The 144,179-nt window shown below is 37.6% G+C and overlaps 2 protein-coding genes across 6 annotated transcripts in view; both read left to right on the top strand.

Moving 5' to 3' along the window:
* The first annotated feature begins 41,385 nt into the window (after positions 1-41,385).
* Positions 41,386-128,478, top strand: HBS1L (HBS1 like translational GTPase). Of its 3 annotated transcripts, XM_030316394.1 has the most exons (18): positions 41,409-41,587; positions 46,014-46,079; positions 54,659-54,787; positions 55,365-55,559; positions 92,693-92,801; positions 97,146-97,405; positions 97,872-98,037; positions 100,586-100,703; positions 105,718-105,864; positions 108,134-108,208; positions 108,961-109,078; positions 109,474-109,542; positions 112,304-112,408; positions 115,958-116,048; positions 116,480-116,588; positions 123,076-123,176; positions 126,068-126,212; positions 127,805-128,478. In XM_030316394.1, exons 1-18 carry the CDS (start codon positions 41,545-41,547, stop codon positions 127,814-127,816), a joined length of 2,058 nt encoding a protein of 685 aa, XP_030172254.1. In that variant the 5' UTR covers positions 41,409-41,544; the 3' UTR covers positions 127,817-128,478. The 3 variants fall into 3 exon arrangements, with proteins under 3 accessions (XP_030172255.1, XP_030172254.1, XP_030172256.1); XM_030316396.2 differs by lacking the exons at positions 41,409-41,587; positions 46,014-46,079; positions 54,659-54,787; positions 55,365-55,559 and adding an exon at positions 78,838-78,927; XM_030316395.1 differs by lacking the exons at positions 92,693-92,801; positions 97,146-97,405; positions 97,872-98,037; ... (9 more) ...; positions 126,068-126,212; positions 127,805-128,478 and adding an exon at positions 56,785-60,131 and having other exon boundaries at positions 41,386-41,587.
* A 9,038-nt stretch (positions 128,479-137,516) lies between these two features.
* The window catches only part of ALDH8A1 (aldehyde dehydrogenase 8 family member A1), a 23,932-nt gene continuing 17,269 nt past the window's right edge, over positions 137,517-144,179 (top strand). For 2 of the 3 annotated variants that reach the window (XR_003968967.1, XM_030316393.1), the window contains exons 1-3: positions 137,517-138,756; positions 142,642-142,789; positions 144,056-144,179. The exon at positions 144,056-144,179 is cut by the window's right edge and continues 32 nt beyond it. Coding sequence is in view for 2 of the 3 variants with exons in the window: in XM_030316393.1 (XP_030172253.1) it covers positions 138,526-138,756; positions 142,642-142,789; positions 144,056-144,179 (503 nt within the window). In the remaining variant the exon portion in view is untranslated. The remainder of the gene's footprint in view (positions 138,757-142,641; positions 142,790-144,055) is intronic. The other variant, XM_030316392.1, reaches the window with a different exon arrangement.

The raw sequence follows: 144,179 nt of genomic DNA, 5'->3' as shown, positions 1-144,179 counted from the left end.
TTATTTAATTTAATATAACCCTAAATAACCCTAAATAACCATAGAGGAGAAGAATAAGAGTGAGTGTTTGGACAGGCCGGATTGGAAATCTGAAGACCCAGGTTCTAGTTCCGTTTGTTCCACCAGCTTGAGGTGTGCTTTCGAACTAATGAGATAATAATAATAATTACAGGCATTATTATTATTAAGCCCTTGATTACCACAGATCGCTTTCTGCAGCACTTTACTGTACTATCTATCTCTAATTCTCCTAGCTTCTTTCTCAGGGTGTGAAGTATCCCCATTTTCCTGATGAAGAGAGCAGCGGAGGTTCTGAGGGCGGGCTTGCTGACTGTTACCCAGCTTCTAAGTTGCAGAGCAAAACTGGGATGATACCTCCAGTTTATTTCATTCACTAACGCCCTATTGCCCCAATAAACATCCATTAGAAGCAGCGGCTTTGGTTTACTTTGGTGCAGTGGCTTGCACAGAAAAGCTCAGCAAACGATACGGACAAAAACCTTCCACTGCTGTCGTGGTTCTATCCAGCAAATACTGAATAAATGCTCCTTTCTCCATACAACATACCCTGTTAAGTATGGCAGGAAGTGGCCCTCGCTCTGTAGAAGCTCACCATCCAGAGTGCTGTGTTTGGATCCCAGGCCCTTCACTTACTTAGCTGTAAGGCTTTGGGCTTTACTAGCCTCGGGCTTTGACTTCTGTGTATCCCAGCTTCTTCATCTGTGAAATGACAACAGTAAGAATACCTGACTCAAAACGTCTTAGGAGGACGAAGAGAGTTACAAGTGATATGCTTGGAATAGTGTTTGGTACCTTTTAAAGTACGAATATGTATTTATTGAAGAATTAATAAACAAGCAGTCGGGTGCCTAATTATGTAATGTTAATGGTGCTCAGTGGTAGAATTGCTTGCCTACTTCTTTGAATTTTGTGTGTAATGTCATTCCCTCTAGTGACATCCATTTCTCTTGAGCGATGTTCCTGTGCATACGCCGAACTAGCATGCCTTCCTCTTCTTGACTACAGAATCGAAAAAATAGTATCAGTAATAGTAGCAAAGCCATCGGTTCATTGGCGAGGTCGAAGATATTTGAAAAGATTTTGCACTACAAATATGTATTTATGACTAGTATGCATCAGCCAGTTGTCCTTCTCAGGAGCTTTCTTTAAATACAGAGGTTAAAGAGAAAACTAAAGAACTAAAAATCATAATTAGTGTCAGATATAGAATTCACTCTCATAACGTGATAGTTAATGTCTGAGACGCTGTGCCTCTTAAATATGCTTCAGATATTTCACGAGACAATATGAATATATGCTTTCCTAAAATTTGACAGGATTCTGTGAGTAGGTGTTGGTGTACGTCTTGTTTTAGTATTTTAATAAGCTTGGACACTAGCCTTTTAATGAGTTTGTGACATCATACAAAGTTCGGATTATGTATCCCTGCCTGGGTCGGGAGGTACAAATATACATTTACAAAGTCAGAAAGACAGTCCTATTTCACGAATGATGAAGCAATTCTTAAACAAACCAACATGAGGAAACAAGGAGTAAGCGACTTGGTTAAGCACATGGTGCACAGTAGTAGCAGGGCTAATTGATTAAATAATGAAATTGTTGGCAAAGTAGTGTTTGTGCCCACTAAGTCAGATAGATTGCTGAAATACATATGTAGAAATGCACACGTCCTCTCTCAATATGGTTTGTTTTTCTATGAATTCACTACAATATATACGTATATATGTATACACACACGCACACACACACACACACACACACACACACATACATATATATATATCAAACAACAAATTATGACGTGCCAAACATCATGGAAGATGTGGAGATGTGCAAAAGAAAACAAGGACCGAGCTTGGGAGGTAAAGTGGTCTTTGGAGAACATACTTTTGCTACTCTTTCGAGCATTTCAGGTTATTTCCTCATTCATAAATTATCAGGCATTTAAAATATATATAAATCCAATTACTTAATGGAGAGCTCAGTTGCATCTGATCCACCCGTCAGACGAATTCACTCATTAAATGAACAAATGTAGTAAGAATATCTTGAAGTGGTTAGTATCTCTGAAGATTTTCGGCCTCAGGCCAGGCCATTTTCACTTAAAATGTAACCATAATCATGCACATGTCCAAACTCATTTACTATGAAACTGATATTGGTTTTGAAATAGGTTAATGCTTGTTTAAGTATAGGCAGTAAAAATATCTCAAAGATTTTTTTCCCTCTCTCTCTTCCTTTGTTTATCTTTAAGTGCTCAGTGTTTGAATACAATGAAATAGCATTTTTATAATCTTTGTTTTAAAATTCTACTTTATAGCTAACTTACAATTTTAAAAAACCCCTTTTTATTCTTTCAAAAAATGATCTAGAATGGAAACTCAAATACATCCTGTATTACAAAAGTGTAACCAAGTCTCATGTTAGACTTGAAAGGCCTAGAGTATTTAATCTTATTTACATTAAACAATGGAATAAAAATCCAACAAAGGCTCAAAGGTTTTAAAAAATTGTTTTTGGAAATAAGAAAACCTAATTTAAGCAGTAAAGATAATTATCATGCTCAAAAAAAATAAGTAGCAGTGAATCACCAAAGACCATTTTACTATGACTCATAATGATATGTGGTCAGAGTCTTTAGTAGGTATACTTTTTTTTTTTTTTTTTTTTTTTTAAGAATACCCTTTGGTGGTTTTCTTCTGCCTCCAGATTTTTCATAATTTGGCATTGCTTTCTGGGGCTGACAGTTTTCATCTCTAGAAGATTCACTACACTATAAATACAGTTCTTGTGGTTCACATGGTACAACAGAGTTGTTCTTACAGATGAGTCCCCCTCAGTGTCACCTACTCAGGTCCTTTCTCCACCCCCTCCTGTCGCATGTGCAGACACATAAAGTGTTCAGTTGATAAACAGGATGGCTTAAGGTGAAAGGTGAGAAGGAAAAAAGGATAATACGAACTTTTTAAAGGGCGGATGTATTACATGTTTGTATCCCCCTTAGTGGCTAGCATAGTTACTCTGCCTGTAATAGAACATTAATAGATATTTGTTGACAGAATGAATGGATAAAAGAGTAGTCTTTGAGGAGAGTTTGTAGCCTCTTTTATCGTATTTGGGAAAGTGATTTAATTGAAACAAAATCGTAAATAAAGACACTGGAATAATAATAACCTATGTTAATGGTACTTTATAAAGCGTATAAAACACTTTCACATAATTTATCTCATTTGAGCTTCCCAAAACTCTTGTTAAGGAGGCAGATGTTATTATAGGTGGAAAATATAAGGTTCAGGATCAAAGATGACAGTGTTTTCCTTCAATATCTCACTAACAAAGCACCAACCTCTGGGAGTGTCTGTCCTCTGGATAGCATATCATTAGTTGTGGTCATTGTGGTAAGCAGCAAACCATTCCAAAGATTAGAATTACACCAGCTTAGGGATGAAATAATTAGTCTAAAGAGTAGCCTTTATGTAAATGTGGACACAGTGGCGGGGAACGAGATGGGATAGAAGCTTATAAACTAATATTATGCAAACAATAAACATTTAATGAGGCCTTACTACATGCCAGGCACTTCAGTAGGTTCCTTCTTACACATTTGCTCTATTTGGCAAATGAAGAAATTGAGGCTTTTAGAAATTGAGTGACTTTCCCAAAGCCACACCACAAGTATGTGCCAGGAGTAGAATTCTAATATCCAAAAAGTATGATAAAGGTTCTTGTCTTAAGGAGTTTAGAATTTTGTTTGAGGAAAAACTGTGAGTTACACACACCACTGGATAGAAATAGAGCACAGAACAGACTCACTTGTCCTAATTAACAATTCAAATGGTGCAGATGGCATGAGCTAGAGTGGTTAAGTTCTAAGGCAAGGTAGAACGCTTGAGTTGACCCTTGAAGGGGAGTAGGATTTGGGATGGTTCTAGGTAAGAAAAAGGTGTTTCAGGCAAAGTAAAACGCATCAGTAAATTGCCAATGTAGACATAAGCAAAACAGAGTCAAGGGACAATAAAAAGTTTGGGAACATTTTCATAATCGTCAACAACTGACATTTTATGTGACTTAGGGCATGGTGCTAGATACGTCAGAAAATTTGGGGGCCTTAGACACTTGATACGAGGGTCAGAGGGGTGATCAAGGACTGTGTTGGTTGATAAAGTTCTCATGGAGTAGCTGAATGTTCAGCTCAATTCTAACAAAATCTTAGCACTCAGATATGCGTAGAGGAGGAAAGTGAGGCCAAAAGAATGCTTTTGGTATATACATACTGAGTTTACATGTGTTTTGGTAGAGCGCCATGTTGTTATGGGCCTTGGATGCCACAGTAAAGGGTTTATGCTTTTTCGGTCAAAATTTAGAACCATGAAAAGTTTGAAGTTGCCTGTCAAGAAAGACAGACATAGATATGACTTTGGTTTATTTGTTTTTGTTTTTGTTTTTTTGAAAAATTGGCCATGTGCTTGTTTATAAAACTGACTTGAGAAGAGAAACAGCAGTTGGGTTTAGAGCCATTTTTCCAGTCCGTAAAAGAAGACCTTGGAAGGTTACACCAGGACCTCAAAGGCCAGGCAAATAATGCCAGTGAGCATCCGGGTTGGTAGTGAGGAATGGTAGGGATGGTGAAGAACTGAAGAGCACAATCCCTCCCCTCCACATTTCATAGCTTCTCTTTGTTCCCATTAGAACATTTCCGAAACTGTAGTGCATCTTACAATTCTGTCACTGTCAGTGAGAGGGCAGTTGTAATACAGTTGTCATTGCCTGTGCATGAATGAACTTGGTCATAGCTGTTTGTATTATGGCTGATTTGATTTAATTACATGCATTACTGATACTACCTGTATTGGTTCAAATGGTCATATAATCTTTTAAAAACGTATGCTATTATTTGTCACTGAAAGTAAAGGTAAGTAGGTACCCCCCAAAAGGCATGTAAACAAAACAGGGGGGCATACATTTGATATTAGCTATATGTGTTTTCTATTGCTTCCCTAACAAGTTTACACAACCTTAGTGGTTTCAAACAGCACAAATTAATGACCTTACAGTTCTGTAGATCAGAAGTCTGATGCAGGGTTTATTGGGCTAACATTGAGGTGTCTGTAGGGCTATCCTCCTTTTTGGAGACTCTAGGAGAGAATCTGTTGCCAGTTTCCGGGGGCTACTCACATTCCTTAGCTCATAGCTGTCTTCTTTCATCTTCAACACTAGCAACAGGGGGTTCACTCCTCAAATCCCATTTCTCTCTCTTCGGTATTCCATACATCTCCCTCTGACACTAATCTTAGCTGGGAAAGTTTCCTGCTTGTAAAGACTCATGTGATTATGTTGGATCTACCTAGATAATCTTCCTATCTCAAGGTCCTTAACCTTAATCTTTATGTCTTTGCACCTGTAAAGTCCCCCCTTTCCCTGCAAACTAACATACTCACAGATTCCAGGGATTAGGATTTGGACATCTGTGGAGGCCATTATTCTGCTTACCGCATTGGCAAAGAAAAATTCATCTTTTGAGAAATGACCATAGCTCCATATTTTCTTGCAAAGCAGCAACCAATATTTAATGAGACCCCAAAAAGGGAGTTATTGCAAAGTAGATGCAGCTGTTGTATTTTGTTATTGAGAAATAATACAGATTTTATTACAAGCCAACCAGATAAAGGAAAAATTGCCCAGTCCCTCAGAATGAATATGAAATATTTCAAAGCCAAGAGGCTTTCCTGATTAGATACTTGCAATATCAGAGATATAATAGACTGTTTAAAATCTGAGCCACGTAACTTCTCACTGTTTTAGTGCCTAAATCAGCTCAGCATTTTTTGCCCAGTGAAGTTCTAATATATTTAAACTATGTTGATTTTACATATATACATATATAGAATATATTGAACTATATAGAACTATGTCATCCTCTCTTTGCCCCTTGACCCCTTTCTATATAAGAGTAAAAGAACGAGACAAGCTTCACAAGTCAGGGTATGTGTTATTCCTAGGTGAGAGTACGTTGGTGACAATTTCCAGTGTGGGTGGACTTGAGCTTCTGAAGGGTGAATATTTTCCAGTTTGCCTTTCTATCAACATCAAAGACTCTATTGTCATATCTGCCCCCATTTACTGCCTCAGTCTTGTGCCTATTATAAAAGTTCTCAACCTTAAGATTTTTTAACAGAGGTCTTGTTTCATAAATTTAAGTTATAGTTAATTAAATGGAAGCTTTTTGAGTACCTACCTGTGCCAAAAAACTGCTATTCAATCATTCATTCATTCATTCATTCATTTATTCTTGGCTAATGTTAATCAAAGAAGAAAATAAATAAATGAAAAATTCAGAGGTTGTAAGTGCTGTGAAGGAGAGATACGTAGTATTACCAGCCGGTCGAAAAGGATTTGACATAGTCAGGGAAGGAAGGAAAGGCTTTTGTAAATGATGATTCTCAAAGCTTTTAAAGAACAGCAAGATTTAAATAGACAAAACGAAGGAAATGCATAGTACTTGGCACACAGTAGGTAGTCAGCAAAGAGAAATGATGGGTACATTGTGTCCTGCTCATGTACTGAAATCTCTGTTCAACTTTGATGGCAATTTTCTGGGAAACCTGGTTTTCTTTCCATTTCAAAGCATATCACCCCAGGATGACAGCTGATGATGTCTTTTTGACCCCTCTGTAGTCTCTTTTAAAAACTGGTTTTCAGGGACCGTTAGCACCTGTTCACTGGAGGAATGCCAGCTCTGTTTGAGATCATGTGATAGGAGAGCCATGGCCTTTAGCTACACACGAACCACACAAGTAACTGTGGTTTGCCTAGTACAAAAAAAAAAAAATTCTACTTTAGAAACTGCCAGCCTATGGAGTTGTTGTGACGCTGTCTGTCTTCGTGTCTGGCTGTTTGGCTGTTTGTTCCCATGTGTACTGTGACTCATGTTCTGTCCTGTCCCTTTGCCATATGGTTCACAAAGGTTAAACTCCCTCAAGGAAAAAAAAAAAAAACACAATCACACGATCATTTTTAAAGTAGTGGGACTTAGGTTTTGAATCCATTTGTAAGTGGAATGTCAGTTGAATGTCTTTTGCTTAAAAAAAATAAAACATAGTCATAATATAGATCAAAGGTGTTTCTTTTTTGATGGTGAAAGGTCAGTAAGGCATGGAAAGGAGGCAGGGCACAGGTATCGTTTGGTAAAAAACATTGGTAACATGCTAACTGGGACCTGTTTGGGGAGATCCTTGCTTCCCTCATACATGAAGGTACAAAGTTCTCACAAAAAGGCACGGGGTTCTGGGCTTTATGGGTTGGGAAGTGGAAGGAGAGAGTTGTCCTCAAGCATCTGGTCCAGCTGTGTTCATTCAACCATGGCTCTTCTTATGTGTAGCCCTCAGCAGCCCCAGCTCTTTCATTTTCATCGAGTCTCAAATGGATACATAAGTTTTTGTCTGAATTCCTATGACCATGACAATCACCAGAGAAGTCAAAGTCTTTCTACCCTGCTTTAGTTCTTAACCTCTGTCAATATCATGAGCAGGAAGAGACTTTTCTAATACTAACAGCACCAATATATAAAGTGCGTCCTGGGTGCCGAGGCTGAGAGTTCACCCATAATGCTGTAATCCCCATAGCAATTCCACGAAGGAGTTGCCATTTCCATCTTATCGAAGAAACTGAAGTGTAATGATGTCACCAGCTTAACAAAATGCACTTACCCAGGGATGTGTGTCTATGTGCAGCTCTAAAGCCTGTGCTTTTGTTTATTATTCCAAAACAGCATTTTTGTTACTCTGGTTTTTGTCCTTTTTTCCCCCCTAGTCTGGTCATATCATGGACAAGAATCTGGAACAAATTATTTAGTGGCTCTTTCCAGATCTCAGACTCATTTTCCTTAGTTTCAACAACGAAGTAACCATAATAATATTGAAGTGATGGAGTTCAGAATAAATTTTCTTATCTTCTTCCAGATGTGGCTGAAGTGAAATACAAATAGGTGTCATTTTTTTTTTTTTAACACAGCATTGAACATAAAGATCTTTAAGGGTTTCTGAAAGCTGGGATATTCAAGTGAACCTTATCTGTGCCGACTTCCTGCTAATGGAAAATTCTAAACAGACACACTGGTATTGACACTGTGATTATCTTTGAGGCTTGAAAATCCAGAACACAGAGCCACAACAGCTAGTAACAGACACAAGGTGTATAATATAGAAGCACAAATTTCAGAGCGTTTACTGGATTCATAATGAATTTAGAACCCAGTCAATCTAGAGAAAATTCTTATATTAAAAAAAAGAGAGAGAGAGAAAGCATTAGGAGAACTACCTTGCGTGAAAGCAGTTGAATTTGTGTTTCTAGAGTATGACTGCATACACAGAAACACATTAAAGCATTGGTCTCAATTAGGTGAACTGAATCAGAGTATCCCTAGAGAGAGTCCGTGAAGCACATCCTTCTGTCTGTCTGCAGCCATGGATAATGCCTGCAAGAAATGTACTGGGGTAGGTAAAGGGAAATGATAAATCAACACGTGCCATCCCAACTGCCCCCTGCTGAGGGGCTCCCCTGCTGGCCCCAAGGAAACATAAAGTAAATCTTCTGAACTTGGCTAGGAACTCTCAGACCTAAGCCAAGAGGTTAATTTTTAAAGTATTCAGGACACTTTTTAAAAATTTTTTTAATGCTTATTTATTTTTGAGACAGAGAGAGACAGCATGAACGGGGGAGGGTCAGAGAGAGAGAGGGAGACACAGAATCTGAAACAGGCTCCAGGCTCTGAGCTGTCAGCACAGAGCCTGAAGTGGGGCTTGAACTCACGGACCATGAGATCATGACCTGAGCTGAAGTCGGAAGCTCAACCGACTGAGCCACCCAGGCACCCCTAAAGTATTCAGGACATTTAAATGAACATTAGCCCATTAAATGAATAAAGTTGTGTATATACTAACAATGTATATTGTTGATTTTTTCCCCAGTATTTGACTGTAGAAAGGTGCATTTCTTTTTATATGGATCATCCACCAAAAAAAAAAAAAAAAAAAAATTCTTCTGGAGCTTACATTCAAAGGCAATTTGATTCAATTCTTACATTAGTTGAAAGTAATTTTAATTGTTTTTTAATGTTTTTTCATTTTTGAGACAGAGAGAGACAGAGCATGAACGAGGGAGGGTCAGAGAGAGGGAGACACAGAATCTGAAACAGGCTCCAGGCTCTGAGCTGTCAGCACAGAGCCCGACGCGGGGCTCGAACTCACGGACGGTGAGATCATGACTGGAGCTGAAGTCGGCTGCTTAACCGACTGAGCCACCCAGGCGCCCCTTTTTACTCCCACTTATTTTGATGATTATAGCATCTTCACTATGTTTACAAGATTTTTCACTAATTTTGATCTTTTCTTGAAGACAATGCTTTAAATTTGTAGCATACATTTTCTTCTCAACAGATTAGGTAGCGTCAAGGCTGAATTTCAGAAATTTCTATTTATTCCTTCCTCCTTTCCTTCCTTCCTTCCTCCCTTCCTTCTTAATATTCTTCACCAAATTATGGTTTCCTATATTTGACTGACACTGTAAACACTATTTCTAATGTTTTTATGGCTACACCATTGTAGATAAAATGTATTGATATTCAGTAAATATTTGTTAGGCTCTTCTTTGGAATAGATGAAGGGTTGAGCAGCTATAAATAAAACCTTCAAAATACTGAAGGAAATGTTCATTTTAAGCCAACACACTTACTGAAATTAGCTGGTTATACTAATCAAATGTATGAGAACACTCAATAAGATTACTATTATATATTTCTTTCACAGCAGGAAACAAGATAACATCTTTGGTAATTAGACTAAAAGGCCACCTCGTGTATTATTAGCCCAGTATAGAATTCTAAGAATTTTGTGTACCCACAAGAACACCTTGTAGCCTAGGATTGCTGAAGGAGAGTTATTTATCTCCGAAGAATGTACCTACCATGAATTTTCAGTTTATTCTTACATGAAATCTTTGGTTCCTGGAAAAAGATGAGGAAATGTAATATTCTGAGATCTGAAACAATCGTAGCAATTCAAGACGCTATAGCAGAATAAAGACATTTCAGGCAAGAGGGTATTAGATAAAGAAAAAAGGAAAACAAGATTTTGTTAACACTATAGCTTTTCAAAAAATAGAAAAAGGAATAATCAGCATGTTTCCCCCAGTCCATGCTGTTTGTCCCTCTCTAAGCCTGACAAGGCCAGGCTTGGAGCCCCCATTTGAAGGATTTGTCATTGCTTCTGACTCCCTCTCTTCATGTGATATTTCAAATGATTTCTTTATAAGAGCATAGGCCATATTCTCTGCAGTTAATGACTATGCACAAGTGGCTTCTTTTGAGTTTCTTTATGTCTTTGCATTTTTTCTGTCTGCTAGGTCCTGCAGATAGTAGTTGTTCCAAGAATCTGTTATAAATCAACCCTCTTGTATGTCAGGCCTTAAAAAGATAACCCTGCTACCCTCCAGATGTCCTTGAAGAAGATCTGATCATAACATCTCTTCGCTTCTTTACTTTTACTTTTATGAGAAAAGTATTTGTGTATTTCTGCAAAGGGTAAAAAAGTCTATATAGAAAAAAATAGACATTTAATATGATATAGAGTGATATAATGAATAGTTTCTGATTGCATACAACACTAAAGGTATGCATGAAAGTAGACAGAGAAATATGTGAAAATCATGGTAATCTCATCACATCAGAATTAAGTTTTCTTTGTTTTTGTTTGTTTTTCTATTGACGAAAGTGATAATGAAGGAGAGATAGAAGCCAGAGTTAAAAAAAAAAAAAAGTAGGTTAAGTAAATATATTGCTGCATTTGAGTACATTTTTTGAATAAATTATGAAAATTCTTTGGCAATTCAATAAAAAAATTAGGTAGCTGCGTGTCCATTATGTAAATTCAAAAGGAATAAATACTTGTTTTCCAGACTATAGATACCTATTCTCTGAGCAAGACAAAGCTTTAGAAAGAATAAAGAATAAATACTGTTTTACTGAACAGTAATACATCTTTAGAACAGTTTCAGCAAATATATATTCTCATCAGTGAGACTGCTGAGCTAAAAATATATGTATATTTTAATTTAAAATTTAACAGATGCAATCAAAATGCTTTCCAAAATGATGTTAATAATTTATATTTCCAAATACAAATTCCCTGTTTACTCACCTCAGTCAGTAAGCATTGATATTTTAAAATATTAGTCTTGTATCACAGGTATAAAATGAAATCTACAAAAAATTAGTGGAACTTATCAAAGTTGTAGAATATAAGGTCAATATACAAATATCAGTTCTGTATTTATATCAGCAACAAACAAATTGAACACATAAGATTACAATAGCATAAAAGCATGAACTACTTTGGGATACATTTAATAATATATACACAAAATCTGTATAATGAAAACCACAAGATAATTCTCCTCAAATTGGTCTCTAGAACCAATACAATCCCAAACAAAATATTTACTTGGTGGTAGTGGCTATATTATAATGTTAAAAGTAATTTCTCACAATCAGATTGCACCAAAATGTTAAAATATAGTGCCTAATTTGTCCTAGGAGATAATAGTCAAATATATAAAACAAACTAAATTGTTCAAAATATCTAATCATTTCTCTGAAAAGCAGGGTGATCCTACATCCTGTAGCAAAAGACATTTCTGACTTATGCCTTTTGTCCTGACATAATAATTAATAATGTCCTCTGGCAATCTCAAAACTACTTTGATTTTGATAATAAATTATATGGTCATCATCTCCCCCCTTCCATTGTGCCATTAAAAGCCTATCAACACAGTTACATGATTATTATTTATACAATTGCCCTTTAAATCAAATAGGAGAAGAAAAAAGTTATTAAACAAATGCATGTATTCTGTCTATTCTATTCACTTATACATTTTTTCCACTGGTGCTTTGATTGTTTCCTGTGGATTCAAATTACTGTCTAGTGTTCTTTCAACTTGAAAGCCTGCCTTTAGTGTTTTTAGTATTTTGTTTATTTTGTAATGCCTTAATTTCTTCATTGTTGTAGGGTAGTTTTGCTGGATATAGAATTCTTGGTTGACAGTCTTTCTCTTTCAGCATTTGGACTGTGTTATTACACTGCTTTCTGGTCTTCAAGGGTTCTGATTAGAAGTCAGAGTATTACTGCTACTGAAGATCCCTTGTACATGTTCACTTTTCTGTTGTGCTTGCTTTCAAGGTTCTTTGTTTATCTTTGTCTTCCAACAGTTTGACAATGATTTGCCCAAGTCTTAATTTCTTTGAGTTTATCCCACTTAGCATTTATTGAGTTTCTTGAATGTGCAGATTAATGTTTTTCATTAAATTAGGACATTTTGGGGGAGCCTGAGTGGCTCAGTCAGTTAAGCATCTGACTCTTGATCTCAGATCACATCATGATCTCACAGGTTGGTGGGATCTAGCCCCACCTTGGGCTCTGCACTGACAGCATGGAGCCTGCTTAGGGTTCTTTCTCTCCCTCTCTCTCTGCCCCTTCCCTGCTTGTGCTCTCTCTCTCTCTTTCTCAAAATAAATATATAAACATTTAAAAAGATAAAGTAGGAAAGTTTTAAATAATTGCTTTTTCAAATATTCCTTCTGCTCCTTTCTCTGTCTCCTTTCCTTCTGGGATTTCCATTATATTTATCTTGGTATCATTGATGTTGTCTCACAGGTCTCTAGAGCTCTGTTTATTTCTCTTCCTTCTTTTTTTCCTCCATGTTCCTTAAACTGGATAATCTCAGTTGATTTATCTTCAAGTGCATGGATGCTTTCTTCCATGCACATCAGTTGAAATGTGATACCAAGCCCTTCTAGTAATATTTTCATTTCAGTTATTGTACTTTTCAACTCCAGATTTTCCATTTGATTCATTTTTTTAATAATTTTTACTAACTTATTGGTATGTTTTTATAATGAGACACCACTCTCATACTTTCCTTAATTCTTTAGTATGGTTTGCTTTACTTCCCTAAACTGGTTTAAAGTCTTTGTCTAAGCAATCCAATGTCTGTGCTTCCTCAGAGACAGTTTTTTTCTGACTATCGTTCTGTGTGTGAGCCATACTTTTCTGATTGTGTGTCTTTTAATTTTTTGTATTAGAAATTGGACATTTAAAATAATATAATATGGCAAACTGTGAAAATTTGAAACCCAAGGGTTTGTTGTTGCTTATATTGTTCGTTTATTTGGTGACTTTTCAAACGAATTATATAAAGTCTGTATATTTTGCGGTGTGTGGCTGTTAAAGTCTCTGCTCTGTTAGCTTAGTGGTCAGCTAGTGACTGGTCAGAGATTTCCTAAAACGCTTTCAACTAGTAAATATTCTACCCTTTGCTGAGGGACTCTGTTGTGTGTGTGTGTGTGTGTGTGTGTGTGTGTGTGTGTTTGTGTATGCCTGTATGTACATATGTCTGTTGAGGCACACTTTCAACTCTTAGGGAGACAGTCTTTATTATATAAAAAAGAAATTGTTTTTATACCATATACCTTCAGTATCTTCAGTTAAAAGCAATGTAAAAATCCATGAAACATTTCAAATGAACAACATTCAACACTGCTTCTCTGTAGACTATGGTTTGCCTTTGTTTTCTAATTTAAAAAGAAATGACTGTCTTCCTGTGCTCAGATATCCCAAGGACCATGTGGCAATGCTTACAAACACCTTCTTTCTACAGCAAAATACTTGCTGTTCACAGAAATAAATGTGTGGGGCATACATTAGACTTAGACTGTAAATAACTGAGCAGGCAGAAGTCTTGAACAGATTGTCTGCTTAAATATCATTGTTAGTATAAAACGTGTTACAGTGAAACCATGCTTCCAACAATTATTGCAATATTGCAATATGCCCTCCAGCATATTGAGCGGCAATGTTTCAGAACGTTTTTAAATGTTCTGTTACATTTGACGTCTTTTTATGTCCACCCCAAAGCATGATTAGACATTTAATGTTCTTTAAATTAATAAAAATTCTGAATCCATAAAGGCTTACTTTCTCTAATTTAAGATTCAAAGATTTTAAGGGGGGAGCCTGGGTAGCTCAGTTGGTTAAGTGTCTGACTTTAGCCCAGGTCATGATCTTGTGGTTTGTGGGTTTGGGCCCCGTGTCAGGCTCTATGCTGACAGCTTCGAATTCTGTGTCTCCCTCTCTCTCTGCTTCTCCCCTACTCTCTCTCTCTCTCTCTTTCTCTCTCAGAAATAACTAATAAATATTTAAAAAATTAGGAAAAAAATAAATGAAAGATTTTGAGGGGAACTCATGGTTACAATTTGATGGCCCAGCTTCCATGTTTCTTTTTGGACATGTTAGCACACACTTTTTATAGTAAAATAAATGCTCAGTGCATGGAAGTTGCTGGCTTTTTTTGTTCCCTATGTGAGAGACTACATGGGGAATGGTAAAAAGAGGCGTGATATTAAATTACCCTCAATGTTTGTGACATGTGGTACCCATATTTCACATAATTAGTAATACCTAACTTAATTCACACATGTTTTAACTGAATCAAAATTTCATGGCAGGGATATGTGTTATCAATGGAATGTACAAATATTTCTGAATCTCACCCCAATTTTGTGCTTTGAGCTGAAAATATCAATAGCTATTCAATGAACACCTCACCAAGACATCAAAATGTTACTTCAAAATCCATTTGTACAGTAGACAACTATGAAAGAAGAATCTAGCATTTGTGGAAGAACTTCTGAGTTGCATCTTTAACTGTTCCCTATCGAACACTTGCATTTTTCTGATTTTCACCATGACAGTGGTAGCACTCTGTGCTGAGCACCGCCATATGCAATTCAGCTTTTATCATGTCAAATGACACTGAGTTCTCAGAAACTGGGGGACAGAGCACTCATTTCTTACAGTTCGTGATATACTTTGTCATGTGGAAATCTAAGAGACATTCCTTGTGTTTTTCAAAGACTTTCAAGGAAATGATCTCTTAAGCCTGATTACAGTCTCTCTCTCCCTCCATAAGATTCTGAATTTGTCAGAGATCAAGCTAGAAATTAAATGCCATGCTGTGCTCTTCATTCACCAATCTCTTTAGGCACTTGGTCACTAAAACTTATTTCCTCCTCTTTGAACCAAAACAAACAAGCAAATATATTTAGATATTCATGAATCACAGCAGTGGACATAAGCTGGCTCAAAACTGAAGATTCCTTCTCTACATGCTATACCAGCCAGACAGCACCCCACTTGAAGGTCTGGGTCCCAGCTCGGTGAACTTCCTCCTCTTAACTCCTGGGGCACCAGCACCAGCCAGGCACAGCCCCTCCTCAGAGGCCCTGCTGAGTCCTTCCTGTAGGCCTCTAGGTTCTGATAACTCCCACATCTTCCTTTTTGCCTTTGGGTGGTAGCTGCTTCCTGGGGTTGCTTAGCTCTGTTTTACCTCAGTGGCCCCTTTTGCTTTTCAGTTCTTTAACACTCGTACAGTCTTTCATTGTAGTTTCTGTTTTTCTGACCAGACCCTAGTGGTAACAGTGTGTGTGTGGGGGGGGGGGGACGCACTGTGAGGTTGACAGGACACAAGAAACTTGGCCTCTGCCTCTTGGCCTCTCTGGACGAGAGACCTTGGCTGAGGCAACGCTAACCAGAAAGCAAACAGGAAGGAGCAAGTCTTTTCTTCAGCTCCAGCCTCCCTGTTTCCCTCTAGTATCTTCCATTGGCTGAGCCTAGCCGGGAGGCAGATGGCAAAAGAGAAATGTGCTTCACTGAGTCTCAGCCCCAGCATCTCAAAACAGGGTTTAGAGCTGAGATAATCACTTAATCAGTGCGCGTAGTTTTGACCATTGTTTTCCAACATTAGTGATCTCAACTGGACTTTTGACAAGCGTTAGAGAGTCAATGTACTGTGTTAGGCATTAGGAAGAGAGGCATTCCACAATATACACAGCATTAATTTTTTTGTCTTGGATAAATATATAGAAATGTACATTTTTATTTATTTCATTACTAACAACTTCCATTTAGTAAAAAAAAAAAAAAAAGTGAGTGTGTGCCCATACTTTCCAAGATAATCTAAAACTAGGAATCAGAAAGTGACAAAGATAGAGTTGTAAAACTTAAACTTACCTGCAATAACACATTGTGGAAACACTTGAAAGTGTGTGTGGAGCCCAAGTAGCAGGGGGCGAGTTATAACATTGGAGTCACGATCCTATCATGTCTTCATCTTTCCTTTAAAAAATATTTGTTATTTTACTCACCCTGTTTATTAAAGAAATAAACCGTAAAAAAGCTTTTTTATGGTTTATTTATTTTTGAAAGAGAGAGAGAGAGAGAGAGAGAGAGACAGAGGGTGAGTGGGGGAGGGGCAGAGCAAGAGGGAGACACAGAATATGAAGCAGGCTCCAGGCTCTGAGCTGTCAGCACAGAGTGCACGCAGGGCTCAAACTCATGAACCTTGAGATCATGACCTGAGCCAAAGTAGGATGCTTAATGGCTTAACCGACTGAGCCACCCAGGTGCCCCAATAAATACACCTTTTTATTTACACATGTTGAACTGCATCTATTCATTCATTTGCTAATTCAGAAAGTATTTATTGAGCATTTAGTATGAGCCTGGAAATGTGCTCTATAATAGGAATATAGTAGCAAAAAACAACAAACAAACATGTTTCTGTGTTAAATTTCCCAAGATAGACATCAAGCAAGTAATATAATAAAATGGTTGGAATTTATTATAAGGAAAAATTGCAAGTCCATTGCTGGTGTACCTCACCAAGTCTATGGAGTTGGAGAATGTCTTCCTGAAGGAGTGATAATTAGGTTGAAACCTAAAAAAGGAATAGAAGTTGAACAGGTGATGGGGAGGGGGGATGGGAAGGAAGGATGTGGGGCAGTGTGAGTAAAGTTGCACTGGGAAGGAGTCAAGAGCAAGGAGAATGGGAAGAGTATTCTAAGTAGAGAACACTTCATATTCAAAGACAATGTTGCTTTCTCTAGACTGTATTCTCCTTACACTTTTATGTTATTTTTCTTCTTTTCAGTTTGTATGTCTGGTTTCTAATGAAATGTTTGTCATATAGTAGGTGTTCAATAAATGATTGAAAATGTGTGCATGAATGTGTCTTCCCTTTTCCCAAAGTATAGAACCTCACTGATTTTTCTAGTGACCAAGGTGCCGACTACTAGGCACTTATCCCTCTAGGTGTAGGCATTTTGGTTTTAGGAAGCCCAATTTAAAGTCCAAAGATCCCACTCCTAAGAAGAAATAATATATTGGGTCATATTCAGGCAATAATAGAAAATTTTGAAATGATACTAGCATTTGAGAGTTCATGGAGGCACTAGAGGTTCAGGACCTCAAATAGGAAAGCAGGTATTGTCATATTTTAGCTCTGCCTAAAACACTCAAATACAAAATATCAATAATATTTGCTCAGTTCTTTAAAATGGAATTAGAAAACATTGTATCTAATTCATTTAATATTTTTTATGTTCACATTTAAATGAACATAGGAATAGAAAACTATTAGTCTGTATGTGAAGTTTTCTAATAAAATTCTTTTTTTTTTTTTAAGTGGGCTTCATGCCTAGCATGGAGCCCAACACGGGGCTTGAACCTAAAACCCTGAAAGCAAGACCTGAGCTGAGATCAAGAGTCAGATGCTTAACCGACTGAGCCACCCAGTCATTCCTCTAATAAAACTCTTTTCTTTTTAAACGTTTCTTTATTATTGAGAGACAGAGAGAGACAGAGCATGAGCATGGGAGGGGCAGAGAGAGGGGGAGACACAGAATCGAAGCAGGCTTCAGGCTCTGAGCCGTCAGCACAGAGCCCGACACAGGGCTCGAACTCAAGGACTGTGAGATCGTGACCTGAGCCAAAGTCGGGCACTTAACTGACTGAGCCACCCAGGTGCCCCGATAAAATTCTTAAAGATGTGAGAAGTGAAATGTTGTTCTATGAATACAATAATAAAAATAACATATGAGTTCTTTCACAGGTCTATATAATCAAATTTCTAACTAAACAAATAAGCACAAATACACAATAACCAACCAAAGAGTATTAAAAAGAAAACCAAAACAGGTGCTTTAGTTAAATTCCTAACCTTTTAATTAGAGTAAGTAACAAGAAGCAGGGAAGGAAGGAAGGAAGGAAGGAAGGAAGGAAGGAAGGAAGGATAACTTCTATTCCTGCCGCTAGAGTCATAATAAAATAGTAAAGTCAAGTCAAGGTCAGGTAGAAGTGAGAAAAGCTCACTTAAAGAGCAATTAATTATCCATTTACAAAGTAAGGATAGAGATCCTAATTTGCTATACTTAAAAAAATGTAAGTCCCTGGGAATACTAGGGTATCCAACATATTAAATTATAATATTTTTGTGTGACTATGTACTCATGGATCTGGTTTCTGTGGTAGGGAGGGGCTGGTTGAAATAATTAGGAAAATGTAGCTTTTTAGAGCTGGACTTTGCAAACATTAAAAAAATGGTCCTATCATAGAATTGTTTAAATTGTTTTCAGAGAAACAGTTTCTCATGTGAAATTGGACTTAGTTAAATTAAAGTGCTCTGTTAAAGTATTAAAGAATGCACAGAGGACAACCTTCATTTTCAGGTATAGGCTATTGAACTCGGCCAATATTTTCTACAAATAAAATCATATTACAATATATTCACAAATAACTGAAAAAAAAAAGACTGGAGCAAGAAAATTGGGAAACTGGGAAATGGTGGGTAGTTAGAATGTATTTTCTGCAAATGAAGTTAAGAGAAAGCCCTTCTCCCCACTAGCATATGAAATTAAATACAACGTTTGAAGCATAGAATAATTATATTCCCAATCTCAAACATACCATTTGAGAATAAGTCAGGACAATATGCATAATCTCAATTTTAAAATTATGATAATGGCCAAAGTAAGTAAAACCTCTCTTAAGATTCACTAATTTTTCAAGCAAATTGACACTTTGTCTCTTTATACTCATGTAATAAAGTCTAAAACCCTTATTAGACAGTATTTTGCCTGGAACTTAAAAAAATTTTCTTCTTTTCATCTCGTGGCTAATGTTTTCCTATTATCAAGACTTTGCATGCTTTTAACACCCACCCAACCCCATCACATTATTATTTAATTTTGGTTGAGGTCTGAGTGACAAGTACATTGATACAACTGAATCATCCTTCTGCAGGCATGTTCTTGTTATCAGATTGGTTTTCAAGTAGATTTATACATTTTAAAAGTGCATCCGTTGAACAAGATTAGTCTTTGCAAGATATGACATTTATCCTAGCAATGGGTAATAGAATTTCATACTTTAGGCCTGTAAAGCAAACTAGATAGTAAGCTGACATATTGTTAAGTAGTTCCTTTCTTTCTGGTTATCAGATTAAACCACCAAAATGAAGCTGAAAGAGTGTTATCATGAAAGTTCATTGGATTAGGGCCAAGTTTCCACCCTCCTATGATGCCAGGATTTTCCAACAACCAAGTCAAGTTAGGTCTTGCCCTAATACAAAGGAGAATTTAGAAAAAGTGACAGCTGAGAGATGAAATGAAGAAGCAAGCAGAAGCTGATGTTTTCTTGGATTTCTACGGTGAGTCCAAAAAGCATTCCAAAGAGAACTGTGTAAAATACAAGAAAAGCTAGATGTTGTTTTCTATCATGCGTGTAATTTTAGGCAAGATAACACATTGCTATATAAAAACGATCATATTGAATTATATTCCCTAATTAGGATGCTCTGTAAACATATATTAATAACATAATGGAAGATCTAAAATGTTAGTGTTAGGCAAAATGCTAGCAACTTCCATTTAAAGAGTCCTTTTGAGGGATATAAAGAGTTTGTGGACTTTCAAAAATCCAAGAATCCCATGATACCACATAGTGTAATAGTGTGAACAACTCCAGACAAGTTTTATTAGCTTTTAAGGAAGTAAAATGAAGTATGATTTCCCTCAAACAGCAGAGGATTTAGGTAGGGAGAATGAAATTATTTGACTTGGAATTTGACCAGGTTGTGGGGGATATTAGCATACATTCTTCTTGAAGTAGTGTGTAATCTTTAATAAATACAAATGTGCAAAGAGCTCAAATTTTACTTATTTTCTGGAAGAGAATTCCCTTTTGGTTGATGGAGAAGTAAAAAAAAAAAAAAAAAGAATTGCGTGTAAATTCTGCAGGTCCTTTGTAAAGCTCTCTCCTTAACCTTCACTCACTAAACTCACATCTCCCTTTCGATATATTTTTCCCAACTTCTCATCTTCATGTTTCTCCTCCATTATATCTCATTGGCCTAAATTATGCAAAAATACATGGTCAAGGATTTAGCCCATGTCCTGGTCTTTTCCTATCTAAACTGCTACAATCCTAAAATTGTTGGATGCCTGACCTAATTTTAGCACTGGGCATGGCGTAACAGTTATTATCTACCCTTTTCTATGGCATCAAATTGACTTTATGATTTGTTTCCTTTCTTCTCTTATTAATCTGTCAACTTCTGGTTGCATTTTGGATCTAGGCCCCAACCCTCACCCTGAAGGTTGGTGTTATGCCTGGCTAAATCTATTTACTCATCTTGTCTTTTTTTATTCATAATTTTTTTTTGCATAATTCTCCATTTAGAAACCTATTACTTTCCCAAAACCAAGGTTTTTTTCAGTGTTTTTTTTTTTTTTCTGAAAATGTTTTCTTGCCTTTGTTTACTATTCAATTAAAAATAGAATCACAGACTAGAGATACATTAGCTCGTGCAAGGACATGTAGTCCAATCTCTTCCCAAATGAAAAAATATTCTTAAAAATTTCCCAACAAGATATTTTCCATAATGGGAAATTCACTGTCTCTGAAGACACACCATTCCATGGTTGGAAAACATTGTTTAAATTGTACTTATACTCAACTGAAACTTTCCTCTTTGTAAATCCCACCCTTCTAGGGCAACACAAAATATGTTGATCTGTAACCTACAGGGCATTTCTTAACATATTTGAAAATAGCAGTCATATCTTCCTTTGGTCTCCTTTGTCTAGGCTAGATAGCTTCAAGCCATTCAATCATTTTTTTCTAAAGCATAGTATTCACATTCTTGTATTTAGTCCCCAACTGTCTCTCAGTCTTCATGGCCCCTATGTATAATCCTGTGATCCCCATGTTTCCCTTTCATCAATTTCCCAGAAAGCACTTATTTCAATATTATTTGATATTGAATTTTGATATTGAATAAATTTAATATTTATTTGGTTGTTTAACATAATTTTTGTGTTTTACTCGTGTTCTAATTTGTATGTATTGCCTATGACCAATTGTAGAACAGGGACTATATTGTATTTTTACTTTCATTTGTATAGTGTATATTAAAAGACAGAAATGGGCAAATTTTTCAATTCTAAAATCATTATCAAGATGGATAATCAAGATGAGACATTTCAAACAGCTTTTTATACGTGGAAATCAGTGCATTATTATTTGCTGTAATCTTTAAGGATGTCCTCATAGAGTTATCAGGTCATACCAGGATTAAGCATTAAAGCTAGAAACTTGCTCTTATGTTCAGATCTAGTGAAGAACACTATATATATGCTTGTTTTACACTCAGAGATGTCAGAAGTTGTTGTTGCTGTTATTGAAAAATCGTAGAAATGTTAAACTGGAAAGAAACTTAGACGTCATGCCATAAAACCTACTTAAACACAAATAAACAAGGGAGGGTAAAGTGGGTTACCTAAGATGCACAGTGACCTTTGAGTAATTACTGGGACAAAAGCTCCTAAAGGATGGTAAGTTATTCTTTCTTTGCACCAAGTTGCTCCTTAATAGGAAGCACAACAAAGGAGTCTTCCCATGCCTTTCTTCTTGACAAAGTTTTCTCTAGTCACTGCTTATATTGATAAGTATAACATATTGATAAGTATAAGTATATTGATAAGTACTGTACGTATGTCCCCTAAGACCCATGCTAAATACTGGGAATCTGCTACAATGTAAAGGACTGCAGAATTCAGTTCTACCACAACTCAGGATAATCTAGTTTCTTTCTAAATCGCCCATTTATCACCTACTCTAGAGTGCCAATAGGAAGGCACATAAACTATTTCTAGATATCTCTCTTTCTTAAACATCTGTTCGCTCCCAAAATGTTTTTTTCCTAAAGCAGAAGGAGCCAGCCAGAGGCAAAATCTCTATACAGGCTCAGAATTTAACAAGCCAATACCCCTGGGTCCAATGCTGAGAAGAAGAAGACAGAGAGGCCAATGTAAAGATTAGCCAGTATTTGGCCCTTTCTGTTGGGCTTGTTGGCCAAATTTTTTTAAAAATCATAATTTCAACATCATTTTCCTCTCATGCTTTTTATTGCTTTTCTCTTCTTTTTCATTGACTGTTATCAGGCTATGATTTACCTATATTTACCTATACATTAAAACAAATGTCTGTATACTAATATGTTCTGAGTGTGGGAAACACATGGTCTCACTTTCTGCCTAATCTAAAACACCTGGAAGGGGACAATTAATTCTTTTTTTTTTTTTTTAACTTTTTTTAATGTTTACTTATTTTTGAGAAAGAGAGAGACAGAGTTCAAGCAGGGGAGGGGCAAAGAGTGAGGGAGACACAGAATACAAAGCAGGCTCCAGGCTCTGAGCTGTCAGCATAGAGCCTGATGAGGGGCTCGACCCACAGACCATGAGATCATGACCTGAGCTGAAGTCGGACGCTTAACCGATTGAGCCACCCAGGTGCCCCAGGGGACAATTAATTCTTAAGCATCTTGAATGATTAAACATAGTCTTACAGAGAATATTGTGTATTGAATTTTATTAAGACTCTCTTGGAGATGTGGTTAATTGTATGCTGCTTAATTTCCTGCCATTCTTCTCATTCATGAATCAAAAAATGACTTAAGGAACAAACAGTCCTTGAGATAAATCTGAATAAATTATTAACACAATCAAAATGTAATAATACTGTAGAAATATTGTTTAAAAAATCATGAATGACCCACATTAATATTACTTGAGAAGAAGACATCTTGTCAAAAGTTTCTTTGTCGAGTGTGGTTTTTTAAAAAAGCATAAACCTTTGAATAAAATATTTGTTCCTTAAAGCTTTTCAGGCAATTAATGTGTTGGGTAACATGTTAAAGAGTGGAAACTACAGAATTTCATAACATAAATTTTCCAGTTAGAAAATCAAGTCCTTGTTACACTAGCCTTCCTAAATAATTTTAGTGTAAATTATCAACAGAATGGAATAAAACAATCTTTTGTGATTATTCATGGTATACCTAGGAGGCAGCTTTCATAATTGTGACTAGTGACAAAAATAAAAAAAAACTCACTTAAAGCAAACTTTCTAAACTTTTATTCTTTGTCATAGAAAGGATCATAATCAATAGTGTTTATCATTAATTTTATTTAAACACCATTAGCATTTTTATAAATTATGAGAGTTCCTAGGCATGGAGCTCTTTTAAAAAAAACTTGGAGATATTTATTGATGTCTCCTACTGAACTATTTTTGGGGTGATAATTATTCTGGCTATCTATTGCTACATAACAAATCACTCCAAAACTCATTGGCTTAAACAAAGACATATATTTTTGTTCATAACTCTGCAATGTGAGTAGGATCAGTGAGGACAAGTTTTTTCTATTTCACTCAGCATTAGTTGGGGTAATGGAAAAGCTGGGGACTGACATCATCTGAAGCTTCACGGTTGTGGATGCGGGCTGTCATCTGGAATCTCCTCTCAGGCTAATGCTGGAACACCTACCTACACGTGGCTTTCCCATGTGGCTGGCTTCTTAACAAAATGGTGGCTGGGTTCCCAGGGTGAGCATCTCAAGAGGAACAGGTGGAAGCCTTATGACCTTTTATGACTTAGCTTGGGAAGACACAGAATATGGCTTCCACTGTAGTCACAGATCCATCCAGTTTTAAGCAGGGAAATATAGACCCTCATCTTTCAATGAAGGAGTGCCAGCATCACATGGTAAGCAAAGCATGTTGGATGTGGAATACTGATGTGGACATCTTAGGAAAATATAACCTACCACAATGGTGATGAGAACTCATGAGAACTAATTGTTACTCAATGTTCTACTTGGAAAGGACTAATGCTTATGCTGTTTATGTAAATGCAAATATGGGTATAAGTCCTGTAGTCATACCAATGTGATTATGTAGATCTCAACCAAAGTCAAAGGAAGTCTTGCTTACTTAAATCATATCTGAAAATCATAAATCAGTATATAAGAAAAATGTTTAAAAATAACCAATCACATTGAATGTTTTCCCTAGGAGCCATTTAGGAGCCAAAAGTCTTCTAAATGACCTTAGATCAAGTTACACAAAAGTAATCAATATTAAGGGTCCTCTCTCAGTGTGATATTTTTCAGAACTGCCAACAAATTTTACGGGATAGTCTACAAAATTTGTGGTCCAAAATACTGGCAACATTGTTGTGTGATTGCCCCATATCCTATTTTCCAAGATGACCAATGCCTCCAGCCCTACATCTATAAGGAAATGAGGAAGAGAGAAAAGCTTCCCTTCTATTTTCCTCATTTTCCACCTTTCCCCTCTTATGGAATTCTAAGAAGAACTATCCCAAGTAGTTTAAATGGTTTGGATTTATATTGTCTTAATCTTGTCTTCTCAGAGTTTTTCCAGATTTAGGTTCCTAAACAATATATCCCATCTTCTGCCTTTCCGAAGAAAACATAGTATGACAGGTTAAGGAAGGGAAATTCCTCAAGCAGTTCACTGCTCTAAATGACTTCTAATGAGAACCTATTTTACCTTGTCAAACCCTACCTTTTATGTTTAAGCTTTTTTCTCCTTTAAATTTGATTTGCAAATTTTCTTTGCTTTGAATTTTCCCTTGGCATTTAAAATGCTTTGCCCTTTGATTTGTTATTAATATTCCGTTGATGCCTTGGAGCATTTTGTATCATGGATCCATCTCTTTCCCATGGCTAAGGAGCCATGTGTATCCCTAAGTTAAAAAAAAAACACAGGCAGCATTCAAGATGATACACAGAAATGGACAGTGTATAGATCCTACAGGAAGTTGTGTATACACGAACAATGTATGTCCAGCAAGCCTGGATTTAAACCAGGATGGACAAATCCACATTGCATTTTTTCACTGAAATATTCCCACCCAACATTTTTTTTTTTTCTTTTCCAACGTTCTTCAACGCTCCAATCCAAACGACTACATTTCCCTTGGTCATGCTTCTTCCAAAAAGACAACAATCGAGTACCATCTCCCTTTTTTTTATTTGGTAGATCCCCTACTACTTCCACGTTACTCCTTGCATAAGAAACTGCATCCTTTTAAACTGTAGCTGCTGACTGATGTTGAAGGGGAGGAAACTGGTGTGTTATTTCAGATTATTTACCTGTGACTTTTCTCACTAAAGTAGATTCAGCTTTGGTGGAGTCTGTACCTTACTTAATTTGAGGGTCCTTCTTTAAGAAAAGAAACATGAAATTATTACAAAATTATTTCAAAAAGTAAGTATGTATTTAGATTGAGGAAAAGAATCTCAAAAAATTTGTAAATTTATATTAAAAGCTGATACATATCATGAATATAATAAAAATCCATAAAAAATAAAAATAACATATTTAGGAATTAATGGTCTATCATGCTTCTGTAATACTTTTCCCTATATTTTGGCCTGCCTATAATTTGATCTCTCCTTCCCCAGACATGATTTTATAATTTTCTGTAGAAGGAATAGAAAGGTAATTCAGTAAGCATAAGCTGACTGAATTTTCTCTTTTTAGTTTTTTTGTTGAAGATCCAGAAAAGTTTCTTTCAGTTTCACATTGCATAGTGGCAATGTCACATGATGCTCCATGGCACTGGCAACATCATGGAAAGTTTAGGACTAAGTAAAATCTGGGAAAATTGAACTCAGGTTACTCTCATGCATAAGCCGAAAGGTTTCAGTGCATTTTGTGACTTCTTGACTGATCTTCAATATCCTTTGAAGTGATGATACAATTCATCACCTTATCGTGTCCTCCTCGTAAAGTAGAGGTGAGTGTGAACAAAATAAATACGTTTCACGAAACTCAAGTAAAGCTATCCCCGTCTCAATTTTCCCTTAGCCAGAACCTAAAAATGTGTGTGGCCACATCACTGACACCTAACATGAGAGGAGTTGTGTTGCAAGGAAAATTGAAGTGAAGAGACACAGAGACACCAAGTGTGAGTGTACATGTTAGTTTTGAAATTTCACAGAACGCCACAGCTGTGTGAACAAGCTCATGGGGCCCCTCCCATGCCCTCAAGGGAGGAGTTCATAGAAGTTAGGGCTTCTGAAGCTTAATCTTACTGGTTTCATGGTAAACCCACCTCTTCTAATACTTGTAGGATTTTTTTTCAGTAAATATTTTAAAAAGTCTATAACGTGCCTGGCATCATGGAACACAAATATGAATTTGTAGCTTGGGTGTGTTCAGACTTCTTCAAAACCTACTTTAAATCTTGATTTGTTGGCATTTTCAGGATTCTTTCAGCATGCATCTTTCTTTTTTTTTTTTAAGGTTTTTATTTATTTATTTTGAGAGGGGAGGGAGCACAAGCGAGCGAGGGGCAGAGAGAGGGAGAGAGAGAATCCCAAGCAGGCTCTGCAATGTCAGCGCAGAGCCCGATGTGGGGCTTGAACACACAAACTGCGAGATCATGACCTGAGCTGAAATCAAGAGTTGGGAGCTCCACCGACTGAGCTATCCAGGCATCCCTCAACATGTGTCCTTCAAATGCATTTGTGCTTCATAGTGGAATCCCACAGGTCTGATTAAATGCATCCCCCCTGTCATAAGCCAGTGAAATACACTTATTAACTATTGAATACAAGTACAAAATAATTTTGTGTAAAATGCATTTAAATACTAAGCAAATACCATCGGAAAGTGAATTTACATAAGAAAAAGTCTTGGAGTTGTTGTAAGGGAAGTGACAGGCATGGACCGAAGAAAAGGGTTGAGTATGATGGGAATGAAACAAACAAAATACTACAGAGACAAGTTTATCAAGGCCTGTTATGCATTTGAAGAAATTGGAGTCCTCAGAAATCAAGTTACTTGCTCAAGAGTCTATCACTTCTAGAGAAGGAACAACTTCTAGCAGCAGTGTGTTACTATGTGGTTTTAAATGTCTCCAATGTGGTTTATTAAATCTGAACACGAGCTAAACCAATGACATTGTATAGAAAAGCAGTGAATGGAAGACAGGTAAAGGAACTATTTTTTTCTGAGGAATAATTGATATACAACATCACAGTTGAGCCTTGAACAATGTGGGGGTAAGGGGTGCTGATACCCCACACAGCCGAAAATTCATATATAACTCTTGACTCCCCCAGAGCTTAGTTACTAATGGCCTTGCCTTGACTGGAAGCCTTGTCAATGACATAAACAGTTGATTAACACATATTTTGTGTGTTTATATGTATTATACACTGTATGCTTACCATAAAGTAAGCTAGAGAAAAGAAAGTGTTATTAAGAAATCATAAGGAAGGGGAGCCTTGGTGGCTCAATTGGTTACGCTTCCGACTTTGGTTCGGGTCATGATCTTGTGGTTCATGAGTTTGAGCCCTGTGTAGGGCTCTGTGCTGATAGCTCAGAGCCTGGAGCTTGCTTTGGATTCTGTGTGTGTCTCTCTCTCTGCCCCTCCTGTATTTGTGTTCATGTTTGTTCTCTCTCTCTCTCTCTCAAAAATAAATTAAAACATTAAAAAAAACAGGGGCGCCTGGGTGGCGCAGTTGGTTAAGCGTCCGACTTCAGCCAGGTCACGATCTCGCGGTCCGTGAGTTCGAGCCCCGCGTCAGGCTCTGGGCTGATGGCTCAGAGCCTGGAGCCTGTTTCTGATTCTGTGTCTCCCTCTCTCTCTGCCCCTCCCCCGTTCATGCTCTGTCTCTCTCTGTCCCAAAAATAAATAAACATTGAAAAAAAAAATTTAAAAAAATAAAAAAAAAACATTAAAAAAAAGAAAAACCATAAGGAAGAGAAAATACATTTATAGTACTGTACTGTATTTACTGAAAAAAAAATCCACATTTAGGGGGACCCATGCAGTTTAAACTTGTGTGTACATTATTTCCAGATGAGCAATATAATTATTTTATAATTATTCTATATTTGTGTATAATGTGAAATGATCACTACAATAAGCCTGGTTAACATTGGTCACCACACATTGTTACAAAATTTATTTTCTGTGATGACAACTTTTAATATCTAGTCTTTTAGCAACTTTCAAATATGCAATACAGTTATTATTAACTATAGTCACCTTGCTGTACATCACATCCCAAAACCTTTATATTTTATAAGTGGAAGTTTGCACATTTCAACCACCTTCATTCATTCCACCCCCTCTTCCCTCTGCAACCACCAATGTGTTCTCTGTCCCTATGAGCTTGGTTTCTTTTTCTTTCAATGATTCTGCATGTAAGTGACATCATACGGTATTTGTCTTTCTCTGACTTATTTCACATAATATAGTGCCCTCAGGGTCTATCCATGTTGCTGCAAATGGCAAGATTTCATTCTTTTTTTTGTGGCTGAATAATATTCTAATGTATAAATATACCACATTTTTTAAACCATCATTTGTTGACGGACAATTAGGTTGCTTCCACGTCTTGGCAACCGTAAATAGTGTTGCAATGAACACGGGATGCATATATCTATTGGAGTTAGTATTTTCATTTCCTTTGGGTAAATACCCAAGAGTGGAATTGCTGGCTCATATAGTAGTTCCGTGTTAAATCTTTCTGGGAGACTCCAACCTATTTTCTATAGTGGCTGCACAATTTACCTTCCCGCCAATAGTGCACAAGGGTTCCCTTATCTCCACGTTCTCAGTAACACTTGTTATATCTTGTCTTTTTGATAATAGTCACTCTAATAGATGTGGGGTAATATCTCATTGGGGTGTTGATTTGCATTTCCCTGCTGATTAGTGATGATGAGTGCCTTTTCATGTACCATCTACATGTCTTGTTTGGAAAAATGTCTATGCAGATCTTCTGCCCATTTCTAATCTTTTTTTTTTTTTTTTTTTGCTCATAAGTTATATGAGTTCTTTATTTATTTTGGATATTAGTCCTCTATCAGATACAGATATGCCCACTTTTTGGAAGTTTCTTTTTATGCCACTTTCATGAAAGACCTACATTAGTACCTGTTTCATTAACTGAAAGAAATAAGAAGAGGATTTTCGTTTTCATGAAAAAGGTGAAATGCAAAAATAGTGATCAGTGTTTGTTCTGCAACAAGCCACTAGAGAGGCAGAGCACTCGTCCAGCAGTGAGAGTGACACCACCATGCTGCTTCCCCAGGAACCATGCTCACCATCTTAGCACCAAGCTGCCATAATTTTGAATTATGTGTGTGAATATCTGTGCTTTATCTTAATTTATTTTGTGTATCCATTAGCAAGATGTGTCCTAAGGTATCAGAAAAGTCTAAGAGAGGTTTTTGGGTATGAAAATGTTCAAAAAATTTTCCGTATAAATGAATGGCATTTTGGCTTACAAAAGTTTTCATAGGAACGCTCTACTTTGGGATAGCAGAGGAAAGTGGTATATAATTTTGCAAATATTGTCTTCCATTTGGTAGGTTGTCTTTTCATTTGGTTGATGGTATTCCTTTGCTGGGCAGAAGCTTTTTAGTTTGATGTAGTCTTTTAAAATTTTTGCTTATGCTGCCTTTGCTTGGTATAGAATCCAAAATCATCACCAAGACTGATGTCAAGGAGCTTACTGCCTATGTTTTCTCCTAGGTAAATGGTGATTAAAAAAAAAAAATTAATGTTTATTTGAGAGAGAGAGAGAGAGAGAGAGAGAGGGAGCGAGCAAGCGGGAGAGGGGCAGAGAGAGAGGGAGACAGAGAATCCAAAGCAGGCACCAGGCTCTGAGCTGTCAGCACAGAGCCCGACATGGGGCGGGGGAGCTCGAACCCATGACTTCGAGATCATGACCTGAGCCGAAGTTGGATGCTCAACCGACTGAGCCATCCAGGTGCCCTGGTAAATGGTGCTTTTAAAGCACATGTTGCAATGCCTAAAATATGGCAGGTGTTAAATAAAGGTCAGCTATCTTTATTTCACTGATAATTAAAACAATAATTCTATCATATAACAAAAACACATTCAGAATACCTCCAACTTCCTTGCTAACTTTATGGTCTCATGTGTCCTTTCAAACTTTGTCCATACACATAGATAATCTAAACATTATTATAGTAATATTGACTACATTTTTCATATGACAATTAGTTTGGAAGAACAATGAATATAAATTTAAATTTAAAACCAGAAATCTATGTTCAACAAGGATTGTTCTCTTCAACTTAGTGGGAGCTTTTATAGTTAAGATTTCCAGATGGATTGGATAAATTCAGGAATATTGGGAGCTGTGCTCCGATTTTTTTTTGAAGATAGTCTGGAGAGGCTGAAAATCCCTCAAGAAGGCCTCCTAGACATTGTTCTGAACCCAATGTTGAAAGTTGAGGGGCGCCTGGGTGGCGCAGTCGGTTAAGCGGCCGACTTCAGCCAGGTCACGATCTCGCGGTCCGTGAGTTCGAGCCCAGCATCAGGCTCTGGGCTGATGGCTCAGAGCCTGGAGCCTGTTTCCGATTCTGTGTCTCCCTCTCTCTCTGCCCCTCCCCCGTTCATGCTCTGTCTCTCTCTGTCCCAAAAATAAATAAACGTTGAAGAAAAAAAAAAAAAGAAAGTTGAGTAGCGGGTGGTGCAGTATTACCTTGATGGGGACTAAGAGCCTTGACTGAGGACAGACATACTGAGTCTCACTTGCTGCAGCACAGAGCTGAGAAAACACGTAAGAGTCATTAGCCCCACCAAAGGACCAGAAGTACTAAAAATTCCGATGGACCAAGAAGACTGAAGTAAGGATGGGAAGGCCTCATGGAGGCCTTACCATTGGAGGCAGTGGTAAAGTTCAAAAGTGTTGGTGGTGGATGTCAGCACCAAGGCACAAAACCATACCATTGCCATCTCAGTGGGGACCAACACAGCATTCAAGGGCCAGATGGGCTCTGTCCCTTCAAATTGGCTGAATATTTATTTAAAAGAGATAGAATTTCACCAAAAGAGCCTCTTTTGTTTTAATAGCAGCCTTACTGATATATAATTAACATATCCTACAATTCACACATTTAAAGTATATAATTTAAAAAGTGGTTTTGGTATATTCTCAGAGTTGTGTAACCATTACCACATACATTTTAGGACATTTCCATCATCCTCAAAAGATACCCCCTGCCCATTAGCAGTCAGTCCTCTTTTGTCCCCTACTTCCTTATCTCCATAGGTTTATCTATGCTGGCATTTCATATAAATGGAATCATGCAGTATATGCGTTCTGTGTGTGTGTGTGACCGGCTTGTTTCAGTTAATGAAACGTTTTCAAGGTTCATCCATGTCATAGTATATTATCAATACTTTGTTCCTTTTATTGTCAAATCATTTTCCACTTTATGAGTATACCACATTTTATACATCCATTTACCAGTTAATGGTCATTTCAATTGGTCCTACCTTTTGATTGTCATGAATAACGCTGCTATGAACATTTGTGTACAAATTTTTGTGTGAACATGTTTCATTTCTTTTGAGTTATATAAAAGAGACCATTATAGTCTGGAAATTTCTATGCACATCCTGTCTTTCTATATTATCCACTCTTTCTCTCATTCTTTGCAAACAATTTCTTCAGAATCCTGTTGATAACGAAGTCTGCAAAGTCATGAAATTCTTCCACCTTACAAGTATATTTTATACATTATAAATTTTTCAACAATCACTCAACAAAATATATTTTATTTATTCCAGCTTTGTACTAGCCACTAGTTTGGATGTTGAAGATACAAGATAAACTAAAGAGTGTCCTGCTTTTAAGGAATTTATATTTGGTTAGGGAGGTGGACGTTATAGGCAAACAGATAATTAGAATATTATTAATATATTTTATAGCTGAGACTACAAAAGGTACTTTGAGTGCACAGAGTAGGGGTGCTTATTCCGTTAGAGTCAAGGAAGGCATCACAGAATTGTGATGCTATTGAGGCTGTCCTTGAACAATATGAGAGAAGGCATGAATACAGAAGGACATTCTAGGCAGAAGGAATAGCATGTGTACGTGTCTTTGGGCAGGAAGAGCGTGGCTGGACTTGAACTCCCAATGGTAGGAGATGTGGTATAGAGTACCTCAGGTAGGGTGGTGGACGGGTGACAGATAAGGTGGGAAACCAGGCAACAGTGAAACCACAAATGGATTCCTATATCTTTCGAAGGATCTGGACTTATTTTGTAAGTAATGTGGCTACACGATTTTATTTTTTTTAAGTTTATTTATTTCGAAATAGAGAGAGAGTGCAAGTGGGATAGGGGGGAGAGAGAGAGAGAGAGAGAGAGAGAGAGAGAGGAGGGAGACTCTCAAGCAGGCTCCACACTGACAGAGCAGAGCCAGACGTGGGGCTTGATTTCACGAACCGTGAGAACGTGACCTGAACCGAAATCAAGAGTTGGACTCAACCAACTGAGCTTTGGTGCCTCGAAACTCAAAGATTTTAAACTGGAGGATTAGTCACTACTAGGATATTTAAAGCAATATGAGCTTTTAAAAAAGTGAATGTTATGAAGAACACTTGAACCACAGTTATTATTATATTTCACGGTAAAGTGCTTGGCAGCCAGACAGCCCAGGATAGGCAGTTGAAAGAACTTACCTGTGGAGGAAGAAGGTTTCGCCCAGGCATTATTGTTTTGCTGGTATTCCCCCATTTAGTAGTTCATATCTAAATATAGAGTTCTTTGACTTCTATTTTGTTCTCATAGGGAATTATTCTGCCTTATGAAGTTCATGACCCCACCATTACCTTTCCAAGGTTTTGATATGTTCTGCATTAAGCTCCATAATGCCACACAGGAATTAAAAACCAACCACTGACTCTTCTTTGAAGATCTGTCTCAGCTTCTCTGAATACCTTCTTGTTTGTTTAGTTGTGCTCTCAACACTTCTGTCAAACATGGAATCCCGGGAGGGCCTCAAGCTCTCTGGGGGCAAAGTTTTGTCCTGATGAAGTACCTATTCACTAGATTTTGCCAATTTTCACTCAACTAACTTTATACCTTCAAAATAAAAGAAGAAAAAATGAAAACAGAAAGAATAATATATGAGGGAAGTCAGGGGAAATTCCATAGAGGAGGGTTAGAATATCATTAAGTCAGACAGAGGGTTCTAGAACTAATTTAGAAGGTCAGGAGAAAAATTAAGTAACCTCCTTATAGATGTTACAGATATATGGCAATAATAGTCAAGATGAATAAATTTATATTATTAGTTTATGATCACATTCATAGAATTGTGAAGGATCCCAAAAGTATCCTTCCAGATATCAGTGTCATTTTATAGTTTGTAGTATAGGCCACATTTTCTTAGGCATTTAATTAGAAAACTCCAGAACTTTTCTTATATACTGTGTCTAATGTCACAATTACAACTCTTTCCCCTCCCTCTTCTTATCTTAATGATTATGCCCATTTCTTTCATTTCTGTTTAAGAATTGTGGACCGCAGATGTCACCATAATTTATTGACCAAAACTCCAGAATAGTTAAGTAGCTGCCAAAAGTAGTGCTATTTCAGCAGAAAAAAAAAAAAAAATTAGTCTAAATGGATGGGTAATTGCCCAGTTTGGAATAGGAAATGGAAAACAGATTACACTCCAGGAAATACTGATACATTGCTGAGTGAATTCTAACCCAGATATATACGAGTTCTTATTTTTTATTTATATCCTTAAGACAGGACATTATGAAGATTTCTTAAAGGAAACACTTGAAAACTATGTAGGTTTTCTTTTATTCCACATCAAAGATAATCTCGAAAACTCCATGGATTTCCCCCTATTTTTCTTTTTATTTATTTTTATTAAGGTATAAAAGCTGCATAAATCTTAAATGTACAGCACAAAAAATTTACACATGTATAAAATCTCCCTTGCTGCTTTTCAGTGCGGTGTAGCTTCCTATTAAATGGATATGTCACAACTAATTATTCTGCTGTTCATAAATATTTGGTTTGTTTACATTCTTGGACTATTATGAAGAAAATTACTACAAACATTCTTGTACACAAGCACTAATTTTTGTTGAGTCTATACCTAGGAGGGGAATTTTTGGATTATAGGGCACATATATGTTCGGTATTTAGTGATACCGCCAAACGTTTTTCAAAGTGGTTGTCCCAGTTTGCACGTGCTCTAGTTGTTCATGAGTTGCTCTATATCCTTGCCAAACCTACTATTAAGTTTAGTCATTCTGGTAGGGATATACTCATGATTTTATTTGCATTTGTTTTTGATGATTAATAATGTTGGGGACCTTTTCAAATGCTCAATGCCCATATGGTTATTCTTTTTTGTAAAGTGCCTATTTGGGACTTAACCATTTATAATTTGGGGGAGGAGCAAATATTTTGAAGGGGTGTAGAGGTTTCTCTTCATGTTCTAGACATGAGTTCTCAGTGAGACTCATGTGCTGTAAGTATCTCCTCCTACACTGCAACTTGCCTTTTTCTTGTCTTTAAAATTTTTTTTTCCATATTTATTTATTTTTGAGAGAGAGAGAGAGACAGAGTGTGAGTGGGGTGGGGCAGAGAGAGATGGAGACATAGACTCTTAAGTAGGGTCCAGACTGAGCTGTTAGCACAGAGCCTGACACAGGGCTTGAACTCACGAACCATGAGATCATGATATGAACTAAGTCATACGCTTAACCAACTGAGCCACCTAGACACCCCCTGCCTTTTTATTTTCTTGATGTTGTCTTTTGATGAACAGAAGTTCATAATTTTAATAAAGTTCAATTTATGAATATTTTCTTCTGTGGTGAGTGTTTTCTGTACCTTGAGAAACTTTGCCCATCTCATGATCATATAGGTATTTTCCTATGTTGTTTTTTTTTTCCTAGAATTGTGATCAAACTATTTATTGACAAGGCCATTCTCTCTCCTTGTGAGCTGCAGTGGTGCCTTAGTTGTAAATTGGATGATCACATGAGTGAGTTTCCAGACTCTTGGTAGTGTTTCCGTGGTGTCTTTGTCTACCCTTGTACCAATATTACACTGTCTTCCTTACTGTTACCGTTCGAGCAAGTCTTAGTGAGAGTGCAAGTTCTTCAACTTGAGAAGGACATTGTTGAGATTGTCTTGATTATTCCAGAATCTCTGCAGTTCTGTTTAAATTACAGAATCTGATTGTGAATTTCCAGCAAAGAACTGCTAGGATCTAACTGGGATAATATTGAATATAAATTCGTCTGGGGGGATTTGACATTTCTTCTAGTTAACATGACATGGTATATTTCTCCATTTAATGTGATTTCCTTTATTACTCTAGGCAATGTTTTCATGTTTCAGGTTAGGCCTTATACATGTTTCCTTATATTTATCATAGGTATTGAGGATATTTTTATGCTCATGCAATTTACTTTTACTTTTTATTTTTCTACTTTGTTCTTATCACATATAGGTACAGTTTTTGGTGTGTCTATGGCACTATTAACTTATTAATTTTAATAGTGTAATTATGTACCTTTTCCTTGACATTTTTAAAATTATTATCTTTGATAGAATAAATATACATGGAATAATTAGAATTAAATTATCAAAAATTGTGCAAGACTAGTCACTGCAAAATGGCAAGCACTATTATTTTTTTAATTATCATATTTTCTTTTTTTGAGAGAGCAAGCAAGCAGGGGAGGGCTAGAGGGAGAGGGAGAGAGAAAATATTTTTTTAAAATATTTTTTAATGTTTTATTTCTTTTTTTATAAATTTGTTTTTTAATGTTTTTTTTTAATTTATTTTTGAGACAGAGAGAGACAGAGCATGAGCAGGGGAAGGGCAGAGAGAGAGGGCAACAGAGAATCTGAAGCAGGCTCCAGGCTCTGAGCTGTCAGCACAGAGCCTGACGCGGGGCTCGAACTCATGGACTGTGAGATCACGACCTGAGCCGAAGTCGGATGCTTAACCGACTGAGCCACCCAAGTGCCCCTATGTTTTATTTATTTTTGAGAGAGAGACAGAGTGTGAGTGGTGGAGGAGCAGAGAGAGAGGGAGACACAGAATCCTAAGCAGGCTCCAGGCTCTGAGCTGTCAGAACAGAGCCCAACACAGGGCTTGAACTCACAAACTGTGAGATCATTACCTGAGCTGAAGTCGGATGCTTAACCAACTGAGTCACCCAGGCACCCCTAGAGAGAAAATCTTAAGCAGGCTGAATGCCCAGAGGAGCCTGACTCGGGGCTTGATACGCGGGAGGGTGGTGGGGTGGTGGAGAGGAGTTCAACATGGGGCTCTATCTAACACCATGGATCATGACCTGAGCTGAAAATCAAGAGTCGGGTGCTTAACTGATGGAGCCACCCAGGCACCCCTTAAGGGCAAACATTTGAGGGAAGTTAAAGATCTATGTAAATGGAGAGACATATGACATGCATGTGTTGAAAGAGTACATATTTTTAGCAATGTTAAAATATCAATTGCCCCCAAATTGATCAGTAGATTCAGTAAAATATCAGCCAAACTCCCAGCAGGAATATTTGTAGTAACTGATCACCTCATTTAAAAATTCATGTAGGGACACCTGGATGGCTTAGTTGGTTGAGTGTCTGACTTCGGCTCAGGTCATGATCTCACAGTTCATGGGTTCAAGCTCCACTTTGAGCTAGCTAATGTCAGCACAGAGCCAGCTCTGTCCTCCTCTCTCTGCCCCTTCCCTGCTTGTGCTCAAAAAATGAAAAAAATTCATATAGAAATGCCAAGGACCTAGACTAGCTAAGAAAACTGAAAGTAAGAAGAAAGTTGGAGGATTAACACTACCTAATTTTAAGATTTATGAAGCTACAATTATCATGATAACATGGTATTGATGTCAAGCTAGATCAAAAGGATGGAGAATCCAAAAATAGATCACACATATATGGACAACTGAGTTTTGATAAAGACACAGATGAAATTCAGTGGAGAAAGGACCTTCTTTTCAACAATGGTGCTGGAACAAGTTAAAATATATATGTAAAAAATGAACTTTGATCCAAACCTTACGCCATACACAAAAATCAACTGAAAATGGTAAAAAGTATAATTGTAGAATGCCACACTGTTAACCTTATTTAAAAAATACGAGAAAAGTTTTGTGACTTTGGGTTATGCAAAGATTTCTTAGATACAACATCCATAGTATAATCCATTAGTTAAAAAATTGATGAATTGAGCTTCATCAAACCTAAAAACTTCTGCTATTCAAAAGACTGTTAAGAGAATGAAAAGACCAGTTACAAACTGGGAGAAATATTTCCAAATTGTATAAGATAAAGAAGTTCTATCCAGAACATAAAAACGACTCTCTGAAGTAACAAATAAGAAAACAAACACCTCATGAAAGGTAGACGAGAAGATTCAAACGAATCCTTCAGCAGAGAAGCTATAGAAATGTCAAATTAGCAGGGGCACCTCGGTGGCTCAGTCAGTTAAGTGTCCGACTTTGGCTCAGGTCATGATCTTGCGGTTTGCGGGCTCTGTGCTGATAGCTCACAGCCTGGAGCCTGCTTCGGATTTTGTGTCTCCCCTTCCCTCTGCCCCGCTTATGCTCTGTCTCTCTCTGTCTCTCAGTAATAAATAAACGTTAAAAAAATTTTTTTTAGAAATGTCAAATAAGTACTTTAGACCATAACAAGTGACCAGCAAGGATGTGGAGAAAATACAACTGCCCAGATGGCGGGAACGTAAAATGTTACCACCACTTAGGAAAATAGTGGCAGTTTCTTAAAAAGCTAGAGAGAACCTGTCATATCATCCAGCCATTCCACTCCTAGGTATTTATTAATCTAGGAGAAATCAAAGTTTATGTCCATCCAAAGAGTTGTGCATGGATAATCATAGCAGCCTTATCTCTAGTAGCCAGAATTGAAAATGACCCAAATAGTTATCAATTGGTGAACAGAAAAACAAATTGTCGTATATCCATACAATGGAATCCCCCTCTGCAATATAAAGGAATGAACTATTGATTAAAGCATCTATACGGATGAATCTCAAAGTTATTATGCTGAGGGAATGAAGACCTATAAAAAAGAATACGTATTATATTATTTCCTTATATAACATTTTAGAAAATACAAACTAATCTATCATGATAGAAAGGAGGTCACTTGCTGCCTGGGGCTAGGGTGAGGAGGCAGAGAGGGGCAGGGGAGAGAGACTATAAAGTACTTGAGGAAACTTTTGGGAATCTAAGTATGTTCATTATCTTGTTTGGGTTAATGGGTTCACTGGTAAATACATATGCCAAAACATGTCAAATTGTATACTTTAAACATATGTAGTTTACTTTTGTCAAGGATTTTTCAATAAAGGTGTTAAACTTTTCAGTAATATATTAATGCTATTTTCATTTATAACTTTCTTCTTAATTTTTTACAATGTGTATTTATTTATTTTTGAGACAGACAGAGAGGGGCGGGGTGGGGGGAGAGAACATGAGCAGGGGAGGAGCAGAGAAAGGGAGAGAGAATACCAAGCAGGCTCCATGCTGCCAGTGCAGAGCCCCGATGCAGAGTAGAACTCATCCACCTAAGCTGCAATCAAGAGTAGGACACTTAACTGTCGGAGCCACCCAACCGCCCCAAGAGGCTTTAAAAAAATTATTTTATTTGAGTATAGTTGACACAGTGTTACATTAATTTCAGGTTTACAACACAACGACTCAACTTCTCTATACATTATGTTGTGCTCCCAACAGAGTGTAGCTACCATTTGTCACCCTACAACACTATTAGAATATCACTGACTGTAGTCCCCATACTGTCTGTGCCTTTAATTCTGGTGACTTTTTCATTCTCTAACTGGAAGCCTGTGTGTCCCACTCCCTTTCACCCATTTGCCCATCCTCCCTTCTTCCCCTCTGGCAACTCTCAGTTTGTTCTCTGGATTTACAAATCTGATTCTGCTTTTTGTTTGTTTATTCATTTGTCCCCTCCCTATACCAGGAAGAGAAAGAATCCTTATCGTCAGAGACTGGAAATTGATGCTGAAATGGATCTGTACGAATTTACTGAAATAACCCTTGTCTTCCACTTGTTTTGCATCCCTTTGCGCCTACCCTACATTTCCTAGTTTCTTTCCCACAATTTACTACCCATAGCCCATACCCTTTTTTCTTAAAAATTCTTGACAAGTTGATTGTTTTTTTGTTTAAAAGGTATCGAAACTTCCTCCTCTGGTCACTTAAGATATTCACTCTCTCGTGAAGGCTCCCATGCATGTGTAAGAATTTAAAACGTGTATGCTTTTCTCCTATTAATTTGTCTTATGCCAGCGTAAGTGAGACCCAAGGGTGGTAGAGAGATTTTCCTCCCTTACAGAACTTATTATTGAACGCCTACTGTTTTTACATCCATCACTTCATTTACTTTTCACAAAACAGAAGATGTATCTTTTTATACCCATTTTACAGATGAATAAATTGAGCCCAAAGAAGTTAATGGAAAGTGGCAGAACTGGCCCTGAAATCCAGGTTTGACTGATTCCAAAATTATGGTACTTTCCATCAAACCACAATACAAGAATCACAGGTAAAGAGTTTGGGGAGGGGGCACGTGGGTGGCTCAGTCGGTTAAGTGTCCAACTTTGCTTCAGGTCATGATCTCACAGTTTGTGAGTTCAAGCCCCCCATCCGGCTCTCTGCTGACAGCTCTGAGCCTGGAGCCTGCTTCAGATTCTGTGTCTCCCTCTGTCTCTGCTCCTCCCCTGCTGGTGCTCTGTCTCTCTCTGTCAAAAATAAATACACATAAAAAAAAAAAAAAAAAAAAAAAAGAGTTCTGGGGGCAGAGAATAAAATCCCTAACTCTTTCTGAGGAAGTCACTGACGGCTTTGCTATTGAAGAAACCCTATTACTTGAGAGGTAGTCAAGGCTCTCAAGTATTTAGAATGTTAAGAGAGTGCATTATTGGTGAACCAAAGGCAAATTATATACTATTCCTCAGGCAGAAGTAATGTTTTCTTCATCTTTGCTTCTGTAGTGCAATTTATAACTCATCTATTTCATATCTCAGTGAGTTACACTGAAGCTTGTAATTGACAATTACAGTGGACTAGAAGCTGCCATTTGTATTTTAATAATGCCTAATATTTTAAAGCACCTACGGAGATCTGTGTGAAATACTCTTAAAAAGATACTTTATTATTTACAACTCTGTGAGTTAGATACTATTAACTATCTCCATTTTAGAAGAAACAGACTGCAACATAAAAAATTATCTACAAGTGTAAAATAAAGAAAACCCTTAAGCCATATAAAATTAGCAACTATTTTTGTGTATAATTTCGTCTCGGAGCTACATTAAACATCAGTGATAGTTAAGAACAAACACTTGGCAGTTAGACACACTCAAATGCATGTGTAAATTATATTTCGAGCCACTTACAAATACGAATTGCACTGGTATTATTATCTTTTTATTATGTATAATAAAGTTGAGTAAGCTTTCAACTCATTTCTAGAATTTGATGTAAAGTAACAGCATTTCAAAAACACAGGTTAAAACAAATGTAGTTTGTTCGGTATGACGTTAGTTTTTTTACATGGCCTTACTTTGTGTTCTTGGAGACGAGGATACCTAAAGCCAGTGTTATGTCTAAAAAGCTATATTTAATACCCTTAGTATGCCACACATGATTACGTGTTCAACGAGTGCTTACAGAATTCTTCATGATTCTGATTATAATCCTCTGCATCGCTAAGGGCAGACAGCTGTTTACTAGAGATATTAATGCAGGACGGAGCACATACGTGAAACAGTAAATAACACACGAAAGTATGGTGACCTCTTGTATCCAGGTTCTCAACTTAACCATATATATTCATTTAAACAGTCCTTTTTTCTGCCTTCTGAATCTTGAACTAATTCTTAAACCAAACATGTACAAGTTTGGGAGTGTCTATCATGTCCCTACCTGGGCCTCAAAGATGAAAGCTACACAAGCTTCCTGCTCTTAATGGGCACACAGTCGGCTTCATTAGCAGAAACCAGTTTGGGAAATAACCTGGAACGCTGGCGTAGGTCACGAACTCACGCTCCAAATTTTTGTTCCAAATCGACAAAAGGTAGGCGCTGGGATACCCGCCCCCTGAAGCCCCTGTCAGTCAACCTGTCTGTGGGCGGGGCACGCCCAAGAGCTTTTTCTCGTGAGCATAACTGCGCATGCGCTCCGGGGAGGCGGGTGACCCTGAGAAGTTGCTGTCGCGCAGTGCGCGGCTTAAGACGTAGCGCGTGCGCAGGAGCTCAGCGCAGAGGCCTGCCGGAAGCTAAGATGGCGTGTGTGTGTTGTCCAGGCCGCAGTTGGCGCCTTATCGGTATCTAAGCCGTGTGTTTTGTGAGGGGCTGTGGCAAAGGCCCGTTCTCCCGCCATGGCCCGGCATCGGAATGTTCGAGGCTATAACTACGATGAAGGTATGTGGCAGGGTCTTGCCGGGACGTCATTGTCGCCGTTCCAGCTGGGATTCCAGCCCGTTGGCATACACTTTGATCTGTGAGTTTCTCGTTAGTGGTGCCAGGGTGGAATTCACAGCAGGCTCAGTTGGAGAAAATAACAGTTCATCTGAATGCCAGCGAGTGGCGTTGTTTTATGTCGTGATTTCTGCCCTCTGGGATTGGTTTTATTTTAGGGCAGGAGAGGTGCTGCACGTCGTCCTATGGGGAGGACATTTGCGGAGGTTGGGATTCGGTGATATTTGTGCACGTCACCTCTCCCTCCCATTGTTTCCTCCCAGGTCGGGTACACAGTTGCCTCCTTCTAGGTATTCTCTTCCACTTTAAAAAATGCCCACGAAATGATGCTCGCTTGTAAAAGACGGATTGATTTCATGCTTACCTTCAATTGTTAGGCTGTAACTATTAGATATACATGGTGAATCTTCTGTGTTTGTTCATGCATACATTTTGTGTAGAACCTGGCTTGAGCTAACTGAACTTAGGTTGTATGAGTTTCAAGTTAAATTGGAAACTTAGGAGACGATAAAAAAGATATTAAAATGGCCTAATTAATAAGTGGATCAGATGATCTTGAGGTGTATACTCCGTTCTTGGTTGATAATGCTCAATATAAATGTTTTTTGGAATGGGAAAAAAAGCAACACTAGAAGCAAGGGGGCTCCGGAAAGTACTTACTGATTTTTAAAAATGAAATAAAAAATGTGCATGTGAATGTTCTCTAGGAGTTTAAGAGTTAGAATTAGTTTAGGATAAGTGCATCATCTCCTTGTAGTCAACAGTTCTAGGCATCACCAAGCATCATACAAACTAAAATTATAAACAAATATGAAGGACTGCAAAAAAGGAGTTAAGACCTGTTGCTTTTTAAAGTGCTAATAGTCTAAGTGTGCTTAATATGTTAGTGGTTGTTATTGGCACTGTCAACAGATTATTCTAGAACATCAGTATGCCCTAACCATAGTGAAGGGTAGCTAACACCCTGTACTGCATTTGGAGATTCGCCTCGCCAGCCTGGCACATGTTAGGTTCCTGGTGTTCACTTCAGATTGGAGGTCGTTTTAAGTGTATGCAGTGGATTTATTGCATGTGGATCGCTGCTACCTGAGAGATGACTTTAGGCCCGAGAGATAGTTTTGCAGTTATGACAGGAAAAGTATGGATAGGCCTAATTGCAATGTACTCATTTCTTCAATAAGTATGCATAATCTCTTCAGCCAACATTAATTGAGTGCCTGTTCTTCATTAATTGGGTGCTTGGAGTACTGCTCCAAGCTTTGGGGAAAAATAGTAAGATGTTTGAGGGACTGTAGAGGGGGAAATACACAAGGAACCGATGATTCGAGTATGACATGCTACAAAAAGTACTCCCAAGATGCTGTGGGAGCTACTACTTAAGTGAGAACACCTTATTCCCAAGTGGGTTGGAGGAGTTTAAAGCAGGATTTCTGTGTGAAGGAAGGCTTCCTGGATGAGAGGTGTGGGTCCTGTGGGAGTGAGTGCTAAATATCTTTTCACCTGGGCAATCCCAGGTCAGGTTGGTTTTTTTGGTCTTGTTTCTTTGGAACAATTGATGATGTCATAAACAAGCTGTTCCTGTAGCATGGGAGGTTCCTCCCCATTTCCTGCTTATAAAAGTTCTACTCATTTTAAGGGTCCAGTGTATTCTTCTTTTTTTTTTTCCTAATGTTTCCTTTGTATTATTTTCAAATAATAATTTGAAAATTCTCAAAAGTAATATAACTTTATTAGAGTATGTGCTTTAAAACCTATTGGTTCCTCAATTTAACTCTCACTTTGTTCTTCTCTGTTGTTTGGATAGTACCTTACATGACTACCTTTAGCTAATGCTCAATTAGCTACTAATTTTTAATTTTTTTTTAACGTTTATTCATTTTTTGAGAGAGACAGAGCATGAGCGGGGGAAGGGCAGAGAGAGAGAGGGAGACACAGAATCCGAAGCAGGCTCCAGGCTCCGAGCTATCAGCACAGAGCCCGGTGCCAGGCCCGAACCCACGACCTGTGAGATCATGACTTGAGCCTGAGCCGAAGTCAGACACTCAACTGACTGAGCCACCCAGGCACACCTCAGTTAGCTACTAATTTAAAAGTGCCAGGAGGGCATAGTCCATTCTTTATTGTTCTGTTTACTCTGTTGTTACATTTACTCCAGTAGCTGGTAAAATGCTTTATGTGCAGTAAATATTACAAAATTTTGTCAAGGAAAAGAACCACTTTACAAAAATCCTAGGACAGAATTCTCTTCATCTTTATTTATTTATTGGGAAACAGAGTGCTAGCGGGGAAGGGGGGAGGGAGGGAGAGAGAGAGAAAGGGAGAGAATGAATGAATCCTAAGCAGGTTCCACCCCATCTCACAACTGTGAGATCTCTTGACCTGAAGTGAAATCAAAAATCAAGAGTCACAGGCTCAACCGACTGAGCCACCCAGGTGCCTCTGTCTTCATCCTTTTATATTGTGGCACTGTTGGGGCGCCTGGGTGGCTCGGTCGGTTGAGCATCCGACTTTGGCTCAGGTCATGATTTCGAAGTCCATGGGTTCGAGCCCCCACCCCATGTCGGGCTCTGTGCTGACAGCTCAGAGCCTGGAGCCTGCTTCAGATTCTGTGTCTCTCTCTCTCTGCCCCTCCCCCACTCATTCTCTCTCTCTCTCTCTCTCTCTCTCTCTGTCAAAAATAAATAAACTTTATATTGTGGCACTGTTAGGGTCACTTTCAGTTGGAAAACTAACCTGGTAAAAAAGATTCTTGCCTTTAATGTCTAATTTTTTTTTTTTTTTTTTTTTTTTTTGTAAATGACTCATTTATAAGTTGCTACCTTAGGATTGTGATCTAATAATTTATTGACTGGTACATATTTTTATCCAATAGTTGTATTTGTCTAATTTTTCTTTGCCATAAACATTTGGTTTCAGCATTTGAACATGCTGTTCCTGATACATAAATACCCTGAGAAACTAGGTACCTATCCTCTGGAGTTAGTTTCAATACTACTTTCCTGGGGATCTTTCTCTAGCCACCGCACTTCCAGTTCTGTTTTTGTTGTTCACGTGTGTGTTCCCAAATCAGTCTATATTTCTCATGTCTCAGACACTTGTCATATAATTTTTTAATTGCCTGTTTTTTGTGTTTGGTTCCTGTTAGAGTTTAGGTTCCTATAGATCTGGGAATGTGCCTGTCACTCACTGTTGCCCCTCAGATATCTTTATTAGTCCTTGGCATAGTCTATCATGTGAATAAATACCTTTATGTAAATATATTTATGTTTCTTGGAGGTTTTAGTTTTAAATTGTTTGATTCATTACTTTATAATAAAACGAGAATTAATTTAGTTCCAAACATGTGCTAGGTAGTTGGCTAAGACAAAGCCTTGCCCAGAAGGAGCTTATAGTCTCATGGAATGACATAGATGTGTAGTGCTTTGAAGACAGACAGTTGGAGGAGTGTGCTAGAGAGTAAAAGTGGTAGGGGGCTCGCTGCTCTACCGGAATGGTCAGGGAAGGTAGTTGTCAGGGAAGATGTATGCAAACAGGTGACATTTGAGCTGGAACCTTAACTAGGAAAAAGAAGCAGCTTTAGGAAATCTGGGCAAAGTGCATATTCTGGTCACTAGGAAAAGAAGTCCAATTAGCGTGAACAGAGCACAAGGGAGTTTAGGATAAGATGGTTTTTATAGAAATTAGCTTGACGTGAAGAAAATCTGTTCTCATGGTCTGATTGTATACCCTGTGCTAGTCGATTGTATGGGAAATAAATGCTTAGGTCATAGACAGCACTTGGTGAAAAAAAATGAATGGATGGCTTATTTCAGGTTTTAACACCAGAGAGACAATTCAAATTTGTGGCCTGTGGTGTTATCATTTTTTGATTGCATAAAGTGAAAACTTGGAAAAATTTTAATGAAACCCAGTTAGCTTAAAAAAATGAAGAACTGTGTATATCTTTAAAAAAAATTTTTTTTTAATGTTTATTTCTGAGACACAGAGAGACAGAGCATGAGTAGGGGAGGGGCAGAGAGAGAGGGAGACAGAGAATCCGAAGCAGGCTCCGGGCTCTGAGCTGTCAGCACAGAGCCCGACTCGGGGCTCGAACTCACAAACCATGAGATCATGACCTGAGCTGAAGTTGGTCGCTCAACCAACTGAGCCACCCAGGCGCCCCAGAACTGTGTATGTCTTTATGCATAAAGTCAGTAAGTACCTACTTTGTGGATAAAATTTTTAGAATTTTTTGGAAAAGCAGACATTCCAAGTTCCTGTAATTTTGAGGGATGGTTTAGTTTGGAGAAAGTTCTGATGCTTCCTTGTTAATAACTAAGAATATAAAAAGAACTTGTAAATAAATTTATCTTTTGTGTTTTTATTATAGATTTTGAAGATGATGATCTCTATGGCCAGTCTGTAGAGGATGATTATTGTATTTCGCCATCAACAGGTATTTGATTTCCATTATTTGGGGGTTTAAAAATGTTAAGTAAGTATCATTGTCATTCTAGGACTAGAGTGTTCCATAAGGCTATGATATTATGTAATGTTTAAAAGATAATTGTATGTTAACTTTTAAAGGTGTATAAAATCATTTCTTTACCTAAGAAAAGAATTTAAAGTATTGATTTCATCATTTAGCTTTCAACAACAATTTGAAGAAAACTTTGAAAAGTATGTTTTTTCCAAAATTCTTTGTAACATGCAGTTAATCTAAATTTTACTGAAATGGTAATTTAGTCAATAATGAAAACCTAAAACTTTTGAAAGCAGATAGCAATTAACTTTATATACTCAGGGATCTCTTGAATATTAGAAACATTGAGGTGTTACACATAGACTCCATTTCATATAGTACTTCAGTTTACTGTTATATAGTTTGTTAAATAAACCAAATATATGTAGTTCAGACTTCTGATGGAGCCAGAGTCATGTAGAGTTCATTTTTCAGTAGGACTGGGCATCAGTTTGTATCTCCTGCCTACCTGCTGAAAGAGTTCTTTGTCACTGTATAAAGAAAACATGAAACATTCATATATTCTTTTCAGCAAATACATAATGTTCGACCAGACCTTTTCTCATTATTTCCCTAATAATATATTTGTCTTCAAATTTCATTCTGTTCTATAAACAGTTAGTTAAAATGCCCTGCTAAATTTTACTATGCTGTGAAAGGATAAAATTAAATACAGTTAGGTACAACATAAGTATAATTCACAGCACTCATTCTCTACAAGTTTAAGGGCTCTATATTAAGGGCTTAATATAATTAACATTCTATCAAAATCCACTTTGTCTTTAATCCCATTTAGTCTCTGAAGCTGCCCTGTAGACCTGTACCTGCTTTAATCTCACTTTCAGTCTCTGATGACCAAATATGTCCCTTCTGACTTTTTAGAATTCCTCTTCCCTATAAAGCAGAGATACTCCACAACTTGTCTTAGCACCTCTCCTTATTCCTCTGAAATGCATCTAGCTCTTGATTTCTGCTTTCCTCATTTAGCCTTACTACTATCAGGGCCTTTCCAATCTTCCTCTAGTGTTACACACTTACCATTCAGGATCCTGTTAGGAGATAGAAATTGTACCAGTCATTTTGCCAGAGAGTATTTATTTATTTATTTATTTATTTATTTATAATGTTTGTTTATTTTTGAGAGAGAGAGAGAGCACAGGCAAGGGAAGGGGAGAGAGAGAGAGGGAGACACAGAATCCAAAGCAGGCTCCAGGCTCTGAGCTGTCAGCACAGAGCCCGACGCGGGGCTGGAACCCATGGACTTCGAGATCATGACCTGAGCCGAAGGCAGACACTTAACTGACTGAGCCACCCAGGCACCCCTGCCAGAGAGAATTTAATACAAAAAAATTGTTAGCTAGGTTTTAGAGAACAAAAAAATGCAAAAAGGGCGAGCAAAGTGTCAGGGAGGTGGTAACTTCAGGAAACATTTACAGTTCTGAGTTCCTGGAGGAGCACGTGGGCGAGGTCAGACCCAACCTTTTAGAAGCTCCTGGAGGTGCTTCTAGCTGGAACTTAGACCTGTGACAGGAGGGTGCTGCTTTGCTTCTGAAGTTCAGAGGAGGGGCTGTGGAACGGAGACTCAGACCTCTGAGGAGGGGGACAGTGCATGGCTGGTACCGGTGCCTGCAAAAGGACCTTGTGAACCTGGGATTCAGCCTTTTCAACAGGGAGTTCTAGTCAGCAGGCTGGTCAGGGTGTCTGAGGGATGTGGGCAGGGGCACACTGAAGCTGGTTCTGGGAGTTTTGGGAAAACTGCTAACTGGTACTAACTGCTGTTACTGCAGCGTGCAGTGTTGCTGGGCAGATGGGGGATGGACAAGAAGCAGAAAGGAAAGGAGCACGTGTCTTCCTCTTCTGACCTTCCAGTCTCCCTCTAGCATCTCCCCATTGGCTGATCCTAAAAGGGAGCCAGCTGTCAAAGAAATGAACTTCCTAGAGACTGCAACCCCAGCATCACAAAGCAGAGTAAAGAAGACTGGGTTACAAGCTCAGAGATGGCTTAATCATCATGCCTTTAGAGCTCCTTTGCTGGGATTCAAGACCACATTTTGTAGGGATGAAGGATAAAAGAAATTTCATTTTTTTCAAGGTACCTCTGAGACACTTGCCATTTGCAGTGTTAAAAAAACTTCATGGGTTAACCCTTTGGGGTTCCTACGATATACTGTCACAGTTGACTAGGTGATAAAGTGATATCTGGTAGCATTAACTTTATCACTCATATTTTAAGTGCAGTGGAGAGCATGGCATGTTCATGAAACTGAGAAGATGATGTGAGTGTGATAATTAGATTGGAGTATTTTATTTTATTTGAGAGAGAGAGAGAGAGCAAGAGCGAGAATGCGCACCTGAGCAGGGGAGAGGGGCAGAGAGAGAGAGAGAGAGAGAGAGAGAGAGAGAATCTTAAGCAGGGGCTTGGTCCTGGGACCCTAAGATCGTGATCTAAGCTGAAATCAAGAGTCAGACACTCAACCAACTGAACCACCCAGGTGCCCCTAGATGGGAGTTTTTTAAAAAAGCTCTTACATAGTAGAGACTGGATTGAAGGTAGTACATTAGGGGATGTACATAGATTGGTTTGGAGTTGGGTTTATTAATCTAGAGGAGATGAGGATATTTGAGGACAGTGTTCTCAAAGTGTGGTCCAGGTACCATCAGCATCACTGGGGAATTTATTAGAAAAGTAATTCTTGGCCCTGTTCAGAGGGGGGCACAGCTGCTCTTTTATTTAATAAGCTCTCCATAGTCTGTTGATGTTTGCTTTGAGAATCAAAGTTTAGGACAAGGGTGGTAGCATTTGATTTGGAGATAGAGTCAAGAGATACCTTACAGGAATTAAGGGCTACAGGATCTGGAAGTTGGTTGAATCTGGCTTGCACAGTGTGGAAACCTTTATAGAGAGAGAGACTGCTGAAAGACATCTTAATCTTGCAGGTTAACACATTCATTTATCTAGGCTTATCTGGATAACGTATTCTTGATCTCGTGTAAGGAACTGATGGCATACCACGTCAGGCATTCAGAGGGTGTTTTTTTTGTGTGTGTTCATGGCCTCGCTTTCTTGAGGTAGGAGTTTATCCCTTTGTCTCTCATAGGTCTTGACGGTGTGTCTTGTGTGTGGTTCATTTTCAGGATAGTTTTACTCCTTGAGTTACTTCTGTACTATACACCAAGAAGTCAGTGACTTTATTGAAGTGGGAGGTACAGTGAAATGGTTTTGAGTTTTTTCTGTGACAAACTGTGTTTTTAACAAATGCATGTGGTTTGGGGTCTTTTAGTTTTTCAAAACATGTATGCAATAGTGATGTTAGATCAGAAACTTATTTTTCTTTTTTAGTGATATATTTTCCAAGTGATTTTCAATAAAAAATGAATAGTGTTAGAAGGATGCTCTGTTCTTAAAGAAGCAGCCAGTGTCATTGAAGAGCTGATCATATTCATGGTCTTATGAATTCTGATAATTGAGTGATTTTTATCAATTAATAGGAATTTTTCTAAAATTCATCAGCACATGTATGTTTTTGAACTCTAGGTAGGCACCGTTGTCCTGATGGAAAGGGAATTTCTAAATGTTACAGCTTTTTTTCCTTGGGAAAGATTGACTTTGATATTGCGTGTTGAACATAGCCAAGGAATTGAGGATGGCAAAAAGAGCCTACATATACAACTTTATTTGAACAGTTGTGGGTTTTGTTTTGCCTACTGTAATTGGAAGTGTTAAAGGATAAACTGAGGCATATTGCAATTAGTAAGAATTTATTCGAACAAACACCAGTTTGAATCAGGCAGCTCCAAACTGGAAGTGGTTATGGTCCCCCCCACCAGATTGGACTAAGGGGCAGGGATTTTATAGAGAAGATAGGAAACAAAGCAAGGAAATTATTTGATTGACTATAGCTTAAAGGTTGCATTATTTGAGAAAGCCTAGTTGGATTTTTGTGATTGGTGGTTCTTTTTAAAATTTTTTTTTAACGTTTATTTATTTTTGACAGACAGACAGACAGACAGTGCAAGCGGGGGCAGGGCAGAGAGAGATGGAGACACAGAATCCGAAGCAGGCTCCGGACTCTGAGCTGTCAGCACAGAGCCTGACTTGGGGTTTGAACCCACAGGTTGAGTCGTGATATCATGACCTGAACCTAAGTCTGAAGCTTAATCAACTGAGCCATTGAGGTACCCCTGATTGGTTGTTCTTCTTGATCCTCAGGCTTAGGAGTTGACTCTGGCTTAGTTTTCCATTTGTTAGCAAGGCATTGGAGCCACTCAGTCAAAAGGCCTCCAATGATTGCTTAAACAGTAGTATTCATTCCATTCCAACTCAGAATCTTTATTAAGCATCAATTAATGTGTAAGAAAAACCCAATTCTAATAAATTTATGAATTAATTTGGTATAAAGAAGTATGTTAAATGTCCTCTTCAAATGTGCCAAAGTGGTATGGTGGGTGGAACATTAGTCCTACCTGAAGGGTGTGGGAAGGCTTCTGGAAGGACTGGGACATTTGGGAGGAAGAATGGCATCTTAGACAGAGGAAACAGTAGTGCTTGAGCAGTGGCCTCTATGTGAGGCTTATTTGAGAACACTCATTTGCAGCAGGAAAGAGGGCTGGGAACGGAAATAGGCAAATTCTGGAAGGCAGTTTTTAATTTTTGGTGTGTCGTGTCAGCTTATTGGAGGTTTTTGAATAAGGGGTAATATTTTTGGAAAGGAACTGATGACCATATACAAAGTGGACTACAGGGGGATTTGTAGGCCAGTTTTTCCTAACTTTCCCTGATATCAGTCATCTGGGAATAGTATAAAAATACAGATTCCCTGGGGGTGCCTGGGTGGCTCAGTTGGTTAAGCGTCAGACTTGGGCTCAGGTCATGATCATACAGTTCACAAGTTCAGGCCCCGCTTTGGCTCTGTGCTGACAGCTTGGAGCCTGGAGCCTGCTTCTGATTCTGTCTCTCTCTCTCTCTCTCTCTCTCTCTCTCTCTCTCTCTCTCTCTGCCCTTTGCCCACTCGTACTTCGTCTCTCCCTTTCTCAAAAATACATAACACATTAAAAAATACAGATTCCGGTCCCATTTCCAGCATCACAGAATCAGAACCTCCAGAGGAGGAAGCTCAGGTAGTTGTATCATTAATGAGTGCTTCTTACATGATATTCAATTTAAGGTGTTTAGGGAACAATTTGAGGCAGTTTAGGAGTCAGGTTTTGAATTCTTTGAAATTTCATATATGTTTAAATGCCTTAAGTTTTAAAAGTAATTATGGGTGTTCCAGTTTTTCAGAAAGCATTTCCATCAAAGTTTGTGATTTAAATTTAGAAAAGAATAGTATTTTGTATTTATCCTTTTCTCTCCTCTTTCTTTCTCTTTTTATTGTATTTCTTGCCTTTTGGGTTCTCACTTCAACTTCAGAGATTTGGACTGTTTTTTCCCCACTAGTAGCTATTTTCCCTGGGGACTTTTTCTACCTTCTTTCCCGCTCCAATTCCCAGCAAATCCAGCCAACAGCATTTCTAAAACAGTAGCAACAGTGTAGGTTTCTGAGTTGGATTTGTGTGTAGATTGGGGATAAGAATCCATCCGCCTCCCCCCCCCCCCCCCCAGAAAAAAAATAGTTCCTCTGAGGTTGAGTAGCAGCCTGGATATTGACAACTTCCTTTTCCCTGTCAATATTCCCTGAGTGAAAATTGTTGAGGGAATTATCTGATTTTTTTCCTTACTTAATTTTTGATTTTCCTTAGGGTTTTCCTCACAGTTGAAAGATAAGAGAAGAAGTTAGGGAAAGTTTTTTTTTTTGTTTTTTTTTTTTTTTTTTTTGTTACTTTTAGGCTAAACTGAGTAGTTTATTACAGCTAGGAAAATAATTTATAAATTAACAGGCACAAAGTGGTCCAGTTTACATTTTTTAGTACCCCATTTATTATTAATTAATTAATTACTTTAATGTTTATTTTTGAGAGAGTCAGGGAGGGGCAGAGAGGAAGACAGAGGATCCCCAACAGTCTCCATGCTGTCAGTGCAGAGCCTGATGTGGGGCTCAAACTCACGGAGTGTGAGGTTATGACCTGAGCGGAAGTCAGACGCTTAACCAACTGAGCCACCCAGGCGCCTCTAATATGTGTATTTTTTGAAAACCTTAGGGTCTTCAGAATTGTATACAAAAAATAACAGAACTGGGAAAAAATAGGATCGTGACAGATCACTCAGCCTGTAAAGTACTGCAAAAACAGTAATGAAAATGCTTGCATATTTGAAAAGATACCTTAACTTCCTAATAAAGAAATATTCCAGTAACTATAAAACTTTAAATTTTTAAAAAAGGTAAAAGCTTAACAGAAATGTGAGAAATAATTAAACTAACAAGTCATGTTGCAAAGGCAAAATGCTCACAGATCTCGGAGAGTCAAGAAGTGGTAGGCATGCACAAAACAAGTCACAGGTCCTCCAAACTGAGCCTAGAGGAAGAATGTGGCGCGCTCTGGCTTTATGGTACGGTCACAGTTACGGTGTAAGCTGTGGCAGACGTTACTTTGTACCTGCTGCTTTTAGGTGATGATGCAAAACATCGAAGTGGGGGCAAAATCTCATAACCAAAGCAACTTGAATGTTTTACCCTCATCGTTCTCCTGTTTACCATTTGGTGTGAGTAGGTTGTGTTAAGGAAACACGCAGTATGGCAGAATAGCCGCACTCTCTCTCTTACTTGTTCTCTTTTTTTTTTTATTTTTTTTTTAAATTTCTTTTTTCAATGTTTATTTATTTTTGGGACAGAGAGAGACAGAGCATGAACGGGGGAGGGGCAGAGAGAGAGGGAGACAGAATCGGAAACAGGCTCCAGGCTCTGAGCCATCAGCCCAGAGCCTGACACGGGGCTCGAACTCACAGACCGCGAGATCGTGACCTGGCTGAAGTCGGACGCTTAACCGACTGCGCCACCCAGGCGCCCCTTACTTGTTCTCTTTGTCCCAGGTGTCTTCCACCTGCTCCTCAGTTTTTCTGATGTTCTTACCTCATTTTGTATAATCGCACCAGTCTTCGGTGACTGTGCCTCTGTAGCACTCATCTGTACTACTCATTTGGCTCTTAAAATGCATCATTACGTTTTTTTTCTTTGCTTTTACTACTAATCTCTAAGGCCATCGTTTATATAGTCTATGAATAGATAGCACTTATGCCACAGCCCTCTGAGTAGGGGTATTACACATAAGCCATAGCATTATCTAGTGTTTGTATGTGCATTATTTATATGCATTGGTTATAGACTTTATGGTTAGTTTCTCTTTCTTTCATAGGTCATGTCTTCCTGAAAACATGCACAAAGGTTCAATGTGGGAACACTAAGCAGTAGACTTAAGTGTTATGTGCTCTTCCAGAAAGCTAAATACTGTAAAATCCCTAGGAACACTTTGCATGTAGAATACTGTATTTCTACCCTCTGTCTTTGTAACTTTCTATCTTTCTTAACTTATTCTTTAATTATATTTCTTCACAATTGAACACAAGCTGCAGGAATTGAGGTCAGTGGGCATCCAGCTGAGGTGGAAGAGTCAGCCCTGGGGGCGTTCATGATGATTTTTCTTCTTTGCTCACTTATATTTGGTTGATGATACGCAGACATATATTGACACTTTCATACTTTGGCTTTCCTCCTTTTAATGAAATATACAATACCAGTTACACACTGAGGGATGACACTGAGTGCTACAGAATGGCACAGGCTGATATCTGAAAGTCAGAGTTAGGTATGTGATGCTATTATGCAGTGTAGACAATGCGTGATTGAAAGGAGGTTTTCAAAAATTAAGGTCTATGATTTTGATCAACTGTTGGGTTCAGACAAAATTAGCAATTCTCAGAAAGTGAAAATTAAGTTTTTAGTATTTTCTTTTTAATTTTTATTTAAAAAATATTTTTAATGTTTATTTATTTTTGAGAGAGAGAGAGACAGAGCATGAGTGGGGAGGGGCAGAGAGAGAGGGAGACACAGAATCCAAAGCAGGCTCCAGGTTCTGAGCCATCAGCACAGAGCCTGACGCGGGGCTTGAACCCACGAGCTGTGAGATCATGACCTGGCTGAAGTTGGACGCTTAACTGACTGAGCCACCCAGGCACCCCTTTAGTATTTTCTTAATTGTACAAATAAGCAAGTTTGGTATGTGGTTTGAAATATTTGTTCCAAAGAAGAGAATATGGCAGGGAAGATGGGGTGGTAGGCAGGGATGAGGTGTTAGGAAAGGTAGTGTTTGAAAACTGTGGCGAGTCGGCTTGGTGAAGGTTTTGGAGATAAAAAGGAGGATGATCGTAGAGGCCAGTGAGTAGTTAGTAAGGACGTGTGAGCAGGATTTGGAGTATGGTGTGTTTTGTCCCTGTTTTGTTTTTAGCTATTACTACAGAATGTGGGTAAATGGCTGTAGGTGGTTGGTCAGCATCTTTTGTTTTTATTTTCACTTAAAAAAAAAAAGACTTATTGGAAAGTGGCTGTGCTACAGCATTCTTCCATCATTTTCTGTTCTAGCTGCTCAGTTTATTTACTCGCGACGTGACAAACCTTCACTTGTTGAGCCTGTAGAAGAATATGATTACGAAGATCTGAAAGAGTCCTCCAATTCTTTTTTGAACCATCAGCTAAGTGGAATTGATCAAGGTATAGTAAAAAGTAGTTTATCCGTGCTTCGTGTTTGAAAATGATTGGTAATTGGTATACCAGAATTTTTCAGTTTTATTGTGATTGTTCATGATAGTGATGGTGGGAAGGAATGGTACAAATATATCTTGTCTCCTCAAGGGAAATTTACATTTTATTAAGTATATTTTATGAGGAATGTATGTTTAACTGTATGGCTGAAACATTGGTTGTGTGGCTATTTAACTGGAATTTTTGACTGAGATCTTTGTTTTATCTCTTCAGGAGAGAAACTTCAGTGATTTGTTTTCTTGTACCAATATTTATTATTTCATAAGCTCTAATAGGGAAAGAGATATATTGTGGATAAAAATATAATCATTATATATTTATAATATATATAAATTTATATATATTATATTATATATAATATTTATAAATTTATATATATATAATATATATAAATTTCCTTTTTGCCAAGGAAAGAGGAGAGTTGTACATCCTCATATAGTTTCAAATTCCTTTTTTTAGTTTTCAAGATTGAGTGTTCTTCCATGGCACCATTTAAGTACAGCCTTTTAATTATTTTCTGTTCTAGCTCGTCTTTATTCATGCCTTGATCACATGAGAGAGGCACTTGGAGATGCCGTGCCAGATGACATATTGGTCGAAGCAGTTCTGAAGAACAAGTTTGATGTGCAGAAGGCCTTGTCACTGGTTCTGGAGCAAGATAAAATGCAGAATTTGAAGGTCAAGAGTGAGGGAGCAGCATCCACAGGGAAGACTGCGAAAGGTATGCTTTTCCTTGTTCCCCTTTAGTGGTTTTACAGCTAATGTTTTAAAAGAGGCACTGATTTGCTCAGGCTGTTAAGAAATATGGGCGGAACATTTTGCATGTTACAGTAATCCTGATTTTCATCAATTGATTTTCCACTTTGTGAATTTTTAAGCTGAGTGCTTTGTTTTCTTCCCTCTGTTACAGCTTGTTTTTTCATAATTTCCCTTTGTTTTGTAACTAGCAGGATATAGGGGAAATAAAATCAGACAAAAACAAGCCACTTGTTGCTTCTTGTCAGTAGCTTAGAGAGCTTTTTAATTATTGTTGTTTTTCTAACTCTAATGGGTCAGGAGGTGGAAATTAATAGCCAGACGATTAATTACAGAAATCCCTTTATTTTTATAGTATTTATAAATATGTTAGTTTTATTGAAATATCATAAGTATCATACTACTGTTTCATTTCAAAGCCAGATCTTTAATTTTAAATTTGTAGAATTTGGGGTTAAGCTTGGAAATTTAATTGGCATAAGAAGGGAACTGAGGTACCTCTGTAATAATTGGTATGGTATCTGTCAGTACGACCATGGTGATTTATTAACTGGGCTGGTATTTCCTGTAACCTGAGGACTAGATTTTTGACCACATCAAAGTCGTATGCAATCTGTTACTATGAAACAAGGATGGGTTTTATTATCTATTTAAATTAAAAAAAAATTTGATGTGGAGGCACTTGTAACTGACCCTATGAAAATGAGTCTTTAATATTTCATCTTTATTAATAGTTTATCCCAGAGATGACAGGATGTTATTTGTTTGCTTGTTTTTAACACATTAAAAATATAGGAGAAGATAAACCTAGTTCTTTTCATTGGTCTTTTAATTGTTTTGAATTTGAGATAACCATGACGATAATTTAAGTACATTAAAACCTCACATTATAAAATTTGTGAAAAGTAGAATATTGACTAACTTGATATTTACATTTGTATATATTAGTGAACAAAGTATGAAGGTCACTGTAGATGGTTAAAGGAAGGTAAAATTCCTTTATTATTGTTTTTTTTAGAGTGTTCACTTATTAAATAATGATCAAATATTTGATCGCTTTATTCATGCTGTAATCAGAAGAAACATTTAGTAATTAAATGCCTCATTTCATGTTTCCTTTTGGTTGCTGTGACTGTCTTCTGCATATGTCAACCTATTCATCTGAAAATTAATGGCTTTTGTAAGGTAAGGAGTCTTATTATCTTCCTCTCAAGTTTCAGCTGATAATGTTCAAAGCTCTTGTCCTCAGTCCGCAAACCATTTGGATTGTAGTAGCAAACCCTCTGATTTTTCTGGCCCACTAGCAAAATATGGATTATATCATAATTCCTCAGTTGTACCAAGTCACTATTTACTCCATAAAAAAAAGAAACCTGACAGACCTAAAAGTGAAAAGAAACTAGAATCATGTAAGTTAACAAAAGAGCTTTCGCTAGCTGACCTCATTGATGATGCGCCAAGAGATTCTTGTAAAAGTCAGCCGTCAGTCAGATTATCATCCACGGATGGTCTGGAAAGTCTGTTTTCAAAGAATCTAGGTGGTGATCTGTTTAGACCTCATGAATCGGAATGTGTTTCCAAAGATGATTCTGCATTCAAAGAAATACCAGATTTAAAGTCCTTAATGATAAAGAGCACAACGCCTAGTAACTCTTTATGTATTCAGAATAATTCACTTCCTGCTACCCATAACATTCCAGTACAAAACAACTTAGGAAATTTAAATAGTCCTTTGCTCTTAACTAGCTCATTGGAAAATATAGCTCATGATAATTTAAATACTAGTAAAATGACTGAAGTTGGAAGTGTTTCTTCAGTTGAACAGAGTGCCAAGAATTACATTTTAAAAGATGACAGTCCGCAGTTTGCCGGGTGTGAAAGTCCATCCCTAGCTGAACTGTTTCAGGAACACAAAGAAAATAATCCAAGCCAGTGCTTTACTTTATCTGATCTTTGTAACCAGTCATCTGCCAGTTTCACAGATCTCAGTTTGGGATCTTTTCCCTTGTCAAGGCTAGCAAATCGGTATCCATCTTCGACTGGAATATCAGAGTTAACAGGATCTCTGTCGTCTTTGGCATTTTGTAAAGCTTCTCCTACAAGAGACCTTGAGAATTTGTCACTTTCTGATTTGATTGCAGAAACAATTGATGTAGACAGCTCTCAGTTTAAGAAGGATTCCTTTAAGCTCAGTGTATCTGAAATGAGTTCACCTGGAATAGATTCAAATATTGATCTTAGTGTCCTTATAAAAACCCCTGATTTTGTTCCAAAACATGTAGTAGACCAATCAGTTGCTCCAACATCAGGAACTAAAGTTTTAAATTCGAAGTTAGGGAAAAATTTCAATTCTGCTAAGGATAATAAGAGAACCAATAAAGGCTCTTTGACTAGGAACCCACCTTTTTCTCTCTCTTGGACCAAGGCTCTTGCTGCTAGACCTTCAGCTTTTGCTTCTACACTGTGTCTTCGTTACCCATTGAAAAGCTGCAAGCGACGCACCCTTGACCTCTATAAGACTTTTCTTTATAGTAGACAAGTTCAAGACATAAAGGACAAAGAAATAAGTCCTCTTATAGCAATAACACCATTTGACTTCAAATCAGCATCTCCTGATGACGTTGTAAAAGCTAATCAGAAGAAAGCTTTCACTAGAGAATAGTAACAGGAGAACTTGATAACTGTTGTAGAGTTTTTGTTTTAATTTAAAATCTTTATAGGATTACTGTATATTATGGGATGAGAGTTGTGGTTTTATATTAAAATTGTCTTAAGTCAGTTGATAACTTTAGTTGATAATGTATTTTTGCACTGAAAAAAACTTTTTTTTACTATATTTTCTTTTAGTGATAACTGGCTTTATTTAAGTTGATAGCCTAAAGTGGGTGTATATGTTTACAAAATGCATATGGAAACTTGATATTGTGAAATCAAACCTCAGATATTTTTGTTTGAAGCACTCAACTTTATAAGTTTTTACAATGAGACCTTTTCTTTTGTAAAACATTTTTGTGCTTCATTCTTAAATGAAAATGCCACTTGGGATTATTCTAGTTTAGAGATAAAGATTTTTCTTCTGATATGTGGCATAGCATAGGTGAGACATAATTATATTTTAAAATATTAGTGATATCATTCCCATTCATTATTTTTCTGTAGGTGGATAAAATTTTTCTATTAGAAAATTTTAAAATTCCTGACTTTTAAGAATACTGTGGAGGTTGTTGAAATACATTTTTGATGATAATAAAATGAAAATCCTTTAAGGGACCATGTACATATTGAAGTTGGATTAGTACATAAATTATTTTTATACATTTTCGAAACCATTTGTCCTAAATGCACACTTTGAAATAAATATATAGAAAGTGTTTTCAAGTATGGTTGCATGCTGTTTGAACAGATAATTTTATCAGATCTCTTTAGCTTTTTCTTATGTAAGTAATAAAATGTGTTTTCCTCTGATACTGACAGTGTATGTGCTACCGTGACCAAGTTTCAGCAGTGTCAGACCAAATCCGAGCTCTTCTAGGCAGTAGAACAAGTATGTAATTCATCCCTGAAAGCAGTGGTCCTCAACTAGCAATCAGAATCGCTAGGGGAATTTTTTTCAGAACAGATGCCGTGGCTTCAATCCAGACATGGTCAGTTAGTCTCAGAGGGATGACATTTTGGGACTGTGTATTTTTAAACAAGTCCCCAGGTGATTTTGATGTGTTACTTTTACTTGAGAACTATTGCCTTGGGGGAAGGACTCAATAGAATGGAAAGAATTACTAATGCTGAGGATAGCACCTGACCAATGTGAATTTATATTTTATAGTTTCTCGTAATCAGAAATACCAAGGAAAATTGCTAATTAGGAATTATAGTCTTGCATAAGAGGATGCTGATACTGTATCATTAGTATTTCTTGCAGAAAAAAATAGGATCTAAAATGTTAGTTCTTAGTGAAAATAAAATGGCTGGCCTTTTCCTAGTAAAGACCTACTTTCTCTGGCAGCTACTTCAGAGTGCTTTTTATAATTTTTCTTTTTTGTATTTCTTGTTTCAGTTTATTTTCAGAATGACATTCCAATATTTTTAGCTGTGTATGATGTTTTTATATCCACTGTTTTGGTGGGAAATCTTAAGCTAGAATTATGTTTTTCTTATTCTTGACCAAACACTTTTTTTTGTGATGCCTTCAGGTTTTGTTTTTAATTGTGTATTTCAGTGTATATCATACTGATGCTTACGAGATGATATAAATTAGGTTATATTTTATGGTCAGTTTTAAAGTTTAAATTGCCCCAACTGCTGATTTTGTTTTCCTAGTCTTATACCTTGACGAAACATTTTAGTACTTTTGCAAAATTAGTGTATGACTCATCAACTAGATTTATATGTGGGCCCTCTCCAACTTAGAAGTGAATTGTATTCTATGAGTTTGGAACTGACAAAACTCCTGATAGATTAAGTGTTAATGCAAGTGTACCCACTTTGCACGTGAATCCACAAATATTTATGTAACTCATATTAAAGTTGAACAGTGGTACTATTATTTTACCATCTTTTAGAACAGATTTTCAAGTGGAAATGTAATACTTTTAAGCCATTAAAAGTAGATTTTGTAGTGAACTAGATTTCCCTTTGTTGGCTCATTAGGATTGTAACTACCATTTATAAGATTATTTCTTTAGGGACAATCCTATATTGCAGGATGATAGGAAAGGCAACAATTTTTAAATAGGTCTCCCTGCCATTGTCATGGCTCCTGGTCCATCAGGCAAGTACATGACATGTACTTGGCTTTGTTGAATAAGGAATTGTCAGTCTCTGAGATTCAGAGTGGAGCCGAGAAGACCCTTTGCCCTTTCCACCCTTGGCCTTTGGCCCTTGATAAAGCGACCAGTGCCTGTTTATGGATACACCTCAGTGACGATGATTTGCTCGCACTAAATGCGTACTCTGCACCAACTGCCCGTTTTTGACTGCTGTTTGGTAGCTCAGGTATGCTAAGTGTTTTGATTTATTTTCCAATTCTAATACCAGTTTTGTAGTGCAAAGTCATTTTTATTTGCATTATGATCAAGTGCATTAAAATTTTACTTTAGGAATGGATATAATGTTGTAATTATGTTCTAAATGATACAAAATACAAAAGATATTTAAAATTACTAGTTTTGGTCACGTTTTTTGTCCTTAAATGATCTAATGTTCATGGATGTTTTGTCCTTTTGCATTCTCAAGTCTTTGGTTGGCTCTTTTGGTTATGATTCTTCTTTCCATTAATTGGCAAGAACTAGGGTTTCACTTCCTTACAGAACACTTTGCTTAACTTTTCTTTTTTGTTTTACCTTTTTCCTATTTCCAGTTTAATAATCGGCATTCCAACCTCCTTCCCTCCTTTGGCTTTTAATTCTTCTTTCTTGAACTTTCCTTTCATCCTTTTGTCTTCTCATATAAATAGTAATAAATAGCCCAAGTGTGTTGTATTTTGTTTTTAGTGTTCGGTGGGAGGTCATACAACTGATTTTCACATCAGAGATAAAACCAGTATAGTGCTTTTCTTTGTATGTAAAGGGAAGCACTGTTAAGATAAACACAGTTAAGAGAAGATAATGGGTTCGTATGTGATTATTTACCTTTTAAATTGATCCTGGATTTATATGTGGACCACTACAAATAAACAAGTGCACAGTTATACATGGAGGAAGAACTGTGTATCAACAAGTTTTTTTGTCTTGTATTCCTACAAGTATGTATTTGCTTATAGAGTCAGATTTGTAGTAGCCTAAAAATTGTTTTCTATTACTTGTGTGAACAAAGAGAATGTTGACTAAACAGGGAAGGATTGATAGTAATTTCTTTACTAGTTTTCTTTTAAAATTATATGAGACTCAGTGTATGCAATTATACATTGTATTTTTAATTTTTAGGGTGTAAAAGATGTCATTTTGAGTGTATATATACATTTTTGTAAAAGCGACGTTGAAATAAATTACAACTCTGAGGTTCTCCAAAATTAAGAAAACAACACAGTTTATCTATAGGGATTTTTAGATAAGCTTGAGCCTTCAGGATGGAATTTTAATAATTTATGTAAACAAATTAAAAAAAAAAAAAGAACTACCTGTATGTAAAGAATTTCCTCTAAGATATTTGCCATTTCAAATTCTTGCTTTTCAAAAGGTAAAATTTCATATGTATTTACTTTTGAGGACTTAACATAGAAATCCTATTAAAGTATAGGTTATAACGAATATGGATATTGTAATTGCAAGGATGGAAGTAGAAGGGGAAAGAACTGACAGAGTGCCCATTTCTGATGTTGACGTGCCTGGTTTATATTATATGACCGAAAGGAAAACATCACATCATTTTAGTTGCAAGAGATATCACAAGGTGAACAAAGCAATGATTGTTAACCTCAGATGCGAGGGGGGTTGTGGGTACTTAAACACATAATTATATTGATTGTAGTGTGGCAGTTACGTCTTTACACTCTCCAAAGCTGACATCTTTGCCCTCCTGATCTAAGCTGCTGCCTCCTCTGTTTCCTATTTTTCTTAGTAGTATCTCTGTCTTCCAGTTGCTTAACCCAGAAACCTAGCTAACATCGTCCTTGATTTCTCTCCCTCATTTACTTACAATCGATTACCGGTCCTATTTTTCCTGCTTTACAAATAAGTAAAAACATCTGTGTATATACAGTTGATTGTCGTTATTTGTGGTAGTTACATTGTATAAAATCACAAATTAGTGAACGCTGAGTGCAGTATGCCAACACTGACTTCTCAAATGCTGAAGCATTGCTCTTACGGGAAATACAGGGTTAGGTTCCTTTCATCTTCTGGTCACAACATTTTTGTCAGTCAGTATGTAACCTTACTTTATGTATCTATTAAAAGACATTTGTTTAAAATGTATTATTTACATATCATTAATTCATTAACATTGAACTCACAGCCAGTAGCTCTATAACTCAGGCCTGTACAAAGCTTATCCAACACATGGCTTTTATTTATAAGGCACATCACAGCTGCCTTGTACTTAGGAACGCTAGGCAGTGCTTTAGCACTACTCATGGGGACCATTTTAAACAGCAAAGTAGCCAACTAAAATCACAGTGTGAAAAATGTGACACGAAATAGATCATAAAAAGGATACTTGTTTGTGGTGTAAGAGCCAAAACAAGAAGGCAGGGTATCTATCACCTTTTGACCCAGCAGGGAATGTGCATGTTGGGTGACTCAGATTTTTTGCTTCTCTGCATTTGTCTGGGAGTGATTGCAAAAGTGCCATAAATAGTGATTTGGGGGTTACCAATAAACTTTAGTGAATAGGTGAGTTTCTAAATATGGAAACCGTCAATAACGAGGAGGCATTGTACATTTTTTGACCCCACTGTTCTCCATCGTTATTGCCAGTTTACCTCTTAAAAGGCCATTAGTTTTGAGCAAAATTACTGAAAAATGAACTGGTTTCTTTACCTCTCATTTTATTTTGCCCAAAACCCTTTCTACATTACAACCAGAGTAACTTTTCTAAAATGAAGCTCTAATATTCTGCCCTCTGTATAAACCTTTTAAATTATTTTATAAGACTTCTGTTTTGTGCGCCCTCTCTCCCTTCCCTCCCCCCCCCCCCCCCAGAACAAACCTACCTGAGTTTCCTCTGCTTCTGTATACTGCTTTGCCCCTACCACCACCCCATTTCTCCTGGCTGATCATCCTTCATGTTGTAGTTTATATATCACTTCACTCCCAGTCCCGGGGAGGGGAACCTTCGTAGGCATCCTAGTTCATTGCATTCCTTTTATTACCTCTCCATGTAAAATTATACCCCTCTGTACATATAGTCCCTTTCCCTTGTGGTCCTGTTGAATTGTCCCTCACAGCACTTAAATCATCTGACGTTGTGTGTGCATACACAGTTATTTTTATTACCTGTCTCCCTACTGCTCCCCATGGCCCCCACGCAGCTTCTATGGGGGCAGGTATTTTATGTGTTCACTGATGTCTCTTCAGCTTAGAGTATGTCTGGCACATAAATGTAGACAAGGGTTTAAAGTAGAAAGTGAGTCTCACTCCCACAGTCTTGTTCCCTACAGGAAGCTGTAAATAAATCTGTAAACAAATCGTTTCTTTTGTATTATTCTTCTAGAAACTTTACTTGCATATCACTATGTGAACCTGCATGTATATATTTAGACAAATGGGAAGATGCTGTAACACTTCTATGTCTGTACCAGTTGTCAAAGCCTTTTGCAGACTTTACTGTTTATACAGAGATCAATCTCATTCTTTTCAGAAGCTGTGTAGGATTTCTTAATGTGGTGGTACATTAAATAGCCCTTGTTGATAAACATTTTAAGTGTTTTCAGTTGCTATCACTAATGACCCCAAAATGAACACCCTACATTTTTAGAAGTTGAATTTCTGGGCCAAAAAATATATACTTTAAATTTTTGATAGATGCTGCCTAATTATCTTTAACAGAGATTGTACTAATTTCCTTTCTCACAGGTTTCTGAGTATTTCTGTGCAGATTCTCACAGATATGGTTATTACTCTTTCTGGTATTACACCAACCTGATCATTAGAAAATATTTTTTTCATTTATTTATATGTTTTTAATAGAGTGAGGCTAACTGCTTTATCGTATATTTAAATCTGTTTGTATTTCTTTTTCTTGGAACTGTCTGCTTTTAATCTTTACCCATTTTTCTGCTCGTTGTCTTTCATAATGACTTTTTGTGTGTGTATATATACAATGTATGTATTGTATATATATGTGTACATGTACTTAAAAGTAAAAAAAAAACATTAGTCCTTTGTTGTATGCCTGGAAAATACTGTTTTCCGATTACCAGCTTGTTTTTATAAGATAGAATTTTGATTTTCGTGTATTGAAATGCGTCAATCTTTTCTCTTAAAGGTTTTTGTTTGAAAGTTCTGTTCCAGCAAAAGATAATTTTTTAAAAAATCATTCGTTTTTTCTAATACATTTGACAGATTTTCTTTTCTGTTCTTTTCTTTTTCTTTTCTAATACCTTTTACTCTTTGATCTAGCTGCCATTACGGAGGAAGCTAGGAATGCAGTTTATTCACCAGCATCTTTTGTCTTTCCAGCAGTTGGATTTGTCACAGTACCTTTTGTTTAATTACATGTCCCTTTTCTCTTTTAACCTGATTTGAACCTGCCGTCTTTGACATACACTAAATTCTTTCCTATCTCTCTATATTTTGGGACTCTGTGCTCTTCCATTTCTTTGTCTTGTTTTATGCCAGTACCAGATCGTTAGTTACCGTGGTAATTCTTACACAATTTTGATTTGGTTTTAATGTTTGTAGGCTGTCTTGTTTCTTCTTTCCTTTTTCGTAGTTTTCCTGAGTTATCTCTCTTGGTTTTTTTTTTTCCACATGAGCTTTAGAAACAAGCTGGTCAAATTATCTGGGGGAAAAAATCCAGTTCTAATTTTCATTGAGATATTTAATGTTTTCAAAAATGTTTGGAGAAAATATATTGTCTTTATCAAAGGCAAAAGCCTTTAGACATTACATTATTAAACATGAAACATTATAATTTTAATAGATTTTCTAGTAGACTTATAATATGGAACAATCCTAGTTGATCATGGTAGTTTATTCTTTTAATATGATGGATTTTATTTGCTAATATTCTGTTGATGGCTATTCCATCTATTCGCAAATTTAATTTACACTTGTGTATATGTGTGTGTTCTTTCAGGTTTTGATTTCTCTTTGTGATGCGTTGTTTTTTTTTTTAATTTTTTAAATGTTTATTTTTGAGAGAGAGCAAGGATGAGCAGGGGAGGGCAGAGAGAGGGGAAACAGGATCCAAAGTGGGTTCGGCAGAGCCTGATGTTGGGCTCAAACTCAAAAGTGGAGATCATGACTTGAGCCTAAGTCAGTCGCTTAACCAACTGAGCCACCCAGGCATCCCTCTTTGTGATGCTTTTATAGAGAAGAGTTTTTCTTTACCCTTAAGTAATTTAAAGAGCATTGAAATTATTTGTGTCATCAAAGGATTTATCTTTTTCAATAGAGAAATGTTCTAGAGTCAGTTTGAATGTTTTATTTTTCTTAGAAAACCATCCATTTCATTCAGGTGTATTTGTTTAGCATTATAGCAAACATTGTCATTATTTTTTTAGATTCTTTTATATTTAGTTAAATCTCCATTCTTATTTATTTATTTTTTTTTTTAGTTTTATTTAAGTAATCTCTATGCCCTACATGGGGCTGGAACTTATGACCCCAAGATCAAGAGTTGATGCTCTTCTGACTGAACCAGCCAGGTGCCCCAATATCCATTTTTATTTTTTTATTAAAAAAATTTTTTTTAATGTTTATTTTTGAGAGAGAGAGAGAGAGCACTAGTGGGGGAAGGGTAGAGAGGGGAACAGAGGATCTGAAACGGGCTCCACTTGGACAGTGGTGAGCCCAGTATAGGCCTCGAACTCACGAACTGTGAGATCAGGACCTGAGCCAAAGTCAGAGGCTCAACTGGTTGAGTCACCCAGGTGCCCCTCCATTTTTATTTTGTTTTCTCCCCTCTACTTTCTTCTTCCCCTCTGCCAGCTTTGTTTTCTCTTGATTTTATTACTTTTAATTTGTTTCATTCTCCAAAGATTGGCTCTTAGATTAATAATTAGTTCTACTGGTATATTTTTTCATTAGTTTGTGAGTAATCTGTTTATTATCTAATCTGTTTTCCATTTTTTTCTCTGCCTTTCTGAGTGGAACATTTAATTTAACTTAAATGCATTTTCAATTCTTTATTATAGAAGTTAATTTTAATTTATGAGATTGCAAACACAGAAAAATTAAGAAAATAATATAACAGATACTCATGGACCCACCATTTAGTTGCATATCTGTCTCTCTGTTGTGAGAAATAAATTGTTAGATTGGAGTCCTAGCTCCACCTTTTCCTTATTTCTCCCCACTGCTTTGTAGTTGATACGCATTGTTTACATTCTGTCTTATTTACCTAAGTCTCTGTAGTTCTATTTTTCCTGTGGATACTATATTTGCTCATGAGTTCTTTTAGAATCATTGTTATTTTCTGGGTTCCTTTAGAGTTACTGTTATTTTCTGGATAATTCACAATTTTTATTTTGATTTCCTTTTTAAGCCAAGAATCTGAAAGTCTTAAAATTTCCAGGTTATTGTGGGAGTTTCGTTATTTTTGTTAAGATTACTGATTTCACTGTACTGTTAGAGAATGTGGTCTGTGCCCTTAGAAGTTTACTGAGGTTTTTTTTTTTTTTTTTTTTTTTTGAGGCCCAGTGTAGTTTTAGAATGGTTTCATAGGCACTTGCCAAGAATATGAATTCTGTCTGAGGAATACAAAATATGATACATTTCTGTCAGTTACTTTTTAAATTGTTAGAGGGTTCAGTGGGCTGACTTAAAATCTGTTTCCTTAATTGTAGGCTGAGAGAGAGGTAAGTTAAAATATAATACCCTTCCATTTTATTTCATCTTATTACTTACAGATTTTACCTTATGCCTTTTGATATGTAAAGATACATGATCTTTCTGTGGATTTGAAGTTTTCATTAATGTAAAGTTCCTTTCTGATTTGTTTTATGCTTTTTGACTTAAATTCAATTTGTTTAATGTCATGATTGCTTTCCCTAAGTTGGACTTGTTCATCCTTTTACTTTCAATGTTTTGAGTCACTTTGGTTATTTGTGCCTCCTGTAGATATAATTGCGTTTGTCAGAGTCAAAGGATAGGCTAGATATAATACCTTCTGTGATACATGGTCTGTATTTTGACTTGGTGTGTACTGTTTGGTAACTTGGAGATTTGTACTATCTTTGTAACATAGTAACATACTTTAATTTGCCAGCACTAAGAAATACGTTGATCTCTCATTATGGAAGATGAAGAAATTAATTTATACTTCATCCCCTCCCTATTTCTCATAATTTTTGTTGATATTTTAAGTTCTTAGTTAAAATATTTACCTTTATAACTTTTATGTTTACATTTCTATTAACTGAACTATTAACTTTAAACAGTTAATTTAATGAGTCCTGGATTTAAAAGTTGAGCTCGTCAAAGTTACAGTTTCTTATACTTGCCCCCTCTCTCTTTTTGTCCTGTATTTTTAGTCGTATTATTTATTGCCAAGATGTATAGCATTTTTATTTTATTTATTTTTTTTTTTTTTTAATTTTTTTTTCAACGTTTATTTATTTTTGGGACAGACAGAGACAGAGCATGAACGGGGGAGGGGCAGAGAGAGAGGGAGACACAGAATCGGAAACAGGCTCCAGGCTCCGAGCCATCAGCCCAGAGCCTGACGCGGGGCTCGAACTCACGGACCGCGAGATCGTGACCTGGCTGAAGTCGGACGCTTAACCGACTGCGCCACCCAGGCGCCCCTAGCATTTTTATTTTATTCTGTACTCAAAGCTTCCTTACTTTCAAAACAACCATAGTTCATTTTAAAATAGCATTTTCATGATTAGGCTTCTATTTGTCTCATTTGACTGTGACATCTGGTTTGACCGCTCACCATCCCCTCCTTGCAAAATATACATGTGTGAAATATTTCCCAAGTTGTTGAATATTTGAAAGGGATTCTGTGGGCCTATATTTGCATGACCAGTTGACAGATCATGGTTTTAGGTCCCTCTTGCTTTTGTGGAGGGCTTTGCAGATACTGGTGTGCTGCTCTCTATTATTGTATGTTGCTAGCTAGTCTGATTATGCTGCTTTTAATGTGGCTTTTATTTCTCTAGTGTTACTCCCCGGCCCGCATTTCTCTGGAGTTCTGCTGGCTTACTTTCCAACTTTTTCTCCTGGTGTTCTTATCATTTTCTCTTTTGTCCTTAGTTCTCTTTCTACCCTCCCCCCACCCGCCCCATGTATGTGTTTTGGGAGAAAAATAGGGTAGAAAGTGTATAATTTTTCCTTAGAGCATTTGATCCTATTAAACACCCTCTTTTCAGCTGTAAAACTAGACTGATTTGAGAGGCTTGTCAGTAAGGCAGACTGTAGCAAAGGTTTAAATGCTTAGGTATAATGATTCCACTATCCATATCAGCCTGACTTGATCATGACATAACACTGAACAGTGTAGAGAGAAATTTCTTCTATTTCTCATTTAGAGAATTTTTCAGTGTTTTTGTACTTTCGGAATTTTGGACTGAGAACTTAATACCTATGTGAAAATTAGCCTTTTATTATGGCATAATTAACTAGAACTCTGATGTCTAAAATAATGCATTAAATGTCAATGTGTCTCCTTAATTTAGATAACATTTTAGTTCATTTTGTTAGCATATGCAAAATGGAAAATCAATAGCAAATACAAATAATCTTTGAACAGGTTATTGTGTACTTTTGTTATGCATTCATGAGCGGACTGCTAAAAGAACATATATTTAGGGAGTAAAATCTTGGGACAATCTTGTAGTTTTCTGATGGTGTTTTCCTTGCCACTTAAACCTACCAAAGGAGAAGATACTCCCCAAACTGAGTAATACAGACTCTTTTTTTTAAACAAAAACATCCAGAAATTGAAATACATGTAGTATTGTTTGAAAGGAAAGTTCTTGGCAGAAAAAGTCTTACTATTTATGTTTATAATTGTATAGTCAACCTAACTTGGAAGAAAGTAATTTCTCACACAATGAATATTATTGTGTGAGGTGAGGTTTAATTCTTGATTGCTTTGGAGGCTTTTTCTAACATTGGGTTTATTTTGATTCTTGAAAAATAGTTGACCTAAAAAAAAGTAAGTATTAAGAAAAATAGTTGGTCTGCAAATCTGGAAAAGGAATCTTATGTAATCTAAATTTAACATTTTTTATAGTTCTTGAAATTGATACTGCTATCACCTTACAAGTAAAGTAGCCAATAATTATTTAATCAGATCATTAAAAGAACTTATTGTTTAGGGGGACCTGGGTGGCTCAGTCAGTTAAGTGTCTGACTTTGGCTCAGGTCATGATCTCACAGCGCATGGGTTCAAGCTCCACATCAGACTCTGTGCTGACAACCCAGAACCTGGAACTTGTTTCAGATTCTGTGTCTTCCTCTCTTTCTTCCCCTTACCCACTTGTGCTCTGTGTTTCTCTCTCAAAAATAAACATTGGAAAAAAAAAAAAAGAACTGATTGTTTAAAAGTTTTGGAGACTTTGGAGAAATATATTTTAATAGTATACTTTACAGTTGAGCTATTTTTGATAAGGTTTGTCTTAATATTGGCTTGCTCATACTGTTTAGAAATCTATTCATTTTCCTTTCCCTTTGAATTTCATCTTGTTTTCCCTTCATTTAGAAAATAAACTGTAATTGTACATAGTGAGGATATAGTTATTTTCTGTATCTTATTTTCTTAATAAGTCAATTAAGCAATCTTCATATATATAGTATATCTGTATTCTATTTGAATGTCTGAAATATTATAAGTATGCACATAATGATTTTCATATTCTTGAGTCTTAATGGTAGGTTGTTCATTAGAGAAGGTGTAGGGAATTGAAAAAAAGATAAAATTGTAAGAGTTGTAAATGCTTGCAACAAGATCATTTCTATTTCTTTATTGTGTTTTGTTTGTCTCTTAAACATCACCCAACGAAATGGAAAAGCAAATGACATGAGAGTTTTAGGAGGAGATGCCACCCTTCTTTCTTCTCAGGTGGAGCATGTTGTGAGATTTTAACATGTCCTGGAAATAAATCCCAGTATTAATTTGAAAAGTCTATATTTCAGTGAAAAATTGTTAATATGAGGACACTTCTAAACACTTCTAAACATGAACTTTTAGTAAAGTGCTTAAAATATATTTCATTTTACTTTAATCCTTTTTTGTAAGGAGTTTAAAGTCAGCATATTTAATATTTTTGATGTCCCCTGTAAAATACCTTTCTCTTTGAAAAATTTTTTTCACTAATTTATCACTGAGTAATTTTATTCAAGCAATTAGAAGTATTTTATACTTGTACAGAAAACTTCAGAGTTCATTGACTTTCTGCTTTAAAATTATGTGGGCTTTTGAAAGGAAGTGGTTTATTTCACTGAAAAAACTCATCTGGTTCAGAACGTTCTCAGATGGGTCTTAAGATTCTCTTTGTATGTACACCTACACTGGAAAAACTTAAACACTAATTGCTTAATTTAAAAATAATTTGCTTTAACCTCTCAAAACAGCTTATCTTTTTCTTGCTAGAGCCAGTACCATATAAGAAGTGCATGAATGCTAAATACAAAGTTTTCTTTTAGGCTTAATTACTTTTTTTTTTTTAACCATAGAAATTATAATCTGATTATAGCTATATACTTTCATGTTTCATTCCAAGGCAATTATAAGTTCTTTTGGTATATTTTGAGTGCTTTGTGTACATACTAAGCATTGTTAAGTAGTTCAACAAGGAATAGAGTGGAAGCAAACGACAGCATTCATTTTAGTTATTTCATACTCACTTTTTATCAGAAAAACATGTGGTAGCCATTGGAGACCTAGATTGAGGTCACAGACTTTCCTGTAGAGCTTTATAGTAGCCCCTGAGGGCTACATATGATTTACTGGAAACACCATATGTAGCCAGGTGCTTTCCCTCTGAACATGTTACCTGTTTCTTTTTCTTGGCTGTATGTAGTGTTCTGTCTGGGAGTTGCTACCTCTCAAGAAACGATAGGGAATAGAATATATTGAAATGTAAACTGTGTTTCAGGCTTTGTATGTATTGTATTTAGTCGTTCGGAGAATCTGTGAGTTAGGTGGAAGAAGCTGAGGCTTATATTAAATAAATAAATTGACTTCTTTCACATGGGTGTTAAGAGGTAAATTGTAACTCAAATGGAGTTTTTTTGAACTCCAGTGCCCTTTTCATTGTTACATAGTACTTGCAGCAAACTTTTATATTGTAAAATTGAACCTTGTTTGGTATTTGTTGATAAATATCTTAAGGATAAAATTAAATCCCTTGCCAGGGAAACCAGTTTTATCATTAGTGAGGTATTCAAAAATTACTTTCAAGCATTTTTTTTTTTTGATAGTATTAATTTGGCAAGAGACTTGGCCTTCATGTATAGAGAATTGGTATCAATTTCCAAGTCCTTGCAAATGAGCATTCCTAAGAAATGAAGTCCTTTTCCAGTTTATTTAATTTAGAACTACTTTGTGGTCTTCCATTTCTTGAGCAACAGTTCGGTTTGGTTTTAAGTCTTGAAAAATTTAATTTTTTTTTTAATAGTTGATAACTTGGTACCATTTTAAGGCAAAAGCTTAAATAAATAATAGTGTTTATTGAGTAAAACTAGAAAATTCAAATGAACCAATGGAAGAAAAAACATGTACCTTAATCCTATTATTCAGAATTTAGAACTATAGCATTTTGATGCATTTAAGCAATAATAGTAGACAATATTAATGAACACTTATATGCCAGATATTGTACTAAACATTGTCTTTAATCTCTGTTATCTCCTTTAATATTCAATAATCATAAAGAAGAGGGATTATTTTTATCCTAGTTTTACAGTTGAAGGATCTGAAACTCAAAAATGGCTAAACTTCTTGTCCTAGGCCACAAAACTAGTACATGGTGAAACCAGCATACAGAATAAGATGCCTCTAATACCAATGTCCTTCTTCTTATACATTGTGTACCTATTTCTATATATATGGAGAATATTAGTTTTTTTTTTTTAAATGGGACCACACATCACTTTTTAAGTCTGTTGTAATTTTGTCATGTACTACGTACTTTAAAAGTTTCTTAAAAATTTGTTTAATTTTATTCGTAATTGTGGTAAAATACATATAACATGAAGTTGACCATATTGACCACTGTTTATATGCACTCCCATGTTTATTCACAATAACCAAGATATGGAACCATTATTCACAGTAATCAAGATACGGAAGCAACTGTATTAACCATTTTTTAAGTGTATAGTTCAGTAATGTTAAGTATATTCACAGTGTTTTGCAATCGATCTCCAGAACTTTTTATCTTGCAAAACTGAAACTCTATACTCATAACACCTCTCCATTTTCCCCTGCCTCTGCCCTAACAGCTGTCCGTAGACCTTTATTGTATGCCAACAGTTATTAACATAATATTGTTATTTAATCAGACACTTTGCAAACTTAAGTTTTTTAGTTGATTATTCCAGAAAATGCTACAGTAAATATTTTGTACATTTGTGTGTTTTTTCAATTATTTGATAAAAGATATTTGTAGAGTAGTATTGGGTAGAGTAGCTGGTTAAAAAGGTATGGGAATTTTTAATGCAATTTTAAAGCAATTGGATGGATTGTGCTAATTTACTCTTACATTTAGTTGTTATTCATAATAGCATTTGTAACATTTTATAAAGGATAATTATATTTCAGTGATGGATTTTATATTTGTATTGAAGTTTTCATTCATTAATAGAGTGGATAAGCATCAAAGGTGGTGACTTTTTTATGTCATTTTTGGGTTGCTTGTTGAGGTGACAGTCACCTACGTATTCCTGAAAATTGTATCTGTGTGCTGCACTTTGTGTGCTGTTACAGAGGTTGGTATTGTCTAAAATACCAGTTACTCATGAGAAAATGGTACCTAACTTAGAAGTTTCTATAAAGAAGTAAAATAACGTATGTGATGCTGTTGGCACAGTGTCTGGCACGTAGAAAGTGCTCAACAAGTGATAACTGAACTTAGTTCAAAGAAATAAAGTGCTCTTTTACTACCAACTAAGGAACAGGTGCAGTTAAAACATGATTATATTAAAGTGTAATGCATTAGGGTGCTTATTAAATGACTCCTGACTTTCTGAGGCCTTTTTTAGTCATTCATGATGTTTTCTTGTAAGCCCCACGTGGCTCTTCTCCCCACTTAGCCATTTTTAGATTCGATTCTTCCATATATTTATTTATTTTCACATAATATATAAAAATAGACACTCATACAGGGGTTTTTCATTAATGTTTTATTAAAAAATACTATAATTTCATATTCTTATAATCCATTGTCAACTAGAATATTTTCAACTTACTCAACTTTTGGTGATTATGTAATATTCCATGATAATGTTATACTACAATTTATTAAAAATTTACCATATTAAAGGACATACATTTTATTTCCAATTTTTGCTTTTATGAACAGCACTGCTTGTAGAACATCTGTGTATATATATCCTTACAATCTAGGGCTTTTGATTTATGAGATTGATTTCCTATAATGGGATTACTGTGTTGAAAGGCGTATTGTTTGCTTTAAATAGATACGGCCAGTGCTTTATGAAAGTTATGGTTCATCCCTTCTCCAGCAGTAGGTATTATTACTTTTCTTGATTTTGGACAGTCTGGCAAGTGAGAAACTAATGTGTCATTGCTACTTTAACTTGCATTTTTTGTGATCATTAATGAAATCGAGTATGTTCATATATTCATTTGTTATTTGAACTTGTTCTGTGGATTGCTAATTGTATCCTTTGCCCATTTTTAATTAGGCTGTCTTTTCCTTATTAATTTGAAGTCTTTATATTATTGATACCAATTAAAAGTGTTTATTGAAGTATAGTGGACATACAGTGTATTAGCTTCAAGTGTCCAGTATAATGACCGACAATGCTATACATTACTCAGTACTCACCATGATAAGTGTCATCAGCATCTGTCACCATGTGATATTAGTAACTTTATTCCCTGTATTGTGCTTTTCGTCTCTATGACTTGTTTATTTTATAACTGGAAGTTTGCACCTCTTCATCCTCTTCACCTGTTTCACTTATCCACCACCCACCTTCCCTATGGCAGCCTTTGTATTTAAGAGTCTTTTTTTGTTTGTTCATTTGTTTTTTAGATTCCACACGTAAGTGAAAACATGTCTTTTCCCCTACTTCGTTCACTTAGCATAACATTCTCTAGGTCTATCCATATTGTTGCAAATAGCAAGATTTCATTCTTTTATTATGGTTGAGTATTATTCTGTTTGTGTGTATATTTGTGTGTATGTCACATCTTCTTTATCCATTCATCTATTGATGGATACTTGGGTTGTTTCCATGTCTTGGCTGTTGTAAATAATGGTGCAGTAAGCATCATTTTGCATAAATCTTTTCAAGTTGATGTTTTTGTTTTCTTTGAGTAAATACCTGGTAGTGGAATTACTGTCTCATGTGGTATTTCTATTTTTAATTTTTTGAGGAGCCTCCATACTGTTTTCCACAGTGGTTGCACCAGTTTCCATTCCCAAATACTGTGCACGAGGGTTCCCTTTTCTCCACATCCTCACCAACTCGTTATATCTTGTCTTTTTGATATTAGCCCTTTTGACAGGTGTGAAGTGATGCCTCATTGTGGTTTTGATTTGCATTTCCCTGATGATCAGTGATGTTGAGCATCTTTACATGTGTCTGTTGGCAATTTGCATGTATTCTTTGGGAAAATGTCAATCAGGTCCTCTGTGTTTTTAATCAGATATTTTTTTTTTGGTGTTATGGGTTCTTCATATATTTTGGACATTAACACCTTATCAGATATATAGTTTGTAAATATCTTCTCCCACTCAGTAGATTGCTTTTTGTTGATGGTTTCCTTCACTATTACTTTGGTGTAGTCCCAATAGTTTGTTTTTGTTTACCTTGTCTGAGGAGTCATATCTATAAATATGTTGCTAAGTCCAGTGTTTAAGAGAGAATTTTTTTAGTTCTACGCATTGTAAATAGTTTGCCTAGTCTTTTTCTTTATGATCTCTTTTTCTATAGAAAAATTTAAAAACTTTCACTCTGTCTTTAATTTACTGGGTTCGAGTCTTGGAGTAAAAAACAAAACAAAACAACTCAACCTCTAGGTTATACATATTCTAAATTTTCTTTTGAGAGAATTATATGAATTTTTTATGTTTGACTTTTTTAATGTCTGGCTTTTTTAACGTCTGACTTTTAATTCTTCTAAAATTTACTTTAGTGTGTAAAGAAGGGTAAAACTTTACTTTCTTAAAAAATTTCAACGCATGGGCTTGTATGTATCATATCAGTATGTATCAGTAGTGTGTGGGATCAGAGGGGTGGTAGCTCTCAAATTAGATCGGGGTGGTAGCTCTCAAATTAGATCAGTGTTTTGCAAACTAGCTCTGTCATTTGTTACCTGCATGGCCTTGCTAAAGTGACTGGATTTGAGACTTCTTTTCTTCTTTAAAATGGCAATAATGCTATCTACTTCAAAGTGTATTCTGATTTACTTAACCCAGCTTTTATGCTATAGTAGTCTCTTAAAACTGTGTTGGTTTCCCTTATTTTCTTCCTTTTACTGATTGCTTTAAAGTTCATTACATTTGTTATTAGGGAGTTATTTCTGGATATGGATAGTGTTCAATATTACCAGGTCTTTTTAAATCATTTAGGAATGACTCTTGGTCCCACATGTGAATTCAAGATGATATGTGCAGATAGTATATGACATTTTGTATGTCCTTTTAAAACTTAATTTTATTTATTTATTTTTTAGGATTATTCAATGCAGTAGCCTCTTCCTGTCTTTAAGGCCATGTTCTTGAAGATCCCAAAGATAGAATTAAGGAAGGAAATTGGGGACTAGATGGAAATATGGATTAGGTTGACCTATGTAGGCCTGTGTCTGTGTGCATATGTGTGTGTTTTGCAGTCACTAAAATAAAAGTGTAAATGACAGCTAGATAATGAGAATCTTAATGAAACTTAATGCCTTTTAAATTATTAATACAGTTTAATTTTTATTTATCTCTTTTAAAGTTGGAACTCCTTGAAGTTTTCAACAAGGTTCTTGTAAACTTTTTTTCTTACTTCAGCTCATGTGCATGCTATGAGCCTTTTCCTCTATGCCTGTTCTCTATCCAAATGTTTAGCATTTCTCTGATTTTATGATTAGAAGTAGATTCTCACTGCTAGTGCCTACAGTAATTTGGAGAAGAGCACAGTTACTTGTGTAAATTGCTTGGATTTATATTCCAGTTGAACCACCTGTTAGCTGTGTGCCTTTAGCAAATTACTCAACATTGTGTGTCACAAATTCCTTATTCACAAAATTAAGATAATAATAGTTCTTATTTTTTAGGGTACCTATAATGTTAAATGAAGTTATATGTTAAGCCATTATGGCATTTCATGGCACATAGTAGGAACTCATTAAATTTAGGTTATTCTGCGTTGTTGAGGAGGTGTTTCTCAAATACGCATTCATGCCTAAACAAGACATGAAGTATTAACAAAATTTGTTAGGATGTTTCCAAGGGTGGATAATCCCAAGGATAGGAATATAGACGAGATTTCTTCAGGGAGGGTTTAGAATAAATGAAACAGAAATCTAGGGAAGAATGGTAAGGGACACCAATGTAGTTTTTGAAGGGTTTGATATATATAATTTTATTCTATAAAGTAAGAAGGTTTTGTTCCATTTCTGGTCTAACGAAATTTTTATCCCAGCAATATTAACAAAATGTAAATGGATTTTTCTTAAGGAACATTATTAGTAATGTAGTTTGCTCTTGTTCCTTAACTCTTGAAATAGCAAGAATGTTTAATTGCTATAGAATAAGTTATAATACCATAATTTAAATTCATTACATACATTAGGTTATAAATTTTGTGGATACTGCTTGAAGGTATATAATGTAATATACAGGTTGAAATCTGTTCATCTGAAGTTTTTCAATTTTTAAAGATTTCTGGCTCAATAATGTTTATAAAAATTGAAATCTGATTCCAATGAAAACTTTTTTCTTCTGTGTCATAGCAAGTGGTGGTGCATGGTGGATTTGATGAGGCAAATTATGCTATATAAAGGATGTTTTAAAGTGAAAAAATAATTCATACTGAATAAATCACAGTCAGTGCAGCTGTAATATTGAAGGAAGTGGTTTATTCTCTGTAACCTAGCTGATGTACTTTTTGAATGTACATCTGGTAACTAGAATTTAAAGATGTAGTCAGATTCACTGAAATGGTTTCATATTTGAAGTAGTTGTTTTTCATTGAAAATTTAACACTGGTTTCTTTGAAATTATGAAAATCTTATTTTTGTGTGTGAATACCTATATGTACTGGGCATATTTTGAAACATTTTTACGAACAGTGATGATTGATGGCAAAAAGTATACTTACCTGGAACTCCCCTCTACCCCCCCTTTCTTTCTAAATAACCTTAAACGTTTCTTAAACTTAAGGTGTTTTGATCCAAATTACTTTAAATTGTAAATTTTTCTTACATTAAGTGTCTGTTGTGAATTTAGTTTGAAGGTTTTTATTTTAACCTTATAAATATTTTCTCCTTTTCTCTAAAATCACCTATTAACCTATTATCTTCAGTATCAAAGTAGTAATATTCTTGATGTAGAAGAAGGGGAAAATCATTAATGATTATCTTACCCAAAGACAACAGTTTTGTTTTTTGCCATATTTTTTTCAACTTTTTTCCTATGCATATTTATTCTTTATCTCAAGATTTTTTAATACAATTATTATACATACAATTTTGTATCCTATATTTTTCTTCTTTATATTTTATACTTGTCTGTACACACATTTTTAAATGTAGAATCAATTTTTACACCCCAGTTTGATTCAGAGAATACTTTAAAAACCTAGATTATGGGGCGCCTGGGTGGCGCAGTCGGTTAAGCGTCCGACTTCAGCCAGGTCACGATCTCGCGGTCCGTGAGTTCGAGCCCCGCGTCAGGCTCTGGGCTGATGGCGCAGAGCCTGGAGCCTGTTTCCGATTCTGTGTCTCCCTCTCTCTCTGCCCCTCCCCCGTTCATGCTCTGTCTCTCTCTGTCCCAAAAATAAATAAACGTTGAAAAAAAAAAATTAAAAAAAAAATAAAAACCTAGATTAAAGATGGTGAAAAGCATTTTAATTTAAAACAAAACTAGTGTTCTATATTAGTGTTTTTACATCTTTATAGGTATTATTCAAATTTGAAATTACTTAATGCCATTAAGTAAACAAACCCATATTTTTGAACATCCCCCTTGTAATATTTCTCATGTTTAGTTATGAATTTTATATAGGCAAAACCAAGTACACCTTAGTTATTTTTAACTGGATTTAAGAGTATTATTTCCTGCATAACAGTTTTCACTAACTAGTACCCTATTTGATGTGGATGATAGTATTAACATGTTAAAAAAATATTGTATAGTTGATGTTATTTAGAAATTAATGGTATATATGTGGGGAAGAGATTCTCACTGAATAGGCTAACTGGTTATTTTTAAAAATAGGATTATGAGGGCAGGAACCTTAAAAGGTCATCTGAACTAAATTCCTGACTTGAGGCAGATCTTCAAACATCTTTTTAGTTATGAACCTGAAACCAGTCAACAAGAGGTAGGTTATAATTTGCAAAGAATGTTAATCTGGGTGGTCAAATTGTTTAACTTAGATGAACTTCACTCTTTCATTTATAAAAATATTTTTATACCAGATATGTCATTAAAAAAATTTTTTTTAATGTTTATTTATTTTTGATAGAGAAGGAGAGCAGAGAGAGAGAGGGAGACACAGAATCCGAAGCAGGCTCTAGGCTTCGAGCTGTCAGCACAGAGCCCGGCACAGGGTTCAAACTCATGAACCCTGAGATCATGACTTGAGCTGAAGTCGGACGCTTAACCGACTGAGCCACCCAGGCGCCCCTATATCAGATATGTTATTTTGAGTTATTTTTCTGTCTCAGGACATCTGAAAGATAATAATACTTTGTCAGCATCAGTATCTTCCACTGACAAGGATTTTCAAAGGAAGAGAGGCAGAGATGGCCTTGTTTTTTTCATCTACCTCTTCTCCCAAGCTGAGAATCACTGGCTTTTTTCCATATATAAAATTATATAATCTTTTAAAATATTTGAGTGCCTCGTGTGTACCAGGCACTGGACTGGATGTTTTGGAAAAAAAAAAATACCCTTCTGGAGCTTGTAGGTTGGATGGAGAGGTAAGGCACATACTTTATATTGAAATTTTACATTATAGTCAGAAAACAATATATGTTTTATGAATATACAATAAAGGTTTTTGACTTCCAAGTCATATCATTTTGGTCTGGAGTTATCATTGTTAAGAATTTGGGAGTATCATTTATGACCTAAAATTGATAGCCTAATGCTATGATGCATGCCTTAGAGTCTAAATGTCACTTTCCCCTCCTAAAATCAGCATGAGCAGAAGGATAAGGAGTTAGTATTTATGTGTTTGTTATTAGGGGAACTTAGCCTACCCATCCAATTTCCCATTGGAAATTAAAAGTGTGTCAAACAGAAACTTCTTTGGCAAGCAGAGACTGATGTAACTACTAGGCTCTAACCAAATAGATTCTTTGGAGATTTTGAAATGCAAATATTAGAAGAAATCATAATTATTGATTTTAACTTTAACTGTGACCAGAAGTATCCAAATAGGTACTAATGATTAGCCTCACTAAAATCACAAAATCACGATCTTGACAAAGCATTAACATTTTATAGAGACACTTGATTGAGCAGTTTTCATATACATTTAACTTCAAAGTAAACCTGGTTCAGTAATCTTGAGGAAATCAACCCCATAAAGTCTGGAGGAGGTGCAGCCGGAAACAGAGTGGAAAGGGGAGTGTGCCTTGGAAGCAGCCTGGACAAAAGAAGCAAAGTTCCCATTAATTAAGCATGTGATCTTTAGAAATCTGCTTGAAATTTTCATCTGTAAAATGAAGGACTGGACCAAGTGACTTCTAAAAATACAGCCCACAAAATTGCATGATTCCATGACTCTAAATTCCTTGTGAGAACTCTACAAGGAATGTGAATGCTTATTTTCTGCCTGTCTCTTTATTAATCTGAGTTCCTCCATTGCCTGCCCTCTCAGCCTTCATTTTCGGTAAGCTACCTCATCCATTCCCAGGTCTTAAGTTCATGTGTTTTAATGATGCTGTCATTTCTTTTCCTCTGCACACATGATTATCCAGATTTCTCTTTGCCTTGAAAGAATCTCAGACCCAATATGTTCTGTGTTCATATCTAATTTAGAGTCCTAGGTATTAAGATCTCTGTTTTCTCCCTCTGTAACATTTAATTCATCATCATGATGTAAGAGTGTATTTTCATCTCCTGCCTGTTTCCTCTTATTCCCTGTGCTACGGTTCTTGCTCATCTGTAGTCATAGCACTGTCTCCTGCAAAATTCTCTTAATTTCCTTGCCTGTATTTTCTTTCAGTCTTGTCTGTCTTTATGTCTGTGTCTGAAAACAGAGACTATTATTCATCTTTGTGTCCCCAGTGCCAAGAACATGTTATAATTTAACTTGCAAAACTCTACAGACCCAAGATTGTATCTAAACAGTGGTAAAAAAAAAAAAAAAAAAAAAAAAAAAAATTGGTGGCAGTCCTCGTCTATGTACTGCTGTAATTGTGCACTTGATGAAAGGACCCATACAAAGAAGCAAGACCCTGACTAGCAGATTTCTCTTAGTTCTCTGGAATGTGTTTTCTATTTGGTAATGACTTAACCATCTGCTCATTCTTCTTTGCTGGAAAGTCTGGGAACTTTTACTTCTCTCACCTGTCTACATACATCTAGGTATTATGGATTCCTAATTTTACCCTGTAATAGCTTGGATATCCCTTTCTCTGTCTCTATCGTTCATATCTTAGGTCAGTTCGTAGAATTTCTTACACGTGTTAGGACAGCATTCTTCTAACTGCTCTTTCTCCAGTCTCGCCTTCAGTCTATTTTCCATGCTGTGGTCAGAGTAAGTTTTAAAAGCTCTGATATTTTACTCCAATGCTTTGATTCTGTTAGTGGTTCTTCTTATATTTCAAAATCAAGTTAAATGTCTTAATGTTGTACATGGCCCTAAATGCATTGCCTGCTTTTCTATTCTTATGTCTAACCTACTTACCCTCTTTGCTTGTGTCCCAGCCATGCCAATCTACTGGCGGTTGTATTGTTTCAGGCATTGTGTCTTATTTCCCAATCCCCTTATCCTTATTTTTTCCTCCAAGATTCATTAGAAATATTTTAAAGGAAACATTGCTTAATTCTTTCAGTGTGGGTGGGTCAGTACCTTTCTGATGCCTGTCTGTGTTATCATAGTTCACATTGTAGTATGTGTGTTATCTCTAGTAGACTTCTGTTTTTTGATAGGAATTATGTCTTATTATTTGATCTGTTTATCCCAGTGCTTAGTACAGTGTTACACAGTTGGCATTTTTCTTCTCCCCATCGTGAATTAATATGTGATTGCCAGAGAGTAATTTGTAACTGTGGATTCCCTGGTGTCAAACGAGGAAAAGGAAGTTGGTATTTTGGTGATCTCAGAGACTCACAGACTATGCCGCTTTCTGTCATTACTGTGGAGCACTGAGTATTTCATATATGTCAGGTGTTGCTCTAAGTGCTTTACATGTATTGACTTATTTAAATCTCCTAACATCCCTGTTAGGTAGGTTCTCTTATTTTTATTTTATAGATGAAGAACCTAGGCACAGAAGTTAAATAATTCACTTGAAGTCACATAGTTAGTAGCAGAGCCTGGATTCCACCAAAGCTTTGTTGAAGGAGAGTCTTACCTACTTTACCTAAGACCTACTTTACCTACCAGGTCATACCTACTTTACCAAACTCTGGTGAACTGGAGGATTTTGACATGGAGTGATTATGGGGGGGGGGGTTCATGAAAGTACGCAAGTGTATCTCTAGGTTCTTTATTCTGTTGCCAGTTACACGGGGGGTGGGGGGGGGTGGGGAGGACCAGTGTTTATACCTCACAGGCTCTCAGTAAATCTTTGTAGAATGAATCTAAGAGTCTTTGATCATAGTATATGGTGCTGAAGTTGACCTCTGTGATTCATGCGTTATCAAGAAGCCTTAGCTTCCTTGTATTAATAATTTGCATGAAAATAATGGGATTTTCATGAACATGGAAATAGCATGGGCCATGGCCACGGATGTGAGAAAACAAGAATGTGTATGCCAGAGAATTCCAGTTCATTTATGGGAATGATAGGGAAGAGATGAGTCTCGAAAGGTAAATCAGGCATGGGGTTCTATGGGCTTGACCCAAGTAGATGGGAAAGGAAAGAAAAGGACAAACTTGAGGAATGTTTATGAGGAATAGTAAATACAGTTAATTGGATATAGAAGTTTTGAGAAAAAGGGGAATCAGAAAACAGTGACTTTGGGATTTTTTTATGTTTGGACAAGAAAAGGCAATTGATCATTTTGTGGGCAAGAGGATGAGTTAGGAGATGATCTATACATTGGAGGTAGTGATTATAGGGTATATAATATGTATTTAGTGCTTTTTCTAATAACTGTAGAGCAGTCGTCAACTGGAGGTGATTTGGGGCCACAAGGACACTTGGCTGTGTCTGTAGACAGTTGGGGATGCTGCTAAACATCCTGTGATGGGGAGTCCAGCTCCCCACAACAGAGAAGTATCCTGCTCAAAACATCAGTAGTACCAAGGTTGAGAAATCGTGCTCTAGAGAATATGAGGCGGGCGGGATAGATTTTGCCATGACCTTGTTCAAAGAAGTTCACATTTATAGTTCCCTTTTAGTTTTCACCCTTATTAGAGCATTGAAAGAGCTATCATGAAATTATTTTGTTCAATTGAGTAATCATGTATCGATGATGTACAATGTATCAAATATTTAGGTTGCAAAAATAGAGAAATCCAACACATGGCAGCCCTTGCTGTCAAGGAGCTTCAGAGTTTAAATAAGGGGGTTGCATAATCCAAAAACCAAAACTCTTTAGAGCATTACTTTCAGCTTCATAGAGCATGCAGAATATAAAGTTGTCATTGAATGACTGACTGGATGAACTTGGCACTCTTGTTTCCAAGCATGAACTTTTCAGTGGATGTTTTCAGTAGTATGTGGTATTCAAGATCATTGATGGGAAGAGTTTGGGTTGTGGTAAGATGATTCTAAGTGTTACTGTCAAGTAGTAGGATTTTGCTTTATGAACTTATAAGAAAAATCAAGAGCATCTCAAGAATAAAGTTGAGAGGAGTTTTTAGTGTTTTAAAGTGCTTGTTTTAAAATGTATGCTTTTCACTTAAACATGTTTAATTATAAAAATAATATAGCATAGAAGTATATGAATTTTGAAAGTTATTTTTTTTCTTAATAGCACACTGTAGATGTAATCACTTTTAAAAGTTCACTTCCATTCCTGTGGACTTTTTAATGCCATTAATATAGTGATACAGCACCTTTACTATATAATATTACAGTGCTTTCTTTTTCCACTTAATGTGTAATGGTTTCCTTTTCATGCATGTAGGTTTACTACTTTTATATCTGACGTGAACTATTCCATTGTTTAGATGCATCATGATTTGTTACCATTCCCTTATTGATGTCCACCCACAATTTTTTTTTTTTTTTGCCCTATCGGCAGCACCACAGTAAAGAATCTTGTTTGTATACTGTTGCACAGTAATGTTAATATTTCTGTAGAACACATTCCCAGAAGTATAACGTTCGTAGCATTTTCATTTTATCGCATTCCTCCCCACCAAAAGTTGAACCAGGCTGTGCTCTTGCCAACAATGTCAGATAGTACTCTTTTCCCCTTTAGCTTGGCAACACTAGCTGCTAATAAAAAAGAAGTACTCCTACCTATTTCTCTGCTGGCTCTCCCCCTCTGTCCCTCGTCTTCCACCACCTCCCTTTTTAGTCCTCCTTCCCCTATATCCCCTTCCCATTCACGTCTCCCCTGTGCTCTGCCGCACCTTTCTTTGACTTGTGTAATTTGACTTGGGTTGTTGTTGTTGTTTTTTTTAATCTCTCACTTTTTCTTTCTGAGTTGTTTTCTCTTAAGTGGTTTGTAGGAGCTCTTTTAAAATTTTTTTGTTTATTATTTTGAAAGAGACAGCATGAGCGGGGGAGGGGCAGAGAGAGCAGGAGAGAGAGAATTCCAAGCAGGCTCTGCACCGTCAGCACAGAGCTCAATATGGGGCTCGAATGCACGAAATCATGAGATCATGACCTGAGCCGAAATTGAGAGTCAGAGGCTTAGCCACCCAGGTGCCCCTGTAGGAGCTCTTTTTATTATATAGATTAACCCTATATATATATTTCCCCAGATACTTGATGTTCGCTTGTGGTATCTTTAATCAGGGAGAAATTTAAAAATTTTATATAAAATTTGTCAGACTTCCTCACTTGAAGATTGTAAATATATTTTTATATGTTTCTCCTTTATGTTCATTTCCTTGATCAATAAGGAATTTATACATGATATACTTATGTGATACACCATAGACATAAGATAGAACCTTCCTCTCAAATGGCCAATATTCCCAATACAGTATTGAATACCCCATGCTTTTCCTGGTGATTTGAAGCATCACTTTGTATATACTGAATTTCTATCTATAACTGTATGTGTATTCTTATATATTTTTTCATTACTCAATTCTTACTCTTTTTTTCTTCCCAATTCTTATGTATAACAAATACAAATACATCCTGTTGGTTCATTTGCAGATGCTCTATTCTAATTCATCAATCTATTCTCATTTTAGTTTACTCCAACTTAATAGGAGTTCTTGATATCGCCTAGTTTGGTTCCCCTATTATTATTCTTAATTTAAAAATTTTATTGGTCATTCTCACTTCTACTCTTCCAAATGAACTTCAGCATCAATGTGGCTTGTTTCTCCCCAAAATAGTCTCTGGATTTTTACTGCCAGATCATTCTTTTTGTTGTTGTTATGTACTCTTGAAACTTACTTGCATGACACTTAAGCAAATTAATAAAACGACAATGACAACAACAAAAAAAACTGGGCTCAAGCTAAAAGTAGGGTACACTTTTGTGTTACTGTCTGTCTATGACTAGGCCCAGTTTTTTTCAGAACTTTTGCCTGGTTGACCTTTAAATATGTTTTTTCTCATGTTATTTTTCTTTCTTTTTCAGAGTCATGTCAGATCTCATTTCATTTAAATTTTTTCTAAATAGATGCATACTTCTAATTTTCTTCTTGTTTCTATAACATCTCTACCACTTTTATAATTATCTCTCAGTTTATAGTATATAAACTCTCTGAGAATAGCTACCATGTGATTCATATCTTTTTTTTTTTTTAATTTAGTTATGTCACAGGCCAAGGTTGTATAGCCTTTGGAAAATCAACAAATTTGGACCTCAGTTTTCTTAAAGTAGGTATAATTATACCTACTCTACATGGTGGTTATAAAGCCAGAAGAGCTTATAAAGCACCTGCCAGGAGAGCATACTGAGGTGCCCATAGCAAGGCCAAAGTGGCTGTCTAGAAAAGCAGAAACATTGGGTGGCTGGTATTAAGTGCAAGTAGTAGGTAGAGAGTAAATTGAGGTTATTGTCCAAAGAAAAGGTGGAGGAAAACTTGCAAAAACAAGAGATCATCTCATGTTTTCAAAACGTAAACCTTTAGGGGTTAATCACTAAACTCTATTGAGTGCTTGTGGGCAGAGCACTGTGTCATGTGCTGTCGAGTATGTGAACATAATGCATACGGCAGTTTCTATGCTCCAAGAGCTAGTTGTCTAATATTGAAGATGCTTTGAGACCAAAGAAATGAATCAGAGATGGGTGAATCATGTGGATGGATATGCACGCTTAGGTTGTCATTAAATTCAGCAAGAGAATGACATTTGGGTGGTATTAGGGAAGCTGAGCTGTGTATCCTTTACAAAGGCATACGTGTTGAAAAAGATCTTCAAGACAAGGCCTGGATAATTTCGTACTTAAGAGAAAATTTAGACACTGCTATTTAGATCTTAGCCAAGAAAGGAAACAGTGGAGCCCTGGAGGAAGCAGCCCATCAAGGAGTAACTGCAGGGAAAAAGTAGGCTTTGCTTGAGAGCCAGCTGGGAGTTATGAGAAAGGTGAATTGGACAGGTAGGGTAAGATGATTAAGTGTTGGTCCTGCCACTTGACGTGAAGTCACTCAACTTCTTGTCTCTTTTTCTGGTCTGTAAAACAAGCAGGTTAGACTTGGTCAACTGGATAGCTGTCATTTCTATCCGAATGAAAAATCAAAATGATGATCGATTCTCCTCCACCCTACTAGAGACTGAACACTGGTCACTAATATGTGAATCTTCGGAATGCATATTTTTTTGGTAACCATGATTTGGTCGCTGGATTTTACATGACTTGAGAGAGGACATCTTTTTCCTCTAGAATGGCACATTTTACTTTTACTTCCTAGTGGGCTATTTGATTTAAAGATCGTGTTAGTGGTTTAGGAGTCATAGACATATACAGAACTAGAAATTATTTAATTTATTTCATTGTGTACAGATGGTTCCTCACTTACAATGGATCTACTTAGATTTTTTGATTTTACAATAGTGCGGAAGTGATACGCATTAGGTAGACATGGTATGTTGAATTTTGATCTTTCCCCGGGGATGTAATGTGGTGTGATCCTGTCTCATGATGCTAGATGGTGGCAGTGAGCTGAAGCTTCCAATCAGTAACCTGATCGAGGGGTCAGCAGCCAGTATGCTTACAACCATTCTGTACCCATATAGTCTGTTTTTACTTTCATTAAAGTATTCAGTAAGTTACATGAGATACTCAATACTTAACTAAAACGTAGGCTTTGTGTTAGGTGATTTTTTTCCCCAACTGTAGGCTACTGTAAATGTTCCGAGCACATTTAAGGTAGGCTAGGCTAAGCTATGACGTTCTGTAGGTTAGGTGTATTAAATACATTTTCAGCTTATGATCTTTTCAGCTTAGGCTGGTTTATCAGGACATAGCCCCGTGGTAAATGGAGGAAGGTCTGTAGATGAGGAAACGAGCTAGCGAGATTTAGGGAGCTTCGGAAGCTGGAAGGTAGGTAATAGCTGAATAGTTGCAGAGCAGGAACCAGAGTCCAAGCTTCTTTTTTTCTATGCAATAGAAAATTCATTCCATGCTGACGTTTTTTTGGACTTTATGAAAATTTAATGCTGTTTTTTGAGGTTGTTATACAGTGAACGAATTTCTAGTTGGTTAGGGAGGATGGGAGAACACAGTAAACATTTTACACTTTTCTGTGATGGATTTGAATACTCCTTTGAATACTCATGTCTCTTAGTGATCCACAACTGGTTATTTTAGTTATTCATTCACTTCTGACCTATTAGTAGGTTTTGTCTGCCATCTGATTATGAGGGGAATTTTGTAATGTGGTTGGATAAGTGGAAGTGTATCACATTGCTGTTGACAACAGCTCAGTGGAAAATTTGCTGAATGTATCTTTTTTCTTTGACTGTGGATAACATCAAATTGAAATTAACATATTTCCAAAATAGCCTGAGTCAAGTTTATCTCTCAAGGGGAAGGTTCTAGAGTTGGAATTATTAAACCGCTTGAAATAGCATGCAAAATTTTGTGTGTATGGTGCTTTTTTCTGTCAAGCGTGTCCCATTGTTTTCATGAGTTTTTTCAAAGGGTATGTGACCTAAATAAAAAGATTTCGGAACTACTGCTTTAATGAGTGATAATCAAATCTATAATACTGGACTCATTTTCCTGTTAGAAAAAAAAAAAAAAAGACTTTCACTTAAACGACTGAATTGTTCAAATACTACATCTTGGGTTTGATGCCTGATAGATAAGAATCACCAGAAATGAAAGGAATATATATTTATTGCATCTGCAGAAATATTATAGGATCACATGTTGTGATTTTTGTGCTTAAGACTTTCTATGCCATTTTATGACCCACCTACTTAAAAAAAAAAAAAAGTCAAAATTACAGTTTTTCAGTGTATTAAATGTGTAAGTGGGGTCAACGTTTTTTACATGCAAACCAGTTGGAAGTTATTAAAATGAATTGTAATGGGAAGTGGGAATTAGTCCCGTATAGCCTGGATTGAGACATTTCTGTGCTTTATGGGTCTTTCCCCTATTCATTTGACAGAGGCCAAAATTCACCATGCCTCTTTTCCATGTCTGAGGGTCACCTTCCAACCTACACACACCCCACCACCGCCATCATCATCATCATCAGTATCAGTGCTCTCAGTTTCCTCCTTTCTTATCCCTCTCTCATCTCTCACTCCTCTCTACTTTGCTATAATCTGGAACTGTTTCCCCCTCCCCACCCCCCCATAAAAGTCAAATGCCTCTGTAATCCTCAATCTGTTTTCCTAGTGGTTTTTCCACTCCTTGGCTTTACTCCACTTATAGTCTCTCAAACCTCAGGGTCTGGAATGTCAGCTTTGTTCTCTTTGCTGCCTTTTCCAACACCGTTATTCCTTCATCCTTTTTTTTTTTTTTTCCCTCATGTCTCTGCTCCTTTGAAATTCCTGTCTTTTGCCTAAGCCACCTGTTTGTTAGTCCTTAGTGAGCAACCTCATGGCTGCTTTTCCTTATTCACTGGCAGTTGGTTTACAGTTTTCTTCACCCTCAGCTTCCGATGATCATAGCTTACCTGGGCATCCATGTGGAAAAACACCAACAAATACCACACCTGGACTTTGAGTTCATTGGCCACTTGATTTCCAGTAACTTTCACCTCATCAGCAATTCACTATAATCCACCTCCTCCAGAATCACATATTCACAGTCCTTATTCTGACCACAGCCACCTAGCTGTGCCTCTCAAATCATGACCTTTTCTTGACCTTTGGGCCTCCTTTATTCCCAGTGTATCGGTAGTCTTCCTTCTACATTTTATTTCTTTAATCCCACTTAGAATTCGTGATTTATAATTTCAATAACTCTCCCCCCCCTTTTTGCCAATACCTTTAACTTCCTTGTTTCTCTGCTTTTTCTCTTTGCACCTGTTGGATAGAAAGTTAACACCGAATGAAGCAGTTAATGTCTTCTCTGTGTCTGTTCATACGTGGCTGAGCATTGCTAGAAAAAGTCACAAAGAAAGGCAAATTGATTCCTCTATAAATGTATTATCACAGATATTTATTTATTTATTTATTTATTTATTATTTTTAAAGTAGACTTCATGCCCAGTGCGGAGGCCATTGCGGGGCTTAAACTCACGACCCTGATGTCGTGACCTAAGCTGAGATCAAGAGTCAGAAACTAAACTGACTGAGCCATCCAGGCATTCCTCATAAATCTTTTTATTTATTTATTTATTTATTTATTTATTTTTAATATTCTTAAAAAAATTTTTTTTGATGTTTATTTTTGAGAGGGAAAGAGAGCACAAGTGGGGGAGGGCCAGAGAAATGGAGACACAGAATTCAAAGCAAGCTCTGGGCTCTTAGCTGTCGGCACAGAGCATGACATGGGGCTTGAACTCATGAGCTGTGGGATCATGACCTGAGCCAAAGTTGGATGCTCAACTAACTGAGCCACCCAGGCAAACCCCCTCACGAATCTTTTTTTAAAAAGTTTTTATTTGAGTATAGTTGACCTATAATGTTACATTAGTTTCAGGTGTTATTATCACAAATCTTAAGTGGGTCTTCAGTACTATCCAACAATTCCCTTACTGCAATGATTATTGAAAACTCTTTGCTTCGCCAGTTTTTTTACTTTCCTCATTCAGTCTCAGTCTCACTAGGTCGCTGGCTGCTTTGTTATGGAGAGAATAGAATCTAACCCTTAGGGATTTACATCTTCCAGCTCAACATACGTATCTGCCTCCTGTTACAGTAAAAAGAGCCTTTTACCTATCTTAGTTTGGATTCTGCCTGTGCTTCATATCCCATCCCTTTCTGCCTTCTCAGAAATTCTAAAATATCTAAATGTGGTTCTTGCTTTTCCTAATATTGTCAGCCAGTCCATCTCACTTTTACTTTTCTGTCAGCTGACCCTTTTGCTACCATTCTACCATAACCCTCCCTTTCCAGCCAAACTTTTTAAAGAGTCATTTGCATGTATTCTCATCTAAAGCCCTTCAGACAAGATTTGACTCAGAAATCAGATTTTTTTTGGATTTAGAAAAGCATCGACATGTACGTACTACCTAAGGTTGTGATAATCTCAGTGGGATGTGGGGCAGCGCCCTGTAATCATCACCTTGTTGTTTCTGACCTGGACATGCATGGCTTTACACTTTAAGTGGGATAAGTAAGGACTATAAATAGTTTCATGTTAGTCCAGGTCAGGTTTTGTTTTTGTTTTTTTTTTAAGTATATTTATTTTTAGAGAGAGAGAAGAGCGTGGGAGGAGGAGCAGAGAGAGGGAGAGAGGGAATCCCAAGCAGACTGCACTGTCAGTGCGGAACCCGACATGGGGCTCCAACTCAGGAACCGTGAGATCATGCCCTGAGCTGAAATTGAGAGTCAGACACTTTAATGACTGAGCCACCCAGGTGTCCCGGGTCAAGTTTTGCTTCCAAATTAAAACAAAACAAAACCTTATTTTTTCAGAGCTTTTGGTTTTGGAATTACGAACAGATTGTGGACAGGTATTGCCGCCTCTGTTTTTTAGCTTCATTTTTTTTTTTTTTTTTTTTTAACCCATCCTGGCTTCTCCTGTCCCTTGTCTCAAATGGCTCTTGCTAATTCTACCAATGACCTTTATCCAAAGAGATCATGTCTAGAGGACTAGTGAACATCTTCACATCTTCAGTCCTCAGACTCTGGTGATGCCAGATCCGTCAAACTTCCCTTGGCTTCCTCGGCCACCTCCCCTCCCTGTCTCTTCCCTGTCACCCTTTTTGCAGGCTCAGCATCCTCTATCTTGTGACCAAAGGCTGGGTTTCTTGCAAGGCTCTGTCCTAGTACCGCTTCTTTTCCCACCCCCGGTTCTCTCGTTTTGTGATCTCACTTATTATGTCTGTGCCTTCAGCTAATTCTGTGCTAATGAATCACAGATAGATGCTCCAGAGGAGACCTCTCCTTAAGCTTGACTTCTTATCTTCTCCCCTGTCTCTTTCCTCTTCTCCCTACTTGCTCACATCATTTTGGTGGCTTCCAGTTCTGTTAGGATGTTTGGCATTGTCTAAAGGCTCTGCATGGCCTGGCCGCTGCCCCTACTTCAGCTCCATTTAACTCTGTTCCTTTAACCTTGTGCTTTTACTTCCTCTGAGGTACTGTGCTGCCTCCCACAATGCAGTCACTGTACCAGCTACTCTCTCTGCAGTGCTCTTCCTTCTGGGTAGGTCATTCCTACTCATTTTTACATCACTGCTCAACTCTTTCCTGTGGTGGCCCTCTAATTTGTGTGCCCTATCACCATATCTTATGACACCATGTATGCTTATAACACTAATAACAGTTTTATTTTTGTTCAGTTAGTATACCTTCTCCACTAGATGTGAGCCCTTTCAGCCCAATGATTACATCAACTTTTGTTCACCATCATATTTCCAGCATAGTGCTTGGCATCTAGTAGGCAAATAACAAACGTTTTATATACATTCTGTACATTAATTTATTTCTAATTTTAAAAGTAATTTATGTATGTATATTTACCAGTGAAGCATGTGCAATTTCTGCAGTTTTAAGTGGACCCAATCCTAGTGGTAATACTACTAAAAATTATAAAGATACATTGTAGAGAATTCTATGAAATACCTGTATATTTTTTAAAGGATCAAATGCATGAAAGCCTTACTTTGATCTAACTCATAATTAATTTTGTTCTTCACTGTTTCTCTATTGACATCTTCCCCAATATTCTTGACAGGGATCAAATATCTTACTAAGCCTAATATTGTGCCCAAGTAAAATATATGCAGGGTCCAGCACAATCCAGCAGACTCTTAACTTGCTCATCAGTTTATAGGTACCATGGGATTAAAAATAGCTTAGCCATCTGCTAACTGACCAGACAATTTTAGTAGTGTGAAAGGGCGTGGTAGGAGAGAGGGATCTAGGGTCTAGGTGTTCTGTCAGAGCAAGGCTCAGTGCAGAAACCACCTTGTGACCTCTTAATACTGAAACTTAAGAGTCACTTCAAAATTAGGAAGAGATTTGGTAGAGGTTAAGCATAGCATAGTCCCAGTAGTAGGGGATTTCCCAGAATGTAGGGTGACAAAAGAATTTCAACATTTCAATGTTCCACTAAATTTTTTTAGAGAAAAGAATATGTTTAAAGATATAAATTACATAAAACTTAATTACTATATGATGTATTCATATAATATGTAATGTGTAACAAATATTTCTAGAAATCAGCTTTAATTAATTAGTCTTGTGTATTTATTCTCTAATTAGGAAAATCAGTAGATTCCCAGTCATCTCACAGTGAATCTGAAATTGTGCCAAAAGTTGCTAAAATGACCGTGTCCGGAAAGAAGCAAACTATGGGATTTGAAGTGCCTGGGTAAGGTTTTTAACCCTCCCCCACCTTTTTATTTGAAATTGGTACTGTCTTGTATTTGACTGTAAGAGAACTATTTTAATTTTTCATGATGTGTCATTAACATTGAAGTATCGTGCGTTCTCAGAATGGCATGATACAAAGAAAAGGGATTGATTCTAAATTATGTATATTACTTAGTCTATCTCGTTGTCAGTGTCCTTATGTAAACTAAACGATTTTTAGCTACTTAACATAAAAAAGCATATTTTGTGAAATCTAACACTGTGAGATAAGGAATCCTTCTGCCACTAGATGGCGTAGGTAAGCAGTGTTTGGGAATTAAATGTCATGGAATCATTATTTAAAGTTTTTCTGACTATGATATTTAAACTTTTTTAGATTTTCAGGTTGACTAAAAAGTGGGCCACTAGAACAAGGGCATAAAATATGAAATGAAACATACCTAGAATTTCAAATCTGGTGAGAAATGATAAATCCTATATTAGTAGCACTCATTTATCACTGTCTTTAGGATTCTCCCAGGAGTTTTTGTAGAGAAGGGAAGTTGGTTGCTTGAGACTTCATAGCACAGTTTAAAAACATTAACTTTAATAGAGCCTCTTTAAAATTTTCTTAAATCTATTACTTATAAATTGTGTATGTTTTGTCTGCCGTTTAGATAGGTAAGATTCGCTGTTATCAAATGTAAACAAAGAATAGAGGATTTTTTTTTAATTTCAAGAAATATAAACTAAGCAACCTCAATTTTTTTCCCTTACAACATTCTTCTATCTAAATTAATGGAAGTTTCATGAGTCTTAGTTGTGAAGAATCTTAAATTGATGAACTTACTCTAATTCAGTGCAGGAAAGAACTCCATATCTAGGACATTGGATGAATGAAAAAGTTACATTTTAATTTGGGTAACTTCAGTCACTTAAAATAATTTCGAATCCTGATTTAGTTACCAAAACCTAAATGTATGTTTTTTCTCTCTGCATTGGGGTTGGGTTGTTGAAATCATAAATTTCTTTTTTATCCTTATGTCTTGGGAACCATTTAATCCCATTATGGGATTATTTTCATTGAGAGAGGGAAAAAAAACCCAGAATATGCAATTCTTATTCTAAGGATTTTATAATCTTAATGCAGAATGTTTTGGAAGTCTTAGAAAGCAACATGTAAATAAGCCCCAATTCACATTAGAAGTAAATGCATAGTTATCTATGGGAATAATTAGAGGAAATAATGGATAATAAATGATCAAGAGAAAAATAGTAAATACAAGTAAATAATTATTGACAACCTAACTTTGTATTACTTTACAAGTGTGATGCAAGCCTTTCAGACTATATACTTCATGAGGGCAGGGCCATTAATGCTCATCATTGTATTTCTTTCATAGAATAGTTGTTTAAATATTCATTGATCAGAGTCCTTGGGGAAATACATTTTATTTTAAAAACAGACTTGGAAATATGTAAATATGTAAAGGTGAAAAAACAGCCTGTGAGTTAGTATTTTGATATAGCTCTATAAGAGACATCATCAGAACATGAAAGGTCTGTAGGTACAGATCAGGTTACTCAGAAATACATAATATTGCTTAAGGACCAAGGTATATTTGTTCAAATACTTATATAGGACTCGTTAGGGATAATACTTAGGCTGTTATTCTGATTTGATCTTGAGAAAGCACAGAGAAACATAAAAAAACACTTCTGAGTCGAGATTTCAGCAGCATAAATATCTACACAGTGTGATTCCCAGTGACGGCTTGTAAAAAAGGGTAATGCATTGCTTAGAAGAAATGAGATAGCAAACTTTTTCTTCACTAATATTAAAGATGGTAAATACCTCTCTAGACAAAGCTTATTTAAGTATAAATGGTTTGAACCTTGCATAGAGGACAAATACTCTTAAATCTAAATTATTAGCTTCCTAGTCTCATTTAAATAACGAGAAAGCAAGCCTCTAGATTCATGTAGAAATATTCCCACTTTTGGAAAGATGGTTTAGGGAAAAAAAACCCAGAATAATCGTATGATAATAATAGATAAGTTTACAAAATTATATCAGAAAGCACCTGAAAAAACATTCAGCCAACTTACTCTTTCTTTCATCAGTCAGTAGTTACAAAATTGGTCATTTAAAAAAAAAATTATTTATTCATTTTTGAGAAGGAGGGGAAGAGAGAGAGAGAGAGAGAGCAAACATGAGCAGGGGAGAGGCAGAGAGAGAGAGGGAGAGAGAGAATTCCAAGCAGGTTCTGTGCTAACAACAGGGCATAATCCCATCAACTGTGAGATCATGACCTGAGCCAAGATCAAGGTTGGATGCTTAACCCACTGAGCCACCCAGGTGCCATCCAGAATGGTCATTTTTAGGCCTCATCTTAGAGATTTTTCAAAATCTTAAAAATACTGACTTTTACTTCGTGATAATAAACCTTCAGACGGTTTTCCTGAGCACAGACTTACCTAGGATGCTTTTCTATTTACTTTGGTCACTTCCTTCTAACCCTGTACGATTCAGTGACCTGGTTTGCATTTTACCTAGGATTTACTTGAAAGGGAATGTTTTTGTGAAACCAAGAGAAAAGCAAACCTTTCTGTTACTGAATCATAAAGGAAATGTTCAAGTCAGACCCATGTTTTGTGAAGCTCTTCCTGTGCTGGGCCCACTGAGCTCTGCCAGCCATAGCCATTCTGCTTGGATCTCTTCTCCATACAGGAGTTAACGTAAGCTTTCCTTTGAAGAAAAGCTTCTGTAACTACACCAGAGATTTGAAACGAGAAATTGTGATGCCCAGTTGTCATGTTTTGGTTTTAGAAGCTGTGGTCATTCAAATGTTTGCAAATTATAGTCTAAGATTTCACTTAATTTAGCCTGTTGGAATCCTTCCAAAGAACTGGAACCTTTTCCACAAACTTAAATTTTTTTGCTGTGGTTCAAGATGAAGCGAATCTTTCTAAGCAGTGTTAGCAAATGAACACCAGAATTGTTAGTAGAGATTTCAAAAGCAAGAGAAAGTAGGAGTGGATGCGAGGTTTTAGTAAAGTTGTGTGACTCTTTCCTGAGGCCTAGGATGAAAGGTCAGCGTTGAGCATATAAAATTGCCCTGAGTCGTTTTTGTTACAGCGTGCAAGAAGAAAATAGATTTACTATTCTCACATAAACTGCTTACTGTGTATAATTCTTTGCCAGTTCCAAAGTGAATTGGATAGAGTTGGTTTCATTTTTAATAACTTGCAATTTAACTTGTTCTTGGTCCTAATTTTTATCTATGTCATTGAAAGGAACGTTAAGTATAGCGTAGTCTGGTTGATTAGATCATGTTGCTTCTAGATGCCCATGGGATAGCACTGGATACAGTTTCTGTAGATAATGGTCAAAGAGCTAATGAACTAAGATCAGTGTTTACTTGTGAGGGTATCATCATTATCAAAGGGAAAATAAGTTATGCTGGGTGGCCTTGTTTCAACCTTATGTATTTGAGTCCCTCACTAGATGGTAAACTTTTGGGATTAGTAGATCAGTTTCTTTTTAAATTTTTTTTTTTCAACGTTTATTTATTTTTGGGACAGAGAGAGACAGAGCATGAACAGGGGAGGGGCAGAAAGAGAGGGAGACACAGAATCGGAAGCAGGCTCCAGGCTCTGAGCCATCAGCCCAGAGCCCGACGCGGGGCTTGAACTCACGGACCGCGAGATTGTGACCTGGCTGAAGTCGGACGCTCAACCGACTGCGCCACCCAGGCGCCCCTAGTAGATCAGTTTCTTATCTGCATCTTTTCTTTTCAACATCAATGCCACTTGTGAGTTGTAGTTTTTAGAAAATCAGGTATCTTGTTGAATTAATGAATTAAAAGCTTCTTTGCTGAAAGTATTAAGAAAATGTAAACATTCAGAAATACCTCCTTTAAGGATGGTATTTGAGCGAAACAGATGGTCTCTGTCCTGTTGGAAGAATGAATTAGGGATAAACCCAATTTTTTTTTAATACTACTTTATCTCTAGGAATACATTTGATGCCAAGTTTTACAAAATATCTCCTTTATGCCATCTGTTTTGATAGGATTATATGGCCAAGGCTATGGGCTTGAATTCAGTTATTTTACAGGATATTTTCTTCTTACCTTAGTTTTTGATAGACTCTTTCTCTCCTGGGACCTTCCAAGTCTGTTTGTGGGCTTTGGGTCTAGCTACTTATCATTTCCACCTTCATTGATTGGCCACTTAGCAGAGATCATTTTTGGTCTCCAAAGGTAAGAAATAAGAACAGACAGCTTCTCTGCCCTTCTGACATTATAGGATGCCAGTTGAGTTTGTTTAAATACTTTTTTTCTGTCTCTGCTTTCTGTAGAGTAACTGAAGAAAATGGTCATAGTTTCCACACGCCTCAAAAAGGCCATCTTAGTGAAGAAACCGGCATTGCTCCTTCTGATGTTCTTGACACTGTTTCTAAATCAGTTCTTCCATCCCACACCACTCAAACATCAGAAGAACAGAGTTCAGCACCAACACCAGTGAAAAAGTCCGGCAAGCTGAGGCAGCAAATAGACGTGAAAGCGGAACTGGAGAAGCGGCAAGGAGGGAAGCAGCTCCTCAACTTGGTAGTCATTGGTAATGCCCTTTGTTCCTCTGGATGGTTGGTCACCTCTGCTTTGGCCCGGCAGCTTTCTGGTGGCAGTGTGCAGACTCATTCCCAGTCTGAGTTTCTGTATGGGTGTAAATGGACATAAGCAGGGAGGCATTGCATCGTAATGCTTGCTAGTCACCCCGGGTGACATAATGCCACATCACCAAGGAGGTCATTAGACTTGCTTGTGGCATGTTCGTTTTGTGAACATTTTGAAAGTGGCATGTCTTATTGACAGTTTAGTTTCCAAAAGTCAAGGAAACGTCCCCCCCTCTCTAAAGAGATGCTCTTTTTTTTTCTCCATTTATTTTAACTATCATTTGATAAAAATTGGTACTTACTACTCTAAACACTGACATGAGCTATCGGATTACATATTCTTGCAATGCCTCTATGTGAACAACATCTGGAAATTGTACCTAGTATTAATCTTGAATCAATTTTCCTTAGGTCATGTTGATGCTGGGAAAAGTACTCTGATGGGCCATATGCTTTATCTTCTGGGTAATGTAAACAAAAGAACTATGCATAAGTATGAACAGGAGTCTAAAAAGGCTGGCAAAGCTTCGTTTGCATATGCATGGGTCTTGGATGAGACTGGCGAAGAAAGGGAAAGGTAGTCACTATATTTCAAAATTTTCAGTTTGAAATGATATATATAATCTTTTAAATAAGTATGCGATATGTGTTGAATATGTGTGGAAAAAAACATGAAATACTTTAGAAACTTTTTTTTAGAGAAAAGCTTTTAATTATCAGGGAAATATTTTTATGATAGCTTTCATCGTATCTATATACATTTTCTACTCTTCCAAATTCTATGAGAATAGTTTAAGAGAATGTTTATCAAAAAATTAAAAAGCAAACTCAGAAAAAGGCAGTAAGAACTCTTAGCTACTTATTCTGTGAGAGAAGTTTCAGTTGTCACTTCCCTCAGTATATGTCAAGTTGACTTGATTTTGAATTAAAATTACGAATAAAACTGTTAGTTTTATATCAAGTGACTTTAAGGAAAGATAACTTTTTGTAGTAAACTATCTTCTGTCTCAAATTAAAATGACCAGTAAGTTTAAATTATCACTTTAATTCATCTTTATACTTTCTGTACTATGTTTTTATGAGATAGAGTTAACAAGTAATTAAATCTATCTCCTACCTTGGGATGAGCACTGGGTGTTGTATGGAAACCAATTTGACAATAAATTATATTATAAAAAAACATCCTATCTCCTACCATATAGGTTTAATCTAGTCAATTACTCCTGTATCTGTTACTGTGCCCAATGCTAACTCTGCAGGAGAGAACAGCTACTCATAGACTTCTGGCCAAAGTATTTCTTTTGAACACGTCTTTTTAGAGTAGTGATATTTATCATGTTAGAACTGTCAGGGATGAGGGGGTGCAGTGGCATCTTTTTCAGGAAAGAAAGAGGACACCTAATAAGTGAAATGGCGAGATTATCGACTGTGTCAAAGTAATGACTAAAGACTTTGAAGTCCTCTGAAAGTCCTAAATCAACAAATTATTGCATGTTTCCTATCTTCCTTCTGAATATTAGAGGATATATTTAGATTTTCATACTTTAAAAAAGTGCGTATTAATTTTTTTGGAGTCTTGAATAGTATGCGTTATAATATAAGGCAATTCTTAATAAAGGGAGTCACAATATTCCGTAGCTCTTTTGATAAACAGAATTTTATACCATGGTGGGTTTTTTTTTTTTTTTTTTTTCTGGTAGGTATCTTTTTTATTCTATATAGGGTCATAAGCTTGTTTTCCAACCTAATAAGAAAAATTGGAAAATGAATATTGAAAACAGTGGAACTTTTGTATGATGTCAATGTTAGAAGACTAAATAATTTTCACTTATCAGTTTATGAAACATTGTTAAAATATATGGCTTTTTAGTTGTCTGTTGCTCAGTATGATGCAATTTTAGAGTATTCTTTCATTTTATATGTAGATAGCGGATGCTTCTAGATACATAATGAGAGTTTAACTCACTACTGTATGTTCCTTAATAACATTTCAAAAATACAGTGTGTTACTTATGCCACCATGTTAAATATTTATAAATCTTCTGTTCTGATCTAATGTTGAACATAAATGAATTTTATGTCCTTAGTGTGACAAATGCAGACCAGAGCTGGCTCAAAGGAGTGTATTCTGCTGAAAGTCTAGGCAGGAGCTCAGAATAAGTCTTGGTTCATCAGTATTCTAGGCAATTATTTGAGGACTATGAGAGAGAACTAAGCATCATTTTTACCACGTCAACAGGCCCATGGTTTCAGATTAGACTAGAATGATATGATCAAGGAGACCCACAGTTACCTTACTGCTATGCTAGGGTGGACATATAATTTATTATAATCGTCAGAACCCTTGGTAGTAGGGTAGTGCTCATTCATTATTCTGAACTATTTGGAGCAAACCAAGATGAATGATTACCCAGTTTATTGCCCACCTGATTTCCCTTTCCTGACATCTGGAAAGACTCAGTACCCATATAGACCCTCCGTGGGCTTTCTTAAAATCTGAACCTACTGTTTTATAGCTAAGAGGCACCGTGTTGGTTTCCAAGAAGGATGAAATGAGATGTGAAACAAACTACTATTTATCTCTCTTGATTTTTTTAAAAAATTGCTATCTCCTTTGATATTTTCTTTTTTCTAAATGTGTAACATACTGACCTACCTACCTTGCAAATGAAAGTTTTATAAATTTATAATTAGTGAAGCATCTACATTAGAAGATGAGGAAAACTACCTCCTGATAGTGGTCATTCTTAACTTTATCTTTTCTCCTGTTCAGTATTTATTGTTTCATTTTCCAGAGATGTCCCCACATATCTTTCTTTGTTCACAGTCTGCATTGTCTCTTACCAAAAAGGGGGTGGGGGCAGGAATGGGAAATACCCAGCATTTTGATTAAACTTTGCTGCGTCCACAACCTTATTTTCAAGCTATACAAGTGTAATTCTATTATAGCAGAAATTCTAGTCCCAACTGATACCTTGATTAGTCAAAATAATAGACTAGGTAATAAAATTCCCATTGTTACTTAGGAATTTGGACTGTCATTTAGCCTATATTATTAAATAATTTAATCCATAGTAGCACTGATTATTTCTATAATGCATTCTAACCATTTTGATTTCTTTAAGGGGAGTAACAATGGATGTTGGGATGACAAAGTTTGAGACCACAACCAAAGTTATTACACTAATGGATGCTCCAGGCCATAAGGATTTCATTCCAAATATGATTACAGGAGCAGCCCAGGTACGAGATATTCCCTGAATTATAGTACACTGATTGTGTATAAAATTTCCTGATGCTGAGGTTATAATTCTACACTCTCTTAGATATAGAGAACAACTGATGGTTATCAGAGGGGAGGTGGTGGGGGATGGGTGAAATAGGTGATGGGGATTAAAGAGTACACTTACCGTGATGCACGTAGGGTCATGTATAGAAGTGTTGAGTCACTATATTGTACACCTGAAACCAATACAACCCTGTATGTTAACTATACTAGGACTTAAAATTAAAACAAACAAACAAAAAATACTGTAAATTAAAAATTTTTAACTTTTGGAAAAATTTGAAAAAATAGAGACGTACTGTATTTTTATGATCTTATTGGTACTATATAAAACCTTTTCTAATTATGATATAGAAGCAAATGTATAAAAGCTGTGGATTTCTTGTAGTAAAAATAATGATAAAGTGCTTAATGAGTTATAGCTTTATATCATATTAATAAGTTGGAGTGAATATTTGAGTATCTGCCTTTTTACTGTATTTATAGTCAAGGCCTATATCTTCTTAAAGAGCTGATTTATGCAGAAGTACTGAAGCTTGGGAGTTTTTCCCTGTGGTTTATTTATTTATTTTTTGTTTTTTTAAGTTTATTTATTTTGAAAGAGAGAGAAAACGAGCGGGGAGACAGAGGATCTGAAGTGGGCTCTGTGCTGACAGCAGAGAGCCCAATGAGAGGCTTGAACTCATGAACCATGAGATTATGACCCGAGCCGAAGTCAGACTGTTAACAGACTAAGCCACCCAGGCACCCATTTACTTTCTTTACAGGATTAAACAACCATTGCAATTTATAGAATTACATGGTTCTTAAGGATACTGAAAAAAAATCAAAGGTAATATCTTTAAATAAATAATTAAAACATTGGGAATAGCCCTGCACATAGAGGACATCAATTTTTTTTAATAATAGATGATTGTTGGAAAATATGAAGAATTCAGAAGTTTGCCTGTCACTTGGTAAGCATTTGGCCATTTTCTGAGTTCTTAACAGCTATTTAAATGGTATGTTAATATGAGCATTCGTCAACCTAAAAAGGATTTTATAGGAATAAATTTGAATATATTTGAAGATAAATGAGAAAATACTCTGGTTTAGAAAGTTGAGATATAATTTCAGAATATTAATTTAAGGTCTGTGGACTGAACAAGATAATGAAGATTGAAAAATAATTATTACTCTGGATTGAATACCAAATATGGGCTAGACACTGTATTAGGTGTTTTGTATGCATTTAGTTTAATCCTTACAATAAAAGTACACATCCTCCCTATTTTATTATTATTTTTAAAGATTTAATTTTTTAATGTTTGTTTATTTTTGAGAGTGAGAGACAGAACGCAAGTAGGGGAGGGGCAGAGAGAGAGAGGGAAACACGGAATCCGAAGCAGGCTCTAGGCTCTGAGCTGTCAGCACAGAGCCTGATGCAGGGCTTGAACTCACGAACTGCGAGATCATGACCTGAGCCAGTCAGATGCTTAACCAAATGAGCCACCCAGGCATCCCTTAAAGATTTTATTTTTAAGTAATCTCTGTACCCACCATGGTGCTCAAACCCACAACCTTGGGACCAAGAGTTGTATGCTGTGCCAACAGGAGTCAGCCAGTTAACCCCATCCCTGTTTTAAAGTAGTGTAGATCATGACCAAAGAATACAATATATTTTTCTCTTTACTAAAGGATACAATATATTTTTCTTTTTGTTTCATTGTGTGTGTGTGTGTGTGTGTGTGTGTGTGTGTGTGTGTGTTTCTTTCAGTGCATACTTACTAAATGCCTACTGTGTGCCAAGCACTGTGGTAGGCAATATAGGGATATGATGAACTGCAAAGCACATTTTGATAGTTTAATGGGAAAGGCAAACATCAAAACAAGTGGTTACAGTAAAGTGTCTTTGAATCCTAGAATCTTAGAATCCAGAATAATCACAATGATCATTTATTCCAAGCTCTTAATGGAATTAGGATAGGAAAGGACTTCAGAAAGTATCTAATTGAATTCTGTTATATGACAAATGAAGAAATAGACTCAAAATATTAGGTAACTTAGTGTGCAAAATACTGGGGTTGGCTTTTAGACATACAAAGACAAATACAGGGTATGCTGCCTGTCCTCAAGGAAATCACAGTGTAGGAAGGTAAACTTTGTAAAGACAAAAGGCTAACACAAATGTACTACAAGAAGAATATATGCAGTATATGTGACGAGGGAAGATCTCTTTTTAGTGCTGGAAGGGCTTCCTTGAAAATGTAGGGGCATGTGAGCTCCCCAAAACAAGCTGTTGCATGAAAGAAGAGAGAAATTGCCCCCCAATTTTTTGGAGATATATAATAGAGTAAATTAGGAAGAATACTTACTGCCTTAGATATCTTCATGCTCATTCAATGAATTTCAAATTTTAACGTAAGAAAACAAATAAAACTTGACGGTTGGTGGCAAAACCTGATTAGAAAGAGATTTACAGTTACTGAGCCTAGGATTTGGAAGGTCAGGCCTGGGTGCTTTATATATTACCCTTCAGTGTTTCTGTGAAGTGAGTAGATTTTTTTTTTAAAGTTTTTATCTAAATTCCAGTTAACAGACAGTGTAAAATTATTTTCAGGTGTACAATATCGTGATTCAACACTTACATACAAGTAAATTGACCCTTGACAAGATTAGACAATGTTTGCCTGAGGTGGGAGACCTGTTAGTGAGTACAGATGAGTGAGAGAGCTGGTTTTGACATGAATTGCTCTGGTTTGTGCTCTTAAACAAGAATCCTTGTTCAAAGAACTGGACCTCATTGAAGAAATTATGGGTCCGTATTTTAAGTCATGAAGGATTGGAAATGAATGCTGCACTTCAGAGGAGAAGAAGGGCAGAAGTAGTTGGGTAGGACTAAAAGGAAAAAGAATAGAAATCATAGTGTAAATTGCCCCCACCAAAGTATGTGGATGATACTTCTAATTTAATTATGAAGTTCTGCTCAGAGCAAAGTATCTGATATATTTTTTACTTACTTTATGACCATTTTATTTCTCATTGTGAGGATTATATGGCAGTTCATGTGAAATTCTTTAAAAACTGGGTAGCATAAACAAAGTGTCATTGAGGAAACAACAAAGAGAAATGCTATTGTGGACTCTGTTCTGACCCAAAGGCCAGAGCGTTTCATGTGGATGGAGTGTAAGAGGACCTCGAGAGAGTGCTTATCAAGTACCTGTCTGAGGTAGCTCAGGGGGTACTGTCAGAGTTAGTCAGTCTATCCTGGATTAGAGAAGACCAGATCTCTGTTAGAACAGGTAAGCCTGCAAAGGGGAAAAAATGAAAGAGTGTTCCTTTAAAGAATGTCCCAACAATGCATTGACAGAAATAATTGATGATAATGAATATGGAGGAACACCTATGATTGCACAGACTTTCCTGCAGATTTTCAGAGACTGCATCCATGTGATGCAAGTGGAGACACAGAAAGAAGCATCAACACAAGACTAGTGGGAACCTGTAAAACTAGTGTTAATTTAAAGCTAGAGGAAAAGGAGCTAAGGCTGAGGTTAGCTTTTTCCCTTCTTTTTTTGTGTGTAAATGGCGTTATGAGAGGAAAAAATGTCTTTCACCTGATTCCCAGAATGCTCCAGAAAGGTTAGGAAACTGTGCTAAGTCAAGGTTCTTTTTCTTGGCCGTAGAGGGTGAATATGCTATTTTTGGTAATGCGTTTATTCAGTTTTTCATCATGATAAATAGTACTCTGATAAATATCTTTGTGTAGATTCATAATTACTTCTCTAGGATAAATTCCTACAAGTGGAATTGGCAGGAAGCAAGATATATATAATTTTAAGGCTCTTGATACTTAGTGTGAAAATGCCCTCCAGATCGTTTGCACCCTTACACAGGCACTGCATAGGAATGCCTGTCTCATTGCACCCTGGCCTACAGTAAATCGTTCTGTCTTATAAATCTGGCCTAATGTGATTTCTAGAAATAGGGAAGGAAAGAATATATTGATGTATTTTTAAATGCCCTTTGTTTGTTTGTTTATAGTGAATCTGAATTAAAAATTATTTTTTAAATATTTATTTATTTTTGAGAGAGAGAGAGAGTGAGCAAGCCAGCAAACAGGGGAGGGGCAGAGAGAGAGGGAGACACAGAACCTGAAGCAGGCTTCAGGCTCTGAGCTCAGCACAGAGCCCGACGCAGGGCTTGAACTCACAGACCCTGAGATCATGACCTGAGCCGAAGTCGGACACTCAACTGACTGAGCCACCCAGGCGCCCCTGAATTTGAATTTTTTAATGTTTCTTGGCCATTTATATTTCTTCTTTAGCAAATTGCTTGTATTCTTTATCTAGTTCTCTGCAGAGCTATGTCTTTTTTTTTTCCTATTTTAGTAAAGGTTTCATATTAAGATTATAATTTTTACCAATACCTATCCCTGTTTACTTATTTTATTATTTTTTTTTACATTTATTTTATTTTTGAGAGGCAGATAGAGACAGAGCACAAGTGAGGGAGGGGCAGAGAGACACAGAATCCGAAGCAGACTCCAGGCTCCGAGCTGTCATCACAGAGCCCGATGAGGGGCTTGAACTCACAAACCGTGAGATCATGACCTGAGCCGAAGTTGGAGGCTTAACTGACTGAGCCACCCAGGCGCCCCTCAGTTTACTTACGTTTTAATTGTGCTTATGTTTTTCCTCCTTTGTCTAGATATTTTAATTGTTATATAATCAAATATGGGAATTTTTAAATTCTTTGTATCATTATTTTTGGCCACATGCTAGTTTTTTTAATATTTAAGTTTTAATCCATCTATGTAATTCTTCCGTTTGATTTGCTTTAGGGTTTGGTGTCAGGGTAGAGTCTGCCATTAAAATCTGACCACAATTAAAAAAAATAAATAAAATCTGACCACAACTAATTGACTAATTTGTCCTTTGAATTAAAATGCTGTGACATTATTTCTAATTTTGATTATTTCTTTTTTCTTAGGCGGATGTAGCCATTTTAGTTGTAGACGCCAGCAGGGGAGAGTTTGAAGCTGGATTTGAGACCGGGGGACAGACACGAGAACATGGCCTCTTGGTTCGTTCTCTTGGAGTAACTCAGCTTGCGGTTGCAGTCAATAAGATGGATCAGGTATTTGAAGGCGACTGAGAATTCATTGTAGATGTTAACTAAAATGTTCTTCTGCCGTATCGATGACCTCGGATGTGGCTAGTGTACATCTTACTAGTTTGGTTACCATAGTTAAAAAAAAATGCACGATCCTGGTATTAAATAAATGAAATACTAGTGATTTTTAAGCAAGAAGATGTCTTCTCATTTTCGGAGATAATTTTAAAAAGTTAAATTTTTAAAATTGTTTTTGGTTAAAATAATACACAATGAATTTAGTGTAAAGAAACCCAAAATAACCCATATTTCCAACTCTCTTTTTTTTCCCCAAAATCTTTTAACTTTTCGTTTTGTGCATCCATCCAGTTTATTTTTATAGATGAAAATATTTTTTTCGTAACATTGTGTTATTTTTGTTAGCTCCTTTTTAAAAAAATTGATAATGTTCTTGTGCATGTTTCTAACTAATTAATTTTTGTATAAAGAGCTTGTTTTTATAGCTTTAGTCTATTTTAAAAAAATACTATAATTTATTCATATAATCCCCAACTTTTGAATATTTCTGTGTGTGTGTGTGTGTGTGTGTGTGTGTGTGTGTAGTGTAGTGTATTTAGAAATTGTTTATTTTATGAAAATGTTTGGGCCTAAGGACATATGCATTTTTAAGACTTGCTATGTATGATCAAAATGCCTTTAAGAAATCTTCTGGTATTTACTCTTGGCACATATGGTGTAGTCATTTTCCCAAACTCTTATCAACACTGCTGTTATTAAATGATTATTTTCTAGTTTGATATGCCAAACATATTTATTTATTTATTTATTTGTTTGTTTGTTTGTTTGTTTATTTATTTAATCTTTATTTATTTTTGAGAGAGAGACAGTATGAGCAGGGGAGGAGCAGACAGATAGGGAGACATAGAATCCTAAGCAGGCTCCAGGCCCTGAGCTGTCAGCACAGAGCCTGACGCGGGGCCCGAACTCATGGACCGCAAGATCATGACCTGAGCTGAAGTCAGACGCTCAACTGACTGAGCCACCCAGGCGCCCCTAAATTTATTTTAATGCTTTTTTTTTTTTTTTTTTTAATGTTTTTGAGAGACTGAGAGAGCACGAGCAGGGGACAGGCAGAGAGAGAAGGAGAAAGAGAATCAGAAGCAGCCTCCAGGCTCTGAGCTGTCAGCACAGAGCCTGACATGGAGTTCGAACCCACAAACCTTGAGATCATGAGCTGAGCTGAAGTCAGACGCTTAACCAACTGAGCCACCCAGGCACTGCCAAACATGTTTTTTGTTTTTTAACCTACTCTTTAGTGAATGTTAATAATATTTAAATATACTTTGTATATTTATTAACCATTTATGGTTTTATTTTGGGAATTATTTATATAATTTGCTTATTTTTGAAACATTTTTTTCTTACTGGTTTTTAAGTATAACTTACTTATTAAAGGTATTAATCCTTTATCTTGTCTTAGGTATTTTTCCCAGTTATTTTACTTTTCAACTTATTTATGGTTTGTTTTTGACATATAGTCAAGTTTATAAGCATATTTTTTTTATTCTTTATGCTTAAGTATTTTCTTACCTTGGGATCAGATACTTACACTTTTCTACATGGTTCTTTTACAGTATTATTATTACACATACTTTTTATTTTTCCCAGTGTTTTAGTATGAAAATTTTCAAATGTAAAGATTAGGAAAAAAATAGTGGAGAGAGTTTTACAACAAATACCATACTCTACCCACTACTTAAGATTCTCCTACTTACTGATCTCATCTTTGTCTTATCTGCCCCTGTGTCCACCTATTAATTCATCTTATTTTGACAAGAATTTCCAAGTAAGTTACACACGTTGTTACACTTACCTCTAAATACTACAGCATGCATATTGTTAGATAGAGTTCATATAACATACATTTTTAGTCTATTTGGCTTGCGGTGGGGGTGCATCAGTAATTTTATTTTACATCAGCAGTTGGTCTGAGCATAACTTAATAAATCCTTCACTCTGTCTCCCCAAATTTGAAGTCACTTATAGCTATATACAAAAAATTCTATATGTCTTGCAGTTTCTTTCTAGGTTTTCTGTTGTAGGGAAAGTTATTTTTAGATCATATTAATAGTAAGATCTGATATTCCAAGTTTAAATTTTAATAGATTTCATATTTAATAGATTTTTATATTTTTATTTTGTAGTCTTGATTTTTTAATATTTTGTGGCAGAAATTTAAATTTTATTTATAGCATAATCTGAAGCATAGTTTTAAAAATTGAATCTTTGTCAGGTTAATTGGCAACAAGAAAGGTTTCAAGAGATTACTGGAAAACTTGGGCACTTTCTTAAACAAGCAGGTTTTAAGGTAAGATAAATTTAAATATATTTGGTACCTTAAGTCTCATCTTACTGATTGTTCTTGTCTTATTAAGTATGTTTAATTCTGTTTGTTTTTATTTCTGCCTGGTCTTTTGTATATCTTACATTCTTAGGATTACTTTACCTTAGAAAATTGCACATATTTTATAACTTGGCTTGGATTTAACATAAGTAAAAGACTTTTCTCCAGCTATTAAATTAGGTGGATAGGTTTAGGGAGGTACCAGAGGAGTGGAAACCACACTTCCACTGCAGTGGAAACTAGTAGAGAGGAATTTCTCTAGCAAAGCGTCTGTTGCCCAACAAAAGTGCTTGAGTGTTTTGAACAAATTTGTAAGTTTCTTACAAAAATCAAAAAAGTTGAAAACTGTTGGATCAGATAACTTCAAGGCTGTAGTTCTGTGATTTCTATTACTAAATGTTTGAGTGAGAAAGAGCCAGTGCAGGCAGGGGAGGGGTAGAGAGAGAGAGGGGGAGAAAGAATCCCAAGCAGGCTGTGCACTGTCAGCACAGAGCCCATCGCGGGGCTTGGTCCCACAAACTGTGAGATAAGACCTGAGCCAAAATTATTTGAGCCAAAGGACATTTAAGTGACTGAGCCACTCAGGTGCCCCTCTATTACTTTTTAAAAAGTATGTTGTTGCTTTTACAAACTTGGTGCAGCATGGTAATGGTGGGTCTTTTACCTTTTGAAAACAGTGTTGTATTAAGTTTCATATATTCAATCTTTTTTAATAGGAGAGTGATGTAGCTTTCATCCCTACAAGTGGTCTCAGTGGTGAAAATCTAATCACAAGATCTCAATCAAGTGAACTCACAAAATGGTATAAAGGACTATGTTTATTAGAACAAATTGGTAAGAATTTAGTACATTATAAGCTTGATGTTGTCATTTAGAGTTCTGGATGGGAGACAAGTAATGTGTGTGAAAAAGCATAGGTTTTATAGTCAGAAGAGCTAGAGTAGTAGTTTTGAAATCCTCTGCAGTATTTCAACTAGTACTCCATTTCCCTTATTTAATTACTGAGGTTCGTGCCTACCTAACCAATAGACATTTAATGTTGACATTAAATGAGATAACGTATATAAAAACATTTCATAAACCACAAAATACTAGATGAATGAGAGTCAATTTGCTATTAGTATAAAAGAAAATTATTTTCTAGGAGACATGGGATGACAATGGGCCGACTGGACCTGAGTCAAGAATTACTTTTAAATTAAACCTTGGTTTTTACCATTTTTTTCCAGATTCCTTCAAGCCGCCTCAGAGATCTGTGGATAAGCCTTTTAGATTATGTGTATCTGATGTTTTCAAAGGTAAGCGCTGCCTCCCTGGTTCTTCTTTAGTACGGTCCCTGCTTTTCCATTTTTCCCCTGACCTCTTTTCTTAGACGAAATCATTGCATTGTCTTCATATTCCCCCTTCTTTATGCCAGCGTAAGGATCAAGGCCCAATAAATCTTGAAGTGCATAGTTCTACTTATTTAATGCCCCTCCCCAGAAAAATCTTCAGTTTACTTCAGCTTACATCGTTTCCTCAGCTCATACTCTTCTTCCAGGTGTGAAATCTCTTGCCCTTTATCTTTCTAGCCTCATGTTTTTTTTTTCCCTCTCAATAGATCTTTTTAGTTTCTTTATCCTTCAACCAAACTGGATTGTTCACTATTTCTTAACCAATACAGAATCTTTGTTACCACTATGTCTTTCTCTTTTCTTGCCCATTTCGTACCTATCTGTAGCAGAGTCTGGGTCCAATCAGGAGAAAGATACCATCCATAGCTGAAAAGAGAAGTTTGAGGTAAAGAATTATTAATATGATAAAAGAGTGATTATAAGATGTAAGGAAACTCTATATGGTACCAGAGGGCTGAGGAAGAGGATGCAAGGAAGGGCAAACTTAGAAGGCCATGTTGGAGAACGTGTTGTATTAAATAAATACCCAAGAGTACATCCAGTTTAATGTGTACAAAACCCTATTTCGAAAACTATAAAATAGAAATGAAATAAAAGATATTAATAAATGGAAGGGTATAACGTAATTGTTGGAATAATCAATACAGTAAAGATGTCAGTGGTCTCCCAAATCGCCATTATCATGGAATAGGCAGTGCAGAATGGATTTCGAACTGAGCAGCAATAATTTGGTAACTGATGGGCTCACCCATCATGTACCCTAAGGTGTCCTTCTGTGTTCTCAGTATCTTCTGTCAGTGTATTGTTCAGTCAGTAGTATAATTGTTTCTGTGCTTTTTATTGAACTTAGATTGTGGAGTCCTTAAGGGCCAGTACTGTCTCTTCTGTATCTTTATCTGCAGGACCTAGCTCAGTGCAGACTAGTGCCTCCCACGTATACATGCTTAATAATTGTTTAATAAATGAAGGTGCTTCCCAAAAAATCATTCAGTGAAATTGAAATGAATCATTATTATTACTAGCTTTCCACATTCTAGTAGCAGAAGAAATACCGGTAATGCTTTTTAAAATGCCTGTTATTTCTTTAACATACAGAATACAAAAATAATGTTTTGAATAACAGTGTTTGCTAACTCTACCTTTTTACCTGCTATTCTCTCTCTCTTCTCAGGCTGCTTCCTGGCTTCTGCCTACACTATTCCCCCTTAGCATGTTCCCGCTGAGGTTACCAAATGACCCTTTGGTTGCCGCAGTCCCTACAGAGTTTTCAGTTCTGTCTTCCATCTTACTTGAATTTGGCATTACTTCTGAAGCTGGTAGCCATATCCGCCTTGAAATTTTTCTCCCTTGGTTTCTGTGACCCACTTTCTCCTACTGTCCTGTCCATTTCTCAGACCTCTCTGTATCTTCTCTGTGGGCTCCTCTTTTTCTGACTCCTAACTGATGTTCTGCCTCAGTCTTTTTCTTACTTGACGTGCTGTTTTCAGACAGACATCCATGACTCATCTACCTCCTGTGTCTTGATGCTTCCCAAGCCAGTATCTCCAACCCAAACGTGTTCTCACTTTCTGGATACATGCGCATGTGCTAACTGCTACTGGACATCTCCACAGGGAGTGTGCTCCCAGGGTCCCATTCTCATGGAATTTGATGTGATTGGTGCCCCCTGGAATGCATTGTCTCCACCTGTATGTCTGGTAGGCACTTCAGATTCACCAAGGCTAAAATGGATCTTGTTCCTTAATTTCCTATCTCACACTTGATGCACCATCAAATTAGACTTCCCCTTTTTGCCTTTATCCCTCTTCTACCTCATCACCTTCGATCTGTCATAACTTATTCCCAAATTCTTGAGTTTGCTTCCAGTCTGCAGTCAGTCTCCCCTCCTCTCTGACACCGAAATACCATCATGCCACTTCTCTGTTCACATTTCTTTACCGGCTTCCTATTCCTTAACTGAGGATGAAATTCAAGCCCTGAGTATGATTTATGAGGTCCCTTTATTGTTTGCTCTTTGCCTCCCCCTGTTGCCTCATGTGGTGCCATAAACATTCCTTATAAGTGACACACGGGTCTTCGTACATCTCACATTCGGTTATGACTCTGCCTTTGCTTATATAGTATCCTGGGTCATTGGTGTTTTCCTTCTTTCCATCCCCATATACACAAGTACCTTATAAACTCTTGTTCTTTCTCCGAGTGCCCGGCTAACGTGCAGTCATTCCCCCTCATCATGAATTCTTCGGTGTACCTCTTTCTGTTTTCATTGTACATCCTAAGTTATACTTGTCTCTGGACAGTGTAATTGTTTTTGTCTTTCTCTTCCTAGAGTAAAACCCCTTTACAGGTAGGGACTTATATTTTCATCTCTTTATTCCTAGAGGCTAGCACATGGCTTGGTACTTGGTAAACACTCACTAAATATTTGAAAGAGGAATGAATCTCCCTTTTTGTAACATGAATATTTTTATTTGTAAGAAGATATAGAGTAGAATGTGGTATGTCCTATTTAGTAGATAATGTTACAAATTCTGAAATGATCATTGCTAAATGTTCATTGAACTACTAGTTTTATATAACCTACTAGGGAACAAAACGTAGCTAACAGCTTGAATCATTAGATAACGTGGCTACATGAGTTGTAAGATTTGGGTGTATTTTGCAGATCAAGGATCTGGATTTTGTGTAACTGGTAAAATTGAAGCTGGCTATATCCAGACCGGTGACCGACTACTAGCAATGCCTCCTAATGAAACTTGTACTGCAAAAGGTATTCCTCTGCAAGATTCTTTTGCTGAAAACCTTTAAGTTGAGACAGCAGATTTTTAAAAGTAGTTTAGTTATTAACTCCTAAGTAAATAACCTCTTAGTGAAATTGTAACTGACTGTCAAAATGATACTAACTGTTGAAGATAAAAATGTGAAAACATTAAACGATTTTTTCTGTTGTGACTATGTGTGTATAAATGTACACAGAACATTCTAACTGTGGTAGCATTTCTTTTTTTTTTTTTTTTTTTTTTTTTTTTTCCTGACACTGATTCTAAAAGCCTGGTTAGGATCTAACCAGATGTATAGACACCTGACAGATACATTGAAAATAGTATTCAGCAGCAGAAATTAAATTTAACCCCATCCTGGCACTAAACAGTCAGTAACTAGTTGTTTTGAAATTTGTATTTCAGAATTACTATCAGTTAACAGTTTAATCATGCTTATACCAAAAAAAAAATTGTTTTTTGCAGAAAGACCTAAGAAAATAAGATGCAAATGCAGAGAATCCTAATGTTAAAAAGAGAAATTGAGCTAACGTGCCAGAATTACTGCTTTCCCACATGTAATATATGACCTTTCACACTGACCAATAACTGTTTCTATTTTCTAATCTTTTGACCTTACAAGTGTACTTGTTGTTCTGAATTCTGCTTAAAAGTTTATAATTCTGTACTTACCTTAATCTAGTTTCCAGCTAAGCCTCCAACTTCAACATAGACCTGACATTCTGATTTATACTTCAAAGTAACAATTTATAACAATTTTAAATTACAGTATACTGAGAATGTTAAAAGTTGTTAAATTTCAGTACTTTTCTCTATTACTCTTATTATAGTTTATATCCAGAGTTGTACCTGACTGGATGATAAATTTGAATGTACATTTTTAACAATTAATTTGCTTACTTCAAAAGCAGATTTCTTAGAGTCTAAGAAATTAATGAATATCTGTTTAGGTAACAATTTAGAACAAATTTAAAGATGAATAGGGGAATGAAAGCCAAAGTTATTTCCATTTTGCTTTTTTCTTTCTGCTGGTTTAGGGATCATGAAAATTCTATTTAGATGACAAGTAATGCACGCTTTTTTAAAAAGAATCATTTTCCATTGATCTATTATTTGCAAGTTCAGATCTCTTACTGTTTTTTAAAGTGATCAAGAGCAACAACACTTTTGAAATACTAATTTCTTTGTAGGTTAATGAGCTTTTTTGAGATAGGAAGTTTTAAAATAATCAATAGACATGAATTAAAACTAAAACCATGGTCCTAAAATTATCATGGACCTTACAGACTGGCTCTTTTGTGACCTCTAGAATCATAATTTACATCTGTAAGTTCCACATTCTTTCCCTCTCTTCTTCCTGTCCCTTCCCCACCAGAAAAACTCTAATCACTTATCTTTAATCTTAAAGGAAAGCTGTATAAGAAGTACCTGAGATCATACCCTACTCCTTGATGGCTACTCTTGTAACCCAACTTGGAGGTTGTCAGTCCTCAATTTCTTTTCTTTTCTTTTTTTTTTTTGGAATTTTTATTTATTTTTGAGAGAGAGACAGAGTGTGAGCAAGGGAGGGCCAGAGAGAGTAGGAGACACAGAATCCAGAACAGGCTCCAGGCTCTGAGCTGTCAGCACGGAGTTTGATGCAGGGCTCAAACTCAGGAACTGTGGGAATCATGACCTGAGCTGACGTCAGGTGCTTAACTGACTGAACCACCCAGGCGCCCCTCAGTCCTCAATTTCTAACTCCGTTGCTTTTGCTTGATTTACTTAATTGTTCAGTGCACCCTTCTATCTCAACAATTCTATCACTAACCAGTAACATCTCCTAAAAAGAGAGAAGTGACTAAATCTGCTACCAAGAAATGGAAATTCTAAATTGTGTTTTCATTTTATTAACGCATCGAGTTTTTGGAGTGTTAAAAAAGTACTACTTTGTGTGATGTCTGTCTCATGAAGAAGGTCCTTAAGAAGATGAGTATCATATATAGGACAGTGTAACATATTTGGAGGGAGAAAATCAGATTGTAGATTGCCTCTACAAAATTTTATATTGCTAATTAAAATTCTAGTATGAGAGCTCTTCAAAATCCTAAACTAAAGGCAATCTCTGTTGTAAGTGGCCAGCTCCTGCCTTCAGTTCCACATTTCATAACAAAAATCAGATATGATCACTTTAAGTTTACATTTAAAAAAACATTTTTTTTTAATGTTTGTTTATTTTTGAGACAGAGACAGAGCATGAACGGGGGAGGGTCAGAGAGAGAGGGAGACACAGAATCCGAAGCAGGCTCCAGGCTCTGAGCTGTCAGCACAGAGCCCGGTGTGGGGCTCGAACTCACGGACCATGATACCATGACCTGAGCTGAAGTCGGACACTTAACCGACTGAGCCACCCAGGTGCCTCCCCCCACCTTTTTAAAAAAATTTTTTTAGTAAGTTTACATTTAAAAACTAAAGTAGTTGAAAATTTAACGAACATTCCTTAATATTATAATTGTTAAGTTTTTGGAGTCAAGAACCTCTTTGATGCCTTGATAAAAGTTATGGCTCCTCCTAGACTAATGCAGGTATATACATACATAAAATTTCAAATAAAACTCTAGGTTGTCTCAGAGCTTTTAAAGTTCTCTTTGAACTCATAAAAAGTCTAAAAGAAAGTTAAGAGTTTCTTAAGTGTATGTTACATGGGAAAAAAAAATAGTATTTTGAGAAAGATATGGGTGAGTTATCATTTACTAAAAACATGTCCATCAAGAACTATTTCACAGTGGTTGGCCTATGCACTGTCTTCATCAAAAGGTTCAAGTTCTAGTGGAATGGAACTTACTATTAGCCCATTAATTTGCCCCATAGAATCAGAAAATATGAGATACCTTTTCATAGCTTTTGAATAAGGTAGTGGAGTAATGCCCTTTGTAATTGTTCTCCAGGATTATCCCTAGGTAATAAAGGTGTATAGCAACACCTGGGATCAGTTTTAAATTAAATTTCCTTACACTTTTCTTATAACCAGTTAGCATTGTGGATCTCTCTCTCTTTCTGGGAAGCATTTCTTTTGAGCCAGGAATAGTGAAGGGGCCTGTCAAGAGTACCATCTGACTGAGCACTGATGCCCTAAGGGTTACTGGACACCTCCCCTAGTCCCATATTTTATGTTATTAAGTGATTTGAACTGCATTATTATGCCCGCATCTATTAATATAAGAGAACTATTTGAACGGGGGCATGTTTTAATAGTTGTATAAATGAGTTATAAAATGAGTTGTATAAATGAGTTTTAAAGCCTTGATTAAATAAGCAGAAATCAGCCTTTTTTGGACAAATACAAGTCACTTTATGTTTAGGGTGGTGTTCTAGAAGAGTCAAGTCTAGAGGAAGTGTGTTTTCCTCAACGCTCACAGTTACACTTCTCATTCTCAATCTATTCATATTGAAAATGATGAGTAGTGACTGATGAGGCATAAATCAGCCAAGCTCTCTTGGTTGTTATGGTTTGATATTGAGGTGTTTCACTGTATGCTTTGGTTCTTACTCATTTCCAGGAATCACTCTGCATGATGAACCTGTTGATTGGGCGGCGGCAGGTGATCATGTTAGTCTTACGCTGGTTGGCATGGATATCATCAAGATCAAGTGAGTGAGAAAATGAGTTTAAGCGACCCTTATTTTGGATGTAGGACCTCAAAACATAGATCTTGCAACTCACCTACTGAACTGAAAGAATGAGTATTAATTTCGAATTTCATTTGGCCAAAAATAGGCACTTGTAGAAATGTAAAAATGATGAGCAAAATCTGCTTAAAACTGAAATTAATACATGTCAGCACGTGTACTCAACACGTTCTTTGAGTGAAAGCTGTAACGTATGAAAATGGTGGAAGGTTAATAATGGTATAAGCTTTGCCTTAACCCAGAAGGGAGTATTTAGAAAAGTCCCCAATTTACTCGATTGTTTTATTTGTAAATGGTTTTAGAGATACTCCTATTTGATGTGTATTTATTTGTTCTTCAAGTACCTTCTCTCCCCCCTCCCCCCCACCCCGTCTCTTTTTTTTCTGTTACAGTGTTGGCTGCATATTCTGTGGCCCCAAAGAACCCATTAAAGCTTGCACTCGTTTCAGAGCTCGGATCCTCATCTTTAATATTGAAATTCCTATCACTAAAGGATTTCCTGTAAGTTTCAAAATGTTTGTTATTGTTTTTATAAATTCAAAGTAACTTCATCTTAAAAAGTGTAACTTACTTTACAAGCGAGAATGCTATTATAGTTATTTTCAACTAACCTCTTACTACCCTAATCCAGAAAAACATGAAATTAGACTTTGAAAGTCATTTGTATTTTTTCATTTTGGTCCTTGAGTCTGACGATTTTTTCAGTGAGGCATTAAAAAGAAATTTTGTAATCAACAGGATACAAAGTAAGGATAATAGTAAAATTCATTTAGAGAAAATGGTTGATGTTTTTTACTGTGTTCTAGAGGCTACCTGACTAATCTTAGATTATGTCTTTCTGTTCTGGCTTTAATATGCTTATTTATAGTGTTTCTGATTATAAAAGTAATACATTATTACAGAAAACTTTGGAAAACACACACATAAAAGATAAGAATACTCTGTAATTGCATACTACATAAATATGTCTACACTTTACATTTAGTGTATTTTTATGTGTGCGTGTTGTCCACCCATTGGTATTTATGAATACGTTCTGGGGATGCTTGACACAGGGTTAACTTTAATTGGGCCGAAGCAACGCATTTAGACCCTGCAGGCTGTGAGGTTTGTTTGTAGGTTATCATTTACCAGCATCATCTGAACATGCACATTTAATGGGAAGGAGAGGAGTTTTTATACTCTAATATTACTTGGCCAGAAGATACACTGCCTGTGAATTGCATGGGTTTCTTCTTTTATGTGTAATTTTTTTTCAGATGTTTGGGGCCATCCTGTGTTTAGAGTTTGATACTTTGCTTTTGCCACTTAACAGATGAAGTTTTTCTTATTAGACTTTTTTTTTTCTTTCTTGGTCAGCTCATATAGTACAGATTTGCACGACAATAAAATATTTAGTGGAATTAAATGGCTTGCCTTTGAAAATATAAACAGATCATTTTCAGCATTTAATGCATCTTTGAAATAAAAATAAGACAGTAGTAGTAATTGACCTTTAAGCTCAGTTTAGTTAGTGATCATGTTTTAGAGGTTGGGAATAAATTTATTTAGCTTATTTAAATTCATTTTATACTTACACACCTTTGAAATAACCATGCACTTTGATTATAACTCTTTGTAATTATTTCTGTGTAAATTTGGTCATATAAAAAATACAAGATACTGTTCGAGAATTTTAGTTTTAATCATATACCATTTCTCCCAAATGCTAAAAAAAGACTAAAATTGTTTCTCCAAAATAGTTGTTCTAGTTGAAAATATTTAATTTTTAAATATTCAGAATTCTTCTTTAACAGGCAAGAAACTGTAGCTTAATTGCTGTGAATGAACGGCACTCGTTCTTAGAAAGCAGTATGTCCAGTGGGGAGAAACTGGAGAGGTTGGTTACGGCGTGTTTTTACTCATGCAGCAATAATTTTTGCCATTGGAGAGGTAGAGAGGTCAAGAGGTCAGTAGTTACTTTGAATAGTAATACTGTCTTCCTGTCTACTGTAGTTTTTTAAAAATAAGTATGAATTGAAAGTTTGTCCGTGTTCCTTTATGAAATTACACCGCGTATATTGATTCACGAATACGAGGATGAAATTTGTTTCAGAATAAAACAGTCGTGTTTTGTCATTTAATCTGCCCCTTGTGGGAAGGAACCTTCAGTTTTTGTTTGTTGGTTTATTTGTTTTGTTTTTAAACCTAGAAAAGGCTTCCCAAGCAATTAAAATTTTGCTATTTGGGGACTCATTTCTTAACACTACATGAAGTATTTGTGTCTCTTAGTTTGTATGGTAAACTCTATTTAAGAAGAAAAATAGAAGAATGGGTTAGACTTTAACTAAACTTATGCTTTTTTACTGTAAAATATTTTGTAAGATAAAATTTACCATTTTAATTGTTTTTAAGTGTACAGTTCAGTGGCGTTTAGTACACTCACGTTTTTGTGCGACCGTCAACACAACACCATCCATCACCGCAACTTTTTCCTCACCCCCTACTGAACCTCTGTATCCTCTAAGCAAAAACTCCCTGTTACTCCTTCCCTTTTTCCCTTGGCAACCGCTATTCTACTTTCTTTCTTTATGAATTTGCCTATCCTACGTCCCTCATAAGTGGAATCATACGGTTTTGTCCTTTTGTGTCTGACTTACTTCATTTAGCATAATGTTTTCACAGTTCATCAGTATTGTAGCACATGTCAGAATTTCATTTCTTTTTAAGGTTGAATAGTATGTGTATGCCATGTATCGTTTATCTGTTCATCCGTTGATGGACCTTGGGGTTGTTTCCATCTTTTGGCGATTGCGAATAATGCTTCCTTGAACATTGGCATACAAGTATGTTTGACCCCCCCCCCCCTTTTTTTTTCTTCAGTCTTTTTGAGTGCGTACCTAAGAGTGGAATTGCTGGATCATGTGGTAATTCTGTGTTTAACTTTTTGAAGAACCGCCAGACTATATTTCATAGTAGCCGCACCATTTTATGCTCTTTCTAGCAGTGTGCAAGTGGTCTCTTTTCTCCACTTCCTCACCAACACTTGGTAGTGTGTGTGTGTAAGGGGCGGGGGGCGGTGTGGGTGATTTTTTTAAGCTTCTTTATTTTGAGAGAGAGAATCCAAACAGGCTCTGTGTGCCGTCTGCGCAAAGCCTGATGTGGGGCTCGAACTCACAAACCATGAGATCATGACCTGAGCCAAAAATCAAGAGTAGGATGCTTTTAACTGATAGGCAAACTAATGGTTGTGAAGTGAGTGGTATTTCATTGTGGTTTTGATTTGCATTTCCCCTAATAATGGTTAGTGATGTTGAGTATCTTTTCAGTACTTTATGTATTTTGGATATTAATCCCTTGTTAGATATGTGATTTGCAGATACTGTCTTCCATTCTGTGGGCTGTCATTTTAATCTCTTAATAATGCTGTTTGATGTACAACAGTTTTTAATTTTGATGAGGTCCCATTTATCTTTTGTTGCCGATACTTCTGGTGTCATATATAAGAAATCATTGCCAGATTCAACATCAAGGAAACTTCCCTCTCTGTTTTCTTCTATGAGTTTCATAGTTTTCATTCTTTTGTTTGGGTCTTTGATCCGTTTTGAATTAATTTTTGTACATGGGTAAAGTAAGGCTTCATCTTCGTTCTTTTGCATGTGGATTACCCAGTTTTCCCAGCACCATTTGTTGTAAGGACTGTCCTTTCCCTATTGAGTGGTCTTAGCTTTCTTGTTGTAAACTAATGGACCATATATGCCTTGATAGTTTTAAAATATAGGTCACTTGGAAGTGTAAGGAAAATGATAATTTGACTTACTTTACCACCTAACAGATTATGTAGCTCATTACAGTTTTATAAAACACTACATAATTTTATTTTCACAACCCCACATGAAGTAGAGTCCCAACCCTTATCTGAAACTCTTCAAGCTAGTGTGTTTCAGAGTTCAGAAATATTCAGATTATAGAAAGGTGATATGATGCATGCATGTTATGTAAAACCCCTAACAGATGATGGGGCAACACCCTGTAATCAAACATACTAGTAATTCTGCATCACAGCTTGTTAATGCTAAGTAGAATGAATAAGGACTGTAAATTGCCTTACTTCAAGTCCTCTTTTGCTACTTAAGTGGGTTATAGCAGAATCAGGAACAACTTAGGTTTTCAGTCTTTTGGGTTTTTGAATTGCAGATAAGATCGTAGACTTGTGTTAGTGTTGTCTGCACTTACAGGTGAGGAATTGGAGACTCGGGTGTGGTGACTGTCCGAATAATGAGTGATTAAGCCAGGACTCATAGTCAGTACTTTTCACTTTGAGATCCTTTTCCTTTTACATTATGCTGCATACTGGTTTGAATTATAGATGACTTGAGTTATATGTAATATGAACTAAATGTTAATATAATATACAATTACTTTCCACTTACTTGGCATGTAGATTTTTTCACTCGTGTTCCACAAGGTTTTTTTTTTGTTTTTGTTTTTGTTTTGTTTTCCTGAGCTACTACCTGTAAGATACTATAGACATAAAACACACACACACACACACACACACACACACACACACACACACACTGTACCCCAAACTGCTACGATCCATTCATCTACCTGATTGGGTGGAACCCACACACAGCTCACACAAGTTAGAAGAAACTTAAGTAGGTTCGTGTGCTTCTGTTCTTTCAAATTTGGCGAGCCTTGGATGGAGACTGGTATTGATTTCTTAGTCACACCTGAGCCAAGTAAGGGGCTTTCTGCTTATTTACCTGTTTGTTGCAAAAGAAATGTTTCTTAGATTTGTAGAACTACATTTACGTTACACATTGGTGCCTTTTGACCCCTGACCGTGTTGGATACACAAATGTAACTTTACCATGTGTTGTGGAAGGTTTTTTCCCCTGGTAAGAGTTGGTCATTAAATTTTTCTGGAATGTTTCCAGTTTATAATGGTCACATGCCATTGATAAAAAACAAAACAAAACAAAAACTAATTTGCCTTTGTAGAATAATGGAGGTTCGGTTGTGCCTTTAAAAAAAACAAACAAAACCACATGACTGATTTCTTCTTCCATGTGTTGTAGGTGTTCTTATTCCTTCATTCTTACATTTATTTCATAAATACTTACTGAGTGCTGGTTAAATGTCTGGTACTGGTATACATAGTTCCTTGTCTCACAGAGTTTATATTTACATGGGATGACAGACACTTAAAACAGCAGCTACAATAAAAGTGAGAGGTTATGTCGTGAGATTAGGAGACCCAGAGGAAGGTGTCTAGCTCAGACTAGAGGTCAGGCTTCTTGCAGGAGGGGACGCTTCACGCTAAGAGGGTTGGAGTAGCATGAGTGGGAGTTAGCCCAGTGAGGCTGCACAGGTGGAAGCTGTGTTCTAGCCAGAGGCATCACGTGTGCAAAAGCCTAAAGCTTACAAAGGGCGTGGTACATGTAGGGAGTGGAAGCTCTGTATGCCTGGAACGGAGAATGGAAGAGGCGATGGAGAGAGACGAGGCTGGAGAAGTGAGGGTCACGTTGAGAAGGGCCTTGTGCCTAGTAGCGGAGTTAAAGTTTCCATGGTTTTAAAAAGCAAGGGTGTGTCGTTAAGTTTATCTTTTAGAAGATCAGTCTGGTAGATTTAAGAAGACTGGCTAAGGGAGGGACAAGAGTGGTGGCAGAGAGACCAGGAAGGAGCCTGCACTTTAATTCAGATGAGAGAGGATTGTCCTGGACTGAGGGCAGCATTGTCCTGGGGAGAGAAGTAGACAGAATAAACAAAGTGCTGGTTGAAAGACTTGGGTTTTTAGAAAGTTACAGAGTCCAGGATTGTGCATCCACAAGTCCCCCTTGTATTTCTCTTTTCTGAATGTGCCGTCCCAGCCAAGAAGTTCCATAGTAGAAGTGTCAGTGTTTTTTCAAGCAAACAGCATAAAATGGTCAGACCACTTAAACCTTGCCAGCTTTGCCACTTGCTGAGTATTTGGTCTTCCCACTATACCCAACTATAGACATATTGCACATTTAGTGCTAGTTATTTGAATGAGGATAGCCAGTGTAACTCTTACTCTAGTTGATCCCAGCATATAAAATTCACCTCTGAGGGGCGCCTGGGTGGCCCAGTCGGTTGAGCGTCCAACTTTGGCTCAGGTCATGATCTCACAGCTCGTGAGTTCGAGCCCCGTGTCGGGCTCTGTGCTGACAGCTTGGAGCCTGGAGCCTGCTTTGGATTCTGTGTCTCCCTCTGTCTCTGCCCCTAACCCACTCGCATTCTGTCTGTGTCTCTCTCAAAAATAAACATACATTAAAAAAAAAATTAAAATTCACCTCTGAAACATATCACCATGGCTACATTAAGTTGCTTAACCTTTTTGATATTAAACTTCCTTACATATAAAACACGAACAATAGCTAAAATTTAAGATCATCAATTAACTGAATATTCACCACTTCAAAATAACATCTGATTTTTCTCATTGATAAGGAACCTGAGGCTGGAGATGTTGGGGATAAAGGGCTTTAAAAGGACTTGCCCCAGATCACACACTTGGAAAGTGTAGAGTCAGGCCTGAGTTCAAAGACTGTCTAATAAAGTCCTATATAATATTTTATTCTCATTATCCAACAATGAATACATTAACTACTGCTGAATATCACATGATCCCCCTTCCCTCATTTTTGTGATGGAACAGTTTGCATTTGATGAACATCTATACCAGGCACTGTCTCTGATCTTGTTCAGTTCTCATCACGACCCTGTAAGGAAGGTTGTCTGATCTACTAAGGTTCGTTAAGTTAGTGGAGGAGAGACTCTAACTGGCCCCTGTGACCTTTTTCCCTTAGTAAGTGAAGGAACACCCTGATCGGAATGGTAGGACTTAGGAAGCAGCTGGAGACCCCGAAAGCTTCCGGCAGGAGTGCCGAGTGCATTCATATGATGGAATGTGACACCAGGATAAACAGCCGCGGGTGCACGGTAAAGAGTGCTTTGACAGGACCATTTTTTGTTTCAGGTGCTGTTACACTATCAGACTGTCAGTGAGCCTGCCGTTATTAAACGATTGATTAGCGTCTTAAACAAAAGCACGGGTGAAGTCACAAAGAAGAAGCCAAAGTGAGTATTTTAAAATTTAGCAAAGGGGTGCCTGGGTGGCTCGGGCGGTTGGGCGTCTGGCTTTGGCTCAGGTCATGATCTCACTGTCCGTGGGTTCAAGCCCTGACTTGAGCTCTGTGCTGACAGCTCAGAGCCTGGAGCCTCCTTTGGATTCTGTGTCTCCCTCTGTCTCTGCCCCTCCCCTGCTCAAGCTCTGTCTCTGTCTCTCTCAAAAATAAATAAACATTTAAAAAAAATTAAAATTTACTGATTAATTCATTGTGATAGTATTTCTCTTTGTGATAAATGAAACCTAAATCTAATTTTACTTGTTCCAGAAATCTTTCTTTGCACAGACTAGATTAAAATAAACACAGACCATATATTTAAGCTTCCGTCTAGGTATGAGTGCCGCTAGATATGATTTCTGTTATGGATGGTGGCAGTGGGGTGTGGATTGTGAATAAAGATGTTAATGTAAGTTTGCATATATGTGTCAAGCCCTGGGTACTGATGATGTAAAAATAAAGGCACTTAAAAAAGTCAGTTCTACATTTTAAAGAATGAATTTCAATTATGCCTAGCCGCCAGTTCCAGATTACACCTGAGTGTTGCTCTTAACTTTCTTGTCACCTCCTTAATGAGAAGCATTCCATACTTTCAGAATACTCCAGGCAAAAAGTGTATTGCATACCCTGTAGCTTCTAGTTTTTTTCCCACCCAGAATTTTTCTTTCTGTTCAGAATCCACGTGGAGCTTTAAGCTGAGGTGATCACCACCATGTTGTTTCCCTCTTGATTATCATTAATATCCAGGCCTCAGTGGGGACAATTCCCTTTGGCCGGGACAAGGTTGGGATTTTTCAAAGGAAGTGCTTCCTGAGAACCTTAAGTTTTTTACCCTAATTCAACTAAAGGCTAACTAACCACAGTTTGGCTTGGCTGCTTTAGCTTTGGGGTTTTCCTCGTTTCAACCCTATGGGGAATCCCACCCAAAATCCCCTTTTTTTCAGTCTTTGGGTGTTCCTCCTCATTCGCACCTGGGTAAGAGGCCCAGAGGTGGCTAGTGGGCTAATAGGTAGGGTGCAAGTAGAAGTGAGTCTTCACTCTGCTCTATACCCATGCCCGTTTCTCCATTAGTTAGGAAGAAAAAGTTACTTAATCTCTCTTTCGAAGATAGTTCCTTAACAGTTCTTTTTATTTTTTTTTTTAAGATGGATTTTAAAAATGTATTGAAATATGGTTGACATGCAATGTTATGTTAGTTTCAGGTGTACAGCATAGTGATTTGACAGTTCTGTGCATTATTCAGTGCTCACCACAGTATGTGTAGTCACTGATACTTCTTCAGGTTTAACCTGGGTCTTTAAAGTCCGTGATGCCATAATGTCCTGAGAAGTGTAAATAATGGTGAACATTTCTGAAGGACCGCTATTTCCTAGGCTCTCTCGGGACTGCTTTCACATGGTTTATATTCTCAGCAACCTTACGAAGCACGTACTATTTCCCCCATTTTTCAGATAAGGAAAAATCTGAGGTTTCAGATAAGGAAAAGCTGAGGTTTAGAGAAGTTATATAACATGTTCAAGTTCACAGAGCTAGCAAGGGGGCAGAGCCAGGAATTTAACCTAGTCAGCTGGTTCACATAAATTATAGTATTTTTGGCAGGATCCAGGTTGTTTGACCCACACAAGTGATTGGGAGAATTCTCAATCTAAAATTGACTCATCATATCTAATTCTGAATTTTCCCCTCCCTGCTTCTGCTCCCTGCTCAGTGATTCTGGGTTCTAGTATATTCTCATATTAATTTCCCTGGCACCTAATTTGTAGCCTTTCTCTTACTTTATACCAGCACCATTTGGTCTTTCCTTCCTTTCCACCGCTGGCAAATTACAGACTTGATTGCTTCATATGGATGGAATCAAGCTTTCTAGAAACAACATTAAGTACAAATTATGAATATATTAGATACTCTCCTTTCTAAGGAATTGGACTTTGGACTGAAATTGTCCAAAGCCAATTTTTGGGAATTTTGGAATACTTTTTTAAAAACTTTTTTGGCTTATTCTGTCTCTGAACTAATCTTCCAGAAGGAGAGTTCATAATTGCTGTTTTCTTTCTAGAACACATCAAAATTAAATTAGAGAATGTTATCAAAATTAAATTAGAGAACGTTTTCAAAATGTCCCCTTTTGGGGTCTACTCTTGCTGTAAGTTTGGGAGGGCCCATTGCATGAGGATTTTTGTTTATATTTGTATGGAACTGCTTATATAAAGGCTCCTGCCCCACCCTGTTCGTTTCCTACAGACATCATACGATGGAAAAATCTTATGTGATTTTATTTTGAACGCTTGTTAAAGAATTACTATTCCCGTGTGAGAAAAGAGAGAGGAGGGAAGGAAAGAGAGAGGTTTAGAATAGTCTATTGGCACTAGGAGATTTTGTCCTCTTTATACATAACTTCCTAACACTTCGTCCCCCCAATTAGAATTTTATATTATGTTCCTCTTTTAAAATGAAAATTCTTTACTTTCTTTATTAGATATTGAACCTCTCAGTTGCATGAGGGAATGAAGGGAAGGTTTTGGTGGAGGGTCCTTGAGCATTTTAGGTTATAGGGTCCTTCAAGAGTTGTATTTGGAAGATTGGTAAAAAATACACACACACACACACACACACACACACACGTATATAAAATGTAGCTAATATTTCTTAAATCTAGAATTATTCCTCTCATTTCTTTCAACTGACCCAGAAAAGTTCAAAGGTATATATTTTCATTTTAAAAACTCTTTTTCTTTTTAAGTTTTTGAAAGTTGATCATATGTGAAATATACATTTTTTGGTTTGTTACTGCATTATTCACCTCTGCGGGATATCCGTGTCGTCCCCGCTCCCCTTTTCTGACAGATTGTTGACCAAAGGCCAGAACGCCTTGGTGGAGCTGCAGACGCAACGGCCGGTGGCGCTGGAGCTGTACAAAGACTTTAAGGAGCTGGGGAGGTTCATGCTGCGCTACGGCGGCTCCACCATCGCCGCGGGCGTGGTCACCGAGGTACCGTGAGGGTGGTTAACCTGTCGTGGCGTCTCTTCTTTACCTGCTTTGTGAGAATGCTCACTGAGACTTTATGGCTTAAGGGGGACACAGTTAATGGTATTAGAACAAGATTTTAAAATTTATGTTAAAGTCTTTTTACGTGATGGCAAGAAAATGTGTGGTTTTAGAACTTTTCACAGTGAGACTTCCAAACTATCTTCCCCATGAGTGATATTCCTCAAAATTAAGGTAACTTTTGGGACGCCTGGGATTGGCTTAGTCGGTTCAGTGTCCGATTCTTGATTTCGGCTCAGGTCATGATCCCAGGGTTCATAAGATCGAGTCCCCACGTGGGGCTCTGCGCCGGCATCGCGGAACCTGCCTGGGATTCTCTCTCTCCCCCTGTCTCTGCCCTTCCCTTGCTTACACATGCTCTCTGTCTCTCTGTCTCAAAAATAAATAAACATTTATTAAAAATTAAAGTAAATTCGGGGCACCTGGGTGGCTCAGTGGATTAAGCATCTGACTTTGGCTGAGGTCACAATCTCACTGTTTGTGAGTTTGAGCCCCGCGTTGGGTCTTTGCTAACACCTCAGAGCCTGGAGCCTGCTTCAGATTCTTTGTCTCCCCCCATCTCTGCCCCCCTCCTACTCCTTCACTGTCTCTCAAATAAATAAATGTTAAAAATTTTTTTTTAATTAAATTTGTTGAAAAATAGATTTGAAACTATGCAATCCAAATTATGAGAATACAGACTTTAAGAGTCCAATGAATTTGGGGGAAGTGATTTCATTTAATAGAAGAGCCATCATTATTGTTTTTTCTTTAAATAACTGGTTCTCAGTGTTCTTTGAAATGATCCATTCAGAAAGTTCAATTAATGTTAATGAAAGGGACCTATTGTATAATGTAAGGTGCAGTTGAGTTTTGGAGAAAATAGCCAGAAGTGGACCAGAGAACTTCAGTAACTTAAATGTTCTTCCACACAATCATGATTAATGTAAATCTTAGGAATATTATTTTTTTAAAGGGAACTTCATTACTTCATTTGATCGTTTTCCGCATGAAAGTTATTCACTTCATCGAAAGGAGTGTCTACTTTGAACATGGGGCTTTATGTTGCATCCAAATCCAGTTATACTTGCATCCCGCAAAAGGCTTTGGAGTCCAGCTGCCCAAGTTTGTTACTACTCCACTGACTCTTAGCAGCACAAGCACATTTCTCCTTCAGTTTATTCACCTGTAAAAATGGGGTACAGGAACCTACCTCCCAGCGTCGTGAAGTGAAGGTCTACACAAAACACTTGGCACCGTAATAGGCATTCAGTAAATGTTATCTAATGCACTGTCAGCAATGTGACACGTAATCCATCAAAGCATTCTTTCTAAAAGAGCATTCTAGAAATAAGACACAGTGTCTTGTGGAACATAATGGAGAGATTGTAGTAAATCTCAGAAATAGCATGACTGGGGAAGGGGAAAAGTTGCAGGAAAAAAGAAAAGTTTCATCTTGATATAATGATTATTTCACTGTCATTTTCCTTTTGTTATTGTTCTTAAAATGTGAATGAATAAATTATAGCGCCTTTTTTTGTTTTTTTCTTTTACAGATAAAAGAATGATGGGTCAGAATTTCTACCATGTTTCCAAATGCAGTGAAATAGCTAACCTCTGTTTTAAAGAATCCAGTTGTTCAGTTAAAGGAACAATGTCCAATTGACATTTTTTTAAATGAGAGAGAAACTTAAAATGATATAATCAACTACAAAGAAGTATTAATCAGCACTCCTGCAAAAATTTCAAGTTGCCAAATGGCAAAGAAAGGCTAATATTGCACTTTCATTTAAGAAAACAACTTTCCCTTTGAAATGTTAGTGAATGGATTTACTTTGCTGAGGTTTATGGAAACTATCAGAAATATGTATTAGAAGATGTTCAGTCATCATGAAATGAACTCTACTTCCAGCCAAACCACAAAATGTTTACAGTGTTCTCTCTTGATTTTCAACTCTCCTGCGCACATTTTGATGGAAAATAAACTAAATTGGTTGTTGAGGTAGTTAATATTTGACCTGAGCAATTTTTTTTTTAGTTAACTCTAAGAAAAGATTTGCTGAAAGTTATAAAAGAGGTATTTTGTGTTGAGCATAAGAATGTTCTTCCTCCAACAATGAACTTTTGAAAGCTTGGTTTGGAATTAGTGGAACTGTCCCTGTAGGTAACCAAGAGATTATTTAAGGTGTAAAGCCAGCTAATAAATTGCCTTAGTTTGAGCATAACAGCAGATCGTGTTTTGTTTCTTAGAGTCTGTTTATGAGGTTCTCTACCACTCTTGCTAAAAATGACTTGGGGATTTTATGGGATCTTTTTCACCTAAGTTTCCCGACTCACATGAATTCCTTTTTTTTTTTTTTTTTTTTCCCTAACAGATTAAATTTCAACTCCTCCATTTCTAGCCATAAATTTATTTCTCCTGTTCTCTGTTTTAGAATTACATACATGATGACTTTATCTTGCATACTTTATAGACTGTAAATCCCCTGTGAGTAAAGTCATGTTTTTCTTTAAAGTTGCAACAGCAAACTCCGAGGTAAATTTAGTCAATGGGTATTTGTTGTGCTGCCTCCTGAGTATAAGTCGCTTTAGGGTAGAATTCATCCTCAGCTGGGCCTGGGACTCTGATCTGATGGACTGTATGATAAACCTTTTTATTGGGAAATAGTGTGATTTGTATATTGGTGGCTTACCTTGTACGACAACATTTCTTTTATTCTGTGGAAGAACAACATCCATGTGCTAAAATGTACAGAGTGTAGATGTGCTGCTGGGTGAATGATCAGAGCGAACACACCCATATAGTACATTTCTTTACTGAAGAGTGTTTGAGTAGTTGTCACTCCAGTGTAAACTTGCTAAGCTAAGAAAGTGTTTTATTTATGCATTATAGTAATCAGGAATTTAACAGATAGATCTGGCAAAAACCTAACTTAAAGTGATGTAAACCAAAAAGAAAGACTAGCGGTAGCCAGACATTGACTCCATCTAGATGGAGCAGCTCAATGTCAGCAAAGACTCATTCATCTATACTCGCCTTCTCCAGTGTTGGCTTTTCCCTCTGACTCTGTTCAGAACCCCCTGCAATTCCACACCTGGATCCGCAGAGCCTTCATCAAGGTCAAGGGCAGGTTTAAAGAGCATTTGTTTTCCAGAAGTTCTGGAAACAGCTCACCACTGACTATAATTGAGTTTAATTTCTTTGCTTGGGGCACTCTTGTAGTTGGGTGTGAAGTGGATATCACGCACAGCACATGGCTGAGAATCATGGGAGGGTTGGATGGAAACTCAGGGTGATTTTAGGCAGGAGAAATGGATTGGGAGTGGGCAGGGGTGAGGCCAGAACAAGAGACGTCCACTCAGTGTTGTATAAGGCCTTGATAGAATTAACTGTTAAGAATTTAGCATCGGGGCGCCTGGGTGGTGCAGTCGGTTAAGCGTCCGGCTTCGGCTCAGGTCATGATGTCACAGCTTGGGAGTTCGAGCCCTGTGTCGGGCTCTGTGCTGACAGCTCAGCGCCTGGAGCCTGCTTCCGATTCTGTGTCTCCCTCTCTCTCTCTGCCCCTCCCCCACTCATGCTCTGTCTCTCTCTGTCTCAGAAATAAATAAACATTAAAAAAAAAAAGTTTAGCATCAAAAAATAGTAGCAGCAGTAGTAGAAATGAGTGTTTATTTCTCCCTTCTTAAATTGTGATAAAGTGCAGTCTTATTTGCATTATGTGTACAATTGATTGTTGTTTAAGGGGGTGGAGACATTAAGGGGACCCACCCAGCGTGGGAGAGGTGTGGTGGCAGTAGGAGGTTGAGGTTAAGTGACGAATAGCAAGCATACACAAGCTTGGCTTTGGTGGAAATCTTCCCCCTGAAACTTCCATCCATACTACTAACAGTGCATCCATTTTGGGGCACTTTTGCTTCCCGTGCTGCTTTTCTTCTTCCTATTTATGGTTTCTCTGTTTCTGCACACAAGTGGCTTCTTTGTTCTCTGATCTCAGCTCTTTGTGAATCTCCACCGCTCAATTGCCTGTAGAATAACCGGCCTTTAAAACATGATAGATCCATATTTTGACTTGTTAGTGTTTTTTCCATAGATTCATTATTTACAACAGTATTTGAGCCCTTCTATTTTGAGAGGTATTTTATAAAACAATTTCTAGACATAGACTTTTTTTTCTTCTATGGATATGCAGATGAAAAATTACTTTAACCGTTGTTAAAATGTAATCTTTCACTTTATAAAATTTGTAAAATACAGAAAAGTGGAGGGAAGAATAAAATTCACCCATAGTTCCATTGCCTAAATATTGCTGCTGCCAATATTTTGATACATTTCTTTTCTGCCTCTAGCACATATTTTTTTTTATTTATTTTGAGAGAGAGTGCATGTGTGTGCACCCCTATTTTTTAATGTAGTTTTGATCATTACTCAAGATCTTTTTATTTTATAGTGCAATCAAGATTTTTCAATAGAAGTATTAGTAGCTTTTAATAAATGATGTAAAGGGGCACCTGGGTAGCTGAGTTGCTTGACCTTCCAACTCTTGATTTCAACTCAGGTCGTGATCCCAGGGTTGTGAGATCGAGCTCCCATCAGGCTCTGTGCTGAGTGTGGAGCTTGCTTGGGATCCTCTCTGTCTCTCCTTCTGCCCCTCTCCCCTACTCTTGCTTCTCTCTCTTAAAAAAAAAAGATGTAAAAATACAGTCATTTGAATGTCCCCAGCACATTCCTGATTTGTAGGAATTCATCAGGATTACATGGCTAAAACACATACACACAAACCTTCCAGATAAGAAGACCCAATAAAAATTACTGGGTCATCACTTTCCACTTTTCCTCTAAAATACCCATAGAAATACGTGAATGGAAAAACATTCCTTCCTTCCTTCCTCAACATGAGCCTGCCATATTCTAGGCACAGGAGAGAGCCCTGGAGCACAGGTCTTCTTAGGGCTGACAGCCCAGCCCAGGGGGTTCTCTGAAGAATTAATATGGAAGCATCTAGCAAGAACGTACCTTAAGGACAATGCAGAGGGACTCGGTGAGGAGGGGAGCCATTATGATTCTGTTGAATCTAAGTAATTCAACTTGGAAATCACAGTCTCCCTCCTGCAAAATTAAAAATTAGCGGGGGGGGGGGGGGAGAGAGGGAGGCAGGTTTTGCTTTGGCAAAATCACCCAAGAGGGCAGCTTTTGGCCTCCAAACTAGCAACATTTTAAAATCCCACCAACAGTGAAAACCATTCTTTAGAATCCACCTACCTCCAGTAAGAAGAGCCACACCGATGAGCATCTTAACAGTGGGACCAGAGCTGCCACAAGGCAGCAGAACCACGTGCTGACGGGAGCGATGGGGTCCAGGGGCAAGATGAACCCAACAGAAACCCTTGATGGAGCCACTGAAAGCCCTTCTGTATCAGAGGTCTTAGGAAAAGTAGAATTGTTGAATAATTTACAGTCTGGTTCTTTGAAAATGCCAAAGCTATTCAAGATTTTAAAAATAAACATTAGGGATGAGATGAGGCATATAACTACATGATGAGGACTAGTGGAAAGACTGCATGTAACATGAGGTTCAGCTCCCGCGTACCAGCTCATTGTCACTTTCCAGGGAACCCGTGGGCTCTGATTACAGTAGGTAGGATTGCTGCATGCTTTCATGGACCTTGTCCCTGTCCTTGGAATCCTTTCATGGCTGCAATTTCATATTTCATTTGTATAATTCGTCATTTTCTCCTATTGAAATGTCGGTCCCAAGAGGAAAGAGACCTTTTCTGTTTTGCCTACCACTATTTTTCAGCAACTGGAACAGTCCCTAGCACGTACGACTGTTGAGTGAGTGCAAGAATTAATGCCGGTGGCAGCAGATGACTGCTTTCCATTTCCTTATGTGTGTAGTGACCGAAAATTACAAGCTTTTATTTCTATTCTAATGCTGTGTGTGCAGACGGCTCTTTTTATAGTGAAGGAAAGAGAAAGAAAAGCAAACTTCAGCACTGCTTCTGTCTGTCCTCTTGTCATTAAACCACAGCCCCACTTTGGAGTCTTTCCTGACCTGGGGTGAGCCTCTTGAGCTGCGGAGATTGAAATGTGCTTGCGTTTCAGAATGCGGACAAGAAATCAACTAGCTGCCAGAGATTCTACCAGGACGCAAATGGACTGTGAGGTGGCTGAGGGCACGTAATACGCTCTTGCTTTCTAACACTGGGCTCCGATAGATTTCTTTTAAAGATGATTGTGAAACACAGCATGAGGGCTGTGGAAAAATCAGCCCTACATGTAGAGTAGTGTTCTGAGCAGCTGGAGGCAAAGACCTTTCAGGTGCGTCCTAACAAACACGAGTTTTCTTGAACTGCTGCAGGGTGTCTCAGCAGGAGATTTTGCTGAGTTGAGGAAGGAATCAGGATAGGCTGGAAGAGACTGCATAGGAACCGACCTAAATCATAACAGCAACATCCAAATACTCGCTGAAGACTGAAAACAGGTGATCATTGTAAGTTTGATGACCTGTAAGTTTTCCTTCGGAGCCACTCCTAGAACACAGATAGATGAAAATGGTGGACAGAGAGACCCCAAGATTGCACATGATGAGAGCACACCATTTTTGTGCAAAACATCACAAAGGGATCACAACCACATTTTTCTGTCAAAACGTTGACTTTTCTAAGATTAAAACAAATCTTGGGAATAAAGCAAACCTCCCCCAAAAATGTCATCTTCAAAGAAACGAAAAATTAACCCCAGTCTTTTGTGGAGCACCACATTTTAGAAGACAAAGCCAAATGTGTAAAACTTTTAGAGGGGCTGTAGGCCACTAATTTCATTATTCATTTAAAAAAAATTTTTTTTAACGTTTATTTATTTTTGAGACAGAGACAGAGCATGAATGGGGGAGGGTCAGAGAGAGAAGGAGACACAGAATCCGAAACAGGCTCCAGGATCTGAGCTGTCAGCACAGAGCCCGACGCGGGGCTCAAGCTCGCGGACCGCGAGATCATGACCTGAGCCGAAGTCGGACGCTCAACCGACTGAGCCACCCAGGCGGTGGTGTTCAGAGGTGAAGGTAAGGAGTCCTTGTGGGAGGGGGTGGAGAAGTGGGGAGGCAGGATATACAATACTCAGGTCACAGATGTAGTTCAAAACTTCCGGGAAGTCATAGTAGAAGAATCTGCATCAAGCATATGTTGGTGCCCATCATTTGTTGATGTCATCAGTCAAAGACCACCAGGACACGACTAGTCAAAATGACCGATGCTGGCTGCAGCAAGAGAGGCCATCCACCATGGAGACTAGGTGCTTCTTAGTAAGAAGGGGTACAGAGGGGCTTGTTAGAGAGTTGCGCACACCTAGGTAATTTTGGGGAGGGCTCGAGTGAGCAAGGGTTTATTCTGGACTTGGTGGCTGTCAGAAAGTAATTCTGCAACTGGGTACCCTTTGAGGGAGGGGCAATGGCTGCAAGTAAAGCAACAGCAGTCACTCAAGTTAGCCACAGGAGGGAGTCGTTGAGTCGTTTTTATGGTTTGCACAGTGCTTTTCGCTCAGCGGTTATAGGATCTTACTTCAGGATCACAGTGACCTTGTCTGATGTCAGAGATTTAGGAATTGTTAATGTTTGATAGAAGAACACCATGGCCTACCCAAGATGGCCAAGCCAGCTTTCAGCTCTCAGACGCAGCTTTTTCCTTACTTGGAAACCACTTAAACAGGTAGAAATAATAGTGTAAGACAGAACAAACAAGTCAATTAAATTATGCCTCCAATATAGGGGCAGGAGGTAGCGTGTGGCCTTTGTAATATCAATTCGGTACCCCATTAACTGGGTTTAATTTTGTGATTCTCAGAGCAGTGTTCTCGTGCTGGAGAAGAGACACATTTTCACTTTATCAGGCTTCTATTTTCCTCCATATAGTCACATGATACAATATTATAGTAGAGAGACTTGAGCCCATTAAAAGGCTGCAGAACCAGGAGAGGGGAGAAGGAGGGGGCAGAGAGGAGAGTGTCTTCTGGTCACGGTTCTTGTGGAGACAGAAGGATGGTGGGGTCCTCAACAGGTATTGCCTCTGCCTGGAATTACCCACTTATTGTCTGCCTGTTAACTTCCTCCCCGTCCTTCCTTATCCACCTCCGAAGTCCCGTCCTCTGGTCCCTTCACTGAACTCAGGTGGAGCTCTCCATTCCCCGCCCTGGGTTTCTGCCAAGCCTAGTGCCCGCCTTCGGGGTACCCACGCGCTACTCCATTGTGACTTGCTTCGTGCTCTGTCTCCCCTAGACGAAGGTGAGAGAGAGAACTGGAAGGTACCCGTATCTTCCCCTATGGCATCTGGAGATGCTTACGTAACAAACACACCGTGTACTTCTTGGTACTGCGGCCCACCTGGGTGGTTCAGAGTTCCAAAAGCACTCGAGAGGATCGTGGAAAATCAGGGAATAATTCCAAAAAGAACAATTTGTTGCCTATGAGGTGAAAATTACCCTGTCGCCTTCTGAAGTATTCTAGAACTACTGATGTTCAGGATATTGCACACCTCGTGTTCATAATTTTGTCAGTGGAACTTAAAGCCTTGAGTCCTCTATTCTCGCTGTGCAGGCCCTGGCGCTAGAGCAACCGCTGGGGTGCGGCGGGGGCAGTTGCTGCCAGTGGAAGGACACTTGGATGCAATCCAGGGGTCTGGGCTCAGCAGGACGAGCACTGCAGAGCAGGTGGACCAGTCCGCAGGATTCGGGAGCAGGTCACATGCAGAGGTACAGTGAGGCAGGTGGAACCACAAGGGTAGAGTCTCTACTCCTAGGCTTGGGTATCGGATTTTAGTCTCCTTAAGGGAAACAGGCAAGAGACGATTGGTCCTGAGTTTCAAGGGAAGGGCATGAAGACCCATTAGTGCTCAGGCCGAAGTGAGGCTGAATGCCGTGTCCTCAGGAAGTGTCTCCCGCTTCACCTGCGCTCTGGTTCCAGAGTCAGGCCTGTGGCTGAGCAGCACGTGGGCATCAATGCTTGCCGTGTAGACAGGAAGGGGCTGCTAGGACAGAGGGAGAAGGGAAGTGAAGGGCCAGGGCACTATGCCCAAATGGACCAGGTCAAGCTTGAATGACAAGTGGCACAAAGATGCACCAGCTAAAGCTGACTTCATGTCTGCTCTGAAGCTGGGCCGATTTCTGTGAGAAGTTCTGAGGAGCACCAAGTGTGCGTTACAAGTACTGGGGCCGGCTTCTCGCACTATTCTGCTCCTCTGTGTCAGAAAATTCCACCCCCCCCCACCCGGTGTCCTTGGAAAGTCCCTCCTGTTTAAAAGATCTCCCTTAGGTAGTCCTCTAATTAGAATCTTTTGGATTATTGCAAACTATACAAAAAGACAAAAACCTTGATTAAGCAATCCACATTAGTCTCCGTTGTTTCTGTCACACAATCAGATCTTTTTCTCAATAGCTTGGGTGAGAGATATCTCAGTGAAGTGGGGGAGGGGAAGGGAGGGTGATGCATATTTTTGAGCATGACGTGCTTAGGAGAAAGAAGGGTGGGCTTCTAGAAGGTTCGGAAGGAGCAAACAAGACACTGGAAGCTGAGTGGGGGAATCAGGGACACAAGCTAAGAAAAGTCTGTCTACTCTGTCTCTCTCAAAAAAAATAAATACATAAATACATAAAAATAAAAATAAAATAAACATTAAAAAAAATAGTTAAAAAAAAAAAAAAGAAAAGTCAGTCTGGGCTGGGTATTTCCCTGTCAGCTCTCTGCTCCAGGCTCCCTCCCTGGTACTTTGAACTGTGGGGCCACAGCTGGGGTCTGCAGACCCTATCGCTCAGATCCCTTGCCAAGTGGCTTTTTGCCAACGGGAGGCACTAGGAAGAGCCTGGAAGGAGGGGGAAGGAAGAGACGCTCCCTGTATCCAGACCCTGTCAGCATCTCTCCAGCGACAGCCCGAGCTGCAGCCCCCAGCTGCCCTTGGCCCAGCCGCTGTGGCCACGCCACAGCCCTGCAGGAGCTCTCTCTACCCACCTCTTCGTGTGTTCCCGGGGCTCAGACATGACATCTGCTCTTTGATGTTAACTATTGTCTGGGCGCTTCAGCCGGACTGGCCCCTCTCTTGGCCTTCCAACACAATGTAACCATTTCCCTGCATTAGACTTCGAAATACCCACCCTGGTTTCTGGGTTCCGGAATGGACGCTGGCTGCATGTAGCGTTGTATTTGTCCCTGCACGTATGTTTCTATTTATATGTAACCAGGTATCCAACAGAAGCACCTCGAAATGACCCCACGTCAATAACACAAGCTAAAAGAAAAGTCACCTGGAAAAGGAACGTTAAGAATTTTAGGCTGAGAAGAAAAATGTTTGCCTTTAAACTTCTTCCCTGCTTCTTACTGGGTGAGGAGAAGGAGCCTCGAGAACAGTGGCTAAATTAAATAAGGTGAGTTTTAATTCCCAAGTTTCTGCAGAGGCTTTGAGCTGCAAATGAGAGAACACCAGGGGCTTGGTCCTTTGTTCATCAGACCATCATCAGAGGTCACCTTTAGATCTGCAGAGAGGCCTGAAGCTTAGGGAAAGAAGAGCCTCTCACTTTGCATCACTGATTAGCAAGAATTTTGGAGATTATTTAGAGACCAACAAGGGGGGAGCAGGGAAGCCCTAAGGATCTAAGGTTGTGCACAGCCAGGAAACATCCCAAATGACCAATGAATTTAGAATATTGATATCTCACATTTGACAAAATTTTAACTACAAAAGTGGCATATTGATAAAGGTTCATCACAAAGTATTCATGAAATTTAAAACTGTATGGAGTAAAAAGAGGAAAAAACCCTCACTCCCCCTCCCCTTTCCATCCCCTCAATCAAATAGGCATCCAAGGAGATTATATAGGACATGTTATCCACTAGCTCTCTTTTTTCACCTAATAGCACATTCTTTCAATGGCTACATAACATTCCTTATTGTGGGTGTCACAACTATTTACCATATTCGTCGGTTGGTAGACATTTCTATGGTTTTCACAGTTTTTAAATTACCAAACTGTGGTTTAGCTACTTGCACCAGAGCAAGAAATTCTGTGAGAGAGATTCCTAGGCTTACCAGACTCCAAGTGGGCACATTTAAAATGTTGACACTTCCGGGGCACCTGGGGGCTCAGCGGGTTAGGCGTCAGACTTCAGCTCAGGTCATGATCTTGCGGTCCGTGAGTTCAAGCCCCTCAGGCTCTGGGCTGACCGCTCAGAGCCTGGAGCCTGTTTCGGATTCTGTGTCTCCCTCTCTCTCTGCCCCTCCCTTGCTTGCGCTCTGTCTCTCTGTCTCCCCAAAATAAATAAATATTAAAAAAAATGTTGACAACTGCCTGGTTGCCTTCCCAGGTGTTGTGTTGTAAGCCCTCCCACCGTGGGAGCCCACAGAAGAGTACACGCTGCCCACGGGGGATGTGTACCGTCTCTCACTGGGGAGACAGGGCATCTCTGTGTCCTTCACATCCTTTGATTAACAGTGAGGCCGAGCACCTCTCATACCTTCATTAGCCAATCGTGTATCGCATCCCTTTTGCTATGAATTGTTGTTATTTGGTTTTTTTTTTTTTTTAGCCTTTGCTTATTTTTTTCAATCGGGCTGTTCGTTTCCCTCACCAATTTATAGAAATTCTTACACACATCACAGATATGAATCCCTTGTGTGTTATACACACCATGCATATATTTGGCTTGTGGCTTTATTGCCATGGCACATCTGGCTGGTAAGCTGCTGGTTTCGGGATGGAGGGACCGGACAGAGAGAAGGCAGGCAAAGTAAAGAGAAACACAGATGAGTGATGGAGAGAGGGAGTCTGTCTTCAGTTACCTCTGTGGGGTGAGGGCAGCGATGCGTGGAGGAAAAACATGATTAGGAGAAAACCGGATTAATGGTCGTTCCTTACTAACTGCGATTTTGGACAAATTGACTTCTTTGAGGCTCAGTTTCTTCTACAACAGAGGGGATTCAATGACACTTACTTTATATAGGGTTGCTGTGCGGAATGAATGAGTACATTCGTGTCAAGGACTCGCTTCAGGGTCTGGCCCTCAGTGTTTGAGCAATAAAGCTTATAGTGTGAATGCAATAAAAGGAGATACACAGATACCTTCTGACATTTCAAAGGGCCATGAACACATAAGCTGATGTTACTTTGCCAGGTTATTATCCCTTTCTCAAAATGTACCGGAAGTCTGTGAAATATTCCAGAACTCTCTTCACTTAGAGTTGGGAGACTGGAAGGCTCCTGAGTGTCAGGACACCTCCCACATTCCCTGATTGGTAAATGAGGACGTTGGGGCTGGAGGTGAGGACAAGGCAAACTCAGGGTAGGGAGACTCCCTCACCGGTGGGGAGAAAGACAGGAGTTGTCTCCACCATGGCCGGAACAAAGGCACTTCTGACGCTGGAGAACTTCATTAATGGAAAGTTTGTACCTTGTAGCTCATATATCGATTCTTATGATCCGTCCACGGGGGAAGTATACTGCAGGGTGCCAGACAGTGGAAACGAAGAGGTGAGTAGTTCACTTAGGGAGACTGAAATGTACTTGGTGTCTTGATGATTACACGTCACTTACTTTTCTAGGAGCAAGGGGAATTGGGAAAAGGTGCCCAGTTGTTAAACATCGGCGGACAGGAAGATTTTAGTTCGGGGAAGGTTTGCTTTGTAATCAGACTCCTAGGATGTAGGTTTCCCCCGCAATCCGAAAAGAGAGCCTTCCTACGACACCTGTGGAAATGGCATAAAGTGCAGAGTCTCCTCCACTTACTGAAAGTTCGTGTCATGCAACTTTGCTTTTGGGAGAGAAGTACATACTATGGTAATGGCTCTTTTCATAAAAGTGAAAATCCTCTTCGGGTTTCTTTTGGTTAGCGAAAACAGGTGCTAAGGTAAAAGCGAAGCAGTGTCATGTGACTTTTCAAAAGGGGCTACCTGGGGCGCCTGGGTGGTTCAGTCGGCTAAGCTTCCGATTTTAGCCCAGGGTGGTCTCACGGTGCGCGGGTTCGAGCCCTACATCGGGCTCTGCGCTGACAGCACGGAGCCGGCCTGGGATTCTCTCTCTCAGCCCCTCCCCCCAATAAATAAATAAATAAACTTAAACAATATTCTTAAAAGAAAGGGGTGATATCTGTGCACGGAACAAAGCCCAGGTGACTCTGCAGAAGCAAGTTATTAGTCTAGGCAGCTTAACACACAGCTGCATTTCTCAGACATTCCTTAATAGGTGTCTACTAAAAACTATTAGTTGTTAAGAATGATCAGTATTACTGTTTCCTTTTCTCTACCAAATGTTGCCTAAACTTGCCACTATATTCATGGTTTTCTGAAAAACTTGTTATTTCGCTAAAAACAAGCAAAAGTAAAAGCCCAGGGATTTATTTTAGGTTATCCTTTAATAATTCCTTATGTTTTTAAAATATCTGGTAAAGTAAAACTGATCATTTGAATGGTGAAATGCAAAATCAAATTCCCATATAGTTTTGTGTTTAAATTTAATACCATCCTTTTTCTTAAAGTGCTTAATGGCACACACATTAAAATTTTTTTACTGATGTTGAATTAATTTTGAGAAATTTTATAAAATGGTGGAGACACATTTGATTAGTTATCACTTATTGTATTGAGAATGTAAATGTGTCTGGGGTGATAAATGTGGCTGATGGACATATGCTCATCTAATGCCTAATGGATTTTATTTTTTAAGGCACAAAGAACTAGATTATTTAAAGGATAATTGTAACCTTCATATATTAATAAAGATATATAAACAAGCCTTCATCTATACTAAGCTATTATTTCTCATTTGTTAATAATGTTTTCAATCTGTCTTGCATTAAAAAAACCTTTAGACTTGTGGATTAAAGTCTGCAAATACTGGCTAATCTATTGGTTAAACTGTAACCCACAATTTTGTTTGTTTCCAATGACCTGGGATAGATGTGGGAAATCCAGCTTTGTGTTTTCCAGTCCTCCTGGTCTCAGGGTGTTTTCTAAACTGAAGTTAAAAACGACAAATATGACGAATTCAGTTGAAATATTTTCTGCAGCTAATGGCTCATGCCTTTTCAGAAGACAGAATGTACTATGGAAGCACCTGCTGGTAGAGAAATAAACATTTTGGATTTCCCTGCAAATATTCTCTCTGATCCCCATAAGTCCCAGCTTTTTCTGGCTTGAAAACTACGGTCCACGTACAAACTACATGCCCGATTTTACAGAAAGTCACTCACAGAAAGTGCTGCTGGTTTTGCTAACAGCGGAATTATCCCCAATATGAGTCGTAACAGCCTACAAATAAGACTTTATCATCGTCCTTTATTCCACAGACGACAGACAGTGAGCTAACATTCTCATCTCTGATGCTTAGATCAGTGACCACACACACACACACACACACACACACACACGTATGGTAGCATTTACATGATAGCTTTGCAGTCATCAGCACAGACTGGGGTCGGACCACTTAGCTTCAAAGACCAGCTGCACAACTTAGTGTGTATGGTCTTGACTTAGAGCTGAACTTCCGTGTTCCTCAGTCGCCTTACCTGTAAAATGGGGATAAATGGGGATGTAAATGGGGATACCTTATAGTGTTGTTCTAAGGATTAAACAGACTGGTATATGTAAAGCCCTTAGTGTTTGGCAAATAGTAAATGCTTCCGAAGTCTTAGCGTATGCTCGTGTTATATTCACATGTATTCTAAGACAGCTTAGAAAACATGACTGTACTTGAGTTCTCTGCGTAGCGAAAAGCTTAGCTTTTACACTGACAACCTCAGGAAGAGGACGTTTTGTACTGACCACAGCAGGAATGAACCCTCCTCTTGTTGGCGGGCACCCAGGCCTCGGCTGGACGGCAGCTTCTGGTGGAAAGCCCACATTCTTCCTTCATCGTTTCTGCGGGTCCACATTAGAGATTCAGCTTTTGAAATGAAAACACCATTTTTTTTCCAGAAATGTATAACTGAAATGAGACTCATTGTATCCTTTATTCAGCCCCGCTGAGAGGGACTCTGTTTTCTACAAAGAAAGCAAAGGAGAAATGTACATCAGGTTTGGGGGGAGAGGGCAGCAGAATTATCAGATCATGTGACATGAGACAGATGCTCGTGGTGACCTAAAGCCTGTGGAAAAGGATTCTGAGGCTGGGTCTGAGCCCAGGGGTAGAAGCAAGCTGTGAGTTATTATAGTCTTGTCATGTGTGTGAGAGGGGAGAGGGGTGAGACACAGGCTATGGATTTGCTGTCTCTGGAAAAGATACTGCTTAGACTTTGCTAAGGGGCAGACAAAGGCAGCCCATGACCTGAAGACCCGTTTCACCTTGCATGAATTGGCCTTGCCCGTACCTTCCCCTGTATATTTTTGGATTTGGCTCCAAAACCAGGTCTCCAAACTATCTGTTCAAACACAGATATCCTCCTCCCCAACAGGCCTCTTTTACTGGGCAGAGCCCGGCAGGGGCAGGGACTGAGGCTGTGCCACAGAAGGCCAGCCATGGTCTCGGGGGCCACAAAGATCTGGGTTTGAATCCTGATACTGCCACTTATTGGCTGTGTGACCTCTGCTAAGTGACTTGAGCGCTCTGTGCCTCAGTTTCCTCATCTGCATAATGGGCATAGCAATAGGCACGGTTTAGAATTTTAGAACAGGTTAGATGAAATAATTTGTGTGTCTAACATCCCTTTATATAGAAAAATTAGTAAATGGCTATTATAATTAGTCATTCGGAGGAGAAAGACAGCCTGCAGATATGATTTCAAGCAAAATTTTAGACTTTCTCAGATGTGTTGGAGCTGGATTAAAAGTTTAGAGATTCTACATGTCTAGATGAGTTTCCCCTCCCTATGATATTAAAAAAAATGTGTATTTTGACATGATTGAAAACGTGCATCTGTTAAAATTAAAATGGCTTTTATTTTTAATGTTTATTTAATTTTGAGAGAGAGAGAGAGAGGGAGAGAGAGTGAGCATGAGCAGGGGAGGGACAGAGAGAGAGAGGGAGACATAGAATCTGAAGCAAGCTCCAGCCTCCGAGCTGTCAGCACAGTGCCTGATGCGGGCCTTGAACTCGCAAACCACGAGATCATGACCTGAGCCGAAGTCAGGTGCTTAACCGTCTGAGCCACCCAGGCGCCCCTCAAACAGCTTCTTTTTAATAATCTGATTGCCACATCTGCACACCTTGGTCAAAACGGATCCCTCTTCTTTGTTTTTGCGGTGCCCTGATTCACCGGTCACGAAAACACCACTTTGCAGGTAACTCAGCACTAGCAAGTGTTGCATATTTGAAATTAGGCTGAAAAAAATTAGGCATGCATGGAGCTGTGGTTTCTGGATTCCTCGAACCTCGGGAGCAACAGTCCTAAGGTGATTGTCTTCCTGATGCTCCTCAAAGATCGAAGCCGCAGTGGAGGCCGCCAGGGCAGCGTTTCCCGGCTGGTCGGCCAGGAGCCCCCAGGAGCGCTCACAGGTGCTGCACCGGCTGGCGGATCTGCTCGAGAAATCCCTGGAGGACTTGGCCCAGGCGGAATCCAGAGACCAAGGTGAGTGCAGCCGCCTCTTAGCAGTGCTTTATGGCAAGTGCAGTACAACTACTCAGACGCTGGAGATTCACACCCTCGTTCCAGTTGGGCAGGGGCCCTCTTGCCTCTTAACCACAATGGATGGGACTCAGGGCACCTTCTTCCCATCAGGCTAGCCTGCACGACGCTTCTCATGGCAGAGGTAGAGGTGGAAAGCAGAACCACCTGGGGGTTTGGCATCTGGCCCACGCCTGCCCCATTCTGATGGCCACATCAAGTCAGAGCTGAGCCCAGGTTCCAGGGCAGGAAAGCAAATACATTTTGTCCATTTGGTGGAAGGCACGGCGGAGATGCTTGGCAAAGGGCACGGATATGGGGAGAGAGGAAGAGGAGGGCTGATCCTGCAATTCTCCAATCCTAGGCAGAGGGGTTCTAAGCGCGGGTAATTGAAGAGCAGTTACAGTCAAGTTGTTCAGAAAGAGTCCGACAGGTCAGCGTTCTGCTCCCTAAGCAGCTACCGTCCCAGAGGTGTGGATAATGGAGTAAATGCCCATAAATCCTTGCAGGGATGTCTGTTAGGAAAACCCAAGATCTTTTAAAATGGTATGTGTGCTCTATATCAGCTTAAACTTAGGAAGCAGCTTGAGTCTAAGCCCTTAAGAAGGAGATGTTTCCTGCTGGTGCTCCTGCTGCGGGGAGTCCCCTGGAATTGCCAAAGAGAATAAAGGAAAAGCCCGGAATCTCTTTTTGTTCAGTCCAGGAGCTAGGTCGTGCATGGGGCACATGGTGAGCGAGCGTCACATGCCAACCTCCGGATGCCATTGGTCGCTCTGTCACGTGCACATCTGAAGGTCTCCGCCACGTGCTGGGGGACATTTCATGTACAGCGTATGTCTGTCCGAGGGGTTTTATGGTGTCTGGAGATACAGCTGTCCTAACACCCATTACTCCAACCCCTTTGTAGCCTGCACAAGGCATGGTGATTTTGAATTGAAAGAGCTGATGTGAGCGGAGTGGTACCTTCTGGCGAATTCATGATCGCTATCAATTGTTCAACCCCCCCCCCCACAAACAAAGATTATTTGACTCCGTTTTAAGCACCCCCCCATCTTATAACGTCATACCTAATTATTTCACAGCTTTATGAAACCATGATCAGCTGTCCGTTAGTCAAGGGCTGGGGTCCGGGGCTGGAAGGCACCAAGGCTACGTGAGCGTGAGTTAGGATGCAGGTGCGGTAGTGTCTCCACTACACTGACAGTGTCTCCTGTTGCTGACTTGTTACAGGGAAAACCATAACGTTGGCAAGAACCATGGACATCCCCCGGTCTGTGCAGAACTTCCGGTTCTTCGCCTCCTCCATCCTGCACCACACTTCAGAGTGCACACACATGGACCACGAAGGCTGTCT

This window comes from Lynx canadensis, chromosome B2, assembly GCF_007474595.2.
Source record: "Lynx canadensis isolate LIC74 chromosome B2, mLynCan4.pri.v2, whole genome shotgun sequence".
NCBI lineage: Eukaryota > Metazoa > Chordata > Mammalia > Carnivora > Felidae > Lynx > Lynx canadensis.
Note: the sequence above shows the minus strand (reverse complement) of the source record. Positions and strands in the feature narration are given on the sequence as shown.

Excerpts from the sequence above, each read along its gene's own strand:
- HBS1L (XM_030316394.1), top strand. The coding sequence starts at position 41,545 with ATGGCCCGGCATCGGAATGTTCGAGGCTATAACTACGATGAAG. Across the intron at positions 97,406-97,871 it reads CCTCAACTTGGTAGTCATTG|GTCATGTTGATGCTGGGAAA; the intron begins GTAATGCCCTTT and ends AATTTTCCTTAG. Across the intron at positions 109,543-112,303 it reads TGTATCTGATGTTTTCAAAG|ATCAAGGATCTGGATTTTGT; the intron begins GTAAGCGCTGCC and ends TGTATTTTGCAG.